The sequence below is a fragment of the Colius striatus genome, chromosome 2, assembly GCF_028858725.1.
Source record: "Colius striatus isolate bColStr4 chromosome 2, bColStr4.1.hap1, whole genome shotgun sequence".
Classification (NCBI taxonomy): Eukaryota; Metazoa; Chordata; class Aves; order Coliiformes; family Coliidae; genus Colius; species Colius striatus.
Window position 1 is genome coordinate 40,512,633 of NC_084760.1, and position 144,179 is coordinate 40,656,811.

Sequence of the window (144,179 nt, forward strand, 5' to 3'; positions counted from 1 at the left end):
AGTTGTCAGCTTTGGGAAGGCTGGGAGACAGGAGGTGCTGCCAGTGTGGAGATGACAGGAAGCAGTCTTGATCTGGCTTAAAGCCTTGACTGGGCTGTCAGCATGTGCAGAGCCTCATGATTTACTGTCAGAGCTGCACTTTTTTCCAGGATGGTGTCTGGCTTCATGAGCATCCAGGAGAATTCACAAGCTGGGATTTACACCTCTGTGCCTGCCAGAAGGTACAAATGGGCTGTAAACCAATTGCAAATGAATATTAGAAGTCTATCCTAACTCTGACTACGTGTTCTGCTTTCATTGCTCCCATCCTTGAGGAAAGGGCTATATTGGGAAAGAAATACTGCAATTGTACCTGCAATAGGGAAAAGCACAGCCCCAGCACTGAGGCAATGGGCTGTAGCATGGATGATGATCAGAAGTGTTCAGTCCTGAGGGGATGGATGCAATTCTGGATACAATTTCAGTGGCACTGCTGTAAATTCCTGTAGAAACAGTAAAGCAATTGAGTTAGGATGCAAGATATGGCTGGGTGTGGTTTTTTTTTTTTTTTTCCAAGGTTGCAGAATCATACAATTGTTTTGGTTGGAAAAGACCTTCAAGATCATCAAGTCCAACCACTGACCTAACACGGCCAAGCCCATCACTAAACCATGTTGCTCAGCACCTTATCTAGAATCATAGAATGGTAGGGGTTGGAAGGGGCCTTTGGAGATCATCTAGTCCAACCCCTCTGCTCAAGCAGGTCCACCTAGGTCAGGTCACATAGAAATGCATCCAGACGGGTCTTGAAGATATCCAAGGAAGAAGACTCCACATCCTCCTGGGCAGCCTTTGGCAGGGCTCCCTCACCCTCACAGTAAAATAGTTTTTTTCTTATACAATCATAGAATGGTAGGGGTTGGAAGGGACCTTTAGAGATCATCTAGTCCAATCCCCCTGCAGAAGCAGATTCACCTAGATCAGCTTATGTTTCAGTGGAACTTTTTGTGTTCCAGCTTCATCCCATTACCCCTTGTCCTGTTGCTAGATACAATAGAAAAAAAGGGATGTCCCAACCTCCTGACACCCACCCTTTAGATATTTATAAATATTAATGAGATCCTCCCTCAATCTCCTCTTCTCTGGACTAAACAGCCCCAGTTCCTACAGCCTCTCCTCATAAGGAAGATCTAAAGGGTTTTTAAATATTTCCAGGGATAGGGGACTCTGGCACCTCCCTGAGCAGCCTGTGCAGTGCTTAACAAACCTCCCAAGGAAAATTTCCTAATCTCCAATCTAAACCTCCCCCAGTGCAACTTGAATCCATTTCTTCTTGTCCTGTTGTTCGTTACTGGGGAGAACAGACTGACCCCCATCTCACTACAACCTCCTTTAAGGTAATTGTAGAGAATGAGGTCTTTCCTCAGCCTCGTCCAGGCTAAACAGTCCCAGTTCCCTCAGCTGCTTCTCATCAAATTTATTCTCCAGACTCTTCACCATCTTCATAGCCCATCTCTGGACAGGGTCCAGCCCCTCAGTGTCCTTTTTGTAGTGAGAGGCCCAAGACTGAACACAGCACTTGAGGTGTGGCCTCACTACCACCACCGAGTCCAGAGAGATGATCAGTGCACTGGTCTTACTGGCTGCACTATTTCTGACGTAAGTCAGGATGTCGTTGACCTTCTTGGCCACACTGCAGATTCATACCATTGGTCCTGCTATTAGTTTCACTTCTCTCATTTTATTTCCTGACCTGCTTTTGACTAATGCTACAATCATACATCTTCTAGGGGCTTGTCTGATGTCCCTGGAATTCCATAGCTCACAGCTTCTCAGTTGAAGCAAAATATACAACAGCTTAGCATGTTAAAAATGAATGTTGCATTATTCAGAGCTGGGGGGCACAGTTAGGAGGTAGCTGGGCTCATGAGGGATTTGGGGGCTGAAATACGTCTGCAAAATGTGTTGAGAATTGAGTGGATCAGTAGGAGATGTTATGTTCTTGAGTAAACAGCTACAGCATTGTCTTGACTATAAAACTTGCTCTCTCTGCTTTGTAAACACACAGCATGCACCAGGCCTCACTTAATTTTCTCATTTGATTACCTGTCTCTGCTTAATAGGAACTATGGAATTCTACAAACTAATGCAAATACATTAAAAAACTATTTTGGTGGAACTACTATGCTTGAAAAAACACCCATAGGCTGCCATATGCAGAAGGCATCAGATATCCACTTTGATTTCTGTTATGGTGATAGCTTTGTATTAGCAGTAGTCACAGATTGGCAGACAAATAATAAAGGATTGTGAATGCAGCTTTAATTGATGAAATAGTTAATCTGGAAATTAGGATTCTGTCTCTCTGTGATTTTCAGTCACACATGGTAAGTTTCCAGCTCTTGAAGTACATTTTGCAGATTTTCTGCTGTGTGTAATTTAATACGGTTCTCTAAGCACCTGCCTCACAGCCTTGTTCTCCCCACAATGACTGACAAATTCTGAATCAAAGTGGGAAAGAAAGAAACTCTCTGCTTCTAAAATGGGCCGAATTACCATCTTGATCAGAATGGATTGCTCCTCAATATAGCCCCACAGGATGCAAACAGGCTGGCTCACTCTCTGCCTATACCAGTTTTAGCATGCTGGTTTGAAACACTGAAGAAATAAAAAATGGGACATATCCCTAGCTGGCGTAAATTAGTATAATTCCAGTGATTTTAGTAAAACCATACAGACTTACACTAACTGCTCCATGGTTGTTTCAAGGCTAGAAAAGTTTATGTTCATTGATTCTGACAATACAGGTCATAGACTTTCATCCAGGAATTCCTATGCTGAATCCAATAGGTTATAGATGAAATAGAGCGTAGTTTTTAGTAAGACATATATAGCTGGAGGAGTAACCAGTATAAATGACTCTAAATCCAAGATCCGCCGTGGTTTATGTGAGCTGAGATAGCAGAATTGAACCCAACTTCAGGACTCTAAGAGAGAGAGCTCATCACATTTCCCTGTTAACTGCTTTTAATTGCTTTGACTATAAAAAAATATGCTTGTGTTTGCAGTTTGAAATTCTCCAGGGTTGAGATTCATCTATTGGATTTGATTAGCCCTTCATCAGTTATATTAGAAAGCCCTACTGTATCAGATATCTTCTTGCACAGGGTAATTTAGTTCCTGATAAAGATATTCCCTTTCTTATTTCTTCATTAATATGCTACAGTGAGCTATGAAGGCACAGAAAACTACTTCTTGCTTGAAGGAATCATCCTATTTCCAGCTGGAGAGGTGAACTTGAGAGGCTGTTTTGAAACTCTGGATATGACAGTGGACAGCCTCCTATTCCCCAAAGCTGCCATTGCTGTGTTTGAAACTCCTTGGAGTAACCACTGGTGGTGGAGTGGGAGCTACGAAGCACACTTTGTCTTTTCCCTTGAGCATCACTGAAGGGTCCTGGTCTGGCTGCTGAGCATGTCGGCAGTGTAACTGCACAGCAGTTCAGATGCTGTACTGTTATAGGGAGATGTGGCTTCAGCTCACTGCATCCACCTTGCTGGTGCCCTGGCCACACATTCAAGAGAGTAAAACCAACCATATCACTTTGTGGTGGGTCGTGCTTGGGTAGGTTCAATGTTTAATGTACTTCTTTGTGGACTTCATGTAATGGGATGAGCCTGTCACTGAGGACCCTTTGTTGAAAAGTAACTCCCTTGGAAGCTGGCTTGTCTGTGCATGTGGAGAAGGGATCAATGGTGTCTCTGCCTCTGTAGTTATCAGTGAGTAGAAGTGAAAAGCAGTCACTGAGACACTCAGGTCTTTCTTTTTGACAGGGCCTATCTCTGCTATGTTCATTATCCACTGGCCAGAGTGGGGTCAGCTGTCACCTGAGATTTAATGTCACCTAAGGTGGTTGTGCAATACTACATCTAGAGGAATATCTCCAGACTGTGAGGAGCAATAAAAGTGACCAGAACTTCCAAAGTTGGAGATGAAAAAGTAACTGTCAAGTGACTCCTTCGATCTGCCGAGAGCAAATCTACCTTGCTTTTCTTTGGTGTATCACCAGAGGCTGCATCTGTGAGAGAAGATTATGCTGTGTGAGTCTTTCTCTTGCTTCTAGGCATTAAGGGTGACAAGTGCTTTAGATATGGCACGTTCAGATAAGAAATGTGCAGAGCAGTTTGACTATTAAGGCTGTGAGCAGACCCTCAGCTTGAAGAGGCTTGCATGGTCTCTGTCGTTGGAGCTACACATTGATTTCAGTGGAAACGTTCCAGCCTCCATTGCTCAGGATCTGGCTATGATCCTCTCTGCCCTCCATCTCCCAAGTGGTGCCACTTCACATCTGCTTTGTGTAGTTGTCAAAAACAGGCTGAGGGTGCAGGACAGTGGAGAACCGACCAATTTATTTGCTTATTTAAATGTTTTCAGTTTTTTTTTTTTTTATGGTCTAATTATTGTTAAAAAAAAAGTGGCATCTTGCCAAACAAATACAGCTAATGTCTATGCCAACAGGCAGGGCCGAAGGACAGATCAGCCACTAGAGTAACCAACATATAGTGAGAGTAAGCCTGACTGGAGAGAGACTGATTTAACTGTCTGCTTTGCTAAAGTTTTGCCCCAAGCTGCCCGTGCTTCCATCTGCTTTATGTGCTTCACTGTCAGGAGCAGCTGATGCAGAACAGACCAGACACATTTACAAGTCCAGTTCCTACAGATGAAGTGTCTGCTGTTCCAAACTGCTCTCTGGCCTCTCTGGGATGTGCATGCGTTAGCTGTGCAAGGAGCGTACTTGCATAGTGCTGCCTGTGGAGGCCCAGGGAGACTCTCTGCTCTGTCTGACTTGGGAGATGAGAGCAGCAATGCCTCAGCAGATGAGGAAACAGTTCCCTGGTTAGAAGGTGATGAAGATATGAATTCTAACTGATTTACAGTAGAGAATTGAACCAGGGCAGACATTCACTTATGGAGGCAATTTCTCTGGTTGGAGCTGCTCCACTTTGAGTCAGTGAGATATTTATTTGCTTAGTGGTTGATAACTGTACCTTAGAAGTGGTTGAGTACTGGTGACATACATGCCAGTTCAAATCAACTGTCTAAAATCTTACAAGTAGGATTTATATCTGAATCACCTACTTCCCAGGTGACTGTCTTGGCTTCAGGACTCTTGCCTTCTGCATGTTCCTTTTTTTAGGAGGGAAGGCCTAGAGGAAGAACCAAAAAAAAAATTTTTTTTGTTTTTGGTGAATGAAATTGAGTTCTCATACTTTACCTTTTATCACAGCTAAGACAAACATTCTTGTAGGTATAAAAGATGCAAAAAATGTAAAAGACTGGGACAAAGATTGCCTAAACAAAGCCCTCATTACTTAGTAGTGACCTTGTGCTTAATGTCATTGTCTAGGTACTGAAAAGTGTAAGTACCTGTCATATTCCTGTCCTTTATTTTCAATCACTCTCTATCAAATAGATGTTTCTCTGTTTCTTGGACCTATTGAAAGGTACCCTATGTGAGAGATTATAGGTTGCTATACTCTTGTGTAGGTGATAGCTGAATGGTGGCTATGTAGTCACTTTTGTACATAGGTAGCCAAGTGCATTTTCACAGACTCTCACAGATGGTTCAGAAGCATCAACTGCATTGATAATTTCATGAATGAAAGAAAATAATTTGTTTCAGTTTCATCTATCCATTCAGTTTTTTCTATGTTTGAGGAGTTTCATCAGAAATCACTTTTCTGCTATGTACAATTGTCCAAAATGGTGTCATTATCACAAACACAGCAAGTGCTGAAAGTCCTGTAGAGATCAGTCTGAAAATTTCTTCATTGCAGTTAGATGTTGGACCACAACTTCAGTTTAGTGAAAAGTTGTTTATAGATCTGTGCCTTCTTAAGCATCAGAAGACAATGACTTTCTCTGGACCTATTCTGTAAAAAACCTTCCATCAATTCCCATAGCACAGTAGCCTTCAAGCATTAGTCAACTTCTCCCTTGTTTCTTCCTGAGAATCAGGGATCTGATTTGATAGGATGTGTAGAAATGAACCAAAGCTGAGCCAGGGCAGATTTAGACTGCATATTATGAAGCATTTCTTTACCAAGAAGGTGGTCCAACACTGGAACTGGTCTCCTAGAGATGTCACAGAATCATAGAAATACAGAAGCAAAGAATGCTAAGGGTTGGAAGGGACTTTGAAAGATCATCTAATCCAACAAGTGCAAGATCACCTAGAGTAGTTTGCACAGGAATATGTCCAGGTGGGTTTTGATTGTCTGCAGAGAAGGAGACTCCACAACTCATCTTGGCAGTCTGTTCCAATGCTCTCTCACCTGAATAGTGAAGTTTTTCCTTGTGCTTCTTTGGAACCTCTTATGTTCTAACGTGTGCCTGTTTCCTCTTGTCCTACTATTGGACATCATTGAGAACAGCCTGGCTCCATCCTTCTGATACTTGCTCTTTATGTATTTGTAGACATTAATAAGATCATCCCTCAGTCTTCTCCAAGCTGAAGAGCCTCAGCTCCCTTGTTGTAGGTAGGTTTAGAGATCCTATTACTGAGGATCCTCTTTTACTCTCAGAGTGCTTTTGGAGAAAGAAGCGAGTCTGATGTTTTCACTTGCATCTCCTTCACCTCTGGCCCAGTGGCCCATCTTCTGATACTCCAGCTGTGTTGATCAAAAAGCACTGTGTTCAGACCTCAGCTGTTTATCTCTGCTAGATGTTACCATGGCCTGAGTGCAATTGCTTTTGCACCATGTGCAATTGATTTCTGTTCTATCAAAGTCCAAACGAGCAAGGTTCACAGAGGATCCTCAGCTTAATTAATTTACATTGACTGTTACAGATTTGGATGCTCTCACACAGTAAGTTCAGCCCACAGATCACTGTGGCCAGTAGATTTTCTACTCTGGATGCCGAAAAGTTGTTGGGGTAAGACTATGGTTTGCAGCTTCTGCAGGTTTAACACTAGACCTGGAAGCAAGCGTGCAACATGACCTTACTTTTCCACACCTTCAGGTTAGGATTAATCTTTGGGAAGGGATGGTGCAACCACTCACAGTCACAAACTCCTTGTCCAAAGGTCACCCCTTTGTGACTGCAATTGTTCCATGTCTCCCTTTTTCTAACAGAAAAAACAAACTTTTTTTTCTTGCTCCTGCAGTATTTAGGACTCTTTTTGGCACTAGCACACATCTAATGTCGGGGAAGGAAATTGTTCAGATTTGATTACTCTTGTACCCTCTGGGCTTGACAGTCTGATAGGAAGCAGGTGCATCATTTGACAAATGCCTTACTGTGGTGACCACCTCCTCTGTGTCTCCTTATCTTGTAATTTTCAAAGGAGTGATGTATGGTACCTAAAATGGAGGAAATGCAGCTTCGTGACAATTAAGTTTTTCACCTACTAGCAAAAAAAAAAAAACCTTACTGGACCAGGTGGAGAGTTTACCAGATGCATCTGTAACTATGGAACGTTCCTCATATGTAGCTGCTTTACTCTTTAACAACTGCATCAAATGTTAACAAAATCTTTTAACGTAGGGTTTGTGGAGAAACATATTGCTAAACGAGAGATGTTGAACATTCTTGTACTCACAAGAGAAAAACAAAGGTCTTCACATCAGTGACTTTTTCAATTCCCCAGCCAAAGAGGGTGAAATGGAAGATAATGTGACTGATAAAACTGATGGACTGGGAGAAGGGAAGAGTACACACAGTGCTGTTTTAAAGTAAAATGGAGATCATGGGTTATTTAGGATGGAAATTCTGATTTCTGTTTTGATTTCTGTTCTTTGTACTTTTTTTTTTTTTTTTTTTTGCCAAAGCATTTAATTTTTCTTGGCTTCTATTATCCCATTGTCTATGTCTCACTCAACGTTCCTCTTTGCTGTTTGACACATCTTTTCTATTCTTTCATGTTTTGTTTCTACCTTATTTCCAGGAGATTAGGAGAACCAGATGTTGATTTATCCCATCCAGATGGAGATCACTGCTTCAGGTGCCTCTTGCTCCATCCCTTGTCTAAATTGTTTTCCATTGTCTACCAGGTTCTTCACATGGCAACTGCTCTCCTACTTTGGATCTTTTTGCTTCTTCTCCATGGCTATAACTATGCTGGTTAGAAAATCAGGCTGAGGTGTGATCTAGGGCCCTGTACTACTGATTTTTTCATGCTACATAACTGATAGCATGTGCCCAGGCAAGGTTTTATCCTGTGTCAAAGTGACCACTGAGTAAAGCCTAGGTAAGGCTGGGGGAAACATACGCTGGGAAAAAAACCCTGTTGGGCTGTATGTTCAAAATCAAATTGGATTTGGTTTCTATCTTTCCACACCATAGTCCAAAGCTACCCCGGCATGCTTTGTCTCTTGGCTTGATGATGAGGCAGTATCAAGCTAATGCCACAATTCACAACGCCTGTGCTGAATTTAATGCTACCGAAACAATAACCTCATGGAGTGCAACAGCCCTCACATAGTTTGAGCTTGAATATGCACAGGAAAATAATGATAAACATGTCATCAGAACAGATCAGGGGGCACAGAGCTGTCAAGTTTGCTTCTTGCTTCCCACTGCCCTCCCTTTTTCCTTTTTTTTTTTTTTTGTCTTACTTGAATGGGAGTAATTAGCCTGATTTTTGTGGTTCTTCAGCTCCCAGTGATGTCAATTGGACTTCAATGGCTTAGAGTATGTGTGTCTCGGTGATTTGTGCTCAGCATTCAGGTGAAAGGATATCTTGATGGTTTTACCAGTTGCTTAAAGGCATCAAGCAATGCTGTTTTCCTAGTTGAGGGTGTGATTAAGCAATTATTCTCTCAGATAACTGTTTTAGTCAATAAAGAGGTCTTTTTGGCAAGGCTTAGGAAATAGCAAGAGAGGCCAGGCAGTGAAACTATTCAATGTGGTGCCAGACTTGCAGCTGTTACCCATATCACTAACTCAGAGCCAAATTTTGATATGCCTCCTGTGTCACACTACTGCCCTTCCTTTCATAGGTCTGCTTCTGCCCATGTGTATATTGGGTAAACCCTCCTGTACTTTTAGTAAAGCCTTTTGTGAGGGGATTTAATCTACAGACTGAACGGGGAGCACAATAGAGAGGAGAGGTTTAGAGACATTTTGTTTGCCTGTTACAAGCCAATTCCAGGCTGTTTCATCAGCAAAAATACAGAGTTAGGGCAAAGTATAGGTGTTGCTGCTGGGTACAAGAGTTACAGAGCAAGCTAGTGGTACAGGGTTGAGGTGGTTGGTGCCTGGTGTGTTCCTTGTCCACAGTGAATGTAGAAAGATGAGGGCAAATGGCACAGAGTGCCTGATATGGGGGGAAAAAAAGCGCAATTTGCACAAAATGTAGCATTATTTCTCTGTTATTAATAAATATGGACCTGCTCTCTGGCCTGGAGGACAAGTGGCACGGTCTGGCAATAGACAATGCAGCTCCCTGACATGAGGGAAAGTAAATATAATGTGGTGCTAAACTAATGCTTCTCCTTTCCTGACAAATTCAGTTTGTTTCCTCCTCTTCAGCTGAAACAAATGCTTCCAGTTTCCCTGCCCAGATATCAAACACAGGAACCAGCTGAAACCCTGGAAAGGTTTTTCTTTTTCTTTTTTAATTTGCAATGCATAAAGAGATGTGAAGAGGATTGTTTCTTTGGTATTTTGGGGGTTTTTTTGTCATTTAGCCTGTTTTAAGACTCTCTGCTTTTCTAGCAAATACCTTTCCATCTCATAATTTCTCATAATCATCTGAGTTTGTTTTTCTTTAAAAAAGCTATGTATTATGAGTTGGTTTTACTGACATCAACAATTGAATTGGAGAAGAAATTCTATAATGTTTTTACTTTAGCTGCTTGCACCTGGATTAATCAATTAATATTTACTGTGGACAACTAAATCCCATTGGAAGTAATTGTGCTCGACTTACAGTTTGAAAACACAGCTGCAATAATTGTATTTGTTTGCCTCCGGCAGCAAATATTTTTCTTTTCTTGTATCAGAAAAAATAGGAAATCATAAGAAAAGGAGGCTAAAGAGAAAACTAAATACTGTCATATCTATACAATGAAAATACGGGCAATCTCCCTGTGGATTTGCTCTGTGCTTAAGCCATTAGAACTGTGTCATATCTCTGCATCTTTTCTCTGCATACATTTAAGGTAGTGTGGTTCAGATTTGAAGCATTGCTCCATTGCTAAGCAGGCATGAAACGTGAAGCTCCACATTCTTAGAGCATTCACAGCTCATGTCCCTGACCTAGTGTAGTTTTTACTGCAAAGAGAATTAACAAGATAACAAAGAGGAGACTGAGGAACACAGTTGGAAACATCTGGAAAATATATACACATCTTTGTAAAGAAGAGCTAGTCAATAATTTTATCAGGTTTCATCAGCTTAGGTAATATAGCTGACAGAGACAATAATATCAACACTGAACATGAGCCGGGCTGAAAAATGTGCAAAAAGAAAGGAAAACTGAGCTGGAGGATGGGTCTTGTAGGTTCACCTTCTCAGATCAAGGCTATATGTGGCTTTTAAATTATGAAATTGCTTACCATTTCCATTTAAAATTTCTGGAGAAAGTACAGTTATTAAAAGGTGCTCTATTAAAAAAAAAGAAGGGAAAAAAGAAAGTAGTTAAACTCACAAGTCTGATAGTTTTTCCACTGCAAAACAAAACAATATTCCTAAGTATGAAGTTCATATACTGGAGGTAATTCTATTGTCTTAGTCCCAAATATTCTTACACAAAAAAAATCCCTATCAGACTGTACATTTCTTTATAGGAGCAAACTGCTCTCAGTGAAATGAACAGTGCATTTTTACAACTAAAAAAAAATCCACTTTTCAGTGGAGTCACTGAACACATTTTCAGACTGCTGCTGCAGGGAAAATCTGAAAAATCCTAATGGAGTTATTTTTTTAAAGAATAATTTTGGGCAAAACTGTCAAATCCCCTTTGCTGAGGTCTAAAGTGAAAGGAGAAACTAAGGCTCAGTCTTGTGAATCGTTGCTGGTTTCCAGTTATATTAAATGAAATTTATAGTGTAGATGAAAAACAGAAGATTCTTTATGTATGACATCTGCTTCTCTATTTGCTTCTGCAGTTGTTAATCAGGTGTGACTGTACTAATGTCATCAGAGTTCTAATGACTGAACTAAAATTGAGAAAAGATTTAGAGTTTAGTTTTTCTTTGACATTACCTCTGTAAGAGCTGCAGATACTTGTGTTGAAAAGCTGTGTGATGGAGTTTGTTTGTGCTACATTGCTCACTAGATCTTGGCTTCAAAAGATGAGTTGGAAATAGTGAATCGGGACATCAATCTCTCCCAAATAAAATTCATAGATGAGGAGAAAACTGCCTTCAATAAGCCTAAGAATCTCATTTTTATAGTATTAGATAAGCTGGGAAGATCTTCCAAGATACTGTGGCTCAATGTGATGATTATTAGCTCAATTCAGTGACACAATTACTACAGGCCATTTAACACAAGTGTATCCCCTGATGCTATCCATTATACCAGTAGCTTTAATAAAGTCAATGTGTAAAACTGAGAGCACTGCGTGTCATGAGAGAAATATGGTTATATGTTACTAGCTCTGCTCAACCATACAGTTATAATGCAAAACCTATGACGCCACCTTATAGCTTTAGGAAAAGATTACCTTGCATACTAGTTGCAGGCTACTGAAATCAGATGTTGGCCCAAAATATTAATGTTTTCCCATCATCATTGTCAACTGTTAGTCTCATGAAAGTTTCTCCTGCCCGTTGGATTAGGTTAATCTCACCTGTTTTATTAATCTAAAAACTCATTGTCAAAGTCTGAGCTAATCGCACTGTACTCTCTGTAGAGTCAGTACAGAGAAATGTGTATGTCCAGAGGATAATTTTTTTAAATAGATGACTGGGATGGCACAGATGAAGTAAACGTTTGCTTAAAAGAAATGAAGAGAATCTGTTTGTCTGTCTCTAAACATAATATCATAAATAACAATAACACAGTTATTAGAATCATAGAACGATAGGGTTGGAAGGGACCTTTAGACATCATCTAGTCGAAACCCGTTGCTAGAGCAGGTCAGCCTAGGTCAGGTTGCATAGGAACATGTCCAGGAGGGTCTTGAAGACCTCCAAGGAAGGAGACTCCACAACCCCTCTGGGCAGCCTGTGCCAGGGCTCCCTCACCTGAACAGTGAAATAGTTTTTCCTTATATTTAAAAGGAACTTCTTGTGTTCCAGCTTCATCCCATTATGCCTTGTTCCTGTTGCTAGCTACCATAGAAAAAAGGGATGTCCCAATCTCCTGACACCCACCATTTAGATATTTGTAAATATTAATAAGATCCTCCCTCAGTCTCCTCTTCTCCAGACTAAACAGCCCCAGTTCCTGCAGCCTTTCCTTGTATGAAAGATGTTCCAGTCCCCTGATCATATTGATGGCCCTGAGCTGAACTCTCCAGAAGTTCTCTATCCCTCTTGAGCTGAGGAGCCCAGAACTAGACACAGGACTCCAGCTAAGGCCTCACGAGGGCAGAGTAGAGAGGGAGAAGAACCTCCCTTGACCTGCTGTCCACACTCTTCTTGATACATCCCAGGATGCCATTGGCTTCTTGCCCATGAGGGCACGTTGCTGGGTCATAGTTAGTTTATTATCAACCGGGACTCCCAGGTCTCTCTCTGCAGAGCTGCTCTGCAGCAGGTCAATCCCCCAGCCTGTTCTGGTGCATGGGGTTGTTCCTTTGCAGATGCAGGACTCTATTCTTGTCCTTGTTGAACCTCATGAGGTTCCTCTCTGCCCAACTCTCGAGCCAGTCAAGATGGCGCTGAATGGCAGCACAGCCTTCTGGGGAATCAGCCAGTCCTCCCAGTTTGGTGCCATCAGGGAACTTGCTGAGGGTATACTCTGTCCCCTCATCCAGATTGTTGATGAAGATGTTGAACAAGACTGGCCCCAGAACCAATCCCTGTGGAACTTCACTGGCCACAGAGGAGTATTACAGTTTTAGACTTTCAGTATGGTACAGTATTAGTAATATCAAGTATTAATCTGTACTCTGGTCAAATAAATTCACTCTTTTCTCTTAAAGCCTTCCTAGCATCCAGAATCACCTGGGATGGCTCGAAATTTCTGGAAGTTCAATTCTTGTGGGAAAAGCAATCAGAAGTGGAGTCAGTGGCCCATCATATAGCATCACTCACTCAAATCTCAGGGATTCACAGGAGTATGTGGGGTGTTACTCCACTAAGCTGCAGAGGGATTTGGGTACCTACTGCTAATTTAGGATAGATGTTTCTCAGTGTCAGATGTCAACCAGGATCTTTCTGGCCTCAGACTAGGGAGAAACACAACCAAACTTACAAACTCTCTTTGGGATGGTAATAACAGTAGCTATGTTTGTTTTCCAAGAGTCATTTAAATGTTTAAGTAAAACATATTAATTGAGACCTGGAAATAATCTTTACTGAAGTTTTTAAGCTAACTTGAGAAAGAGTATGAGGTAACCTTGCAGAATGATTTTGCAGCTAATAGGTACCAAATTTCTCTGATAAGGGAGAAAGAAGTGTCTTTTAAATCTTTCTAAAAAAGATTTTAGAGATGAGATTCTGTGTGATGGTAATGTAATAAAGCTTGACGCTAGAAACAAAGTCACTGAAAAGTCTCTCTCAACACTGTAATCTACACATTGTCACCCTGGGTGATAGCCCATCACTTTGGAGGCAAGATACACAGAGTATAAGGCAGGAGCCTCCAGCCTTGTGCTTGCTAGTGCTCTAGACATGCTCTCACATCTCCTGTGCGGTCCCTCCAATGCAGAAAGGGAGAATGGAAGACTGATGATCCTGCAAAGCCTGGTGGTCAACAGAGCATGGAAATGCCTTAAATTACATTGCATAAGAGAAAATAAAATAGAGATTTTCTGGATTTATGATAAACCATGCAAGTCTTGATTTTAAAGAACCCCAAGAAAGTGCTGAGGAAGCTTTTGAAGAAATCCCATTGCAATTTGCTAATTTAAGTTAGTAGAAAAAAGGCCTTGTCTAATTTGTTGATGAGTTCAGACACTTTCTAGAATGATTTCTTGCATAATTTACCATATTGATACATTATTTATCAGTCCTCATTCAATTTCAGGCTCAAGGTCTGGATGTAAGTCTTACATAATGAGTAGCTGGTGTCACTTTGTGTCAGAGAAATCAAAAGCAGATTTGACAAGCCAGGGGCTGTCACTAAAGAAGTAATATAATAAGAGTTAGTCTTTCATTGTTGAATTGTTGCAAAATGCTCCCTTGCTATTACCTCATAGGAATCTAATAAATTATAATGTCTTTTATTGGCTGAAGAAAGCAAACTGCTGGGGAGCTTTGGTTCCTGGCTAAACTGTTACCTAAACTGAAATTCAGTATCTATGACTGGAAGCTGTGCTTTCTAAGAGGATACATAAAGGATTCATTAAAATTCAGTCCAGATATACAGATGTGGGAAGACTCATAGTGTTTGCATGACAAGCTTCAAAACATGGGTATTTTGCAGAGTGCTTGCTGATACAGATTGGATTTAAAGAATTCACTGAGGCCTTGACTTCTACATTGTCCCCAGGAGCTCAGGATTTCCTTTCAATTCCCGACAAAGTGGTTTAAAAAAACCATACTTACAAGACTATATATATATTGACAGTCTCCACTCACTCTTTAGTGGCAGGGAGATGAATACATTTTGATAGAGCAAGGGCATCCATTGGTTGCTTGAAATAATTAATCCCTTCTTTTTTGAAAGTCTGGTATTAACTAACCAAAAAGATTACTTAGTCTGTCCTGCCATGAGCTGAAATATTTTGTTTCTGCAGGAAATGAATATTATTTGAGATTTATTTCATTGCTACTTAATGCATCAGAATTTGAATGAGGCTGGTCTTAAGAATCATCTGATCAGTGTTCCCTTTGAGGTATGTTGGGCATTTTAGATGGCATCATATCCCTGCGTGTGGTGGTAAGATCCACTGTAGGAGTATTTGCTGCTCACTTCAAGCAAACTGAGTGTTGCGCCTAGCTGTATTTTAATGCCTCTTTAGAAAGAAAGATATGTGTTTGAAACAGCTAGTCTACTATTTCTTTCCAGTTTTTCCCCGACAAAAGTCTTCACTGCTTCTTTTTGAAAAACTACCCAGTTTTTAAGTGTAGTTGCCAGTACACATGATGTGGTGTTCTTCATGGACCGTGTGTAAAGAATCATATGTTAAACCTCCTTTTGATGCTAATGTCCGAAGTATCTTCTGGCTTATTATTTTGAGAAACAAATGCTTCATTCTTTTTTGCCTGATGACTTTTGAGGCATTTGTGGCTCATTATGATGACATTTTCGAAGCAGTTCTCCACACCCTTCAGGACCTGAATTGCTCTTCTGAAGAAAGAGGAAGGCGCAGATTCCTTTCAATTCTCCAATTTTGCTTTGAAAATCATATCTCCCACTGCCCCTTCTCTTTTTTTTTAAAAAGAAAAAAGGAAAAAATTCTTTATAGGTACTAATTTTTAGAAGCTAGGATCAAGTTGAATGGTGATCATTAGAAAACACCTAAACTCTACATAAACAGATATCATCACCCAGTTCCAAGCAAGTTGGCAGTACCAAGCATTAATTGCAGGCCCTTTGTTGAATCCCCAGTGGAGTCTGAAGCACATATCTCCCCAGGTTCTTTCATAATCACCCTTCCACACCATGGTCTAGTGGACATTCATTAGGTGATGTACTTAATTATGTAAATACAGTGGCTTCTGCCTGCCCTTTGTTTGCACTTGCAAGTTTATCTGCTGATGGCTACATTCAGCTCTGCTCTGTCTGTCTTTGCAAATGTGTTGCAAAACAAGCCTGGGAGTTAGCAAACAGTTGCTGTTACAGATCAGTAGGTAGCAAAGCAAACAAACATGTCCTCATCAGAAATACTCCCTCAGGTACAGACAACTCATGAAGAGAAAGAAAAAGTGAAAAATAGGGGTTGGGATAGGTTCTTTTGAATAACAGCTGTTGTGGACAGCTAAGTGCACCTTTTAGAGGCCGTCATCTCCTGTCCTTCACGGGACACTCAAGCTTGTGACCAAGCATGGATCTAAGCCAAATCAGAGAACTTTTGGAGGGCAGAAGCTTGTGCATATACTGTACCTTAAGGAAAGATGGATGAACTACAGCTTTGGCCACCAAGAGCTGCCTCACTTCTGGCTCTCCCTGGTCACCATGTGAGCTCCATGCCCACCTAGCACTAGGCTCATAGCCAAGACTGTGAACAAAATATGTGTAGGTGATGGGTACATGCCATGTTTCCCAGATACCTTGTTACAGAAGAGTGGACACAGAGTTCCCTGGAGTGGTCTGTGCAGCTACAGACTGAGAGAAGCAGCCTGAGTGAAGCTGTTCACAAAAAGTAGCTTTTTTTTTTAAATCACTAGCCTTCATTCTGGCACAATGTTTACTGGAAGGGAGTTTGCAAACACAATTTAAGGAACTTTAATCATGTTTATGTGGAAATTTACAGATTGTGAAAGCACTCACTCTCATTGTACTCTAGTCAGGGAAAGATGCCTACCTAAGAGTAAACAGGCAGCATATGAATTACAAGATGGTAATGCAAGGCTTTTGATACTATCTCTCATAACATCCTCATCAGAGGGCTCATACAGTGTGGCTTGCATGAGTGGATGGTGAGGTGGCTGAATGAGAGAGCCCAGAGGGTGGTGATCAATGGCACAGAATTGAGTTGGAGGCCTGTGGCCAGTGGAGTTCCACAGGGATTGGTTCTGGGGCCAGTCTTGTTCGACATCTTCATCAACAATCTGGATGAGGGGACAGAGTGTACCCTCAGCAAGTTCCCTGATAGCACCAAACTAGGAGGACTGGCTGATTCCCCAGAAGGCTGTGCTGCCATTCAGCACCATCTTGACTGGCTCGAGAGTTGGGCAAAGAGGAATCTCATGAGGTTCAACAAGGACAAGTGTAAAGTCCTACATCTGCAAAGGAACAACCCCATGCACCAGAACAGGCTGGGGGATTGACCTGCTGCAGAGCAGCTCTGCAGAGAGAGACCTGGGAGTCCCGGTTGATAATAAACTAACTATGAGCCAGCAATGTGCCCTCATGGGCAAAAAGCCAATGGCATCCTGGGATGTATCAAGAAGAGTGTGGACAGCAGGTCAAGAGAGGTTCTTCTCCCCCTCTACTCTGCCCTGGTGAGGCTTCATCTGGAGTCCTGTGTCTAGTTCTGAGGTCCTCAGCTCAAGAGGGATAGAGAACTTCTTGAGAGTCCAGCACGGGGCCATCAATATGATCAGGGGACCGTAACATCTTTCATACAAGGAAAGACTGCAGGAACTGGGGCTGTTTAGTCTAGAAAAGAGGAGATTGAGATGGGATTTTATTAATATTTACAAATATCTAAAGGGTGGATGTCAGGAGGTTGAGGCATTCCTTTTTCTGTTGTGTCAAGCGACAAGACAAGGGGTAATGGAAAGAAGCTGGAATACAAAAAGTTCCATTTAAATATAAGGAAAAAATATTTTACTGTGAGGATGAGGGAGCCCGACACAGGCTGCTCAGGGAAAGTGTGGAGTCTTCTTTCTTGGAGTTCTTCAAGACCCACCTGGACATGTTCCTATCTGACTTGATCTAGATGAACCTGCTCTAGCAATGGGTTTCGACTAGATGATGTCTAAAGGTCCCTTCGAACCCCTACCATTCTGTGGTAGTTCCCTTATAAGAGCAATTGAGCATTAGATTTGGAGATCTGTCCTTGTATGCAGACACCATACAGATGTGACAGCTTAATATAGGTCAGATACAGGTTTCAGAGATGCTAATGCTGTCTGTCTTGTTCTCAAACCCTGGGTTTCAGAGGCTGACACCTCAGGTCATATACTGGAAACACTCTGCTTAGAGTTTGGCAGCCCGGGTAGTGCTGTCTTTCTACTGGTGCCAATGTCACAAGCAAGAACATTCCCAGATTCCACTGTTCCATGTGTTAATGGACACTAGACTCCTGTTCATCCATTCAGGGGGAAAAACATTTTTCAGGAGGCCTTCACTATGGCCCAGTAAGCTGCCGATTTAACAAGAACAAACCTAATAGACTCCTGTTTTTCTAGGGTTTATGACTGACAGGAAAGGGATGAATTAAAAAAACATGCAGTTTGCATTTATGGACTCTCATTAGCTGAGTCATCATGACTAATTCTTGTCTCAGGTCATATGTATAAATGAAGGTTCAGAAGATATATGTGCATAGATTTCTTTTCTCACACACCATTTATATGTAGGTTTATCTTCTCCATTGGTCCTACAGGAAAAGAAGACACAGAAAATAGCCCATGGCTTCGTGGAGATAAAGCCTCATTTAGAAGTGTTGGATGGCAAGAGACTTTTGAGTTCCTCATTTTCATCAACAATTTAGTTGCACTAAGAGTGTCAGAAGCTTGCTTAATGACAATAAAAAAATAAAAACCCAAAGGTCCTACTTGGGAAACTTTGGTTCAATAGGAAAGGAAAACAATGTGTTGGTGTGTTGTTGTGCCTTATTCCATGTAACTGCTAGAATGTATCTAAGCTAGCTGAGTTATATGACCATGATAGTAATTTAAAATAAAAGAACTTAGAGTTACACTGGAAGATGAGGAAAAAGTTATAAGCTCCGTTTTTGGAAGGTGTGCATTCAAACCTTGTGTTTTGACCCTACTCCTCTGGTGAATAATCTTTGAGGTTCGGTAAATAGAGCCAAAAGGGTACAGATGTATCTTGCTGCACCAGTTTCCACCAGCACAAAGACCTGGATTTTGTGCTGATTATAAAACACTTCTGTTACATTTGCAAACCTATTTGCATTGCATTTACAATGAAAGTGAAGTAGAAAAAAAAGAAGAGGAGCTACCTCAAAGGAAGAATAGAAAAAATAAATTTACACCCACTCTGTGGTTTCAAACTAGAGCAGAACATCAGAGATGAAAGGATCTGCTGCTCTTTTAATCTCACAGTGCAGCTGTCTCATCTGTGGCCTGCAATGTGTTGGTGTCACAGTCGCAAGTTTCACCTTTCTACCTAAAAAAGCTACATCCTTTTGACAGCAGAGATAAACAGTAGACACAATAGTGCTCACAGGATCTTCAAAAATGCCAGCTCCCTGGACCTGACACTCATTTCTTCAGGAGAGTTGTAAGTCGTAGTCCAACTCTGGCTTCTGGAGATCTCAGGGAGGCAGAGAATAGCAATGTAGCCTGTCCTTCCTGGTGTTTCCAGATTGTTCCTGTGTGACCATCCACATCCCAAACGGCAATATTTTTTACTTGCTCTTTTAAGTATCACAAATACATTAAGTTGGGTGTCCTTTTTTTTGCTCAGGCCTGCCAAGGGGAAGGCAAACCCCCTGGGGTCTGGCCAGTGGCCATTCTTACCCTGTGTTCTGTCTCCACCATAGGTTAACAGCAGGGAAAACATACATGGGACTGCTTGATTTTCTGAATTCTAGGTGCCTCTCTGTGCTCAGAGACCTCCTGTGCCTTTTTTGAGAGAAGGACATCAGAAGATGATTCTTCCTTATCATATACCACTCCCAACATTACTTGGCATATCAGTGTATTAGGCACTACAGAAATTGGTGAAGGGTCGTATTCCCATAAATGGGATAAACTCCACCAAGCCAATATTTGGAGATTATAACAGAAGTTTTATTGTGTCAGAGGAAATAAAAAGGTTTGGTTTTCTTTGAAATGCTGATGCAAAACCCCAATTTATTGGAAATTTTGGTCTATGAGTAAGGCAAAATTAGTACCCAGAGGATACAATAAATTTGTCTAGTGCTGAGGGTGACACATTTGATGAAAAATAAATGAGTGCCACAAATCTTTAGCAATAAACTGGTTAATAATATATTGATCTCTGAATTAAGGTGCACAGTAATAGTACAATATTTCTTTTTGGAGTGCAAACATCTTCTTTTTCAAGCATTCTGCTTATTTACCCCAGATACACAAATCTGAAAAGAAATATTTCTGAAAAGAAATTTTAGCATGGGATAATATTGGTTGCTGATCCAAAATTTATAAGAAAGTGACTTAATCATGCAACTAGCACCAGCACATGCAACAAAAAAGAAAAGATGGGATGGTGTTTTTAAGGTAAACAGCAATACAATATTTTTCTGACTTGTATAAAGAATAACAATTAGGTTCCAATAAGATGTAGACCAATCTTCACTTTCCTTGTTTATGCAAATATTGTTTTCTATATAGAAATATATGCATAAAGATAATGATCATCAGAGAGCTTAATTGTTATGAGGAAGGATTAATTTTGCCTTTTCAAAGTATTGCCTAGGTGAGGTAAATGAGATGTGAACTTGTTACCACTGAAATCATGAACAAAAAAAGTCTCTGAGAGGTGAAAATCAGGCTCCTAACTCTCACCTGAGTTGGCTAGTATAGTTGCCTCCCATTCCTCAGCCCTATACTTCTCTTTCTAGATCATGAAAGTTCTCATTGTAACTCAGTGCCCATTAAAATCTAGTTAACTAGATTTGCACAGCAAACCATAGCAGGCACCTCATAAGTTAATGCCAGCTCTATTCACAGAAAACATCACTCCAGAGGCTTACACAGTCTCAGTGACAGCTGCACAGGACAGTTTGCATTAGATCTGTTGAGTCAGTGTTAGATGTTTAGATTTCAGACAGGCCATAGGAGAGAAAAATATGTAAAGGATTGCTAGAGCATTAACTATTCAGGATACCAGAAGAGAGGTCATCTTCCTCACCTCCACTTTGGTTGAATATTTTAGTAACTTAGACTTTGAGTTGGCAACAAAACTATGTGTAACTTGTAGCAAGGAGAATGAGCTGCAGAAGGAAAAGTTTGAAGATAGCAGGAATAGTTTATGTTGCAAGATTAGATGCTGCCTACACTTGTTGCATTTCTAATATTTCCTTTGATGAGGCATCATTTACTTGACAGTTGTAAAATTCTCCTATGTAAACACCTAGAACATGGATAGGAGACAAAAAAGTAAAGTATGCACTTTTCTGCTCTGATGTCAGTCCATGGAAGAGAGCTTTGGGAGTATGGCTCACTCCAAAATCCTTGTCCACTACTCCCAGGCTATATTTTCAAAAGGTGTCAGAACCATGGCTTCTATTGTCTACTCTTAGACCTTCTGGCTATGTTTATACTATTAAAGTATAAAGTAAATTTCCTAAATTCAGTATGGAACTGCACATGGAAAATAGTCATTTGCCCAAATTAACACTTAGGGTAAGCTTGGGAAGTTCATTGTGTTCATAGTAGTAACTAAACAGGGACAAATTTTGAGTGCAGACTCCAAGTGTGTGCTTACCTAAACTACTGAATTGCTTTAGCACTGTCACAATGTCCAGGAATATATTGTAAGATGTCATGGGCCAAGGAATATTCCCTGAATATGATACGGATAAGGCCACACTGTACAACGGAGGCAGGGATTCTGGTAGGATACTGCTGAACTGTGCTGTATTGCCAGACCTTGGGGGCAGAGGAAGGAGCTTGGCTAGGGTAGTTTACTGGTGTAGATGCAACACCTGTCTGTTTTGGAATTCTGAAGAAGTGCTGTAAAAGTACTGCAAGCACAGCAAGTGCTGAATAGATGTGTTTCTGTGGTTAGCAACATATTACTTATAAAAAAACCACACAAAACCAAAATTGACTTTAAGAGCTGCTGGTAAAAAATGGATACAATTATTCTCTCTATGTTTACAAACTCATTTCTGTAACAGTGAACATTTATATTACCAGAAATGTGCATGGACTCTCTTTTTCTGTGTTTCTTGTTACTACTGCAGAGATTTCTGTATTACATAGGGATTTCTCTGTAGCCCTGCCTGTTTGTTTGATTGCAAAATAAAATAGTAACTCTGACTTGGACATCAGTGCTTATTGACATAAATGTGACTGGGGTGCTACTAGTGATAATATTATCTACATCATTTGGTATGTGTCCCTTAGTGCTAGATGTACATTCCTTTTCCCTACCTGTTTCTGTGGTGTCAAATTAATTATAAGCTTTTTACAGAAGAGGCTTTTCCTTCACTTGGACCTTGTAAAATTTTGTTTGATTTTTGCTTCCTGAACAATTAAAAGAAAGGACAGAGATATTAAGTTAAATTAAAGGAAGTAGTCCTGCTCATGTAGTCCTCAAACAAACAGACAATTCTGAAGTCACCTGGTGGAACTGGCCCTCAAAGGCCCTTGTGGTGGCAGATAAGCTGAATGTTCCATGGTCCTCACATTCATCTTCTGTCACCAACAGTATGTTAAAATGGCAGAGAGATATTCTCTACCTCTATGTTTTATATAGTATGAAGAGTTTTACTCTTGCCTAGGATCTGATAGACAACTCCACTGTGAAAGTACAACTTGAACTATGACTCATCAACTGCTTTAGATATATTGATTTAGATATAAAGACCTCTTCTAGGGGAAAGAAAAAGATTAAAATTACCTTTAATATCATAGGGGGGCATCCTGAGCCTTTGCTGTTACATTTATGACTCTATGATTTGACAACGAGCCTACCATCCTTAGTCTGCTGGTATACTACTTCATTCATCCATTCATCTGATACAAGAAGTCTGGTTAAACAGTTGCAGTCAACAGTTTGGCTCAATATGAGAGACAGATGAATTTTTGCATTACTGGAACTGAAATTCTGACTGCTTCACACTCAGGGAGTAGCAACAAGAGTCCTATTGGCCTCAAAGGGAACTCCTTTCTGAGCACTGTCACTTGTGGCTCTTGCGCCAGGAGTCTCATACTTTCACCTCTGTCTAACTCAGTACCAAAACTGTTGTTTACACTCAAAGTCCCTATAGCTTTGTCCTGACTTGTGTTCACAGCTTGAAACATTTCTCCATATTTTCATTGTGGACAGGTCATTTTTCTAATGCTTTAAAAAAGCCAAATGTCTTGGGCAGAAGTGCTGTCAGACTTTAGCAGGATGTTTCACTGATTTCAGATTAGCCAACATCATCTTAGACAGGCCAAAGTTAGCCTGGTTTTAAGAAAACCAAACTGGGACAAATGGTGGCAAGGATCTTGCAAAACACAGTTTTGCTCAGGTTGAGGAAATGGACTTGCTATTGAATAATGCAGATCTCTCTCCTTACTGAGCATGGCAGCAGGATTCATCTGTTCATATTTTTATAATTTGTCAGCTTGATGGATGTGCCATATATGAAGAAAGCATGTTGTTAGATTTAGATATTTATTTTAATGGGAAGAGAACAGAGACTTCTCTCTCAGAGATGGGATATACTAAACACTTCTGGTTGCCCTCCAGATACAACAGTCTCCCCTGCGGTGCCATCTGACAAAATATTTAGGTATGAACTATTGAGTAAGTCTTAAGGATGTGGGTAAAGCTAAGTACCAAGCTGATTTGCTGAAAAGATGGGAATTGCAGATGCAGACTTTTAGCTGTGAAAAATGCCATTATACTGTGAAGATGGTTATTTTTTATATTTACATTCAGCACATATTTGGAATGATATTTTCATTCAGCATATTTATGACATTTGAAATAGCACAGGGTGAGGCTAGACAGAAGGGTACATTTGAACCTGAGCACTCTAATGCCTTTATCTGTAGATTTACATAATCTAGGGTGTGTACTCCTGCAGTTAATTATATGCATTCATCATCTTTGGATGACATATTTCCATTATGTGACACCTTTCCAGTGTCACTGTGTGCCTCTTGGCACAAATTGGTTTGTTCTGAAGAAAAAAAGAGAGATAATAACCATCACCTTTTATGACCTGAATGTTTAATGTCCATAAATAAAAGTGATGCAGACTGTTGTGCATCAGTAAGACCTTGAAGCTTTCTCTGTTCATTCTAAAGAAATGTTTTGAATCATTCAAGGGCATTGTACCATTTTCCTATGAGTTCAAGAATTTTTTATGGGAAAACTTTGATTTCCTGCTGGTAAGGAAACTTCTTTGCTGATCGTCTCAGACCTTGTCTCTTGTGCTATGAGAAATCTTGGATTGTCATGTCATGACACAAGAGGAGACCGAACTTCAACAGTACTTCAAAAACAGTGCAGTACACAGATAATTCTTGACTCATCCCCTCCAAAACCAGAGAAATCTGAGGTACAAAGCAACAAGGCTTTACTGAAGTCACTGAAGGGCAGATGCTAGTCCTTGTAAATGCAATTACTCACCCCAGCTGTCTCTTCTTAACATTGCTATTGAGTTTTGAATATCATCAGCCACTCTGTTGAATGCAATTTTTGAACAAAGGAAAGTAATAAATATATCTATGAGATCTATTTACTTATTTATTTTTATTTATTTCCTCTCCTTAATAATTTCTGATCAGAAGAAAGAAAATTAATTGAGCAACTCTGGTATTTATCAAGAAATGTGTGCTCAGTCCAGGTGCTGATTCTTCTCCCAGTAGACAAATTGCAAAGCCTGCATCACATCTTACATTACCTAGGTGCTTTTTTTGTCCTTTTTATTCTCACTAGGAAAAGGTAAATGCTATACTAATTGAGCCTGAAGACTGAACCGCTCTTTCTTTTACTTCATGGTAAAAAGATAGGTGTTAGGGTTTTATATTAAATACAGAGTTTTTCTGCCCAGGTATCCTCAAAGCCAGAACAGCTGGCTTTTCTTATACCTGAAATAGGGTGAGAGGAAAGAAAAGAATATACAGGCAAACAAGGAAAACTTTTAAATCATTTGGCTCAGGGGAAGATTTGGGCTGATATTCATAAGCTCAGAAATGGAGATATAGATAAAACACAGGACAAAGGCTGCACAGACTAACTATTCTTCCAGGTAAAGTGCTCAAAAAACAGGATAGTGTAAAGACACCTGCAGAACTCTTTGAAAAAGGTTTGAGCTGGTCGTGCTAAGGAGATACAGCAGTGTCTCTTCTCTGCTTTCTCAAATGTGCTGTTGGCAGGTTCACCTGACTGCTCTTTTGCCATTCAGTGATTGTGATCATTTCCTCATATGCTTAGTCAACTTGTGAGGAGGGTTCAGGGGTCTTCAGCTCTGGCTGTTGAGACAAACTGGCTGGTCATATAACTGCTGATACTGCTCAAGCTCTGCTGATGTGGAATTGTCAAACCACTGGATGTCTCTATGCCATTTATGCTTTCCTGCAAACTGGACACAATCCCAAATTCTCTCTGAAATGTGTTCAGATAGTTCCAGTCAATAGCACAAGAAATTAAAACCCAAAACCCCACACTACACTCCTGCAGTTAATGTAACCAATAAGTCACACCTACTTGTCACATCAAATGCTGTATCTAAGAACCTGCTTGGCTGACAGTAAGGTTTTTCCAGACACACTTGAACTAAGCTTTTCCAGCAACCACACTGTATTCCTGGGAATATAGGTTTATATTTGTTCTAATGAGTGATCAATGATGCCTCCCCATTCAGTGAAGCACAGAATTAATGGAGCATCTGGAAAACAAAAACAACTAACATTCACTAGTCTTTTGTCATGGAGAAAATAGGCTAATGATAATAATAATCTAGTTTCCAGACATTGCACATGCACCCTGCAATCTTGAACACTCAGGCCCGGAGATAAAATGTGAGCAACTTCATGCACATGCAACTGTGTTCAAGGAACTCTCTCAAATTGAGCAAGTCAAATGACAAAGTTAATACTGTTTATGACATTTTAATTTTCTTCCCTGGAGTGGCCATGTGTGGAAATGGTCTACAATTCCACGGGCACATTTTATTTGGTTACATGGGAGTATGACTTGCTTGGTTTACAGATTAAGCATTACTTTCAAGAGATTTGAACTGTGAGAATAAGTTGATTTGATCTTTTCCATATTTACTGAAGAAGCTGAAAAATATGTAGTGAGGAGGCAGATCAATATTCTGCTTCACCATTAGTTCAAATGCAAATCAGCATAATTCCTTTGAGGTCAAAGTAGTTGAATGTGCTTTTACATCACATCCCCAGGATATAACCCACAGGAAATGCATACTTTCTAAATAACCTTGAATCTCTAAGAGTTCACTCTCAATCCATTTAGAAGGCTGCAGTTCTGCCTGACTTGCTTCAACAGCTTCAACACCTCGTTGTCCAGCTTCTGTTTCTCTGCAATATTTGTTTCTCTTCCTTCCTTTCCCCACATCAGTGGGGGATCAGATAGGACCCAAAAGACATGATTTGGTGTAAATCCACAAGTATTTGCAAACCAGCAGACATCAGTCCCCAGTATGTTGAGGCTACTGGTTCCGAGTCCCAAGCCCTGTTTTTCCTGCAGTGTGAGGGTGGAAGAAAGAGGTCAAGACATAGACATCCCCCTGTGGTTACTGTAATCCAGTAGCTCAGCTTTCCCTCCTTTCAGTGTATCCTAATGATCAAGATCTGTTTTTTTTTTTTTCACCTCAAAAACTACCTGTGAATCCAGCCCCTTCTCTCCCTTCTAAAGTTATATCTCTCAGCCTGGTCACAAGTGACATCTTGGTCTCACTAGCAGGGATTTAGGGACTGACATTGCGTGACAGGTTGCCTCAGGAGGCAGATCGGTGTCTGGAGCAATATGTCTGCTGGCATTCCTACCTGGAAGCAAATGGAAACAGGATGTATTGCCAGATGAGTGGGATGGAGTTTCCTGTCCAAGCTGAAAGATGAATGAACTTTCTCAACAAAAAGTTTTAAGACAGAATAGATGCACACACACTCATATATTTGTGTACATATATATATTTGATATATATGTGTACACAAATTGAATGGCAAACTGATGTTCCCTATCTCTCTGTCCTCACTTTTTCACTCTAGAGGGAAAAAAAAACCAATCCCAAGTTATGTTTTTTAATGAAACTTTCCATTAAAATGGTTTTTAAATTATAAAAAATAATCTTCCTTTCTGGATATTGTTTCTCTCCTCTTCACCACACAAGTTAAAAAAAAATGCCAAAAATGGTTAGTTTTTGAGATAGGTCTCTTCAGAGGCAGGATTTTCATTCAAAGCAGGAGTGTCTAAAGGCTGAATGACCAGGGATCACTGTTTTATTTTACACTCTGAATTGGTATTACTACAGACCATATCAAATATAGATGTCAATGAATTAAAATAGTTTCTATTTTCTCTCCAAGCCCACATGTTCCCCAAAGAAGATTTTTGGCTTTTTTTTTTTAAAAAAAAAAAAGCGTACCCAATTAGAAATGGACACTGTTCATGAGTAAACATGATCTCTTTCCACTGGATTCCATTCAAAATTTTATATCAGTCTGGGGGATTAAATTACAAATTACACTAATGTTCATAGTAATAATGTCTTTATAAAAAAGTAAAACATAAATAAGAAGAAAAGTCAGGGAGATGCATTGCATACTAGAAAATTAACAACATCTCAAAAACTTTCTTTATGAAAAAATGAATTATTCAAGAGTAATTTTCTTGGGGTCAGGTTGTTTTGGACTTTCCCAATACAGATTAGAAAGCTCTGAGTTGCAGTGCAGCGATGTGAGTCAGGACCTCATCCCCTATACATAACTTGCATTTGCTGTGGGGCTATGACTGTCTCACGGCTCACAGTTAACTATTGACATTTCAGAGATGAGCACAGAAGGAAGGAACAGGAGAGAGTAAGGAATAGATTTTTCTTAAGTACAAAAAAGAAAAGGCAAAGTTAGGGACACTTCTGAGGAGTGTGATGAAGTCATTGAAGACGTCCTCTATGTCAAATGACAGACCTTCAAAGTAAGAATTGGTATGTCTCTCTCCAGTGACGATAGAGGGATTTCAAAGTGAGGAGGAAGCAGTGTCCTTAACACAGTGCTCTAAAGTTCTATGAGATGAATCTGAATCTTGCTAACTTTCCAAAAGTCATAGAGGCTACCTCTATGATAGCAGATTAAATAAGACTAGGCCTTGAACCATAAAGATTATAGCAAGATGATTAGGGGACTGGAATATCTTTCATATGAGGAAAGGCTGTGGGAACTGGGGCTGTTTAGTCTAGAAAAGAGAAGACTGAGGGAGGATATTATTAATATTTACAAATATCTAAATGATGGGTGTCAGGAGGTTAGGGCATCAGTTTTTTCTATAGTATCTAGCAAGGGGTAATGGGATGAAGCTGGAACACAAAAAATTCCACTGAAACATAAGAAAAAACTATTTTACTGTGAGGATGAGGGAGCAGTGGCACAGGCTGCCCAGGGGAATTTGTGGAGTCTCCTTCTTTGGAGGTCTTCAAGACCCACCTGGACATGTTCCTATGCGACCTGATCTAGGTGAGCCTGCTTCTGCAGGGGAGTTGGACCAGATGATCTCTAAAGATCCCTTCCAACACTACCATTCTATGATTCTATGATTCTATAATAATTACTACAAGAGCTGGATCCTATAGAAAAGGAAGAAAGGTGTACTTTACATAGGGATCTGTTCAGATTTCACAGAGCCATCATAGAAGTATCGCACCTTGCACTAGTTCAACAATTTATTGCATTACAGAGTAAGTTCACTGTAGGTAAGAGTAGAGTTCACTGCAGGCTAAATGTTTTTTATTTTTCACATTTCATTAAATCAAGGCAATAAGGGACTTGTACTTTCATGCCTTGTCCAAATGCTTTTATACCACTGCTCAGGATCCAAGTTACACAGTCTGTCAATTAACACCAGATAGGCATTTTTATTAATGTATTAATATATTTTTTTTCTGTTTCTGCTGTGAGGAATCTGAACATTGGAAACTAGAAAGGAATGACAATGAATATAATTTTAGCAGGGCCTAATACCTTTATTTTGACTCCTTTTCAGAAGGTGGTAGATGCCTCAAGGAAATTACTATTTAACTGAGCAACATCAACTGAGTTAAAAAATGTCAGGACATGAACCTAGTTAAGGAGTAGTGAGGCAGGTAAAAAGGAGGCCAAAAGGTTACCTGGAAACAACCTGCAACTAAATGAATTTGCTAATACGATGAAGCTAAACTCTTCTTGGTATATCCATCCATCTTTTCTTGGTAGTGGCAGGTGATTTAATATGACACGAGAGTCAAAGACAGTACCTTAGCTTGTTCAAATTGTATATCAGGAAAAAGGATGGAGTAACAGTGTGGCAGACCACTCAGTCAGATGTTGGCATTCCCATCCTTGGAGGTTTTCAATAACTGGCTAGACAAAGCCACAGCTGACCTGATCTAGAGGTAGTGATGGTCTTTCTTCAAACAGGAGGTTGGACCAGAGACGTCCAGAGATCTGACCTCTTGCACCAGCCTATCTACATTTCTGTGATAAAGGTCCCTTCCAACCCCTACCATTCTGTGATTCTACAAAAATTGTCTAGCATACTTTCTTGTATCTCAACTCTCAGCTCTGTTTTCCGCAAAGATGAGGATTATAGGCATTTTTTAAAATTGTGGTTGTCCATATCTAAGGAGGAAATACTCTTATTTTCATCAAACAAAATTGAAATGTATTGTTTCTTGGACCTTTAAAATATTTAAAGCTCTATAAATTCAAATAATGCATCATTTAATAAGTTGTCTTGCTGCTCTTTGCATATTTTGCCAATGTATGATGATTTAAAATGTTTCCTGTTAATTTACAATGTAAATAATGTTTCTGAGATAATTTCCAGCTTCTTGCCTGGAGTCACTTTATGACTGTTATCTCTCACTGTGTTACCATGTGCCTGAAATTTGTGTTGAAGTACCCACTTTTGAGATATGATTTGCACTACCTAAAGATTGGGGTGGATTTGCTTTTTTATCACAGTCACAGTTGACAAATAAGTCAGGATGTAAACATTGAAGTAGGAGCTGGTTGTCCAAAATTGCTTTTTTGCACCTTTTCTAGTGTAATAAGAGACTATTCTGAACATATTGTTCCCCCTTTCAATGAATGTGATAGTCATAAATTTGCATCTATTATGGTCAAGAAAAAAGGGAGAGAAAATATGTCAAATGTCGGGATTACTCTTTCAGAAAATATTATAATGTCACCTCCTAAAGCACTGTTGTACCTTGAAGTCAGTAAAGATTCATTAATCCTGAATCATATTCTGGTATCATAATAAATTCTGCCCTTAGGAATATCAAATAAGGAAAACTCTTGATACTAGCTCTTCAGTTCTCTGAATAGTAACAGTCATAAAGGCTCAGATATTTTCCTGGGAGAATAGACCTGCAAGAATTTTCTTCCGTACAGCTCTGATTATATAAACTCCACCCAAAGCACCTGATTTAGGTGAATGGTGGGTCTAAGTTTGCAGAAAAGCCGATGAGTTCTGCCATATAATTCTAGCTTCTGTGAAAATTGGCTTTTTCTCTCCTTTTAAAAGAGATAACGTAGGTGAGGACCTTCTTGGCTAAACCGTTTCCGCCAGTTAGTGTTCTACAGTCTCCTATTTCCAAAACCCACCCACTCCCTGTATCTTGAAACAATCAAACTTTGTTATATTTAAAATGACATTAATTTTTTTTCCATGTATGTTATTATAAATAGTAGGACCTCTTATTAGTTAACAATATATTTCAGAAAAAATAAGAGACCAAAAATGTGTCATATTTCAGGATTATTCTTTCAGAAGTTGTAATAATGTCATTCCCTAAAGCACTGTTGCTCCTTACAGTCATGATGACACCTTGAGACAGTAGGACCTTGTCGATTTTGACTCTTAATAAATAAATGCGAAAGGAAAGAAAAAGAGAAATACTGAGTAATGAGTGTAATTCTTCCCTGGGAAAATTGGTATATAAAGGGAAAAAACCAGAAACAAATATATAGAATCATTCTTCTGTGGACATCGGACTCTAAATCTCCCCTGTCTTTGTTCAGAAATCTGGGCTTTACACATGCTTAAATAGGCTAGTCCAGGGTAGATATTGTTTTTCCAGAGTGAAAACTGGGAACAGTAGAGTGATATCAGTCAATGCCTCGGTGACAGAGAGATATCTGCACTGGTGGGCAGGAGCAAGCACCACGACTGTCACATGTATTTGAAATAAGAGGATTTAAAAGCAAGCATGGAGATGAGGTGAAGAATCACAGAATTGTTTTAGTTGGAAAAGACCTTCAGTTGAAAAAGTCTGAAAGTTTTCAAGTAATCACAGGTTTGTAAATTTTCAAGGAAATTGCAGAGCTGCTCTTATTGCAGGAGCTGCAGTTATAGAATAATGGAATTGTTTTGGTTGGAAAAGACCTTTAAGATCATCAAGTCCAACCACTAACCTCACACTGCCAAGCCCACCACTAAACCACGTTCCCCAGCACCTCAGCTACATGTCTTTTAAATAGCTCCAGGGATGGGGACTTCTCCATCTCCCTTGCAGCCTGTGCCAATGTCTGACAACCCTCTCGGTGAAAAAGTTCTTCCTAACAACCAATCTAGGCCTCCTGTGATGCAACTGAAAGCCATTTCCTCTTGCCCTTTCACTTGTAACTTCAGAGAAGAAACCTCTTTTCAGGTAGCTGTAGACAGTAATCATGTCTCCTCTCAGCCTCCTCCAGACTTAATACTCCCAGGTCCCTCAGCCACTTCTCACAGGACTTTATCTCCAGACCCTTCGCCAGCTTTGTTGCCTGTCTCTGGACATGCTCCAACACTTCAATATCTTTCTTGTAGTGAAGGGCCCAAAACTGGACACAATATTTGAGGTGTGGCCTCACCTATGCTGAGTACAGAGGGACAATCACTTCCCTGGTCCTGCTGGTCACACTATTACTGACACAAGCCAGAATGCCAATAGCCTTGTTGGCCACCTAGGCGTATGGCACAGCATTACAGGGAGTAGCATCCCTTTGGCTTTCAGTGCACCATTTATCCAGAGAGATAATCATGTCTGCTTTTCACAGATGCCCAAGTTCAGACACTTGCAAACCAAGAGTGAGACCAGCGTTATAATCTTTACTTCCTGCTTGAAGTTCTCATAGACCACTCCCTTTATCTCAAAAGCCTAACCAAGTGTATAAATTTCTCTTTTTGGAAATCCCACATGCATTGCAGCCTCCAGGCAAACATTGAAGACATGATCCTGCAAGGCACTAAGAAATTCCTCAGTCCTTGAAGCTGGAGCTTTCAGAGATGAGTGGGCAATGCTTCCAGCTTCATCTCTTTCATGATGTTTTTGCCTTTGCTTATTCCTGCTTCCAGGAATAATGCAGAGGCATGCTGCTGGTCTTGCCCTTCTGTTCATGTCTGCAAAAGCATCAGCATTTTTTTATCCCAAATAAAAATTTATCAATTATCAATCATTTTTGCTCACAAATCTATGCTGTGCTCGAAACACTCTGTGCTTTGTACTTGCTTTAATATAGTCATACTATCTGTCCACTCATAGTTAAGAAACAGTGATTCTAGAAATATAAAGAGCATCATTCACATTTATGCAATCCAGGCTCATTCCTGCTGCTTAGCTTCTAATTAATCTTTGAAATCACCTTATTCACTTCTCCTGCAACCTACATTTAATCTCAGGTTGCCAAGCTCACTGAAGGACACTGTTCTGCCCACTCTGTCTCCAGCCACACTGATGTTCATATGCTACTCTGAGCATAACCTGTTGATCTGTCAGTGGCTCACTATTAGGGAATTTGTGCTATGATAGATCTGGTGTCTTTCTGCACACCTGAAGGATATTAATTACTGGACAAAATTAATAGTTTCAAGGTGCATTTTACTTAAACTGAAAAAGCGTAAGCTCCATCACACCTGTGAAGTTATGATAGTCTTGCTATATTAGTGAGGGGTGAGATTTTTACTACTCTACTAATAACAGTGTAGGATGGACTAAATGACCCATCTACATGGAAACACATAACCATGTGCTCAACTCTGGAGTGATATTGTTCAGATATCTGCTTTCTTTTTGAAAATTGTCACCAAACTGAAATAATAATTTCCCCATTCTACAGGGTCTTGTGGTTTCTCAAACCTTGCCTTAGTTGCAGCAAACTGTGTCATTGTGCTGACTTCAGTGAGATCAATTATAGGTTAACACTTGGCAAAAATCTGTGTTTAGCAAAAAAAAATCTTAGAAAAATCTGAAGTGGTGTAAATGAATGCAGAATACTGCCCATTATATCTTACTTTGTACCGCTTCAGCAGCTCACTGCTGCAATAGTAGATTTTTCAAACTGCACCTGAGCAGGTATGAAATCCATTTCTGACTAATATAACTGTGAAAGAAAAAATGCTTCTTATTTGTTGGGAAGTACCTGTGTGCTGCTTCACATTGTGAAAATGACTGGCAGTTGGCAGAGAAAAGCTGCAGCTCTGTTATTAATTTCCAATTGGCAGAACATATTTTTACTTGACAGTTTTGTTACACTCAATTTTTTAAGAGTCCAGCCTTTTCTGGTTTTGAATATTTTTGATCAATATTATCTCATCATTTTATTTTAGAGTCCTTGGTTTTGATGAGTTTCACTGTCTGGCTTGGCTAATCGATCAGAACTACTCATTAACAACAAAGAAAATCCATCATAAATGAGATAAAATCATCAAAAATAGCAATAGAAAATAGAAAGCTTAGAAAAGAAATAAAATGTCTAAATATGATGTAACAACTGCTATGCTCTAATAGGAAGCAGGCTTAAAAATAATTCAAAATATTCAGAATTTAATTTGAGCCAAAATCAGTTTTAGGTGGGAGAAAAGATGTTGCTGGACCAAAGGTAACAGCTGACTTGTCAATTTTTATGCCTTGTTTAACCCACAGAAGCTTCTGTATGTATCAAGATGATGAGGGCTTTGACAGGCATCAAAGAATACAGTCATGTCTGCAAACGAGCAGAGCCAATTAGATCAGATAGCATGTGCCAGGTAATGATCCTGAGCTGTGAATGGCAACAGTATAGAACTGTCAGACAAATCTGTTGGCAAAGCAGAGTGAGGCAGAGATGTAGCAGATGCTTGCAGTAGTTGCATAAGCTCATTAAAGAGGTGGTGGGGAAACTGGAATTGAGGTGTTGGAGGAGTGCAAAAAACATTTTTAGATTATCATTGCTTCTCATTTCAAGACAGAGCCCATATGTAGACCTCCAGGGAAGAGCTCCTGGCTGGTGATCTGAGAGAAGTAAGATGCTGTCCTGTATTATTGAATACAGGGTCACTAACAAAAACCCTTTTGCCATCAGCATCTACCTACTTATTGCCTGTATGTGTTTCTGAGATGGGTTTTCTGAAGCACTCAGATTTCAAGAAAGTACACTAACCATCATGCTTCTGCTTGGGACTTCACTCCCAGCTCTTCTGTTTCCTCTGATGTATTGCAGAAAGTGTATGTGTATGACTCAGGGCCTTGTGAAAACTGCGTGCTATGATTTCCCCTCTAAATTGATGTGAAAACCTGAGCTGTGAAAAAAGAAAGAAGTGGTGCCTAAAAAAAGTTCATAGAAGAAGTAGCAGAAAGTAGCAGACAATGTGATCTGGGATTTAAAAATGGTGATTCTTCTGAGACTTCCAGATCCATTTTTTTTTTCTGGGTTATGTTCAAGATTTTAAGCCCATGTTATGAAACCTATTGTGCAGTCATGTGGATCAAGACAGGCTAAGAACTCATCCTGCCTGGGGTTTTCAGACCAGTCTGACATTTTCAAGACAGACGCAGCTGTGCCAGTGCAATTAGAAAACTGGAACAGTTTTATTACAGTGTTAATTTCCATGGGTAATATTTCACTTTCTTCTGGGTGAAATGAAATGAATAAGCTTTGTTTTTTCCTTTTTTTTTGTTTGTTTTGTTTTTGTTTTAAACTGAACTTCTAAAACTTGTGTGAGTTAATCAAAAGCCTAACCGCTTTTGTTCAAGTATTGAGGGAGCTGTTGTGCTTGCTGTGGATGGGAATTATTTCCCAACAATGCACAAAAAACCCAAGACCTATTTCTGTGATGTGATTTGTTATTCTATGTTTTATTTATTGGCTGTCTTTCACTGGATGTTTTAACACAAAATATCGTACATGATAAAATGTCCATGAGCTCAAAAAAAAATGTCAAGACAACTGAGAAAAAGTTATTCTACTGAAAGGTATGAAAGATAAATAAGTAACATTTGGCTTAGGAGTGAGCCTGAGATGCAAATAATTAGGTGTTGGGAGGATATACCAGGGAAATACATTAGAATATGTTACACTTTCCTTGGGCAGCCTCATCTGTATGGATTACAGTGTTGGTGTTAGTAGGCTTATATTTGATGTCTGTAAAATGTGCCACAAGGGGATTACAATTGTATCCAGATCTTAGTATTGTGGCTTGTACCGTCCTTCATGGTAGAGAAGTGATAGGACTTAAGTTGACTGAGCATAAAGATCTTTTCTTGTCGGAGTTGTAGGACACAAGCAGCATCCTATGAATGTGTCAGTTTCATTATGAACTTGACTGAAAACTAAATGCACCTCTCTGATCAGGGTCACTATTCAGAGTTTTCATTAAATTCTGGGATATGGATAAGGATAATGAAGAGATTCACAAAATAACTCAGCCTGGAAAGAAGCTTTGTGGGTCTCCAGTTCAACACTCTGCTCAAAGTAGGTCTAACTTCAAAGTTAGACCAGCTTACTCAAGTTATCTTGCTTTCAAGTTCCAAATATCTCCAAGGACCAAGATTTCTCTCTGAGCACTTGTCCTCATAGTTAATCATTTGGAATTTATGTTCCTCTTATAAAGTCAGAAATCCTCCTGCTGCAACTTGTGTCTGTTCTTTCCTTTATACTCTCTATTTATGAGAAGATCTGAGCACCCTTTCTGTAGTGGAACAAGGCACTGAGAGCCCTTTTTAGACTTCTTTAGGTGAAAAAATACAACCAGTTCACTCTAGCTTCTTTTAGCACTGGTTTTGGTAGACATCTCACTAGAAGAAAAATTGCCCACACAAGATGAACCAGCCCCCTCCTGCTCACAGGCAATATGGAGCCTGCTCACTGAGCTTGAAGGCACAGGTACAGCACAGGACAAACACACTGAACTATTAAACTGCAGAGGCGAACACGGATGCTAAATCTAGCTGCCCATGACTGGACCTGCTGATACAATTTAACTGTGACAACTGAAAGGGATAAAGGTAGACAAGCAACAAAAGTTGCTCTGGCTGGATGTTACAGACTGGGTGAGGAGGAAAACACTCTTTAAGCTCACTGTCTCACCCACTGAGACAGATTGGCTGTAAAGTGTTCATGGACATTTTCAGTCTGTCTTAGTTCTGCTAAACACTGTAGAAATGTAAACATCAGCATATAGAAATCCTGTGGGAAGTTAAACTATTGATCATAGCATATAGAGCTGTATAGGTTGTTTTTTTTTTTTTTAACCAAGAGCTCTGTTATTAAAAAATGCCCATAAATTGGCACAAAAAAAATTGTAAATAATGTGCAGAAATGTACTCAGTTTGGCAAAAAAATTCTTATGGAAAGGTTTTGCTTAAGTGAGACATAACTTTTGCTAGGAACAAAGACAGCAAAACTCACAGCTTTCATGCGGGCTTTCAATTTTGAGGGAAACCTCACCTGAAGTCCATGCTTGGGACCAGATACTGTTGCAAAGTGGATGGGGTCACTGAATATTTGTGCCTGTATCACTGAACTGATATATCTGCAAGTGTAGCTCTTTTTTTCATGAAATAATGCAAAATCCTCTCTTTTATCTGCTGCAAAATTGAATCCAGACAGTAAAGGATCAATAGTTTATGTAAAACAGAATTATTCTTCTCTGGTTGTCTCTGACATTATGCAGTCCCAGGCTTCCAGTATGTGTCCACAGGATGCAAATGAATAATTTCCAGCAACAAATCAACAATTTCCTCTTGTTATTTGCCATTCTATTGCAGTTGGTTTTTATGTTTATTTCACAAAACAATTTTTTAATGTGTCTGTTTTACTCTCTCAAAATTGGAATAAGCTGTTAGTAAAAGAATGATAGAATGGCTACAGGTCTTTTAGCAAATAAATAAGAGCTCAGAAAATCATTCTTGTTATGGAAGCTGCATTAAATTAAGGATTTATTAACAAGGAATGAAAGTTTCATAGTCGCATTTCTTTTTCTCAGATTTACTTCATCTCTGAATCAGTATTTTAGCTTCCAGTGCTAAAATCTGTAATCTTTATCACCTAAATTCAGGGGAATGGAACATCTTTCATACGAGGAAAGGCTGCAGGAACTGGGGCTGTTTAGTCTGGAGAAGAGGAGATTGAAGGGAGATCTTATTAACATTTACAAATATCTAAAGGGTGGGTGTCAGGAGGTTGGGACATCCCCTTTTTCTATAGTAGCTAGCAACAGGACAAGGGGTAATGGGATGAATCTGGAACACAAAAAGTTCCACTTAAACATAAGAAAAAGCTATTTCACTGTTCAGGTGAGGGAGCCCTGGCACAGGCTGCCCAGAGGGGTTGTGGAGTCTCCTTCCTTGGAGGTTTTCAAGACCCACCTGGACATGTTCCTATGCGACCTGATCTAGGTGAACTTGCTTCTGCAAGGGGGCTGGACTAGATGATCTCTAAAGGTCTCTTCCAACCCCTACCATTCTATGATTCTATGATTCCAAATTCACTTGTTTTTGCAAACAAATAGCAAACAGGCAAGACATGCTGCTATATTTCAGGTCTAGTTGAGCATTAAACAAAAGTCTAATTCCAAGAATTATATGAAGCACTGCATTACACTAGGCTTCTGTTTCTCTCTGTCTCCTGTTACTTGTTGGCTTTTCTGATTTCTCTTATCTTGGAAAACATGTAAGACTTCGTCTTTCACTATAATTAAATGTGAACTGTATGGAGAACTGTGTTCCATTTCTAAGTCTTGCATTTCTGAAATCTATTTTCTTTCTTAGTGTGAACGAAATCATGAGTTTTTAAAAATTCTTATGTAAACCATGTCTGGTATTTACTTGTCTTGGTAATCTGGAGGTGGCACTTTGATGGGATGGGCTGTACTGGGAAGCAAGAGACCTCAATTAAATGAGGCCTTGCACTATTGAACCCCTCTATATACAATTGTCCAGGGCAGCTCCCTTTCATATTTATAACTCTGTTATTAAAAATGACCTTTCCACCAGAAAATACATATTTTCTAGTGCTTACAAAATGTGGGGCATTGGAGTGTATCCTGCAGTGTTTTGAATCAAAACTGACAGACAATTGAGTACATGTTACCATCCCTTGCATCTGGTGTCTCAGTTTTCACAAAAGATTCAAAAATGTTGAGGAAGCTGATGAAGTAGGCAGCTGTTTAAAGAAAACACTTTCACTCTCTTTCCTGAAACTGGGTCACAGATACGAATTCAGCTGCCGCTAATTAGTTTTTCTGTTAGTCTACTGTCACATCTAGCTTATTACATGATGGATCTAACTGTCACTGCACATGCTACTTTGCCCTCCACTGTGAATCTCAGCAACTCCGTCCCCAAGGTCAAGTATCTTTATTAGCAGCTTTCCTTTATTGTATGTACAGTAAGCTGTCTCATCTGCTCTGGTGTTATCAGATAAAACCTGATTGCGCTGCCTGCTTCAGAGGTGACCTAGCATAAGAAACAAGACATCACTCAGCCATGCAAGTGATAATTTAGCTTAAGTTGTGACAGAGAAAAAAACCCAATAACAATCAAAAAACCCCCACAACCAAAAAAATCACCCTAAATCAGTGGTCTTTGCTGGAACATGTGTGTTACCCTGGGATACTTGCTGTAGAAATTGCATCCTCTTTGCTGTCTGTCTAGGGTTGGAGGGACATATAAACATATGTCTTCATTGGTAACACATTAAATTTACTTTTCAAATATCTGCTATCATCTGCCACACTACAGGTCAAATCGAGCAGCATGGTGAAGAATTTTTCTGACCATTTTCAGTTTTCATGTAAGAACTAATGGGATAATACATGCACATTTTAGTTGCTGTTAGAGTGGTACTACACCATCTCTTGCCTAGAGTGCAAGTTTGGGGTACAACTCTGCCTTTTTCTAAGTATGGACAGTGTAATAGTAATGCTGACTGATACTGTCAGTGTTGGACCCTTAACAGCATGGCACCTAACCACAGCCCTGGTAGGGCAGAGAAACTTCTCACTTGATTTATGGAAAGGATCTCTGAGATTTACTGCAGTGTGTCACAACAATTTCACTGTACTTCACTGTACAAAATGAAGATAGGGATATATTTTGCTGTAAATCTTAGAGGAGCTCAGAGAATAGCAGAGTCTTTGATTTGTTAGTTACTGCCATGCTGGTAAAGTGCTTTTTTGTAATGGTAATTGCAGTAGAGTAATTGTAGAGTACCTGTAGTGTAGAAATTGCCCTTTCTTTACTTGAATAACAAAAACTCTGGGCTATGTTTTAGATCATCTATTAAGGTCTTTTTCAGCTTATGTTTCTATGCTTCTGTGACTCTATAGGCACAGCAAAAGCTAGAGACAAAGGTTTGTCTCCTCAGAGCTTGTGGTAATTGCAAAGCAATTGCTGAATATGATCCTAATAGATGAATTTGACATCTTTAGGACAATGGGCTACTCAATTCAACAACTTTTTTCTTGGTGCTGTTCCTTACTTTTGTTAAAGTCCTCTCTGGGTGGTGAATGTTATCATCTTTCATAAACAACAATTTGAGGAGTATTAAGTACATAACAGAAAATGCATGATTGTGTTCCCAGAGTGGTGGACATAAACCTTGTGGTTTACTTATTCTTCAGCAGAAGTTGGCTCCCTGAGCAGACACCAGAAAACATTTGTTTCATTGCTCAGACCTTGAATAGCAGGTGTAATTAATAGAATTATAGAACCATTTTGGTAGAAAATATCTTTAAGGTCATCAAGACCAACCACTAACCCAACACTGCCGAGCCCACCACTAACTCATGTCTCTCAGCACCTCAGCTAAAGGGCTTTTAAGTATCTCGAGGGATGGGGACTCTGCCACCACCCAGGACAGCCTGTGCCAGTGTCTAACAACCCTCTCAGGGAAAAAGTTATTCCTAACAACATATCTAAACCTCTCCTGGTATAACTGAAGTCCATTTCCTCTTGTCCTGTCATTCATTACTTTGGAGAAAAAAATCAACCCCTACCTGGGTACAGCCCCCTTTAAGGTAATTGTAACCTCTTGTTCCCCAGACAAAACACTCCGGCTCCTTCAGCTGCTCCTCATCAGACTTGTTCTCCAGACCCTTCACCAGCTTCGTTGCCTATCTCTGGACACGCTCCAGTACCTCAATATCTTTCTTGTAGTGAGGGGTCCCAATCTGAACACAGCACTTTTGGTGCAGCCTCATCAGTGCCAAGCACAGAGGGACAATCACTGCCCTGGTCCTGCTGTCACAGTATTTCTGATATAAGCCAGGATGTCATCGGCCTTCTTGGACACCTGGGCACACTGCTGGCTCATGTTCAGATGCTGTTGATTAACAACCCCAGGTCCTCTTCCTCTGGGCAACTTTCCAACCACACATCCCCAAGCCTGGGTTTTTTGTGGCCCAAGTACAGGACCCAGCACATGACCTTGTTAAACCTCATACAACTGATTTTGACCCATCGCTGCACTCTGTCCAGGTCCCTCTGAAGATCTTTCCTGCCTTCAAGCCTATCTATGCTCCTGCCATATCATCTGCAAACTTACTGAGGGTGCACTTGATCCCTTCATCCAGATCAACGATCAAGATGTTAAACAGAACAGGCCCCAACACTGATTCCTGGGGAACACCACTGGTGACCAGTCAATAACTGTATTTAACTCCATTCCCCACCACTCTCTGAACCTGGCCATCAGCCACGCAACAAAGAGTGTCCATTCAAACCTTGAACAGTCAGTTTCTCTGGGAGGATACTGTGGGAGATGGTTTCAAAGGCTTTACTAATGTCTAAGTAGACAGCAGTATTCATCTGCACACAGGGCAGGGTGTGTGTGATGAGCCCACCCACAGAATAGTAGCCTCCCATGCTGCAAGGCATTGAGTGGAGGAATCACCAAAGAATCGGTGTTGACTTGAAAATATTGAAATGTTATTTTTTTGTCATAGGCCTATCCATTTCCTCATTTCTTCATCAGACAGCTCACCAGGTACAGGCAGTTCTGTGAGGTGCAGCCCCCTAGTATGGAATCACAGCTCTAGTCTCTCCTGTTAACTAACTGCAGAAAGCATCAAGTTGTTTCATTTACCAGTCTCACGTCTACCATGGTCAGGCTTAGGTTTTCTGCATTGGCTCTGCTTAACAATCAGAAAAATATGTTCAGTACAAAAATATTTTGGAACAGGCTGTAATATATGAGACAATGTGATCTAAAAATGAAAGAAGTGACTCAGTTCTCTTGCAAGTCATGTGTAGCTGTGATGCTTCAGGCTACTTGAACAATAGACTCCCTTCCCTATATCTTCCTTTTGACTTTCACTCCCTGCAAATCTTTAGGGGACCATTACTGCAGAAATAAAAAGTGAGTTGCAGCTTCACTGACATTTACCTTTAAAAATAGCATGTGAGATGAAGTAACAAGACTGCATTGTTTTTCAGCCTAGTCATTTATTTGTCATAGTCATCAGATTCTGTACCTGGAGGAAGAGAAGGCAGGTGTATTAACCAGATGGACAGATGGAACAAAATGTCACTGAATTGTGTAGGCATGGAAATAGAAAGACCTAGGACAAACAAGCATTTTGGATGGAAGGTGACCCAGTGAGAGAGTTGTAAGCAAATTATTATTAAAATTGAAAGAAACTTCTAGAAAACAAGTTGTAAGATGCTGCTGGATGATTGTTACTGTTCCGTTGGAAAAAGGGGAGGACACAATCAGGTTTAAACCTAGAAGCTTAAGACACAAGAAACATATGGGAGGGCTTGCTTAGAGGAATATGATGCCATTTATTTATTCCCTTCAATCACCTTGACTTAACAAGGAGATTCCTTATATTCATTTAAGACCTTTGGGGAATACCTCTCATTTCGGAAGAGCTCAGTATGGAACTATCAATGATATCTTCATTCTCCTACAACCTCTTTTGAGCCAATTCTTCCACTTTTTCACCTTGACTACAACAACCCATATCCACATGCTTTTTCCCAGATTCTTATTCTGACCTATGATCTGGATATTTTTCAGTTGTTTTTGTTTGTTTGTTTGTTTGCTTTTTTTTAAAGCAATAACAGATTAACTGCACAGTTTATGTCATGCAAAAATTCATAAGGACTCTTCTGTTATTACTGCTGTGTGCAGGATTTAATAGTAAGGGACATTTCTGTTACTTCTGCTGTATTATGATTACAGTGATAGTCTGAAAATAACAATTATAGTGAGATTCCCATCTTGGCTAGTCAGTAGCAAGGAACATGGCATTCTGGCACTTAAATTGTTGTTGCTGGGAGGCCACTGAGCCCCTAAAATTGATTATTTTTCACTAGAATTCTAAAATCTGATTTTTTTCTAGACATAATCCCTGCAAAATCTCATAAACCATAAAATTAACCTAAAACCTTTTAATGCCAAGTGCACACACACACAAAAGATTCTTTTGCCTCAGAGTTAAAATGAAAAAATAAATAAACATCAATGACTTGGTATTGGACCAAAAAAAAAAAAAAAGACAATGTGTTGGGTTTTTTGTTCTTTTGCAAAGTGACCCGCTGCCTAGTCTGGCATAATTAAACAGATATGCACAGGAAAAAAACGTGTTAAATATCCTCAATTTTCAATTCAAACACATGGATTCAGTGACTGAGGAAGAGTGGAAGACACCTGTAGTATCACCCGTGACTGGACTGTAATGAAATACGAACGCAACTTGAAATCCAGACCAAAGGTGACAGAAAATGCAAACGGTCACTCAGTACGTATGTTTAGATTTTATCTTCATTCAGTATGATTCATTTGTACTTAAAAAGCAATTTATATTGATAGAATTGGTTGGGGGTTTTTTTGGGTGTTTTCTTTCTGGTAGCTGTGTTTGTTGATGCAAGCGTATTAGCCAAAGGAAAGAGCTTTTTTTCTATACTATACAGAACATTTACAATGAGGTTTATAGCTTAGCACGCGAAAAAAATGTTGATTAAAGTATGTATGTTATTTATGTGTGCCATTATACAAAAAGTCATTATTCTTCCTCTTTAGGAAAGTGCAACAAATGATCTTTGGTAGTAACTATTAATAATATTTTTTACTTGCTTCATCCCATTTAATAACCCTAAACTTTTTCAAAACAATTTTCATATTCAAAGACAATAAATAGGACCACATGTTTATTTTGTAGTCATTCACCTGTAAGGGATCTGTTTTTGTGACAGTTTTTGCAGACTGCCATCTAGGTTATCATAAAATGCCGGATATCCACTTATACTTCTTGTTCTTCCAGGAGATTTCCTATCCTCTCAATAGTGTTCAATGTCAGTATCAAACTTTATGTATGTCTACTCTAATTATGGGAAATGGGAGGCAGGAAGACAGAAGCAGCTTTGGTGGCAGTGAAAAACTGTTATTGGTTTTTCACTTAGAAAGAAAGTTAATCACTTGCACTTCTAGGACAAGAGTAAAAATCATGCTCTGTAACAGTGTTTTCAGTCTTTACCCAGTCTTCTTGTGGATCTGCAAGCTGTCACTGAGGACTGTAATGACTATCCGCATTCTTCTATTATGGATTTCAAATGATCAATTTCTCAAAAATATTAAGAAAATAAGCTTCCATGTATTTCAGGGGTAGGCAGACTTCTACATTGTGGACCTTTAAGTCAGGCATTGTCTGACACAGCTTGTTTCTCACTTGGTTGGCCTCAGGTTGCACAAGGGGAGATTTAGATTGGATATTAGGAAGAAGTTCTTTGCTGAAAGGGTGGTTAAACACTGGAATAGGCTGGTCAAGGAGGTGGTAGAGTCCTTATCCCAGGAGATATTTAAAATACATATAGATGAGGTTCTGAGGGATGTGGTTTAACGGTGGGCTTGTGTGAGGTTACTGGTTGGATTTGATGATCTTAAAGGTCTTTTCCAACTAAAATGATTCAATGGTTCTCTAGTTCACTTAATAAGTTGAAGTTCACATTGTCATATTGTCTGGTCTTTTTCTTCTCCTTGTGACAAGAAGTGTTTAGGTGGAAGCTGAGGTTACTTCAGGAGATCAGAAAGGACAAAAATTGCTTTCCCTATCAGTAAAAACACCTTCTACAATTGAAACTCTCCTTCAGCCAGTTCCATTCCCTGTAAAGATGGCATGGGCCCAGTTTTTGGAACAGTCAATGTCAATGATGTTATAGTTATTAATAGGGACCATCCTCCATTGATTGAAATAACTTAGCTCCCTTGGGACAAACAAGTCTCTGAAAGAAGACTTTTATGCTTTAATTTAGATTGGTCCAGGTAAAGAGCTTATTTGATATCACCATGCCTGTTTGAGGAAAGATTTCCAACATAATTAGTATCACAACTGAAAAAAATGGTTTATGTAGACCCACTTGGGACGAAGAAATGAAAAACAGTGGAGGGCTCCAGAAAACTTTTAAAGTCCCTTGCTATTTGTATGTATCTCTTAACATTTTCTCAGCCCTTAAAACATTGGTCTAACAAGTCCTAATAAATTAATTAACACTGATACAGATGTCATACTCCTCTGAAAGTATCCCAGAAGGCCTGGGGAGCAGAGAACAGGCAAAAGAGACTGAAAGACAACTTCAAGACAAGAGGAAAAGATCTCAGCAGGAAAGGTCTAGATTAGATATCAGAAAAAAGATCTTCGCTGAAAATATTATCAAGCATTGGAGTAAACTGCCCAGGAAAGTGATGGAGTGACCATTGCTAGAGACATCTATAATATTTGTAGCTGTGGCACTTAAGGACATGATTTAGTGGTGGCTATGGCAGTGTTGGGTTAATGGTTGGACTCACTGATCTTAAAAATATTTTCCAACCAAATGATTCTATGTTCTATAACATTGAGAGTGATAGAGGAGCTTTGGTATGAGAGATCTCTGCAGTAAGGAAAGTGGTGAAAAGGGCAATTTGTCTTGATACAAAGCAGAGAGTGGGAAAGGGAGAAGGTGACCTTGTTTAGCCTGACAATTGTCAGAGCAATGAAATCTCTTTGTCGCAGGGTGAGAAAATACAACAAAATCAGTCACTTAGGAGGCTTTAGAGTGACTTCGAAGTGATCTGTACATATTAAGGTATAGGGAAACATCCTGTTTTCCTAAGTTCATTGAAGTGATCTACCCTTACTCCTTAGAATCGTTTAGGTTGGAAAAGACCATTAAGATTGTTGCCCTTCATTCCTAATACACTGTTTTCTGTTCCAGATAAATCTTCTCACCTCACTTCAATCTTGCATCTTTATCTGTTGGGAAGGGGGGAGATAGTTCCTGAGGTAGAAATTGTTAGATTTATGTTCTTGTCTTTGATCCTCTGAGCTTGTCTATTACTGCCAGACAGTGCTATTAGTACTGAATTTCTTCAAAGGGAGCGACTTTCTCTGTCTAACACAAAGAGGAAACATTGAGAGCAGGTACTGAGAAGTCTGGACGAGGGGAAAATTATCCCAGCTCCTCAGTGGAGGAATCCTATACATCCTGTGAGAGGGAAAATAGAAGACATTTGAATTACAACATGGAAAAGAAACTGGAGTTACTTCTGATTTGATTGGAAAGTGTTTACTTTTATATCTCTACTAGCAAACTAGTCAATGCCAGGAGCTGTTGTGAGTCTTGAGGCCAATTGGCACAACCTGGCTGTACTGTGACATTCACTTCCTTCTAACATGCAGCTTTGATGCGAAAGGTCCCTGGTCTGAACTCACTCCCAAATCATGCTGTGGAACCAACCATTTGGGAGGCTGATGGCTGGTCTTGTCCAAAACCAGCTAAGGGCTTTTTTGTCTTTTATGTTTTTATCATTGTTGTTGAATTCTTGCAACTGTGTCCTGGAGCTGTTAAATTTACTGGTACAGAAACATCAACAAATTAAGAAAGAAGTTCAGACTCTAAGGGGAATCTAGACTCATAATATTACAGAGGTACAGGAATAAAATCACAAAACTATTTTATCTTTAGCCAGAGAGAGATAATATTTTATATTAAGTGCTCAGCACCCCAATAAATATCTCTTTCTTCAATAGTAGCAATATGGAAATGAAAATGCAAAACAAATCTCATAGTTTTCCATGATTTACTGAACTAGTTAAACACTGCAACCCAGACTGCTCATTTGTTTGGCTCACTTACCCATGATTTCAAGCTGGGAACACAGAATTCAAAGCACTGGGAAATCATGATGTAGAGCTTTGGTGTCCCTTACAGCTCCAAGGGAAAAGAGGACACCGACAGCCTCTTATCAGAGTTGCATGTATTTGATAAACTTCAGTGTTATCAACAGACTGAAGAAAAAGGTTCTTGTTCTTTTATGGACTTTGCAGTGGTTATTTTTTATTATTGATGTCAAATGGATATTTAGGTGCACAGATTTCTATTACTTCACTCTTCTCTCCATGAACAAACCCAATAATCCAAAACGTGTAAAATTCCAGTAGAGAATACTGCTTAATAACCAATTGCCTTCTGTAATGAGAAGACAAGAGAAGAGTGGTGGATGTTGCTTGCCTTTGATTTAACAAGGCCTTCAGCACTATCTCCCATGGTAAACTTATGGACAAATGTAGGAAATATGAATGGATGATAAAACACATAAAAAATTGTCTGGACCACTGGACTTTGAGAATAATGTTCAATTGTACAAAGTCCAAATGGCAGTTGGTTTTAGTGTCAAACCTGAAGGCAAATTACTGGGGTAAATACTGATTAATATTTTTTGACAATAGGGAAGTGCACTCCCAGTGAGGTCATGGACATTATCATATTAGTGGGATGGTTGATATATGGAGAATATGGTTAGATTGAGGCACCTAGGAAGGTTAGATAAAGAGGCTGACAGGAGGTTCTACAGAGACAAATATGAAGAGGAAACATTGCTTTCATGATTTGGCAACCGATGATCTGACACAATTCATCCATGTCACATTGCAGTGTGGAGCAAAAGCCATATTTAAAACATCAAATTGGGAGTGAAAATTGTGAGTATTCAGACCAACTGAGTAAGATAAGAGAGCAAACATCATGGTTTCCAGCATGGAATGGGCATCTCCAGGGTTATAGGAGGTTTTTGTAGCACTACTGATTACTTCCAACATTTACAAGTATTGCATATTTTTAGTAATAGAAACACTAGTCTTGGAGGGTGATGTTATTTCTATGAAGAAAAATAGCACAGTTTGTTGTCCTTCATAGTTGCCTGACATCTCCAGAGAATAATCAGGTACTTGTGGAGGTGTTGGTGATTCCTGGGGTAGTATTTTTCTTGTGAACAGTACTGGGAAGCTTCTACCCTGATAATAATATTCACCATCTCGTTAGGATTTAAACCAGTCCACTGAGACTGAAGGAGGGGACCTAGATAACTCTGTGATCCCGTGCATATGATGACTGGTTGAAGTAAATACTTTTCAAATCACACAGTTGTCACTGGACTCTGTCTGGTGGATATTTAAAATTCATAAGTATGTTAGATGAAAAGTCAGAGCTTCCTATGAATGGTTCAGTACTTGTAAAGATATCTAAAGTCACTAATAATGACAGTTAGCCCAACTTAATTTGTTCTTTGTATTTCTAATGCCAAAGGCAAAGTATTGAATTAATTGAAAACAGACTTGTATTGATGGGATTCACCTCAACTTATTCAGGAGTGAGGTTCCATCCTTCAGGGTTTGTATCCCTATAATGGAATTGTCTACATCTGAAACAGTCAACTTGAACACTGCTTATGCATGAGGGAAAACAACAGACAGTTTTATCCGTATTTAGCTGTCTGTATAAGAGTGAAAGAAAAGGACTTGAGATTACTATCCATTGAATTCAAAGTGAGCCCCCATTAAGTTCAGAGCCTGGACAATTAGATCAAATCTAGATATTTACTTTGTACATGTTAGCATGTGGGCAAAGGAAAAAATTGATATATGTTAGTCTAAGGTCCCTATCTGATCCCCAAGAGGAATAGATACAATCAGTAGGAGATCTATCCAACATTATTAGAGATATGATGATCTTGTCTACACAGAAGTCTACTGCACTGAATAACTTGTAAAAGTGGTAGGATAGCAAGGAGTCAATCTGTACACTATTGTGTTTGGGCCTATTTATCATACATGAACCTAAATACATCCAGAATTAAGCAGGTGACTTTGGATGCAAAGTTTTATCTGTTCAGACCACTGCAGTCTATTATTCTGTTGTGTCCTTGTGTAACTACCAGTATGTTTCCACTTGCCAAGTGAAGAAAGATGGTTGTGACTTTTCTCTATGTGTCTTGTCTTTTTGTGGTAGGCACTACTCCCACTCATCTCATTCTTTGACAGGAGTACATCTCTGTTATCATCTGCTCTAGTGGAGGAGGATGAACAGTAACTGCGTTCCCATCAGGTATCTTAGTGTCTTCATGGTGATCTTGACTCTCTTTTGTTCCTGAAATGTCCTATTTTCTGTAGAATTAGAAACTGCTGATGCAACATCTGCTAGAGCATGTGTTTGTGCGAAGGTGACCTTTGCAGTTCTTTTCTCAAATTCAGGTGGCGAATGCCCAAAAAGCTGTAGATGTGCATCAATGACCATAGTCAGTCTTGGCTAGAATAGAGACTGATCTCATCTTCTAAGTCTAAAAAGCTGTGCTCTATAACTTAGAAAAAAGCTAGTATGGAAGTGTTGCAAATGAAATCTTTGTTAAACCCTGTATACAGAGATACTGCAGACTTGAGCAGATCCTGGCATGTGTTTGGATTTGGCTGTATGATTCTTGTCCCCTCTATGGCAAGTATCATTGCTTAATGATGTTTCAGTCTCAGGATACAGACTACAAGGCATGCACCACTCTATAGTAAAAAACATCTCAAACCAGTTATTCACTTCTAGGAAGAAAAAAGTTCAGAGTCGAACTTTGATGTCTGTCTCAGGAATCCACTGACTATCAAATCACAGGAAAAAGGGAAATTTTCTTTACTCTGAATTTTAGGTGAAGTAGAACTTTCAGCAAAACTGGCTGCTGGGAAGACAGCATCAAACAGCATTAAACCCAATAACTGGAAAAAAAATATTCTAGTTTTAATTTTTTTTCAGTGTAGTTCAATTAAATAAATTATGAAGACATGTGGAAGTCTTCCTTCTGTTATGCTCAAACAGGAGTGATTAGATAGAAAGTCAGATTGCTAACCAGATAGTTACACTTTTCTGGAGTAAAAATAAAGTGCTTGTCACCCCATGTCTAATGTTAGCATGCTAGCAAGAGGTAACAGCTTTTGAGCCTCTTGGAACGGAAACCTATCACCTACAAAAGAACGCAATAAACGTTTGTGCTTAGCCTCCATCAAAGTGATGCATATCCGTACCCAAAGGTTACTCATCAATTACTAGACACAATAAATAAGGCTCAGGGGTTTTGTTTTTGCCATATCCATTTACAAAATTGCTATGCTGAAGGGGTGTGAACAGGAAGCTGGCAAGCTTCTGCTTGCAATAGTTAAGTTTTGCTTTACTTTAAATTTGATCAAAGATGTTACCGTTGAAGAAGGGAACGTAATGGGTGTAATACAATGACTGGCCATATTAGGCCTACATTTTCCCCAGATCTACCTGGTAGTGAACTGTATATGAGACACATTAGTAAACAGGTAAATGAGCTACAAATTTTAACACTGAATTGTTGCAGTACTGTTTTGTTAGTTGTGAAGAGGTAAGAATGACGCTATTACACTGCAGTGCTATTACACTGTGTTTTATGTTCCCTATGAGATCTAATGAAGCATCATTGGAAGCAAGGATCTCGATAGCCCTTAAATGTAATGAGATATTTTACCAGCGTCACGAAAAACTAATGATACTGGATTTTACAAGGAGTAGGTTCATGTGCTATAAACCCAAATCATGTTCCAAGTTGTATATTGATAATGGCATGTAATTAACTGACAGCTGTATATTGATAATGGCACATTCAGGTTCAATATCATTTAATTGAACAGATAAACCTTAATAATACAGTAGAGGCAATACCAGGGATGTGGAACCCCTCTTGCACCTCCCACTCATGGTAGATGTACATGTGCTTGTACCACACATGCTGGGGTGAAATGTGTCTCACATAGCATCCAAGATTCCCTGCTCCCTGCCACCTTCTATCCCTTGCTGGACAGGTGCTGTGTCCCTGTGGTCTTCCAGGCAAGGAGACTCAACCCAACCATCACCATGGTGATGACATGAGGTGACTTCTGGAAACACCAAACCAAGTGTTGCTCCTCTTACTGCAAAGTCTCTCTTGCTCTGTTATACATTTCCAGGTTTCTTCCGTGCTTGTTTTCAAGCTACTCCATCTGTGTGTCCAGAGCCTCTTTGTGCTTTGTGGATTATATATGAAGATAAGCAACTGGGAAAACAGACACTTCTTGGAGACTGAATCATAGAACCATAGAATTATTTTGGTTGGAATAGACCTTTAAGATAATCAGGTCCAAGCAGTAACCTCACACTGCCAAATCCACCACTAAACCACATCCTTCAGCACCTCAGCTACATGGCTTTTAAATATCTCCAGGGATGGAGACTCTTCCATCTCTCTGAGCAGCCTGTGCCAATGTCTGACAATCCTCTCATTGGAAAAGTTCTTCCCAATCTCCAATCCAAACCTCCTCTGGTGCAACTTGAGGCCATTTTGTCTTGTCTTATCACTCATTACTTGGGAGAAGATAATGACCTCCATTTAACTACACCTTCTTTCAGCTAAATGTAGAGAGTGACCATGTCTCCATTCAGCCTTCTCCAGACTAAACACCCCCAGTTGCCTCAGCTGCTCCTCATCAGACTTGTTCTCTAGATCCTTCACCATCTTTATTGCTTCTATCTGGACACATCCCAGGACATCAGTGTCTTTCTTGTACTGAGAGGTTTAAAACAACACAGTATTCGAGGTCTGGTCTCACTAGTGAGAGTACAGGAGAATAATCACTACTCTGGTCTTGCTGGTCACACTGTTCCTAATATAAGCCAGTATGTCAGTAGCTGCCTTAGCCAGCTGAGCAAAAGGATCCCTTGTTCTTCACTAGGCACAGGAATGGCTTTCTGGAGTGGGCTGCAGAGGAGGGGACAGCAGTGTGTAACAAGATTGAATGCTTTATGGTGACTGTTGCTATGTGACAGCTTTTCCAGCTTCACAGGATGGTAGGAGGAGAAATGCGTACATCACATATATACATCAAGACCATCACATCAATCTGCAGTTTCTCACTGCAGACCTTCTGTTTGCTTATTTATGTGAAGAAGCAGAATAGGTTGGCATAGCCAGAGACTGCTGTAGGCCTCACAACATTTGCACACTAAATAGATACATTCATGTATTTAAATGTCTAGAAATTTTAATGTCTAAAACACTACATGTTACAAATGCTTTAAAATGACTTCTTTTCTGAATACAGTCTTTATCTTGGCTCAGATAGCAGCAAAGTGCATGCGTGTCTGAACATCTCTTTCTCTGTCAGCCAAACTGCCACCTCTGCTGCAATTGCATGTATCATGTTGCCAGTACTGCTCACTTGGAAGCCAGAAATGCTCAAGATTTATAACAAGTTATCAAAAGAGTTTATAATAAATGGAGGTAACCACATCTGAACAGAGCAATTCATTCCTGTTGTAACTGCACTGAATTACACTTTGGATAAATTTTGACCATTATTTATTGTGTGTTAGTAGCCTAGCACAGTAACTAAGATAGCATGTCTGGGGAGCCAGATGAAAGAGGTCCATGTGGCTTTTTTTTCCCCTGACTGTCTCTCATATTGTTTACAGATGGATGTTTCTACTAAAAATTAACAGTGAAGCCAATGACTTTGTTTTTATTGAGCTGAACAAATCAAACAACTTGTTTTCCCTTCTCAGATGGTTTATTTTGGTCTATCTTGAGACAGAGAATTAAACCCTACAGCTGTTCCCAGTATTGATAACCAAAATCACAAAGGAGACCATTGCAAAATCATGAAACAGTATTACAAATTATGAGGTTTTTGCAGAAGGAAAAGGTATCCTAAGGTTTTTTTAACTTTTGAACTTTTTGGGTCCAAGAAAGATACTTTATTTGTTCTATATGAATGTGCTGCCAGGCACATGGGAAGTACATGGAAAACATAAGTTCTTTCATATTTCAATATTGTCTCCACTCTTGGAGGTGGAGGTTTAAAACAAATACAGCAAAGAATTTTAAGATTGTCAAGATAGGTAGCAGATTGATTAGCAAGTGAGTCAAAGGCAGTGGTCCCATTTTTTCTCTTAGCCAATAATCCCAAACAAGCAAAGCACTGTAGGGAATGCCATGTTTTGTCACGTGAGTAATTCTTTTCATTTTGTTAGGTTATAAGTTGCACCACAGTTTCTTAAGTCATTGTATTCCCTGGTAGTTGAATATTTCAAGTAATACTACTAAGCACAGGCAGAACGATTTTTGTTTTATTGTAGAGTATGATAAAAGAACAGCTCTTACCCATTACTTCAGACCTGTTCCTGATTCAGCGAACTTGATTGCTGCAGCCCAGGTACAATGCAGTATTTTGCCTGAGTATTTTGCACACTTGCATTAGAGCAATTGATTTGGGAACGATACAGCAATTTGCTGCAATCCCAGATTTCCCAGGTCTAGACAAGCACTCAGGTTTCTTGTGTGTTTTGATCACTGCTACCAACTAAACACACACAGGTGGAAGCCTTCCTTGCAGGTTATTTCTATATTTCTGTTTTTCTCTTGAATTTCTGAATTTTCTCTTCAATGACAGTCAGAGAGACTGTCTGCTCAGTTTGTTCCTTTATGGTTATGTTAGTTTTTTGGGTTTTGTTTGCTTTTTTTTGTTTTGATTTTTTTTTATTTGGTGTTTTTGCCTTGTTTTTTTTTTCCCTTCGTATGGAAGAGTTTGGTCCTATTTATCTTTCTTTTTTCTTACGGGCTAATTATAGGAAAGAATAGTTTCATTTATCAAAGTCACCCATGTATTTCTCTTTTTCTCAGAGGAGCTACTGTGCTGTCATCTTTGAACTTGAGATAAAAAAAAAAAATCGAAGAAGGGGAGTCTCAAAATAGTCCTGTCACAGTCTGAGTGTACCACTTATCTCTGTTTTCCTTTCGGACAGGTTTTCAGTGGGGTTGTTTAAGTAGAGGCTTTTTTTAAACTTTTGGATTTCTGCTATTATAACAAAGCAGGATCTGAAAAATGAGAAGGCTGGGAAAGGGCCTGTTTGTGTCTATGCTGCCTGTTAGATATTCATAAGCAATGAGGGGAGAGGAAGAGAAGCACAAGAGAAGACAAAGGAATGTGATTTTTTTTTTCAAAATAGTGAGAATTAAGGGAGAACATCCTCAGACTACTCAACATCTACTCAAGCCTCTAAAAAGCCATGCATGTCATCTGACTGACCAGAGGTGCCCAGGCTGAGGATGTTAATATAGCAAGTTCAATAATTACTAAAATCCTTTCAATTCAGCCATTTCTTTGCCCATGGCACTAAGTCATAGCATTGCTCCCAATGGTTTTGGAGTCACGCCCTGTCCTAAGAGAGACAGTGAGAGATAATAGATGACATTTTAAGACACCAGGGGAAGTGGTAAACACATAAATAACCTTTCCCACCTCTCATGACCTGTCTGTGTGCCCTGCCTTGGGCAGTTAGAAACAGGCAGAGAACAGTAAATCATTCTGCGCTTACTCCTCTCAGAGGAGAAACGCATGAATGTTTCTGGTGACAGGCTTGTTGGGAACATTTTCTTCACCTCGACAACATGAATGATTCTACCAGGAACATAGGAGCTTACACTTGTAAGGAAATAATTTCCAGTATTACTGAAATCCATCAGCATCACTCCGAAGTGCAGCCTGTCCCTTTACCCAGTTTCACACTTTGCAACACTATTTCCAGCTCAATTTTAAAATGAACTCATTGATGCAGCATATCCATAGCCTCCCTTGCTGCCCTGACCTGTGTCATAACACTGAAATAACAGGCAATCCTGTGACAGAGGTGGGAACACTGTGTCACAAGGAAAGCCACCTTTAACACTTTCTATTAATGTGTGTAAAACAATCTACAAAATGTGCTACCCATGTCATCGTTTGTACGTCTTTTACTGACTTATGAATCAACAAGTGGCACCTTTACTGCAGGTAAACACTGCAGGTATGGACCTGACTGATATAAGTAGAATATTATCAGTTCATTATGCTTTGGGAAGGAGATAAAAGTAGTAGTCAGAAGAAAGGGGACACCTTCACTACATGACTATGAATATGGCATCAGGGGATTGCATGGCACTACTGCTGAAGGTCAGTAATACACAGTGACAGGATTAAGTGGCTATTTAGTAAGAAAGGTGTAGGGAATACTTAGAGTAATTTTCATTGCTGCATAGAAATCAATGCTGCATCTCAACCTCGATTCCTAACAGTATCATGGAAAACGTGTAATATAAAGAGAAATCATTCAGAGAAAGGTGATCAAAATGGACCGAAAAAAGGGAAAGTTTTCTTTTGAGATCAGACGATTATGATACTTTCTGACTAGCCACATAAAACACATGTTTTATTAAAAAAGAGAGAATAAAGTATGTACACAGAGTAACTGGATAAAATGACCTTGCCATTGTTATCCAGATGGTCAAACCTGGGGCCTTATTAATCTACTATAGTTTTGATGTGGACAATGGCAAATTGCCATTTATAATTGGATTATTGCTTCCAGAAAACTCCAATAACCTTAAACTCAAGTCATTCAACCACAGGTGATATCGTCCTCAGATGTAATGGTCACTGTGCAGTCTGCAACTGAATTTCTGATTTATGTCCTTCTACAGTTTCCCAGGATGCCTATCCTGCAGCTTGTGCAAATGTAGAACCAAGCTGCAAGCCATTGACTTTTTTGGCTAGTGTTCTTTATTTAACTGCAATATTTTTCACTTCAGAGAGATTGACAGCATTGTCTATCCAAAACTAGACTAACAACACTTTAGTTTCTCTTTGAGAACTCTAATTCTGGCTTGTTTAAGTTGCTACTTCTTTGATGTCTGTGGAAAGGTGATGATTTAAATTACATGATAGTGTGATCTTTTTTGTTCATGTCTCCTTTCAACATTCTCTGCCTAAAGGTCTTGCTTAAACATGCTTGAAGACCTTCCTTCCTTGAAAAATGTACATAGATGGCATTGAACAATAAAGGTCAAATTCAAAAAGTGCAGTCTCTCCTGACTGCTATCACATGATTCCCCTTTTTCTTTCTTTCTTTTACTGGTGCTTTAGTTTAGGCACCACAGACTTGTGTATTTTTCATCCTTGACTTGAGTCATTAACCTGTACATAGCTATGTCTCTCTAATTGGGTTTAGAACAGATTGATCCCAAATCTTTTCTGTCTTTCTAAAACACATAGACTTCTGACAAATTAAGCCAGATCTGCTGCAGGCTTTTCTAGTCTATGAGAACAATAGGATTTTATGTACTGTATCATCTGTACTGCAGACAACAATCTCTCCCCAGCCATCCCCTAATAGTCCAGAGACATAAAAAATAATATGGAAAAGAGAAACAGTGGGAAAGAGGAAGGAGAAAATTAATGATCAGAGGCAGGGGGAAAGAAAGAAGTATTCTGGGCACAGATGTTTAATGAGATGGAGAAGTGATGCATTCATGAGACCTGTGATATACTGGAAGGAAAAAGACGTACAGACAGGAAACATCTTTTGACAAAACCTACCTATTCTGTAACAGATGGAAAAGTGAGGATTGCATTGAGCTCACAACCAATAATATTGCTGAAATTGGTTGCTTCATGATTCTTATGATATACAGTTGATAGCAATCTATAGTGTTTTGGTAGTGTCTAAGGCAATAAGACAAATATATAAATTTGAATACTAGACCTACAGTTTAGCTGCATCTTCTCACAAATAGTGTTTATCTCCATGAGTGTTAAATAAGGACCTGTGCTGACATGCTGATGGTGACTGCAGAATGGATAGAAACCTGGATGGCCTAGGCTAATGTGCAAGTTCAGAAGAAGACTTCTCTTGCTATATTTTAAATATGTAGAGGAAGACTCTGATGTTATACGTGGAAGAATCGATTACGATCAGTTACCAGCAACATGGCTCTGTAGCTACGACAACCTGCCTTGTTTTCTACCAGCATATGACACCTTTGCGGCACAGATTAGGATTTTGGTTTATATTTGAGCCTGAGGATTTACATGAGGTGATGAGTGAAAAAAAAAAATGCAATGGTAAACTACGTCTCTGCTCATTATCTGCAACAAATGATCTTTTTATCAAAAAGGTTTGTCAAAAAAAGTTAATGACCAAAACTGTCAATACAGATTTCCACTTATTGTCTGGTTAGAGATTTCTGCTGTGATATCTTTGGCTATAAAACTAGGGCTTTTTGGTTGAATATCAATAAATATTCACAAATCCCTAGCAAAAGGCAGCAAATCGATTGTGTGACTTCTGGAATCATACTGGTATAAGGCAGACTTTTCTTTATGTACTGACTTATGAACAATAGTTATAACACAATTTTTTAACATGTTCCAGAATCTAAATGCAACCCACAGTCTACAGTCCTCAGAGGGTAAAAATATCCCTGTAAAATCCTAAACATCTCCACCTTCCTGTGTCTTGTTTACAGGGAGCTATGTTTGCTGGCTGTGAAGCTTAGAGGGACTCCAGTGTGATCAGTATTAGTGTAAGTGATCCACCATCTATTATAAAGAGGATGTTAAAGAGCCTTTATCCTATAGAAAAGAAACATACATCTCTGTATATGATGTAAGAATGATTTTTTCATTTCTGATACTACAATTGACTTTGTATGTTTATGATTCTGGAGACATTAAGTGTATAAATATTTGAGGCTTCTAAGACTTTTGGATTATTCAAGTGTAAAACTGGAGATTTTATGCTGATCCATGTTCTAAAACTACTTCAGGAGGCTAAGGAAAGTTTCCATGAAAGTGAAAAATGTTTTTATTTTCATCTCTATTATGAAGCTCAGATGAAATGCTTTGCATTGCTGGACATCAAATGTGGACTAAAGATGGTTCTGGCAATGTTAACACTCAATAGGTTTGCAACAGAATACTCTGTAGAAAAAATGTGATGCATGTTTTCTAGCATTCCAAATCTTATTCCTAACCATGGATCTATAATGGCTGAAGGACATAATATCAACACTTCACTGACGTGGAGGTAGAGCCCCAAAGAAGATGTCCTAGTATTCCAAACACTTCCAGCTTTTCAACAGATAGCCACAAACGGAGATGACACAGACCTGCGTGGTTTATTGACAGGTACCTTGTGGCAAAAACTTCAGAACTGAGCCTGATTGGGACTGAATTTGATTTGCTTTTCTTGAGTTTGCGATGAAAACCTGGTTTGGTGAGGGAAAGATTTCCTCTTACAGAAATTCCTCTTCCCTGCACTTGCATTGTTTATTTCATATTCACAGCTTGCTTTTTTACATTACACAAGGTTTTTGACCTTTTTCCCCTTAAAAATCATCAGGCTACTGATAATAAAAAATCAAAGCCATCAAGTGCACTCCTTTCTCAAGGAGAGATAAAGACCAGGAAATTACAATCATCAAGGAAGACTTTTATTTGCCAAGAACTTGGAAAGAGCTTTGAATTATGGAAATACCATCATGTCCGTATGTCTTTTCAGAATGATTTATTTCCTTTGTCCTTTAACATCTAACAGTGATCATGATTCAAATTGAAAAATCATCTATCATCATTCACTTTGTAGTTGAGTGTTAAAGGACAAAGAAAATACATACAGCAGGAATAAAGTCAAAGCTGAGTCTTCATTGACTTTTCAGTTGCTATCATGTTCATTTCTTGTTGGAAGATTGAACAAAAAAAAAAAAATCATGTATTTCAGTGAGGCAAGAGCTGCACCTGATGGGTTAGGTCAAAGAAATTAAAAGTATGCATTCTGTTTAATCTGCAGGTCAGTGCATGATATTAAAGACTAACTGAATGCAGCTAGGATATGAAACTCCTGTTTCAAATCTGTTTTGGAGGAAAAATCTGAACACATGACCACATATGATGTAGGTGAAATGACCAGGCTGAGGAAGGGATGGGATCATATTTAAGGATAGGTATATGCTAGCAGCAGTAACTCTTCTGCAGGAAAGACTCATGTTTTGGGAGACTACTGGATTTTTTATGCAACATTTAGCCTCAGGGATGACTTAGGCTGTTTGCTCCACTACACTGGCAAGACCTTTGGAGAAACCTGGTGTTTTTCCAAGAAATTCTTTCATCTTCACTCACACATAGTTCCTCTTGAATCACACAGCAGTGGCAGCAATGTAAGGCAAATGAGTTGTATACTTTGTGGGCTCGGCACTCCTGTCTTGACAGCCATCATAGATAAGTCCTATAATGTACCACTGCTACAATTTGCCCATTTCCAGAAGCACAGATACATATGTATAGAAAGGGTAATACCTCCCTGCAGAGAATGTTTCTATTTTTAAGAAGTCTGTATTTTTGTCTTGCTTACTCTTGCAGTCACGTGCTTAGACATCCTCTGCTCCAGTCCATCTAGCAGCTGCACTTGGAAGTGAAGCCCACATGTCAAGCATTGCTGTTTACTTGCTAATTAGGAAGGGAAATCTTTTGCTCCGATATATTGACACGGAGGTAAAAATGGAAAACAACCATTGTTTGACAATCTGGCATATAATTTAATGAAGTAATCTTTCATGGCATAAGAACATATAGAAATAGGAAGGACAGTGCAAGATTGAAACATATTTCATAATTGCAGGCAAACTGTGCTATAGAATCATAGAATCACAGAATTGTTTTGGCTGGAAGAGCCCTTTAAAATCATTGAGTCCAGCCTTTGTCCCAGCTCTATCAACCACTAGACCATTTCCCTAAGTGCAACATTCAACCTTCTCTTAAACCCAGACTCCAGCACCTCCCTGGGCAGCCCATTCCAATGCCTGAAAACCCTTTCAGTAAAGAAATTCCTCCTAATATCCAGCCAATAGATTTTTTTGTAAATTTGAATTTATAAACGTTTTTGTTTTTTTTTTTTTCCTCTCTATTTTGTTGCTATTTAGGCTTATCCTTTGGACAATATAGTCTGATGCTTTGTTATTCAGTGATTACAGTTAACTATCACGTCATTCCTTCACTTCTCTTGATTGACTCTCATTCTACTTTCTAAATAACTTTAGAGTGCTATTTGTAAGGTTTCCCAACTCTTAACAGATCCCAGAGTAATTTCAATGGCTATAAAATTGGCTTCAAATATGTAATTTATCTGACAGGCAAATATGACAGTACTTTTTTTTTTTATTATTATTTGACATTGATCTTAAAATACCATACAAACCTCTTAAAACAGTAGGTATTGACAGGGAAATAGTGCATAAATTCTGATTTTTGCTCCTTTTTTTTTTTTTAGACACAATAGCTATATCCTGATGATTGATTTCAAGGGCATTTTCACATAGCTCTTAGATTTTAATAAGAAAACAAATTGAGTAAGACATTGAAAAAAATGAAAGGTGAACTTGTAAGTATCTTTTGGTCAATACTTGGCAGTGCATTCATCAACTATAATTGTTATTATTGCTTCTAAAAGCATCTTCTAGACATCCCAAATAAAGTTTGTATATCTGATAATTTATTTCTTTAACATTTGTTTTTTCATGCTGCAGTCACATAATACCCAACTGTAGTCATTATTATACTAACCTTGTTTTGTCTCACAGAGGAATTCGGAGGCCTTTTCTATTAATGAAAACACTTCCATGTTAACCACTATTTAAGTGGGAAAGCTCATATGTGAAGTGATCCAGGTGAAATAAATCAGTAAAGGAGGGAAAAAACAGATCCTGTGGTGTAACCATGTGAGCTGGTGTTGGGTAGAAGATACTCTGGGCTTCTGATTTTGAGTCAAATTTCTTTGCTTGGGATTATCTCTGCCTCATCTACAGGGAGAATGCAGGAGTTGGGATATCATTCAGTATATGAAAATATGTTGAATATTAGATGAGAGATTAATGCGTCTCACTCAAGCACTTGGTTTTGTATGTTTGCCTTCTCTTCAAATATAGTATGAGAGGGCATGGAAATAGTGCTTTCATGCCCAACTCAGTTGTGGGAGAGTGTGTATAGTTTTTATAGGTCCTCTTAATAGAGCATAATAGAAAAAAAGTGCTTCTGGAGTCGGAAGGTGCTAGAACTTACTCTGGGAAATGTCAGAAGCTTTTAGGGGATGTTTAAGTGAGTGAGTGTGAATTCTGAGTTACTGGCTCTGGACCGTGTCGGGATGAGACTAAACCTGCTCCAATTTTCAGCTTTGGTTTGTACTAGGTTGCTGTAACCCTGTCTGCCATGTCAAAGTTGAATTCTTTGAGCATTCTTGCATCTTCTATTACAGCCAGAAAAAAATCTATTGCTAATACAAAAAAGAAATCTTTACTGTTCCTTGAGGACACTTTCAAAAGTAAACTTCTTTTATATCAATGTCTTCTTACTAAAAAACTCACAAGAAAATTCATAACTACCTCCATTCATTGAAAACTCTTATCTACATGGTTCTCTTGAGGGATTTCAAACCATCATTGACATGAATCATAGGACAAATGTGAATTACCACTATACCACCTGAAGTGTTGATGTAGAGATGCCACAAGCAGAGGGAGCTTAGCTCGGGTTATAGCCTTACGAAAATGAACCATCTCCAATACAAAAGACTCTGTTAACTCAAAATCTAAATAACTCTTGCTCTTATTTAGATCTATCTTGACTATGCTTGCAGTTACTAAAAGAAAAAGACAGGGAAGGAACATACCATATTATAGGTTGTTCAGCTCTCCTCTCAGTATACTGATGAACCATGGCTCTAATTCCACCCTTCAGAGAACGTGTGGTTTTATGTAGGATGAGTGCCTTTGGCCAAGGCATGGAGGTGTTGAGGCAGGATGAAAGATTTTCTGTGTGTACTAGACAGGGTTAGTAAAGTAACCTGACAAATGCAAAAGGATGAAGGGGGAAAGTACTGCTGCACAGTATAGTCTTCTTTTCATGTGACGAAAGTGCTGATGCATATTTTTATTATTTAGCATTCGATATCTAACCCCCTTTTAGAACTTGTTCACAGTGGAGGAGGCATTCCATTCCAAGGAAGTGCTTTCTCTGCCCAGATGGATGGGGATTTGCAAAATACATTGGCCAGGCTTGGGAGCAGACTATCAGTCTCCTGTGCTTATGCTGAGGCCAAAGGCTTCTGTTCTAGCAAGCTCTGCATTGGGAAGAGCATTAGAGAACTCCCTGCAGCAGCTGCTCACAAATGCCAGGAATGGAAGTCCAGAAGTAAAAAAAAGTCTCTTTGAGAGCAATAATTTAAATGGATCTTGACTGATTCTTTGGAAGGTGGTAATGCTATAGATTGCCAAGGGCAAGAAAGGTAGTGCATTTTCCATTGTCAACTGGAAATAAAAGTCTCAGGTTAATTTAGCCGAATAGGAGAAACTTCTGTTTGGTTTTGGTAGTATCAGGTTGTCACTCGAAGTGTTAAGGTGGTGGTTGTGTCTGTAGATTGTGTTTCAGAGGAAAGTAGGTTTCTTCCACACTGTGGCACAACTGTCTGTGTTAACATGTGCACAGTGGTTTATGCCATGGAGATAAAATACACAGTAGTGATGTGCACATCTCAAGCTGTCAAATTTCCTGTAAACTATCATCACTACAAATGGTCGAAAGACACCTGGAAATTTCATTCCTTGGGAAATTTCATTTTCCTGCCCCAAAATAAAGTGTAAAACAACCCTGAAAAAAATGTTTCCAGACAGAATGTCCCACAATACATTGTGAGAGAAAGAGTGTAAAAATGGAAAATTGATTCTACATGAGGTGCTATTCCCTGCTGCACAGCAGTTTTTTGTGGTTCAGACTATCTGGGTGGTGTTCTATGTTGGGTTCCTGGAAGAACTTATGGGATTGTCCACTTTCAGGAATCCTCATATCATCGTGTCTGTGTTTAAGGTTTAAGATTAATTCCTTTGTGATTCAGACTGAGATTTCCTCTGAATTCCTACAGATCTATTCAATGAGATGTAATGATCTATTCATGACCACCTGGCATTTCCTGTGGTATATTTCATCTAATGGCTACTAGTTATTTCCTTAAGGAACACGTGCCAGTTCTCCTGGCTTATAGACGGTGAAGTCATCCTTTCTCTCTACATAGAATGCATTCATGGGATGAATGGAACAAAGGGAAATCATGGTGGTTTTAGATGTTTTCTGACTTTTTTTCTCCTTTTAAATATTTCAGCGAAGTTTTGGGGTAGGAAAAGAGTAGTTTCAGCTCAGTCAAAATTGGTCACTATTTCTATTATTGTATAATACAACATTTCAAAACTATAAAGTGAAAAATTGTTAATACAAGTTAAAATGGAAAGTTTTTATTCTCAAAATGGTGCAACTGGACATTCAAATATCGTAAGAGCTATCCTGCTCTATCCTTTACTGCCCTTGAATCTCTCTCTGATGTGATTTCATGAAGTGCTTGCTTGTTTATTGAACTGGGTTTTCTATTCAAACATGTCTCTGGACACCTTTTTCTATCATGTTGAGGGAGCATTGACAACAATGCAAACATGCACAGAGATTTCTTTCAACATGCTCGACCTTATCCCCTCTCAGCTGCTCTAGCCAGCACTAAACTTCCTAAATAAGACCAGAGCTTAAATCAACATTTAATTCTCGGTGGCTGATCACATGCAGGCAGACTGACTATTAGTTGTACATTCAGAACTAATAAAGCTTTTACAGGCTCCTTTGGCTTCTTTCCCACTGACTTCAACTGGGGATGGACTGTGGGATTTAGCCATCTGAGTTAACACGTGGACTTGTTTGGCTTATTAGCTCCACTCACAACAGAATGAATTTCCTCAAGCCTTTAAATCTCAACAGCCGCAGCTCTTCCAGCCAAATTAGCAGTAACAGGATGCGAGAGAGTGGCAATTCTGATGAAAGATGCTGCATTGCTTTTCCCCTTTGGGAACAGAGCAGAACGTCATGCATTTATATGTCTGCAAATGAGCAGAGGCACATATCCTTCATGAGCAAATGATCCTTGGTGGTAACCAGTAGACAGCTGGATTGGAATTAATAGATTATGCCTATACCAATAATTATGCAGGAAAAGTAGAATAATTTAGAGCAATGGAAGTGAAGAAGATTTGGCAAAGCAGTAGTCATTTTAATTATTTTATTTTAAATAGACATTGAATATTTCTTTATTGCTGAGAAAGACTTGGGGACAGACAAAACCGCTTAGGTTGTGTATGTCTCTGGATCCCAATAGACTGACCTGTACTTTTACTTCTCATGTCCTGATTACTGCTGCGTGTGAAGTGCCTTGAATTACTTTACCACAATAATAAAAAGAAATCGTAAGACAGTTAGAATCCCCGAGTGTCCCTTCCACACATTAAGGTTAACTGTTAGGGATGGACTAATAGACACAAATCTGGTATTTTTCTCTAGTGTATTCAAGGAAGTAAAGAGTGGAAAATTGGGAAAAGAGTCCCGCTGCTCATCTGACTTGCTTCACTGCATACATAGGAAAACACTCTGAGCAAATAGGTATGAAAAAGGTTGCTTTCACACTCAAAAGTTCATAAATAAACAACAGAAATCTAACATAAATCCCAAAATGTTGTAAAATAACCAAAATACCCATGACCAGGCAGAGAAAGGTTAGTCTAGTAAAAGGGAAAACTGAACTGTATGAGGTCCAATAGTGTCTATTTATCTGACCTGGGCTGTGGACAGGTCTGGAGTCAAGTCTCTCTGCTGCAGGATGCCTGTGTGGCTGTGGACTGTTTTCTTTGTATCTCACATAACTCAGACACCTCTTTAAGCCCTAGAAATTGATTTATACACCTAGTAAGAAGTTTTAAGTGTTTGTATTTGTTTAATGCTCAAAGACAAAGAAGTAAAAGAGAACACTTTGGTGGGCTTGGCTGTATGTTCACTAGCTAATTAAATATAGAAATATGGAGTATAGAAATGGGTATTTGAAGCCAGCTGGCACAGAATGACTTGGATCTAGGCTATTAAACTATTGTAACTTTCAAAGCAGAGTGACTGTATCCAAAGTGCTGATTAGGAATAGTTTCTGGCTTATATTGACTTCTGAATCATATTCAGGAAGTGTCCGGGGAACTGTATTTGGCCAGGGACCATTCTAACAATTTAACAGTATACAGACAACTGGGTTTTAGCACTCAAGTGTGCTCACCAGAACAGCTTAATTTTCTGGTGTGAGATTAGTATTTAGGATGCTAATAACATCCTTAAATGCACTTACTGTTTTTACAAATGCAAAATATCCCTTTCCATTGACAAATGAAGATCTGGAGCATGCATTCTGAGCTATTTTTAATCAAATTCTAACTTCTACCTGCACAATCCATGGAAATAGTGACAGCAGTCTGGTTTGTGACCATAACTTCTCACTCCCAGCTATTTAGAAGGCCTCTCCAGTGTTACAACATGAAGCTCAAATGCTGTTTCCTCATTTGTCTCTTAGAGAATTGTGGAGAGGTTCAGGGCTCTCAATAGAGAAGTCTTAATCAACAGCTGCTTAGTTTGTGGCTCTTGACTTCTGTTTCTCTGTAATGAAGAACACTCAAGTACTCATTATCTGGTGCAAATGTGTGGGTGTGATTGCATGTAGAAATGGATGTGCCTGCAAATACTCATCTGAGGAGAGCGCAGAGATATTTTAAAATCTCATATGTTAGAATCAAACTTGTAATTTGGAAAGAGAGACAATATGATGATGGAATGCAAAGAGACTCTGAGAGCTGCAGAGAAAGGAAGTGACTACTTTATTTATAGGAAGTCAAATTTTTGGTAGCAATGACTTTTAACATGTTCAAATAAAATGTGACAAATATAGAAGCAGTAAAAAACCAAACTTTAGAGAATTTGTGCTACTTTAGTGGGTTTGTGTAGCCACATTTTGGTAGTAAACGGGGGCTACAGGGAAAGCTTATAGCAGCTTTTCAAAGAAAACACTCCTGTAAACCCAGTGCTACCAAAATGTGGCCACACAAACTCACTAAATCTAGTACAGTAGTCAGTAGTCTCTTCTATGACTGGAAAGTCCAATCCAAAGGATGTATTGGATTCCTGACCATTCTTTATTTATAGTTTTGGGAAAATATTTTAAGATCTCTCCTACTGTATGTGAAGCAGAGAAAACTATAAAGTCTTGGCAGTCCAACCAGAGTAGGATTTTAATTGCTAACTGGAGGTATTCTTCAGATCTGATGCTAGGGAATGGCATTTATTTATTAACATTATTTGCTCTCTGGATACAAATGTCTATGAAACTTGCACATGTTTCCATATCAAGAGGAAAGGCTGCTTCTGATCCATAGCATTGCTCTACTTTTAGGTTCACTGGTGACTAGGAGAATGAGTCTATCACAGGAGAAAGATGAGACTGGTTTATTCAGCCTGACAAAACAAGATCTAGAAGGATGTAGACCACTGGGAAACCCAGAGAGGAGAAGCAAGCAGTAGGGTGTGACCATCAGGGAAGTGAAGACTGAAAGATAACAAACAACACAAATATAACTGTATATCTGTAAACTGGTCATTTAGCCTATAATGAGGAAGATAACTGGAAACTGCTTAGAAGTGTAATGTGTAGGGCAGAGAACCTAAGAAGAAGAAGAAGTGGAGACAAAACCCTCAATACATCCGGTGATGGACATCACATGAGTGTCCCCCCACCAGCTCTGAGGCTGGCTTGAATGGAAAAGGCAACATATCACCCTGCCACGAAAAAAGGGACACATGCAATGGTCTTTGGACTGTGCTGGTTCTGACCTGTGCTTCAGAAAGCACTGGTGGTCAAGAGGGAAAATTGGTGAGGAGCTAGTCTAGCAGGCAGCAGGAGATGAAATTCCAACACTTGGTCCTGGCAATACTTAATTCATAGTTATCGACAGTCTCAATGTCTTCTTTCCCACATTAGCTTTGTGTATTGAGAGCTGAGCCTAACACATCTTTTATCACAGGGGTTGTAGCTTTAAATATAGAAAACAATAATGTCACTTTTCACACACTTTGTTCGTGTTTAAAAGTGATGGTCACAGGGCAGCAGTTGAAAAGCAAGGGAAAACAACAACAGCTCTTCATGTCGCAGGAGTTACATCTGTTATTTGACTAATTAGTGACACATAACGACCTGTATGAGCCTTGGCAATACAAAAGCTGCTTAATTCTGGCCACTTTCCATGGAAACATCCCAATTTCACCTTTCCATTTGTGACTGCAGAACTATGTGCTGGGAAGCAATACATCAAAGGAACGATACACTTGAAGGAAGAGAGTGACTAAATTACTTTGAAAGGACAGGTAGACACATCTTGCACAGTTTCATTTGCATCCAGAAGAAGGATGTTTAGCCTCTTCTTCCTTACATGAGCCTGGACAAGTCTTATTCAAGACCAATGGACTGGGCAGGTATTCAGAGCAGAGCCCGAAGTGCAGATTTGAGTGGGCTCCTTTTTCTGGGACACTGTAGAACTAAATGGACTTGAAATCCCTGACCTTTTTATCCTTGTTTGTTTTGGTAGTGCTTTGCTTTTAGGTCAAAAGTGTTTACCCAGTATATTTCATTTGGATAGTGGTTGATCTTATCTGGTACTAAGGAATAAACCCACTGCCACAGCAGAAAATGACAAGTGTGACTTAAGATTCTCTCGATATGTATCGATTTCAATGTCAAAGATTCAAAATCAAATCACTTAAATGTTTCTCTAGGAAAAAAAAATCTATCAGTGAAATGGAATTTTGCCAAACTAGAGGAAAGAAAATCCCAAACTCCCCTTGCTTCTGAATGTGAGGATGCATATACTGCCTTGACATGAAAAATGAAATAAGGATGGGGAAAAAAAAATATTAGCAATGTAGCCTATATTGGTATATGATGTATATGATGAATTCAGACATTATCTAAAATTGCCATCACAAAACTTCCTGGCTACTTTCACAATTTCCCCAATTCTTCCTCTATATCCTCTTTAGCCTGCTGCAGGTCTATAAGCTTGCCGTCCTTCTGTTATCCCAACATCATCTTCTACATTTCTTTCTTTCCATGGGATCCAGAATTACCAGCACCTCTAAGGGGATTTAGTGACAACACCGTCTTCCCCATCGCTTCAGCAAGTGCTAAACCAACATTTGCATTTGCTGAAGTTGCAGATCTGTTCTAGACCCTGCCCTGAAGAGTACTTCAGAGCCTTCATGACTGTCCCTACATTTTTTTTCCTTCCTCTCCTTGTAAACAATAATTGAATAGGAAAATCTATCAAAGTATTAAAAACCAAGCAAGGCAATTTGGTCTTCACTTAGGTGACAGGAATCAGTTACATTTTGCTTTTTGGCTGCTTATACAATCAATTATTAGTGTCCTAGATGACCAAGGGTCTCTTCTATTCCTGTGTAATCAACAAATGTACCTGTCCCAAGCTTTGTTTTCATGCCTTTAATCATCAGAGACAGATGGTTCTGAGGTCAAAGACAGAAGGAGCATTGCTTACCAAATAGTTTTCAACTGTTTCAAGTTTGGATTTTGTGTATGTTGGATGTGATATGGTTCTTGTTTTCAGTCATCTGGTTTCATTCATCCCCAACTGATTCATGCATATGAATCAGTCTGTGGGGGTTTTACAGACTGTCTGTATCTTCTGCATCTTTTCTCATGGACCATGCACCACAAACGCTTACCTGAAACATACATTGCTCTGAAATGATAATTCCTCCCACTGAGGAAGATCAACTTTTTCTATTGCCTAGTGTAGTTTTTTTCTGATTGTTCCTCCATCTGGCTTTTCATTCTGCAACCTCAGGGACAGCTGTGATTGTGTTTCCACAAAATTTAGTGCAGGAAGAGAATCAATGGAGAGGAGTTTTCCTGGAGGTCACTATCAAAGGCTTGTAACCATTGCACAACTTGCAAAGCATAGAAGCCGTGATGCTTAGTGCACGATTAAAACTGCATGTAGATCACACTGAGCTATGATAGTGGGACTCAAGAATGCAAACAACTGCGGCTAAAAGAAGCCATTGACTTTGATTACCCTATGGAATACCCCTGGGACATAATTTTCCTGGACTTTGCAATAATTGGAGATGCATAACTATACAGTGATACTAATGGGTGCAGGTTTAGGGCCAAATCTTTAGAACTGCGTAAATCAGTGGTGAGTGAAAAACTACCCTCTGTGATGTTTTCCTTTAAAGCTGGGTAGTCTAGATTGTTTGGTTTTTTGGGGTTGTTTTTTTTTCCCCTAAAAGATTATAGAATTATTTATTTCAGAGACAAGTCTGATCATGATATCAACAAAGCAAAGTTTTCAATGTGGCAATACTAGAAAAAAACAGCATGGAAACAGTTTGAGTAAAAGAATTCTCTCTTAAAAAAAAAGATAAAAAAATCAAAACCCAAACAATTTTTTTTTTTCAAAACTGTGATTGTTTTGAACAAGACAAAGAATTATTTTCAAATCAAAGTGGCAGTACTTTTAGGCATATTAAGGTGTTAAAATTCAGTGTCACAGCTACAGCTATTTTATTTTTAATGTAATAATTTTTCCCCTAAGAATATGTGATTGTGAAATAGTTAATCTGTTTGGGATTTGGGTGTTTTTTTTTTTTTCCTGTCAGAAAAGCAGCATAACACAACAAAAAAAATTTGCCAACCCTTATTTCCATATCTGGATGAGAAACAGCTTAACAAAGACTTGTTGTCCAACTCCAGCCTGGACAAGGGGAAAGGGGTTTTTGCATTCCCCAAAGGCTTCATGGTTTTGGACATTGACAGATACTGGGAAGGAAACAGTTGCTGAGGCTGGCAGCTCTCTCTCAGTCCAGCCTCATACCTTTGCCATATTCAGGATGTAGAAACAATGCTGGTAGGACACAGACCTGTTGTGGCTTTGCTGCTCTCCACCACCATGGACTTTGAGCATCCATGAAGCTGTCTCTGCTATGTAAAATACTTATTACTGCCTTGTTTATAAAAGAGGGTTTTTTGTTTGATCTATGGGCAAAACTGCAGACACAAATGGCTAAAAATAGGCTGAACAGAGTCTTAGACTGGCAGAAGGATGTTTGTGTCTTGCCAGATAGAATTGTTCTCTATTACCCTTGGTGCTGGCATCCAGAAAGGTTTCTATGACCTCCATGAAGGTGGCTGCAGGAAGACCTTTCCCATTGGTATCTCTGGACTTCTTTAACCTTTGAGCATTGCAAAGAAACTATGGTGCCCACATATCCATCCTCCAGGGATTTCCCCAGTTGATTGAAGCTGGGCCAAGAAAGTGAGTCAGAACTGCAGCAGACAGGGCTGCTCCAAGTTCCTGCCAGCACTCAGCACTGCAAGCAGTGTGCCAGCCAGGAAGGAGAAGATTAAGAGATGTGGGGAGAGGCATGAGGGATGTCTCAGCCTCCCTCACTGCAGGGGAAGTGGCAGCTGTGGAAACAGGATGCTTTTAACAGTGGACCAGAGAGTTCTGACCTGAACTGTTTTTTTTCTGGGGGAGCTGAGCAGGCAAGTTCTTTGTATGTTTATTGAATTTCCTTGAAAATGAGTTGCAGGGGGAATGAAGGTTTTTGTGAAACTGTATCAAGTAGCTTTATCAAGAAATGGGAGAAATGGCTTAAATGTTCAAAATCTTACCCTGACTCTAAATGAAAAAATGGATTCCCATGGCAGGAGGATTGGAATGAAATGATCTTTAAGATCTCTTTCAACCTAAACTGTCCTACGGTTCTGTGATCATGAGGCTGGCTCTACTCTGGGAATGCAGGAAATGATGTCCCTACAGATTTTTGTTTATTTTGGCTTGAGCTCTATAGCTCTATTAATATTATTCCTGCTATGCCTAGGAATGGACTAGGGTCCAACTCACAGGCTGATGACAGGAATGCAATAGATGTGTATTGAACTACAGCTCATCACTAGTGAAGATCAGCTATTGATCACGTCCTCTACGTGTGCAGGGTTTCCTAATCTGGGTACTGTTCCTTTGCACTACCTGACTAGAGAAACCTGCATGTTTTTTACAAGTCAAAAATATTCTTGATTGCCAGCTGTCTGTGATGATGGTGAGGCCAGCAATTGTTACTGATAAGTAAAAAACTGTGACCTGCAATCAGTTTATCTAAAGGGGTTGGACTAGATGATCTCTAGAGGTCTATTCCAACCCTTACCAGTCTGTGATTCTACGATTCTGTGTAAGCAATGCCTAAATGTCTGGGGTCAGTCACTAGAGACAGCTATTACATTTTTCAGTATCGTTACCTAAAACACCATCAGGAGGAAAACGGTAGGCCACTTGATGACCAAAGAGCTACCAACCTAATTATCCTGTGATGAATTCTTTCCAATCCGTAGAGCATTTAATGCATTCTTAAATGAAGATATCCGTAATTAGAAGCCTTCCAAAACACACAGACATCGGAGTCCAAGAGAAGCTGATTAATTGTTAATGAGGTTCCTTCACTTATGAGACAGATTGGAAGAGGAGAGGAAGCAAAGCTAGAGACAGAAGCTGGCATCACTGTTCAGATTGAATGAAACTTTGTATTTGCCAGGTCAAACTTCTGTTATGTGCCTTCTTGTCGTCCAAGCACTGATCGAGCCAATGTTGACCTTTAGGGAAGTGATTTCTGCTTTACCCATAATTCCAGTAACAGATTAAATGAAAATTGCTCCAACTCGATTGATGTTTCTAGAAAATGTAGAATAAGGTTTTTGTCACCACATTTTTAAGTTGGACAAAACCAGTGATTTTTTTTTTAAGTGTATGTAAACATCATCTATATACACTGCAAATGTGATGTTTCCCACTTGCTCCAGACGTATCTGAATCAGATGACACTGATATCAGATGATGGCTATACAGGCCGTGTGGTCTATCTGCAAGGGAAAAAGTGAGCTCTATAGGTGGGTATACATGAGGAAAACAAGTAAAGGGATGCTGTTTCAGAGGAAGAAGCTGAAAGTGGGTCCATTGATGCTAGAATTACTGAATTGTGCCTTTTTTTTGCATATTTTATTTTTTTTAACTAATTCTCTTTTTATTTTTCTCAAAAGAAATAAACTGTAAACCCCTTCACTCATTTTGACCATTCAAGGGTCAAAATGCTCTTTATTATTGTGCAATCTTTAACACATTTTTACATTATCTGCTTAGTTTTGTGGTTGCTGTGACACAGAATTCCCAGGAAATGGAGCTTAGACTTTGGAAAATTTAGAAATGTGTACTAAAATATACATTTTTCTTTCTCTAAAAGCATTAGGAGTTTCAGACTAGATAGCTGAGCATTTCCTAAAGCAAGAAGAAAATGCTCTGTGTCCTGTTTTTGTTCCTGGAATGTACTTTTGCTGCAGTAAATAGATGCTTGGAGCATAGCATTTGGGGGAAGCACCTGAAATGAGTCTTTGAATCTTGAGTATTATTTTCAGATAAACTTGGAAAGAGGGACAGTTGACAGCTCCACCCTCAAGAAGGGACATGACCTACCTGATCATATACAAATGATAATGGCATGCACTTGTCCTCTCCTTCCTCTACCACTGAGGTGCAAAACATTGCAACTATCTATGAGGACATTGGCAGGAGGTTAAGGAAGCACATGTAGCCCTACTCTGGACTCTGTCATGGTCCTACAGGCACCTGTAAACTCCCTGTAGCTGTGGACAAGGAGAGTTCTGCACCACTCACCATTTCTATACTCTGTCATGGTCCTACAGGCAGCTGGAAGCTTTCCATAGCCATGGGCAAAGTGAGCTCTGCACCACTCCTCATCTCTGTGTGAAAGTTATATAAAAATAAAGTTTGATATTCACGGGGCTTCTTTTCTGTTGAAAGGACTGTAGGACAAGTCACTTGAGGAACAGCTAAGGATTCTGGATTTGTCTAGTTTGGAGAAAAATAGGCTGAGGTGTGACATTTTTTTCTACAAATACCTGAGGAGGACAAGTAGAGAGGGAGATGCTGATCTCTTCCCCTTGGGATCCAGTGACAGGACACTGGGGAATGGTTCAAAGCTGTAGCAGTGGAGCTTTAGACTGGACATTATGAAACATTTATTTATCAAGAAGATGGTCCAACACTGGAAGAGGAGAGGTAGTGGAGAGGTAGTGGAGAGGTAGTCAAAGTGTCAAGCTTGACAGTGTTCAAGAGGCATTTGGACAATACCCTCAACAACATGCTTTAACTTTTGGTCAGCCCTGAAGTGGTCAGGCAACTGAACTCAATGGTTGTTGTAGGTCCCTTCCAGCTGAACTGTTCTACTCTATATCTGTTCTAAAATAAACTGAAAAACTTGTACATTGTCTCTTATGCTCTAAAAAAGAGAACCTAACTGCAATTGTACTAGGTGTAAGCATGTGTATGGGGGTCAACCCTGCACGAATGTGTATAATTTTTTATTCAAATAAGTGTAAGGATCAAAGTAAAATTGGAAGATGACACACTGAAAGCTACAAAAGCAACTCACCTTCTTTTTCTTCCCTTGTGCCCTCTATAAACTCAGTTATGTGTGCTCTTTGAAAGATTACTTTACAATTTAAAAAATCTTATTCAAATAAACAGCTTCTGATAAAAGGCTTTTATATTTCAAAGGCTTGTCTGCTTTCATGGCTTCTGTAACAACTAGCCCAGTAGATTTAGCTTGAGGTGCTTTTGAAATGAGCATCTTCATAATATTTTTCTGTACGTATTTACATTATCGTCTTGAATTGTTACAGAAGTGGTATTAATGATGACTTCTGATAAAATACTTAGATTGCCCTTTGTTATGTATATGTAATCAAAGCACAACTGAAACCTCAGCATTTGGAGAGGATTTAAGTTATTCAGCCTTATCTAAAACATCCGCAAATGGAGTACTGTATATGAGGAATTCACTGTAAGATGAACAAAACCCCAGCTCAAAAATGCACACACACTATTCACAACTGGCCATGTGGTATTGACTTTGTGGTTGTTGGCTGATACTGTGTTCTACGTTATATTGCACCAATTACGCTTTGAGAGGTTCCTGATCATTTTACAGCATTAGCAAGATCAAATCTTGTGGAATGACAATAGCCAATTACATAAACACAAGGCCTGAGAGACACACTTCTGCAAAGCTAAATCTGCAATCTGTCTTTACCAGTGTTGACTTTATAGCACATATTTGCATACTTAGTATAGTTGTCACTGATCTGGAGGTCTCTTTCACTGCATAGCCATACCAACAACCCAATTTTAGAGCAGGGTTTAATATGAGACAAACTTTATGAATCAGAACTTATTTAAAAATATTCTGCTTTAACTTTCAGCTTCCTGTTTTGGGCAGGAGAATAATTTGAAGCTTTTCCAAAAGCAGGAAACATATTTCTGCAGATGATTTTCTACCCATTGATAAAAATGTTTTTTGGTAAGATCCAGCAATGTGCTGCTTTTGGAAGTGTAGCTTGGAAAAATAAATCACTGCCTTTTTAAAGGCATAAGAGAAGTTAAGAGTAGATGTTCTTAACATTAAAATACTTATTGCAGTCATAAGGAATGTCAGAGTAAGTGTTCTAATCAGAAGAAATTATGCCTTGAGCTGTAGGGTTTTCATGCATGCAAAAATTCAAGGACAGTATATAATTTTGTGCAACTGTCTCTGACACTCAACTCTAGGGAACAAATGGACTAAAATAATCTCTAGGGTAACTTTGCTCCCTCCCTGAGTCATAAAGTCACTGCAGTGTGTTTGTTCCTTACTATTAGCAGATATTTTAAAAAAAGAGGAGATTTCCACCATCAAGAAACAATTCTGCTATTATTTTTAAGTTGTACAACACTTGCAGGTTCTACTACGGAAGAAGCAAGAAACTTGACACACATGGTCTGGATGATGTCTTAACTTCACAGAGCCTGAGGCAAGGTAGGCAACAAGGCAGGGAAAGGCATCAATTTAATGTTTGTTAATGCAGCAGCATCTTTTGAAATGTATTTTCCCAAGGTCTTACATTTTACTTAGTAAGAAATAGGTTTTCTGCCATTCTTGTAGTGATGGGAGCTTATTAGCAGTTTTTATCCTACTTAGTAGCAGCAATCTTCCAACCTGAGGGTTATGCAGGGCTCTCTTAGCCCAGCAGCAGTAGCAACTGAATCTTTATATCATTGCCTGAGCACCTAACTCTGCTCCCTTAAAAAAGCAAGATAACTAATGTGGCTGGAAAGAGAAAGGATGTTTGGGACTTGGGGGAAAGGAAAATTTAAAGAAGATTAATCTGCAGCCAGAAGAGTACAGTGTGCAAAAGAGACGAGGTTTAGGAAACAAACTGAATGACAAAGCATCTTTGGGGAAATGAAGCTTGGGAACCCTTGAAAAAAAGAGGAATGTCAATTAAAGTTAGGTAGAAATTAATTGAATGAGTGTGTGAGGAAGAGAGAGAGATCAGGATTTACTTGAGTACCTGAAGTGCAGCCCAGATCAATTACTTGCTGCTGTCAGCATCACCAGTGAGAGGTAAGAAAGATTGAATGCATGCTGTAAAATGCACCATTTAACAAAGTTCAAGCTATTAAGTAATTAGAATATAATATGTGAACATGCTGAATATGCTTACTTAAATGTAAACTGTTTATTTTTAGTACAGAAAAATGATTCTGCTTGTTTAGTTGTCCTTGCTGTTTCGTATATTGCTGATCTGCTGAATGTCTCTAACTCAACATTCAGAGGTAGCTGGTCTTTTATCAATGGCATCCAGGGACTCTTCTTGAAAGGTGGAAAGTGCATGAGCTGCAAAGGAAACAAATGCAAGGTGGGTAATGAATATTCTTTGCTCCAATGGGCTGAGAGAATAGCAACATTACATTTCCACTTATAGTGAGATTGCTAGTATGGCCATCTGTCAGGGATGTTAAGGGACAAAATCTGAATGTCTAATCAACTAATATTACTCACTCAGTAAAAAAGATTAGCCACAGGAGTAAATGGTTTTATTCGTAAGATGATGAAACAGTTCATTTAGATGAGAAAAAAATGGAATGTATACTGCTTGTGTGCTGGCATTAAGGAGAGCAAGCCACTAGTGTTTACTAGTGTTTCTGCCACTAGTAAATTAGATGGCTTTAGGCAGATCATTTCACCTTCCTCAGTGAAATTATCTCAAAGCACTTTTCACTCTTAGATATCAAATCATAAAATCATAGAATCATATAATGGTTAGGGTTGGAAGGGACCTTAATGATCATCTGGTTCCACCTTCCCTGCCATGAGCAGAGACACCTTCCACCAGAATAGTTTGCTCAAAGACTCATTCAACCTGGCCTTTGAACACTTCCAGGGATGTGGCAGCGACAAACTCTCTGGGCAACCTGTTTCATTGCCTTGCCACCCTCATAGTTAAGAATTTATTCCTCATATCTAATCTACATCTACCCTCTTTCAATTTGAAGCTGTTACCCCTTGTCCTGTCACTACATGTCCTTGTAAAAAGTCCCTCTCCATCTTTATTATCAGATCCTTTAGATACTGAAAGGCTGCTATAAGGTCTTCTGGAGCCTTCTTTTCTCAAGGTTCAACTCTCAACCTACCTTCACAGGAGACATACTCCAGTCCTCTGATCATTTTCATGGCCCTTCTCTGGACTCACTGCCACAGATCTATTTCCTTCTTATATTGGTGCCTCAGAGATGAATGTGGCACTGCAGGACGGTCTCACTAGAGTGGAGGAAAGGGACAGAATCTCCTCCCTTGACCTACTGCCCATGCTACTTTTGATGCAGCCCAACATACACTTGGCTTCCTGGGCTGCAAGTACACATTACCCCCAGCTCCTTTTCTTCAGGGCTCTTCTTGATCATCCAACCTGTATTTCTTCTGGGAATTTTCGCGACATATGGGACTGGAACATCTTTCATATGAGGAAAGGCTGTGGGAACTGGGGCTGTTTAGTCTGGAGAAGAGGAGACTGAGGGAAGATCTTATTAACATTTACAAATATCTAAAGGGTGGGTGTCAGGAGGTTGGGGCATCCCTTTTTTCTATAGTAGCTAGCAACAGGACAAGGGGTAATGGGATGAAGCTGGAATAGAAAAAGTTCCATTCATACATAAGAAAAAACTGTTGATGGATCCGCAGGAATACAGATAAACAGGCACTTCTTTATTATGTAGCACTTGGAAAACACGGGGGATAGCTCCTCCATACTTGCTTCTTTGTTAGTTACCGTTTTCAAGGCTTTTACACACATATCAGTCTCTTTGTTTTAGTAACAGCTAAGGTAACAGCCAAGGTAACCTAACAAATACATATACCAGAGTGGCTAAGGTAATAGGTCCCTATCAGGTGTAGTATATAACTCTTGCAGTTTGATCCTTATGTGATTCAAATGAATATTTACTTAATTAATAGGTGTTTGAGTCATTTGCAAGTGCTTAGCTAATTGATTGAACTATTACTAGGTGATTAACAAGTGCTTAACAAGTGCTTGATTATTCATTGTGATGATAAGTTGTTAACTAAAATAATTGTGAATCTGCAACAAAACTATTTCACTGTGAGGGTGATGGAGCAGTGGAACAAGCTGCCCAGAGGGGCTGTGGACTCTCCTTCCTTGTAGGTTTTCAAGACCCCTCTGGACATGTTCCTATGCGACCTGATCTAGGTGAACCTGCTTCTGCAGGGGGATTGGACTAGATGATCTCTAAAGGTCCCTTCCAACCCCTACCATTCTGTGATTCTATGATAAATACAGGACATTGCACTTGGCTTTGTTTGCCAATAGCAAAAACTACTATAAATTCCCAAATGAAGAGCACAATTTTTCTCCTAATTACAGTCTCCAAAATAATGTGAAACATGAAGCACAGTTTGTCTGCAGGGTCTTTCCAGTGTTAACCCATGCTGATCTGGTAGCTGCCATCATTAGACAGAACTTTGCTTTTGATGTGGTTAGTCTTACTGGTTTTGTTAGTCCAAACTCTTTGAAATCAAAGTTTATCAGCATCCAGTAGGTAGGGTAGCAAAGAAAATGCTCATCTGCCTGAAAATAAAAGCTATAAAGATCCAATATGTCCAGAAATAAAAATAAAGTTGAGTACCAATTTCTGGGGGGAATCATACTTAAAACTGTATGGTGAGGTGCTAAATTTAGGTTTAAGGCCTTTATTTAAAGGTCTTTGATGTTATTAGTCTTTTGTGACTGCAAGCTGTTTGTTAAGTTCCAGATTCTGAATAGTACTTGAGAATCACTTTGTTAACAACAAAATCCTGAAGCATTAAGATCTCTTATTCACTCTTATGAAAGAAGTGATCTATATTTAGTTTGAGGTTGGTATCAGAAGGGAACAGTTATATGTGAAAATACTGTTCCAGTAAGAACCATAACATAATACCTGAAAGCTGTGTCAAGATTTTACCTCAGACTAAGGTGAATGCTAACAGACATCTTGGTGAAGGAAGAGTATACCAAGTGATATAGAGTAAATCTCAGATAGGAGAGCAGGCACTGAAGTTCCTCTCTTTTATAGACTTTCTGTGTGACCTTGAGAATACCCATATCTCTGTCTACATCACTTCTAGTTAATTAACCAGCAACGGGGAATATCCCTGATCACTGGAACCTGATCCTCTCTATTATTAAATTTTTAGCACAGTACTTGATATGGTTTTGCCTGGACTAAATATGATTTCTCAAACATTTCTGAGACACTTTCTGGAAGATAGCAAAGGCCAAGAACCATTCCTGGAATAAATTAAGTTGAAAGGCAAATCATCTAGCCTAACCTCATACTTGAAACAGGTCCAGTTAGAGCAAGGTGCTCAGAAACTGTGCTTGGTCAAGATCTGAACATTTCCAAGAATGAGACTTTCACAGCTTCTCTGGATCTCCTCTTTGAGAATTTAATTGCTCTCAGGGTAGAACAGTTTTTCATAGGTAACATGCTTTTCCTGTCTATTCCTCTAATTGTATGAACCCCCAAAGGTAGCTTGGATGTGTCACCTAGTTATGAAGGCTAGAGGAGTGTAAAAATATTGATGTGTACAGACTTTGACACTATGTCTCAGAGCCAGAGAACAGGTTAATAGAGATTTAACCTCCAAGTCTCATCTCCCATCAGTAATTTGAAGGTAATAGTGCTTAATTGAAGGGCTCAGATGTCATCATTGCTGCTGAATGAGTGGGTATCACAAAGGACAAGACCCTGTTCATGGATATGCAGAACACACATTGAAAAGTAAGAAACTCACTTTGAGGGATGAAGAGCTAAATATCCATTGGTCTGTCCTTGTATTTTTAAAATTTGGTGGGGTTTTTTTGTTTGCTTTTTTTTTTACATTGACATGGCCAGAAGAAAAACCTCCTGTTACACATTTAATGAAGTACAGTCCAAGTCAACAAGCAGCTAAACAATCTGTGACTATGTTGAACATTTTGAGGCCCTTCATGTCAATCTGTGTGGGAATGCTTAAAAACGTTCAGAAAGATGATGAGTTTTACTGGTAGATGAAGTCTGCCTTCAGTACTGTGTTTCTCTGTAGTGTTATCAGGAATATACAGGAAATGAGCAGGGGAGGACTGAAGGATATGCAGTGTGGGCCCAGCTCATAAAGACCAGCACAAAATCTATACACAGATTCAGTGGTGCATTAGACCCAATGCTTTTCCTCTGTGTAAGAGTAATTACATCTTCAGGGAAGAAATATTTTGATCTCTAAGTTGTCTTACCAACATTCTGCACATAAACCCTAGAATATTACAGATACAAAAGTCTGTGTCTTGCAAACAAAACCAATTGATGCAGCGGGTGAGGATGCTGGGGATGGTGGTGGAAGACGGTAGTTGTTTCAGGCAGTATTAAAAGGACAGATTTAAAAAAAATATAAATGTACTGACAGACTTTTCACTGTGCCACACAGCTGAGCACACATCTCACTCCAGTGAGCACTGAATATACAATAAATAAATATGCCATTATGAGACACCTGCCACATACCTCAAGAAAGTAATGGAAAAACAGCTTAGAAATGAGGTGCATATGAATCAGTCTGAGGAAATTCAGTCTCTTTAAGCTAGGGACCCATGATAGAAAAAGGAGCAGAAGAATTTCTTCACTGTGAGTGTGAACAGGCTGCCCACATGGGTTGTTGAGTCTCCTTCTCTGGGGACATTCACAACCCCCCTGGACAGGTTCCTTCGTAACCTACTCTAGGTGGTCCTGCTCTGGCAGAGGGGTTGGACTAGATGATCTTTTGAGGTCTCTGCCAACCATTAAGATTCAGTAATTCTGTGACTCACCTTGTCTTTTACAGGTTCTCAGTTGACAGATGGAAACTCATTGTCTTTGATTAGTTCTGACGGATATTATATCTATAGCCTAGCCTAGGAGATGTCTATGGTGCCTTGTAGGGTTTCATGCTTAGTGTGTCAGGTGGTTTTGCCACTGCTATCAGTCTCAGAGTTTTTGAGTAGAAAGGCTCAAATTACATGAAGTGTATTGAACAGAAGACATCTGTGGCATTCACATTATATAAACTCTGCTGCATAGAGAGAAAACTATAGGTAAAAAAAAGAAAAAAAACAGGTGGAGAAAAGCCAGATAAAAATGATGTTTGCAGTTCTTCTGTAAATACTATTTCTTAATAAAAGATGACATTCTGGAATGATTCTGTAGGGCAAATTCTTTGGCAGTGGAGGAAAGAGTTCTCTTCCCTCTCCATTTTGATTAAAAAGGTAAACTTTTATTTACTTCTGTTTTTATAAGCATACATATACAGGGTACACTTTGTAAAAACTGTGTACAAAAAGCTAGGAGTTTACCAGGGATTATTATTTCCTCTCGAAATTTCTAAAGGACCGTGTAGAGACTTTTATTTCCCTGTGCTAAATTTTGCCTGAGCTATAAGGAAGCCCTGTAGCTGTGGCCCTACCTTTAGCCTGCAGGTCTTCCCCTTCAGTCTTGTACAAGGAATGCCTTTTTTGCTGTGTACTTGCTCTCTTTAGGACCCAAAGACCAAGACACCATCAACTTGCACTATCTGACTTTATACCTGTGGGGATTGGATGTGAAGCGGAGCGTAATGGTAGTCAGTGCTGAATTGACAGGATGGAATGAGATGTAATTGGAAAACAGGAATTAAGGGAGATGTGTGAGGCAGAAGCAATCTTATCATAGTCTGCAAAGAGAATTATAAAACCATGCTCTTTTTAAAAAAAAAGACAAGAATGTTAGCAGATTGTTGTAGTTCTATTGCACAGTGTCTGAAAGTAAAATCCAGTGTTTGATTTGTAATCACTTTTAGTCATATTGGAAACTCAAAGCTGGGGGAATTTTCGAAGAAGGGATGACTGAAGATTTTAAAAGGGAAAGATCAGAGAGAGTCGTGCACCAAGCTCCTTTGAACAGTCCACTCTCTGACCTCAAAATAACACTGGGTTGCTAAAATTGTTCCGTAGCAGCATTAAGAAATCTCAAGAAAAGATCAGCACCCATTTGTGCTGCAGAAAATAGCCCCCAGGACATAGAGTGTTGATGATAAGACAGTGATTTGTCCCAAGTGGCAGATAAAATGAGGTGTTTTAGTTTAATTTCATATGTAATGCTACCTTGTTGATAAAAGGATCAAGTCTCTGCTGTGAGAATTATTATGCAGTTATATAGGGACTTGGGGTTTACATACAACCTATATCCAAAGAACATCTGTTGAAAGAATTCAGCAAGAGCTTGACATGGTTATTAAACTGCACAGTTGCCGCTCCAATGTCCTTTTTTTCAGTAAGTTAGGCAAAGAAAGGGAAAAGGAAGCTGGAAATGATGGACATCTATCATCTTCAAGGTGGGGATCATGACGGTGTCTGTAGGTGGAAAAGTGTGGATATGTGTGAAGACTGGGAGAATGAGAAGGAAGAGAATTAGGTTTTGGAGGAGGAGAACAGTTGTGGGATCCTGTCCTTGACAGCAGGAATTGTGTGTGTCAGTCAGTGATGATGTGAAGGACACGATGAAGTGGATCTTGGGTGTTAGCAAGGAAACAAACCCACAAAATGTTCAGTAAGAAGAAGATGATCACGCTGAGCTTAATCTCCTTCTCTTTAAAAATTCTTTCAGTGTGTTTAAGGGCTTTTTCTGATTATTTGTTTTGTATTTTTACAATGTGTCAGCAGCATTCAAAGCTTAAATGTATAGTATTGGAAAGTTACAGCTTGATCCCAAAGGAAATACCAGGCAGTGACTAGTCTATGGGTTGTGTGTATATAAGCAAGTAGGAAAACATGGCTCAAATAGCTTTTTTAACAGCAGCAGAGTCCCTTTAGACAACTTACAGACTTTCATCCAAAGTAATTGCACACAGCTTCCAATGTACTGCAGTCTTTGTTTTAAATCAGACCATCTTTCTGTAATGCTTTTTTTGCTGCAAGCTTGTCCACAGGTACTTCATTATTTGTGTATTTTGTTCTGACTGTTTAATACCTATCAAACTGGTGATTTAAAATTGCAGAAGCCTGTTTTAGGCTAGACTTTTTCAGTCAGGAAAAACTATGGGATGATGTACATTTAAGAAAGGTGCTATAACTTTTGTCAGCCTTGCATGTTGTTCCTGTTTCATCCAGCAATTTCTCATGTCATAACCAGCAGTTTCCCACATCTTATTCAGAAAACTTAACCTCTGCCCAGAGCTTAAGGAATCATCCAGTCATTTCCTCAAAACCCTAACAAGGACCAGTAGCTGTAGAGAAGCTACGAGAAGACTGTGCTATACTGGTTTAATATTTTCATTATGAATGACTTTCTCCCTTCTTGGCAAATCTGTCATGGAGGAACAGAGATGGTGACTGACTGCTGCTGACAGTCAAAATCTGAACTTGTTCTTCATTATCCTGGAAGTCTGAGGTTAGTATTAGAGTGTTTTGCGTAGTTAACAATGTGCAGATCAAACGAATTGAAGCATATGATTTATTTCTCTTTTGAATATCTTCATTTCTGGTAATGTAATTAAAATTCCTGTAAGTGTATTTGATCTGACATATGTATGTGGAGTGATTAAACATGTGATTTGAGTGAGCAGTAATGGAAGGAAATGTCTTGCCAAAATATACAACACAGAGTCGGGAGGGAAGACCTTGCAACCTGACTGGATAGTGCAGATTCTACACTGCATGGAGGACTCAGAAAAGCAAATGGAAACGTCTGTGGTTCTCATCTATTTGATAGCATTTGTCATAGATGTGAGTGAGGAGATACCACAGCAGACCATCTGGAAGACATCCAGGCAGAGGGAATGAGTGGAGGAAATGAAAAAAACTAGTCTTACATTTTCTAGTAAAATGAGGAATTCACATTCTTTAAGTACACTAGACTAAGATAAAATGTGAGTACCACAAGGCACATGGACATCTAGTTACTTTTGGCTATAGGGAACTTCATCTCTGCTGGACCATGGGGCCTTTGCCTGAAAGGGTGCAATAGCCTCCAGTCAGGTTTGTTTCTCTGACAGACAATCTGCCTTTCAAACGTATTTGACTTACAGGCAGGCACCAAGGCTCTCAAATCCTGTTCACCACCACAAACCTCTGTGCACTGCTGGTTTTACAGTATGTTCAATGCCTGCTCTTTTAATTAAACTAAATTTAATGAGTTTAAAAATAAATTAATTGAAATGAAACATGAATGTCATCATTGAATCAATATCTCTGCTTCTGGAAATATTTTGCCTTCTTACATCTCATGGAAGTTGTATGAAATGTAATTTTAGTAAGGCACCTGCTGTGCTCTGACTTCCTTGGATGTACTTTCTATCTTGGCTCAATTCTCTAAATTTTTGTTCCTCTAATTCCTTATTGAACTCTGTAATTCTGCATTTCATGGAGGGAAGTTCCTCAGCTTGTTTTGATCCAAAGTTACCACTCATTCAGAACAGATGCAAGCATAGGACTTTTAGGGTATAAACTTTCAGCTACATGCTGATAGGAAGGGAGGAAAAAAATGTATCTATGAAGGCAAGAGAGGATGAGGACTAGCTCTTAAAACCTGCTAATGATTCCAAGATTTGGTTTCTACTTCCCTCATGGAGAAAGTAAGGAAAGTAATAAACCATTTACAAGCATAGTAAAACAATGCATTAGTTAGAAGCTAATAGCTACTAAAGTGAATAAATCCAATTTTCAAATGGAAGCCCAAAATATTTTCTTCTGCCTTGATTAGTAGAAAAAAAATGAAATGTAAAAATATTGCCAAAAAGTTTGTTGTGTTTTAACAAATGCTATTTTTGGATCAGTGTGAAACTAGACAAAACCCAATTCTTCAATGTGGCATTTCAGTAAAAAAATGTTATTTGGTTTTTTTTTTTTTAATATTTTGATGGAAATAATCTGGCTGACGCTGGATGTCAGTTCTACTGGAGATCAAATTGATGGATAAATTATTAAGCAATAATGATGGACAATCTTACAGGAGTAATTACTTTAACGGTAATAAAAATGAGTGTATAAAGCATACATGCTGACAGGCTTCTAATAACTGCTGTTTTTGGGAGCTCTCCCAGCAGCCCTGTCATGCTGTGTCATCATAATTGCTAAAATAGTAGCACCCTAAAATCCATGGAGGAAAATAAGAAAACCTGGATAAAATTAATTTGAATGTCTTGTCTATTTTTGTATGGCAAGCATCTCCTTCAGGAACATACTATCACTCTTGGGGATCTTGTCATTAACCTTGAAGAAGTCGAAGTCCTTTATCCTTGAAAGAATCCAAGTGAGAGATTGAGTCTGGGGAATATTACCCATGAGTAGCACACTGGTGAGCTTCTGCAGTCTAGGAAAGCAGATGTTGCCATCCTGCTCCTCTTCCCTGTTTAAAGGGTGTGAACAGCTTGGTCCACGTTTTGTGCAGGGACTCTGCTCATGTGTGTATGTCTCTAGAGCGTGATCACTACCATCACCCCAAAAGTACCCAAGCAATGTGCTTTGGGACAGTACCTGTGATGAGGTTCCTTCCTGAGGAAGAGATTTGTGCAAATGAGTCCTTGATTTGGGGATATTTTAGCTTTTTCCCAAATGAAAGACCTTTTTATGCGAAGGTGTAGATTCATTGCGTGGGAAGCATTTTTTGGGGATTCTCCATGTCACCAGTGTTCTGCCACTGCATATGCTTTGATCTGTTGACCCTCTTTAAAAAGTCTTTTTTTTTTTTTATAGTGAGCCTGAGAGATACTTGACATCAAGAAGCATATCACAAAGGCTTACCCACTGATCTCTTGGTTGCTATAAAACCTGTTGAAACTTACTACACTTACACTGAGATGTTGTGATGATAATCACTTTGCATTTGGAAGCAGTCTTATGATAGCTCAGACTCCTTTGAGCCCACTGTAGAGTTATGCTGCTCTTTCTTCCACAGAAATGACTTTTATTTGTCTCAAGAATGGCATTCATCAACTTCAGTTACCATCCAAAGCTTCCTGGTGGTGTCAGGTAACATGTTTTCTTTCAGTTAACAGAGCGAAGGTGGCCGTTTACCTTGATGAAGCTGACATGCAATAAGTCATTAAACTACAGAAACTCCATTTCTGTCAGTCATATGTCAGAAATGATAGATTTACTGACTACAGAACTCCAAGCATATTGAAGCTGAGGACTTTTCTGAACTCAAATGCTATATCATGTTAGCTATCCTTGCTAGAGTGAAAGGTTTACAGCTTCATGTGTTCCTATATTAATGCATTCCCTTTTTTTCTATGGGACTGGGCCATATCCTTAAATACTACCATATTAACACCTGGTTATGATTTAGCTGCATCCATATGTAGTAAGTCACTGACAAAGTCTAGGCTGGAAAGGAGGAAAAAAACCCATAATATAATGTAAAAGACATATAGCAGCTACCCCAGTAGCAGGAAGGAAGGGAGAAAGAAAGGAAAAAAGAAAGAAAGGAAGAGAGAGAGAGAGAAAGAAAGAAAGAAAAAGAAAGAAAGAAAGAGAAACCATGCTTTTAAATTTGAAGATTTTATTTTCTGACAGAACAGAAGAATACAGGAAGAAGATCCCATATTTCTGCTTTAAAGCTATTTATGTATTCATGGATCTTTAGCTTTCCTGGTACCTCTATCCAGAAGCAGAGCCTAAAAACATCCTGTAATGTTGGGAGAATCCTCCATTCACACTGACTTAATTTTCTTTCTTGCTTTTCACAAACAAAAGCTCTGAGGGTATAAAACAGAAAGGGACCTACATGCACATGGGCCAAGGACCCATCAGGCCAAAGGGAGATGTTTCAAAGCTGTGGGGACTGAGGATACCTGCCCCTTGGCCTCAACCACCAGCTCCTGCAACCATATCAGAAGCACAGAGGTGAAAGGGAAGGCAATGACTTCTGCAGGATCAGTTAGTGTTGGAGAGGAGAATGTAGCTGTTTACCACACAAGGTCCTCTTCAAGTACACTAAAAACAATTTTCTTTGCTGATTTGTTTGGGGAACTTTTGTTCTTATACTGGATGAGGTAGTTTCTATGCATCTCTACTGTTTACAGTGGATCTCGTTTAGCACACAGCCAGAATGATGTTGCTGCTGGACCCATGAGACTTGCTTTTCATTTGCTTCTGTAGGTTTTAAAATATTTTTAACCTGCATATTATTGATTTGTATTGTACATTAAGTAGTGCAACAGCAAGAGATGGTGAGAAGGGTAGATATCCTCTCAAACATATCTTAAGGGAATCTCACAATAAAAAGAGAAATAAGTCATGTTAGGTTGCAATTGTTTTCATCACAGATGGCACTCATATCCAGAACAGGGAGAGCTTTATGTTTGGTTTGTATACACTTGAAAACTGTGCACGCCTCTACTGCTGGACCCTTCCTCAAAGTGATGAGTGAATTCTACTGCACTGCAAAAAATGAATCTATCTTAAACTTCTAGAAGGTGCATCTGAAAGGATATGAGGAGATGAACCTACAATAAAAATGAAATAATGCTCTTTTGTTTTGTGTACAAGTCTCTCTTAGAGCTGTGCTATGTTTGTAATGCCTGGATGAAACTAGCGTTGGTGAAACAGTTGAACCAATGTTAAGCCTCAGGTTTTCAGTAGCTTCTCTACCTACTCTCTTCTCCTGGTGTACTAACAACACTATCTGTACTGTCCTAACACTTGTCAGTCCAGACAAAAGAATTTGTATGCAAAACTTGCTGCTAATTTAATCACTAATGCTGCTTGTCATGGATATATGTCATCTTGTTAATTTTGTCATATTAAGTATGGTAAATACATTGTAACAGTGTGGCCATGAGAACCAGATAAACTGGTGCGATCATAGTTTGTGTTCGCAGCATCCTCTGCTTACACTGATGTTAAGTGAGTATGTCAGGTCTTCTTTCAGTTTGTATGGATTAATGAGATTTGTTCCCTTCTCTGAGACTGGCATGGCCCTTAGGATTCATCTACCAAGGAAGTGAGTTTCCGGTATGCTTGGGCTTACAGCCTAAAGTGTGAGCACTCTTAGTTTTGTTTGACATTCATCTGCTGTCTTGAAAGGAGTAAGCTGCTAACAGTCCAGATTTCTGGATAACAAAGATTATCCTCTCTATCTTTGACAAATGTCTCATTGACAAAGAACTTTAAAAGGATCTAACAAAGTTGAGTAAATGGTAAAGAATGTGGTAAAGGAGGGTAAATGTGTAACAGTTCATGTAGAGAAAATAATGTCAACCATGCCTCTTCAATGCTCACAGTCCATTCAGAAGAGACACCTTGGCACCAATGTTGGCAGGTCTCTGAAATCAATGGCTTAATGTGCATTAATAGCCAACAAGTCAACAGGAAAAGAGGTACCATCAGGAAAGGTACTGAGGAATAGACAGTGGATGTCCCTTTGTTATATAAAACTTTGATGCACCAACACCATTAGGACTTTGAGTCTCTACATCTCAAGAAGAATGCCATACGGTTCTGAAAAATATAGAATGGTTCCAATGAGAACCAAAATTTATAAAATCATGAAGGAAATGGAACTGTTGGAGCAAGTCCAGAGGAGGGCCACAAACATTATCAGAGGGCTGAAGCATCTCTCCTGTGAAGACAGGGTTAGAGAGTTGTGATTGTTCAGGTTGGAGAAGAGAGGAGAGGAGAGGAGAGGAGAGGAGAGGAGAGGAGAGGAGAGGAGAGGAGAGGGGAGGGGAGGGGAGGGGAGGGGAGGGGAGGGGAGGGGAGAAGAGAAGAGAAGAGAAGAGAAGAGAAGAGAAGAGAAGAGAAGAGAAGAGAAGAGAAGAGAAGAGAAGAGAAGAGAAGAGAAGAGAAGAGCTGTAGGGAGACCTTAGAACAGCCTTCCAGTACCTAAAGGAACCAACAAGAAGGCTGGAGAGAGACATTTTCAAAGAGCATGTAACAATAGGACAAGGGGTAATGACTTCAAACTGAAAGTGGGGAGATTTAGAATCATAGAATAATTTCAACCAGAAGAGACTTTTAAGATCATTGAGTCTGGCCTCTGTCCCAGCCCTATCAACCAATAGACCATTTCATGAAGTGCAACCCATCTCTTAAACATCTCCAGGGACAGTGACTCGACCACCTCCCTGGGCAGACCATTCCAATGCCTGACAACCCTTTCAGTAAAGAAATTCCTCCTCACATCCAGCCTGAACCTCCCCTGGTGCAATTTGAGGCCATTTCCTCTTGTTCTATTGTTTGTTACTAGGGAGATTATATATTAGGAAGTTCTTCACTGTGAGTTGGTGAGATACTGGAATGGATCGTCCAGAGAAGCTGTGATGCCCCATCCCATCCTTGAAAGTGATCAAGACCACACTGGATGTGGTTTTGATAAACTTGGTCTAGAGGAAGGTGTCCTTGCCCTTGGCAGAGGGATTGGAAATGCTTAATCTTTGAAGATCTATTCCAACTCAAACCATTCTGTGATTCTGTGATTGTATGTACCTACTCAAATGAAGATGCCTCATAATGTGTGTGGCACATTAAGGTATGGAGTGTGATGAATCAGGTGTTCACTTCAGGTATGAATCAGCTGTTCATTTCAGGTAACAACATTTATTTTTTAATTCTGTCCTTGGTTTTAGTTCTGAAGGACTTGGGAACAAATGCTCTTTCTAGTCTAACCCATGTTTGCCAATTGTGTAACCTCAGTCATGTATATTGCTTGCGTAGCTGATTTTTCAATCGACACTTTGCCAAGCCAATTGTCCCATTTTTCTTGTCTACTTACACAAGAGGGTAGTTTTGCACAGCTCTGGTTCAGTGAACTTGTACAGTAATCAGTTACTAGGCTCATGGATTTCCATTGCACCTGTGCTTCTGGTAAGTGTCCAAAGATTTCTGTGTGGAGTCCTATACACCCATCTCCAATTCTTTCTGAGGCCGTGAACAAACAGCTGCTTCCAAGTCTATGTGACTTATGAAGCATGACTACACCATTTGTGCGGGATGACAATTTTAGAGAGGAAACCACTTTGATGGGTCAGCAGGGGAAAGGCAAAATTTGAATAAAGCCATAAAAGACTACCTGAGACAAAAGTGTTGTAGGAAGTTCTGGAAGTGTTTCAACCAAAGAGGTAAAAAGATTTTGTGTTTTGAATTTGTCTCCTGACAATAGTTTGCAAAATGCATGTATATCCAATAATCCAGAGACCATTCAGTGTGAAATGTGGTGTACAGGAGATGGGTGCTGGTGTCCTTTGTTTATATCCCTTATAATCACACAGAATCACGGAATGGTAGGGATTGGAAGCAACCTCTAAATATCATCCAGTATATAAATCAGCTAATAGAGATTCTATCGTGCTGGGTACAACCTATCACAATTTTCAGATATCAGACTAAATCTCAGCCTACCAAATGGACTAGAGTACCATGTATACATCAGAACTTGGTGCATAGTTAATCAGAGCAGAGTTTCACCTTTAAGTAGCTTTGAAAAATTGTGTTACTTTTCACTTTTGAGTGACATAAGAAATGTCATGAATGATTTTAGTCTTGAAGCTGTTCCACACTTGGAACTACTAAACCAAATCTGGCCTAAGGATTATTTGGATTGTCTTTCTTCTGCCAGTGGGCAGCATCTAATGCCACAGACTATTGCTGAACAACTTTTCTCCTTCCAGCAGTCATACGTGAAATAATCTCCATTTATGTCCAATAAACACTGATACGCTTAACCTCTAAACAAAGGTAATTTCTTTCCAAAATGTTGAGCATCACTACTCAGGAATGATTTAAGATAGTCTCATTGTGAAATATACCATGTCTTTTTTAATCAGTGGTAAATTTTTACCCTGAAGAAATATTTTTGCCTTTAGTTGCTATTATGAAATTTGTTTCTTGAACATAGCCTTGCAGAAAAGGTCCCAAGAGTCTTTGTGGACACCAAGTTGAACATGAGCCAGCAATGTGTCTTCATGGCAAAGAAAGCTAGTGGTATCCTGAGCGGCATTAGGCAAAGTGCTGTCAGTACATCAAGGGAGGTGATTCTTCTGCTCTTCTAAGCATTGATAAGGCCACATGTGAAATGCTGTGTGCAGTTCTGGGCTTCTCAGTATGAGAGACATGGACATACCAGAGAGAGTCCAATGAAGGGGAATAAAGAAGATGAAGGGACTGAGGCCATTTCTCTCCTGTGAGGAAAAGCTGAGAGAGCTGTAACTGGCCCAGAGAAGGTTCATGGTGAGCTCATAAATACACAAAAATACCTTGAGGGAAGGTGGAAAGAGGACGGTCCTAGGCTCTTTTCAGTGGTGCCAGGTGACAGGACCAGAGACAATAGGCATACACTTTTCTTGCTGTGAGAGTGACTAAACACTGGAATAAGTTGTGCCCAAAGTGGTGGTGTAGTCTCCATGCTTGGAGGTATTCAGAACCTGGCCGGACATGATCCTGGCCACGTGTCTAGGTGTTCCTGCTTGATTTGGGGAACTGGACTTGATGACCTTTAGAAATCTCTTCCAACCTCAACCATTCTGTGATTCAATGATCTTATAGGTAATGTTGTATTCTGTTGTATTCTGTTCTAACAATGTCAACAGGAGTGTGAAAGGACTTGTAGCAGGGCTAGAGTGTGTTACAGGCATACCTGAACGCATGTCTCTTAACTACAACATGGGGAGATATGACACTAACGTGGGATGCACTCTCTGGATTTAATACCAACATCCTTGTGCTATTGCATTGCCTTTGTCACTTCCCCATTAACAGTTGTTTCTAGGGCTACAAAATATTTCACTCTGACCATTAAGAACTGTAAAATTCCTGAAGATGTATTTGTGTATCCATTTTCTGTCATAGAGTAACCAATGCTGAGTATTCCCAGTCATGCTGGCCGTTATATCAGTAACATTGGTGCTTAAAAATATGAATATAGAAATTATTTTTGTAATGTTTCCATGTCTTGGGCATGCATGCACATATACATCTATATTTTCTGACAGTCCAGACATACCCTCTTGATTTAAACTCATTGTTCTTTCTAGTGTGAGAGATGACATCATTGCTGTAAGTGGTGTAATATATATTTCAGTGAATTTATGATGATGGCACTGCTGACAAGGCCTGAATAAGCTTATAAGGTACCTAAATACATGAAATCAATCCCATATATAAGTAGTTAGGTCTTTTACAAGATTACCCCATACAATTTCACAACAAGCTTTCAGGTCAGCCTCTCCTACTGATCTAATTCAATTTACTTCAGGATCAGCAGAGCTGGACTATGTCCTGGTTATCCCTGTAGATAAATTGAATTACACTAGATTCTTCAAACTGATCCTTCCACAACAGAAGTGCCTGCACTGAAAAGTTCTCTGCTGATGGAAAGCAAGTTTGATCCATCCAGACTGAAATTCTGGGTTAGGGCACAGGCACATAGCTGCAAGAATTTGTGTTGCTGCATGTTAACCAGTTACTGCTCCTCAGGTGCACCATGGTAAATGGTAAGGTGCACTCTGCTCCTCCTTTCCATTGCAGCATAAAATACATAGATGTTAGTAACCATAACACCCTGGGTTTTTCCTCACAACTGCAGCAGACTAACAGCATAGGTGCTTAAAAAGTGCAACTTGGTTGCTTTGAACCGCTTCTCTTTGAACCACTTCTCTTAAGATTCTCTTAAGAATGTGAGCATCTTTTCTTAACTTCTTGGTTCGTCTACATGAAGTTTCTTCAAGGTGGGTAAGCGTGGGACTTATAACTGTAAAACGCTGTGGACAATGAAATATATATAGGCTCAAAAAGTAATTAAGAGGAATTAATGGTGGAAAAAATGTCCATAAAATGACTATTTAGCTGTGAAAGTCCCTAAACTTCAGCTTGATAGAAACTTCAGGGCTATTAACAGGTGGATTATTCTCTACTCAGTCACTTTCCTGTCCCCTTTTCTTAGGCTCATGCTACAAGCCTTGAAGAGAGACTAAGCTAAGGAGGAGTTTGATTTGATACGGTGCAGATATGCTTAGGAGTCTTTGCTTGTGATTTATACTCATCTGTAATCTTACTTGCTCAGTGCATGTACTATGGTCCTGATTCCTGGGACTGAGGCTAATATCAGTCCTCCATGTCAAATGGAAACCATACTTCAAACAAGAAATTGAGTGAGGGTATCTCAGTAAGGCAATTACATCAGAAATCACAGTAGTGGAGGAAATTAAAAATACCTACAATATTTTAAAGGCATGATGCTATTGGGATGGACAAACAAAAATGAGGGGGATGTGGGTTATAGACAATATAAGCAGCAGTGGTTTTCTCTCTTTAAAGCCAGGCTGTGTTGTATCTGAAGGTCAAACGCAGGATACTGTTATTAAATTTGTTTTGAAGAAACAACAGATGCTTACAAAGCATCAGTGGAGGGGATGTACAAAAGATGAAATGAACATTACTGGCAATGACAATAAAGGAACAGAAGTAGGATATAAAAATGCAGATAAAAAAACCCCCGCTTTTTGCACAGCATATGGCATTTTACAAATACAGAATCAACTTCTCCGTGAGTCGTTAGCTAAACATGCTCTGCACTAACATCCTACAGTTAAATTAATGACACTACTGTTAGAAACAGTATTAGAGAAATGCTAACCTTGCAAGGAGCATTTATGCTAAGAAGATTTCTGCTTTTCTCAAGTTGTATTATCTCTGAAATGTGAATGTCATGTTTAAGGAGCATGTTATAAATAAAAGACTTTTTTTTTCTGCCTGCATGTTTAATATGTAAAGTGCCATCCCTAGCACTGCCACATAAATCACCTTTCTACTACCTTTCATCGAAAACATGGTAAAGCAGCAATATTGAAGGCAAAAGAGCATCTTCATTTGAAGTGAGATACATTCTTTTCAGACTGTTGACAGAGGAGACACCTCTTCCATTTTGGAAGACTGAAGTCAAGAAGACCTTTAGCTGAGTATGCTCCTTCTCTCATAACAATGCCTGAATTATAGCTAGTATTTCACCATTTTTCTTCTTTGATTTCCTTGCTGGTAGATGTTAATGCACTGATTGATTTTTTTTTTTTTTCACCTTGCCCAGTGCCAAAAAATACATAAACTAGAAAGCTCTTCATAACTGAAAACTAGAGTGAGGTTTCAGCTATCTTGGATGAGTACTGCACCAATATTATGATATCCAGCAATATACACAACATATATTTAGGTTTCACCTCAGCTGTGTTGCTGTGATGCTTTCTCTTGTTCTGGATATAATCAGAATGATATGGGAGGGTCACAGAGAATCCATTCAGACAGTAAATGTATTCAAGCACTTGTTAACTTCAGTTCTGCCTTGAAGTCAACTGCACTGGTAACTAAAAGACTGATATGCATCTGCTTGCATATGTTGCTTGATGATGATCCAAAAACACAGGAGTAGCTACTCCCCTGTGTTTTTCTCTTGTCCTTACAGTCAACTGGCTGCTTTGAGCTTCCATTTCTTACCTCTGTCAAGCACCTACAAACATTTTTCAACCTCTGAAGTCTTTTGAAGTCCTTGAATTCTCTAACAGCAAATGCTACAAAAATGTAAAGCATTGCTAGCATATGGTATCATGCTCTTGATTCCTGATGAATGGAAAAGCCTGCATAGAGGAAAGAGAAGAGCTGTTAGGAGAGGAATTATAGGAGGGATAAAAAGCATCCTCTTCAAAATTATTTCTGCTGACCTGTATAGAATAGTATTACAATTGGAAGGGATCTACAAAGATAATCTAGTCCAGCTATCTGACCATGGCTGACTAAAGGTTAAAGCATGCTGTTAAGAGCATTGTTCAAATGTCTCTGGCAGGCTTGGGGCATTGACCACCTCTCTAGGAAGCCTGTTCCAGTGTTGGACCACCCTCTCAGTAAAGAAATGCTTCCTAATATCCAGTGTAAGCCTCCCCTGCCATAGGTTTGAACCATTCACACGTGTCCTGTCACTGGATCCCTGGGGGATGAGATCAGCATCTTCCTCTTAATTTCCCCTCCTCAGGAAGCTGTAGAGAATAAGAAGGTCACCCTTCAGCCTTCTTTTCTCCAAATTAGACAAGACCTGTGTCCTTAGTCACTCCTCATAAGACATTCCTTCCAGCACTTCCACCAGCTTTGTTGCCCCCCTCTGGACACATTCAGGGACCTCCACAGCCTTCTGAAACTTTGGGGCTCAGAACTGCACACAGAACTCAAGGTAGGGCCACATCAATGCTGGATAATCCCTTCTTTTGGCTGGCTGGTTCTGCTGTGCTTAATACACCCCAGGATGTTATTTCCCCTCTTGGCTTCCAGGGCACACTGCTGACTTCCCTTGACTCTGCTGTCAACCAGCATTCCCAGATCTCTTTCTGCAGGACTGTTTTCCAGCCACTCCTCTCCCAATTTAGACTTGTGCCTGGTGAAGAAGAGAAGAGCTCTATCTTTTCCTTTAATACAAAGCATTTAGTAAAATATTTTACTTATTTGTGCTGAAAGTGGTTTGCTTTTGGAATATATGTAAAAAAAAAATCTAAGACTTTTGCCAACAGCCTCTCTTTTCTCTCTACCTCCTTGAGGTGGGCAAGGTCTCTATGCACTGTGTTCTCAGCAGTTCATGTCTACCGATGCAGCTTTTCACTGTACATTTTAATATGAAGAATTTTACTCACATTTGCCACTTTTTATCTTGTATTTTCTCTACAGAGAGTACGGTGTGTGCAGTGCTGTGCTTGAGTTTGCCGATTAATATCTAGTGCATCTATTCTGATGTGTGCTTTGGATAGCAAGTTTCATGAGCACACCTTGGCTTGGAACATGAGTAAATGATCCTGAATTCTAGTATTGTCCCTGAGAAATCTCCCCTGTGCAGAAGTGTTTTACCCATCTATTAGGTATTATCACTGCCCTTGAGAAGTGGAATTTATACTATGGGCTTCAGCTCTGAGCAGGAGAATTCTGTTGCAAGTTTTACGCAGGACAACTGAACAACTGGATGACAAGAAGAGAGGGAAGAACTTCAGCAAAGACAGTTCTCCATGTCAGAAAAAAGTTAACATGCTTTCAGTTCCTTCCAGGAAATTCACAAAAGGCAGGCACTGCCCTGGACTTTGAAGAGCTCCCTGGCTAAGCTTGTGTGGGGAAGCTGAACTTCTCTTTGCTGATCTGCAGATAGAACAATGTCAATTTGCCTGCTCAGTGAGCTGTCAAGGGCTCCTTTATTTGGAGGGTACTTCTGCAGAACAAGTAATATCTTTCCTGTTGCTTAATGAAGCGATAAGAATGTATTAAATGAATCTACTTGGAAGGAAACCCTCTGAAAACTGTTTGTCATGAAAACAAAATTCCTAGCTTTCATGATAAACACATAAACAAAAAAGACCAGAAAAAATTGAGATAGTCAATAAACTGGACAGATCATAACTCTTTCCTTCTGGTTACCTGTTCATTCACTGCAGAAACAATGCAGAGGTTATGTAGAATCCATCGCAAAGAGAAATTGATTCCTGACTCTGGAGTGCTTGTATAATATTAGTCAGTAATCAAAATTAAAAAAAAAAATAAAATCCAAAGGGATTAGTACTTCTTGTTGGTTTTAACCTCTTTCATGCATCTTAATTAAATCAGGTTAATTTCTCCTTACCCAGGATTGACATGATAAAGATTTTACTTTTATGAAGAAGAGAGACACAGCTAGTGTTAACATTTTTTTTCCTCAGGCAGGGATGAGGGTAACAGATGTGTAGGATCCAGGGTAGAAGTGTTAGATACAATGAGTCACAAAATGGAGAAAAGCAGTAATAAGCATTACTGCTTCGATGGACCAAATCTCTGTTTGATTCCCAGCCCGTGGCCACTACTGCTTAAGAGTCTTGCTGCTCACAGCATGTTGCTGAACCCAGCTTGCTAAAAATCACTGCTATCCCCAGACCAAGAATGCATCCTTCATGTGACAACAATACAGCATAGAGTAGATGGGAGTTCCACAATGCTAGGAGTGAGCACAGTGAAGAAAAGAAGATTGATGGAACAGAAGTGTTGTATGGGCTCCAGGTGATCTGGGTCAACATAGTTGCTCCGACTATAGAAATATCCTCAGTAACTCACACTAGATATCAAGACCATGGAGTATAGAGATAATTATGGTTTTGTTCAACAAATCCATCTTTACTGAGAAGTGCAATGCACCATTCAGCTATCACTGTGGGGTGGTAAAGAGGCATTCTACCTGTAAAGTGTACAGTAAGTCACCATGAGCTCCTATATAAACATGAAAGATAGAGGTTAACCATAGCTCTTGCCCTGCTTCTTAGGCAAAGGTCTGTTGCTCTGTTTGTTTAACTGTTTGCAAAGTCTTGAGAAACAAAAATCTTCTTTTTCTGTGATGTGCTAATGGCTCACTAACTCTGAAATCACTGCAGTTCCTTTAACAAAGAATGGCACTATCCAGCAATAAAGGAAAATAAGTTTATAGACAAAGTGTAATTAGAACTGGCAAAGCTGCTTTTTGCTGTTCAGGAACATACTTAACTATGTTTTCTTATTGTTTACTTATAGTCTTTATCTGAAAGAATGGATCTAGAAAGGGAAGAGGCAGAGTATTTTATTCAGAAAATGAAGAAAAACAGGGCTTCTCATGGACATGTAGAAACAAAAGGAACTTAAATTGATGTTGAACACTGTTTGGAGAACTGAACAGAGTTTAGACAATGGAACCCCTTGGATTCAGAGTTATTTTACTGATGGCTACTCACAAGATGGAGTCCCAGGTATACTCAAGCTCCATGTTGATGCTCATTCCAGGCGTGGTGGGAGTCTGTTCCCCAGAGTATGACACCCTGGTGTCTGTGTGCCCCTAGGAGCTTGGTCTTACCAGCAGGCAGCAACACGGTGGCTGAAGGGTGGGAGCCTTGCCTTAACCATTCAGCCATGGAGCCACTCCATCCACAGCTGACCTGAGCAATGTGTTAAGCCTAGTGGCTACCCATGAGGTTGAGTGAAGACAGACTGGTGGATCCTGTCAATAATAGAGGTTATTTGGCTCTGAGGAACAGAGCAGGGATGTGGGAAAAGAGGAGACATCATACTCAGATCCCTTCCAAGTTACCCTTGGTAATTTTGAGATCGATATTTTCCTTTGCATAGCAGCTACTACCTTTTGTTTTTTCCTGCCTTATCCTCAGTGGCTAATTTTCCCCATTCTATTTCAAGAGTAACAGTAAAACTTTTTTTCCAGGTTCTTTGCTGCATTTCTGCATCCATCATTCTCAGATTTAAAAATTCTCTGTAAAGGATGCTGCATAACTTAAGACCTGACTTCATCTTAGCTAATTTGTTTTTCTGGCTTTTGGTTCATCAAATTTTTTAACTAATGATTACGTAGTTTTTTTCCTGCCCCTCTCCACTCATTTCTGCTTTCTTCTCTCTCTGCCTCTCTCCTATAACCCCCATCTTCCTGGGAGGAAGGCTATTTTAGTCTGAATGCTGGCTGAAATTCATTCCTTTCACCTACCACTCCAACACTGATCCCCATGCATCTGCTCTTTTATGTGCTTTTTCAGTCTCCTCATCAGATTCTGCTGGTTTCTAAAACGGGGAACACTTTCAGTTGCAAATGGCTTCAGTTCTCTGTCTTTATTTGAATCACCAGCTTGCCTTCTATAATTTGCCATAACTTTCTTATGGCAATGTGGCACAGAGTGCTTCCACCGACTTACCAGATGAAACCTCTGAATTTTAAGCTCTTTGAGAAAAATGCAGTGATTGTGTCCTAATTCTGCAAAGTGCTATATATATAGTGCAATGCACAAGTCGTAGAAGAACACTCTTGGAAAATGAGTGAGGAGCTATTTGAGTGGAAATAACACCGTGGATGTTTAAGGCCACATGGGAAATCAGTGGCCACTTAGCTTGACTTCAGTAGGCTGGAATGAGTAGCAGGGGACTGTAAAAATAAGTATTTTTGGGAAACGAACCTGCTGAGCAATAAGCACTGTGAGTTTGAGACATTGATCATGTCTGACAAAAACTGCAGCCTGCTTTTGTATTAGAAGGTGGGTGGGTAAAACACCATTACATATAGTGGATGTAATCCATCTTTTTTTTTTTTTGAGTAAATTTGATACATAACAATCTGAAACTGAGCATGTGGCAGAAAGATGATGGTGTGATTGACATTGGCTGGCAGATCATATTTGGTAATGGAAATAAGGGTGGAGCTGCTGAGTATTTGTGCATCACCTTTCTGTAAAATTAAAGGAGGTAGTGAAGTTTGGATCTCAACCAGAAATGATCTCAGACAAGTTCCCAAAACTAATTATGGGATCAGGATTTTTCAGGTTATTATTTCTTGGAATTCGACACTGATGGACATAGTACCATAATGGGAAGTGGTGTAATTGCAGCCAGAAAGCAAACCAATATAGCTATTAAATACCCGAGAAAGGAGGAAATCTTCAATGATATGAAATTTTAAAATAGAAAGAAGCTGTGTAATATACACAAGTTCTATGGAAAGATGACTATTGAGTTTTTTTCCAAGGAAATTTTGAAAAATATTGAATTGCAGAAGTAATATGAAATAGTTACCTGTTAACAAAATTATGTGTTCTGAAATCAAGAGGAGATTGGTGCAAAGCTTGGTGACCTACTTACAGCTTTGTTTCTTAAAGTCAGAGGTCTTTCAGCTGATTAATATTGCAGTATTAAATAATGATCATGCTGCAACATTTAATGTTCTTATTTGTCTGATGTTCTCCATTTTAAAGCCCTTTGATTTGCAAGTACCCTTTGGGAAAAAAAATAATCCGCATGAAAATAGTAAAATCCAAGTTATTTAGAAGTTTACAGTTTAACTTAATCACAGTGATTTATATTTTGCTTAAACAACTGAGATTTTTTTTTTTACAAGGATAATTTGAGTGGGATTCCTCTTGTGGTGAATTTGGTTGCTGAAGTCTGAACTGGAATGAATCACCTGCTGTAGCTGCCCAATTCACCTCGTTTTCTCCAGTGACGACTGAGCTATCCTGAGTAGCTAAAGTTAGATAAGGAAAATGGTTTTATAACTACAGATAACTACACTAATACTGCAGTTCTCAGGGTTTTCAGAAATTGAATATTTTTTTATTTCACAGCAATTTAAGCCTCACTTTCTCATTATAGGTGTCATTGTCACTGTGCTGATGATAGGACAGGCTATTTCTCTCCACAGACTATTTTGTATCTCAAATGGTTTATCCCTTATCCACTTCTACTCTCTAGATCTTGGGTTTGATCTGTGAAGATTCTTCCCCAACCACCTGGCACTGCCACCAGGACTATTTCCAGTCTGAGGCATTTGTTTATGCAGAAATCACCAGGCATTTCTGTCATCCATAGCATGATCTTACATTTTCCTTCTGTAAACTGGTCAGCCTGGGTTATGCTGGGAAGAGGAACAGTCCTACCTTGGTTTTGCAAGCATGCAAGACTGCATAGTCAAGGACAAAGAGGATGGAAAAAGAGTCATTTCATGTGAGGGGCATGTCCTTGCCTGCCAGGTTGCTTGCACATAGCCTTCTCCGATGCTTTACAGTAAATGTGATACATCATGTGTCTGTGGAAGAAATGAGCTTTTCAAAATGATAGAGGAAGGGAAAAAGGGAAGAAAAGAGAGGAAAAAGGGGTTGGAAGGAATGATCATACTCCTCCATCCTTATTAGTCCTGTCCAAGAATCTGAGAAATTATCATAGAATCATAAATTAGAATCATAAATTAGAATAATAAATTACACACTATGGTCATCAGACAGCAATCCTTATCCCAACCAAATCACTCCATCCAAGGTCCTACAATTATATATTTATTTGTTCATTGTTCTGGTCAGCCTCTGTATGTCACAGCTGGGTGAACCTAAGTGTTGTTGGGATGAAACACAGCCCCTGTCTTTCTCCCTTTGAATATTTCAGTTTGAATAGATGACTGAAGAGATCTTTGGTGGGTAAAGAAGAGCTTTTACATCTGCCATCTGCACTCTCAAAACCTCACATGGGAGCACATCTACTGTTCTCCCATCCTCTCCATTGCTGACACTGTTTTCTGATCAATGTGATGCTCACTCAATTTCAGAAAAAAAACTCTTAACACAACTCATGGAAAAAATAAATCAATGACATAATTTTAAATGTGAATACAGCTCAGTCTTGATCCTGTTGAATGAAGTACATCGAGAAACAATCAAATCAATTTAGAACACACAAAGAATGTACTTCTGAAATCTTTTTCTCAAAAATTTGTTCTGGTAAAAAACCTTAAAGTTAATGGGAGTTTTATCAGTGACTTCTGGTGACTCTCAGTTAAAACGGATTTCAATCTAGTAACGGTTGGTTTTCATTATGAAAAGCGAAAGCAGGCTGCTTGATCTCAGATCTGTGAGAAGAAATGCTTCCTTTGATATCTCATCATTCTTTAAAGATGTGGTGGAAGGGCTATGTTCTTTGAGTTATCAGAAACTTTAGAGTTTACTGTGTTTATTGCTAATCACTAATATCCCTCAGCACATTTTGAAATCTAAATGTTTCTTATGATGAAATAGAAGTAATGGTAATATCCTTCTGCAGAAGTTTAGTGCAATATTAAAACTTTCAAGTCAAGATCTGCCACATGCAGAGTTTTTACTATGCACTAGACTATTAGCCCACCTATGGCTTGAGTCCTGAAGGTGGCCTTCTTAACATAAGCATCCAGATTTATAAACTTAGATTTAGGTTTTTATAGTGCATGTACCTAGAGATCAGGCAGTTAGATATGTGATCTCCAACAACAGTCAGTAGAAATGAGGTGTCTGAGACAGGTGTGTTTTTACACCTGCTACAATGTCTAATTGCTTTCAGTTACAGCTGGATCAGAGAGGTGTAATGACCTGTGAAGCCATCAGAACCAGAGTTTAATTTGAAAATGTCATGTTCAAGGGTTGCTAAATGCCCTAGTTGAATGACTGGATTTTAAGGGTGAGCTTAGATATTGCTTGTAATGAGCAGATCCTTACCATATTTGTAAGCATTTTCAGCTATTGAATACACTTTAGGTTATCTGAGACATTCACATGAGAACGGCAGATATGACATAGGACATATATGAGACCTGTGCCACTGTGCAAAGGCCTCTGGAGGCCAGGTGGGACACATCTCAAATGACTTGACGTGATGCATGGGCAGCTGATCCAATCTCTAACAGTGGTGCTCTACAAATCATCTATTCTTGTGTTGCTCTAGAATAATTTTACTGACAGTGATGTGAAAGAAGTGGCTCTGAATCTGTGTTCTTATCTTCAAATTTCTAAACATACAGGTCTATCTCTTGGGATGTCTTTGCTCCATGAATCTCCATGGTATTCTTCCTGAATTATGTCAGTTTGGCACATGTGTTGTGGGGAGGTGAAACAGGAGGTGAAATGGTTCTGTTCATCGTGACGGAGAGAATGAAGATGGGAAAGCTAAGTTCAACTGAAACCACGCAAATGTTTTCAGAGACACATGAATGATTACTATTTTTTAGGTATTATGGGTACCCAAATCATGTGGAAGAGCTATACACATACATTCTTAGGGATGTAAAGTAGATATCAAGTACTGTTAATGGAAGCTGCATTTCTTCCTGGTGCATAACGAGGAAACCACTGTAAAAATCACCACGGAGAATCCAGAACTTCATTGCTTGTAGATGCTTGTTTATGAAAAGAGGGTGGAAGACATGAGTTGCTTTGCTTATTGGACCACTAAGAAGTGATGCATATTCAGAGTTGGAAAGTAACATAAAATCTTCCAGGGAACAGGTTTAAATGTGTGGGATTGATGTACAATTGAAAGGTGGGAGGGAGAAAACCCATAACCAGGAAAAAGAAATGTAGTTTCCTAAAGAGTGTTTAAATAACAACAAAAATGCAATAAGTTAAAAAATGGAACTGCTCTTACCTGGATAATAAGAATGCTTCTCTAATTGCTTTAGAAATCTAAGAAATTATGTCAAACTTCACACTGCAAGATTAGTAATATATAATAAACACTAGATTAGAAGCATTACACTTCGGTCTGGTGAAGGATTGTTCTCATATCCATTTCAGCACCTGGCAATGACCATTGTCAGAGGTGGTGCTTGGGATTAGGTGTGCTTTAACTTGATGCAGAATAACAGTTTCTGTCTTCTTAGGTCAGATTGGAACCAAGGTCATTTACATCCTTCTTCAGTATTATTTGGATAGACTGAATAATTCCTGCACATTGTGAATGTTTTGACTACAGATTAGGTGCATTTGGGATATGGTAGATGGTCTTTCAAATAGGCAGTGGATGAGGACTGAGTAAAACACTGTGGAAAGTGAGGAGCACTGAGAGCTGCATTGATGAGGAAGGAATCATTTGATCAAGGAGATGTCTTCATTTTTTTTGTAGCTTTCACATGTTCCTCTCATCTTATCTTATTTCTTAGCAAAAAAAGAGAAAGAACATTTTCTCTATTTTACATACAACCATGACAGTTTTGGCCAAATTAGACTAGACTGATTAAATCCTTCTGAGATGAATTTCTGAGTTGTGCGAGATACTACTTCATCTATTTTCATTGTGTCTGTGTTGTATCTATATTCCTTATAGGTTTAACTTTTACTTTGCACTGAGAATTTTCACTGCATGGTACTGAATTAATCTTTGATTGAGGCTGAGAGGGGACATGATCACTCTCTATAACTGCCTGAAAAGAGGTTGTAGGAAGGTGGGAGTCAATCTCTTCTCTCCAGTAATGAACAACACGACAAGAGGAAATGGACTCAAGTTGTGCCATGGGAGATTTAGATTGCAGATGAGGAAGAACTTTTTCACTCAGAAGGTTGTCAGACATTGGCACAGGCTGCCCAGGGAAGTGGTGGAGTCTCCACTCCTGGAGATATTTAAAAGCTATGTAGCTGAGGTGCTGAGTGACATGGTTTAGTGGTGGGCTTGTCAGTGTGAGGTGAGAAGTTGGTCTTGATGATCTTAAAGGTCTTTTCCAATCACAATGATTCTATGATTTTTTTCCTAGCTTGTGCAGTCACAATCATGAAAATCAATTAATTAGTGACAGGGCAAGGGGCAATGGCTTTAAGCTGAAAAAGAGTAAGTTTGGATTGGACACATGAGATAATTTTTTAATTATGAGAATGTTGAGACACTGGTATGGATTACTCAGGGAAGTTGTGGATACCTCGTCCCTGGAAGCATTCAAAGCCAGGTGAGATGGGATTTTGAGCAACCTAATCCAGTGAAAGATGTCCCTGCCCATGGAAGACAATTTGGACTTGAGGATCTTTAAATGTCCCTTGCAACTCAAACTATTCTATGATTCTATAATAACTAAAGCCCCTTTTTGTTGTATGGCACCAGGTCTGTTTCAACAGGACAGCATAGTTGCTGTGCTTTCCCTTCTGCTGATCCTGGTGTGGGCAACAGCTGTAACAAAAGCAGTGATGACTATGATCAATGATGACATTGTGGCATACACAATCGAAACTGCCACAGTTCTTGTTTGTCATAAAATGGTGTCCTGTAGGAAAAGGGAAAGCTTATGTATTTTGGAACTGGAGGAATATTTTCCATTTCTGATAGGTGTATTAAGCAACAACTTCTCAAGGCCTTATGGAAATTCAAAATATTACAGTGTTTGGCCTATGCTTAAATACTGTAGTTCAGTCACTTCTGTGAAGTAACCTAATTAAATGATATGGATGGGCACATTAACATACATGGGATGGGGATAGGGATCAAGACCTCAGTCCCTTAAATACTGTGGACAAATCCTAAGTCTTAGGGCTTGAAATCAGCTTTGCTCTGGCCATCCTGTGTGTCCTTGGGCATTCAGTGTGGTTTTGCTCTAAGTTCCTGTTCATAAAATGAGAACTTTAACCAGTCTATTATCTATTAATGCTGTAACTTCTTGGAGGCAAGCATTGTCTCTTGCTATATGAATATACAATTCTTTGCATAATGGATCTTAATTCAAGTTCCTTTTAAGGTATCCGTTGAATAATAATGATTACTAAAGTTGAATAAATAGTATTTAGAAGAGATAAAATAAGTGCAGTGATTTACTTTTTTTTCATAGGAAATGAAGTGCAGAAATAATTGGAACTGAATAGCAGCACCTATTTAAAAACGATGAAAGAAACTTTATATATTCTGAAATATTAAACTTCAAATCTTCTTATCAAAAGCTCTTACTAGGGTTTCTATTTCAGTTGAACAAAGGAAATTATTCTCAATGTAAATTATTCATGTTTTTTTTCCTAAATGCATACCAATGCTCTGAATGCTCATCCTGTAAACAATGCTCACCACAGAGAAGTACGTGGGGTTACTTATAAATATGTGCAACACAACACTTGTATCTATCTTCTCACAATCTGTTTTCTCATAGAGAGAAGGATGGATAAAGGACTAATGAGACAGCATAGAGGCAACCTGGTAGGAATAAGACAAAATATGTGCGCCAGATCTTGTGGATGTGTTTATAGGACTATATAGTCACTGTGGGGTAGGATTCATCTATGATCCCTTAACAATTTGTCCTAGTTTCAGTTGGGATAAATTACTTTTTCTCCTAGTAACTGCTATAGGATTGTGTTTTGGGTCTATGCTGAACAGAATGTTGATAACATAGCTATGTTTTGGTTATTGCTGAGCAGTGCTTGCACAACCCCAAGGGCGTTTCTGCTTCTTACCCTGTTCTGCCAGCAAGGAGACCGAGTGGCATAAGAAGGTAGGAGGGAGCGTGGCCAAGACAACTGAGCTGAACTAGCCAAAAGTCTATTCCATACCACAGGATATCAGGCTTAGTATATAAACTGGGGGGATTGGCTACTCAGGCATTGGTCAGTAGGTGAGAAGCAATTGCACTGGGCAGCATTTATTCTTGATTATTTGTTTTTTCCCCCTTGAATTTTATTTCTCTCTCTCTTTTCATTACTAATATTATTATTACACATTATTATTGTTGCTATTATATTTTATTTCATTTTAGTTGTTAAAATGTTATATCAACCCCATAAACTTTATTTTTTTTCCTAATTCTCCTCTCTATCCCACTGAAGGGGTATGTGGGGTCAGAGAGCAGCTGTGTGGTGCTTAGTTGCTGACTGAGGTTAAACCAGAAAACATCCTTAGAACTCAGTGTCACCCTCATGGCATATCTCCACTTTTTTGGGCAATTCAAGTTTTTTAGGGTGTCATCTGTCTCAATGGACTGAAACAACAAGTCTAGTAATTGAAGTAGATGAGAAGCAATTTTTCAAAGCTGGCATTACACTAAATAGTTCAAGTACTTCTGCGATAGCACAAAGATTGACATCTTGCTATTTGCTGCTGCTGTTTATATGCAGCTGTTACAGCAGCTATCCCTTTACTTGTCCTTGTTTATGTTGTTTTAAAACTAGCATGGGCTTATGTAAGTGGTGGTCACACAGCTTTCTGTGGTATGTTCATATCCTTTATACTGTAACTCTGTGAGAAACCCTTCTAAGCATCTCTGAAGTGGTCCTTCCCAGCATGCTTTTCAAAAGTTAAGCACTCCTGCTTTGTTTTTACAAAAACTTGGAAGCTGAAATATCTTTTTTTTTTTAAATTTTCTGCAATACAAAAAGTAACAATAAGAAGTTCTCTCTATTTGCACTCTCTCTCCCTTATATATGAATTTTTACCTTGATGTTCCCTTGCACAGCTAATAAAAAAGGCAAGTAGGTTGACAACTTCAGCAACTCATTTTCAGGCTTGTCAACGTCACAGTTGAACATAGTCTGCAAAAATGGCAGAAGGTGTGCTGAACCATTCAAAGACACCTGCTGTCCTGACTGCTAAAAACAGCTCTGAGGAGCCAAAGACTATTACGGTTCTTGAGTAGGAAAAATGCTCTTGACTTGGCCTCCTGCTGCCCAGCTACATCTGTTCTCTTTGAGACACTAGAAGCAAGAGGAAAGTCCATGTGATATAAGAGGCACTGGCAACAGTATTGTTAGACAACAGAGAAGACATATCTGAGAATGCTGTCTTGTCTTTCAGAGTAGATGTTTTTTGATGCAAACTGGAAAACTATGGGCATTATGAACACCCATGGAAAAGGGAGCCCTTGTTTTAGTTTATGGATTAAGCATAGTACAGGTCTTCAGAGCAGATGATACGTGTGCAACCGGTTTTGTATCAGCAGAAAAAAATTCCTACATCAACAAAGAGAATTACAGTTGATTCTGAGTGTGTCATGAGCAGTGATTCACTTGCAGAACATAGATGATGACATTCCCAAGGGTATTGACTTGTTGTGCTGGAAGGAAAGAGTTCTGCAGAGAAAGAGATGGCTTTGAAAGAGAGCCCACTTGGGAGAGCTGGAGATTACTGCTTCAGTCAAGTGTGGCCAGCTGCAGGCAGCAAATGGTTTTTGAGACTGTATCTGCCATTGGTCTCAATAGTTCTATCCTGTCCATTCCATTCCATTCCATTCCATTCCATTCCATTCCATTCCCATATTTTGTGTCTTCCTGGATGCATCATTAGCACATTTTGATTCAAAATACAGCAAAAAATGCTGTTGGTGCATTAGTATTACAACTATGGAAGCAGCACCACAGCCTCATGATAGAAGTGTCTGAGCTGTGTATGATTATCCATAGTCCTTTACTTTGGGAATTCCTTTTTATCTGTGCAGATATCTGTACTGAATGCAAGATGAATTGGAACCATATTACTTAACAGTAATTTCTGAAAATGACTGCACCCTATGTGCTAAAGTGAAGAATTGTAACCCTCTTCTATTCCTTATGATCCTGCATGGGCACATAACATTTTCATCTGTGATCTTCTGGGAGTACTCACAATGGCAGCATATATAAAATTATGATGTATGGAAGGACCCTGTCCAAGGAGCTTCCTTTTGGGATAGCCGGTGCAGCACAGGCAACACTGAGATAATGAAATGAAATCCCACATTCCACCTAAGTGTCAAGCAATGATTTATCCCTTGGCACACACTGCAGTTGCAAGCCTGCTGTTTTTCACTACCTTTAGGTTCATATATGTTTCTATGTATCTGTTTTTAAGGCTGATTAACAAAACTGTCGTAGGGAAACTGGATGATTTACTTTTCAGGAAACTTTCTCAGTTGGAGAAAAAAAAAAGATTTATTCTGAAATGGGAGAAAAAATTCAATACAACTAAACCTACCAAATTCCTCACTTCAAAATTAGAATTTTGTAACAAATTTCAGGCCTTTGCAACTGTATTCTTTTGATAACACTGAAAAGTTTCTCTCTGATTTTAGGCTTTAAAAATTATTAGTTAAGGATTATGGCATCTCAAATCATAGAATCACTGAATCATGGAACGGTAGGGGTTGGAAGGGACCTTTAGAGATCATCTAAAGAAGTCATTCAGAAAAGGAAGTTCTGATATTCTCAAAACACAGTATTATTTCTTCACTTTGTTTCAACAAAAAGACTCTTTTTCTGATGATAAAATACTATATTTGGAAGGACAAAACACTGCCAAAAAGTATCTGTGTGGCTTAAAAAAATTGTGTATTTTCAGGGTTTTCTTAGAATGGTTAAAGTTATGCAGTTCTTCAATGCTATTAATAATTGTATTTATAACTGTGCTTGTGATGGAGAGTTTGCAGAGGTAACGTAAATATCTTTGGATCTGAATGCCTGTAAGTAAGAGGAAATGAAGCTGAGTGAGGCTGAGGTCCAACTCTAGCTGTGATCCTCAAGGCAGGAGGAGGTTCCACTCATTCTGCTCTTCTGGTAGCTGCTGTATTTCACAGGCCATTTGTTTTAGCATAACTTGTGAGTAGCACCGTCATTTCCAACCCATTGTCCTTTGCAAGGCATGGGATCAGGTATTTGCTTTCATCTGTACATAAGTTTCAGTGTTACCTCCTTTAATTAGGTCCGTAATGTGAGATTTCAATACGGGGCTTCATTTAGGAGGTAGGAATCATAAATTTTTTTTTTAACTCGTTTCTATAGTGACATTTAGTGCAATCATTGGATCCCACTTTTGGTTTTGGCTTTGCTAGTTTATTGTTCAAATGCTCTCTCTACACTGCTTCATTACCTGGGAAGGCAGCTTTTAGTCCTGTGATAAACAACTCATAAGTTTTCAAGGACAAAAATCATGATTTACTTTCAAAATTAATTTCCAAAAATGTACAATCAGGATGACATTTATGAACAATATGCCACAGAATATTTCTTCTTTGTCCTGTGACTGTAAATGCTTGTTAAGGATAATATGAATATACATATTCTAATTAAAAATAATCTATATCTCTCCATTGCATGTTATCCATTAAAGTGGAAGGAAAAATCAACCTTATTTTCCTCTGGATATGGCCACTTTTCTTCTTCCTCTGACAAGTCAAAAGATAAAACCTTTGGCATTACAGAATAATATGTAAAAGGGAGATATCTACTTCGCCTAACTTTACTTCCTAAGGGCTGTCATAGATGCATAGAGAACTCTTAGTCTGTTAGGATGGAGAAGGCGATTGTCTTGAGGTGGTCTTGCCATCTTTGCAGCAGAATCACAGAATCACCTGATGGTCTGAATCATGTCCTGGGCAAAACAACATCAGGCCAAGGTTTCAGTTTTTTCTTCAAAATTCTAGACTTAGACTTCTTTTTAGTGTTTTACTCAATGCCGCCTGACTTTCTGAAATACATTGCTAGCTCTCAGTAATATTAGTACAAGTCATGTGAAACAGAGGTTTTAAAAATAGCAAACTATCATGAGAAGTAATCATCAATGGAGAGTCAGTCAAATGTTTCTCAAGGGGACCAACATTTCAGCATTATTACTAATGACCTCCAAATACCTACACAATTCTGATGGATAAAAATAATGAATGACTTAGACATTGTCAGGCAATTTTAACTAGTTTTAACTAGCTTTTCACTATGGTGAAAAGTCACATACAGTACTCCAGATCACCCGCTTAAGCTGTGTCAATTCAAACAGCTATTTTAATACTGTGAGAGAAAATCATATTTCTTTGGAGCAATGCAATGAAGCCACAAGTAGAATAGAGAAGATTGCATCTGAACATCAACTACTTGAAATTAAACTCAGAGAAACATGAAGGGATGTTTAGATTGGAGATTAGAAAAACTTTTTCACTAAGAAGGTTGTTAGACACTGGCACAGGCTGCCCAAGGAGGTGGTGGAGTTCCCACCTCCAGAGGTATTTAAAAGATGAGTATCTCAGGTGCTGAGGGACATAGTTTAGGGATGGGCTTGGCAAAGTTAGCTCAGTGGTTGGACTTGAGTTTAAAGGTCAACCAAATTATTCTATGATTCTATGAAATTCAAATTAGAAATTGACAGTAAGTTATGTGAAGTGAGAGTGATCAACCACTGGAATGCATTACCAAAGCAAGTAGAAGTTCTTCATTTCAAATGTGAGCACCTTTGTAGAATACATGCTTCAAACAATCAAAAGTCTTCAGTGATATAGGCAAGGTAAATTGGATCGTCTACTGATGTTTTATATTGGTTTCACCTACGAACCTCTAAACCTATGAACCTCACATGATGGCCTTTATATTTGAGACATTGGGACATTTTTTTTAAATCTATGATCTGCATATTTTTCACCTGATTTTGGATAATTTTAAAATTTTTAAATTAATTTATGTTACATTTTAAAAATGTGCAGTAAATAAAACATTAAAACAGTAAAACAATATGCACATTTTTATTATTAGTGTTACTGACCTATGAGAGGAGTAGATAACCGAGTTGGATACTGAGTGATTTGTTTTCAAAGATGTTTATAACTAATTTAAGAATGAATTGAGTATTCACTTTACTGAGATTCTTTATGTCAGCCATCTAAGTTTAATGGATCATTAGAGATACAAAGAACAACACAATGCAAATTACACTCAAGCTGTCTGATTCCTCAAGAACCAGGAGTAGGAACCAGCCCCCGATTTAGGTTCATAAATATAGATTACAGTCACTGGAGAGCTAATTGTTATTACCAACTGCAACTAATTGTTAAAGCCAAGTGATCCCACAGAGGGATTCTGCTCCTGCTGAAGTAGACAACTATGTTTGATCAGATGAGTTACATCTGATATGCCATTAGCTCTACTAATCAGGAACATAATACACTTATCAAAACATTGATTGTTTTTATTTTTTTTTTAGGATGGTAGTGGTTGGAAGAGATGTCTAGAGATGATCCAGTCCAATTCTGTGACAAAGCAGGCCCCCCTCGATCAGATGACACAGGAATGTGACCAGGTGGGTTTTGAAGATCTCCAGAGAAGGAGACTCCATACCCTCCCTGGGCAGCCTGTGCCAGGGCTCCCTCACCCTTACAAGATTTTCCTTATGTTTAAGTTGAACTTTTTGTATTCCAGCTTACATCTATTGCCCCTTCTCCTATCACTTGACATAACAGAAAAAGTGTCACCCCACTGTCTTGACATAAACCTTTTAAGTATTTCTGTTAATGAGGTCCCCTGTTAGTCTTCTCTTCTCCAAGCTAAACAGCCCCGGTTCCTGCAGCCTTTCCTCATAAGAAAGATGCTCCAGTCCCTTGATCATCTTGGTGGCCCTGCACTGGACTCTCTCCGGCACTTCCCTGTCCCTCTTGAGCTGAGAAGCCCAGAACTGGACACAGGACTTCAGATGAGGCCTCACCAGGGCAGAGGAGACGGGGAGCAGAACCTCCCTTGATCTGGTGGCCACAGTCTTCTTGATGCATCCCAGGATGCCATTGGCCTTCTTGGCCACGAGGGCACATTGCTGGCTCATGGTTAGTTTGTTATCAGCCAGAACTCTCAAGTGTCTCCACAGAGTGGCTCACCAGCAGGTCAAGCCCCAGCCTGTACTGGTGCATGGAGTTGTTCCTCCTCAGGTGCATGACTTTGTACTTGTCCTTGTTGAGCCTCATGAGGTTCCTCTCTGCCCAACTCCCAAGCCGGTCAAGATCTCATTGAATGGCAGCACAGCCTTCTGGGGAATCAGCCAGTCCTCCCAGTTTGGCACCATCAGGGAACTTACTAATGGAACTCTCTGCCCCCTTCATCCAAGCCACTGATGAAGATGTTGAATAAGACTGGCCTCAAAATTTCTAGCAGCATTTGAGAAACATTGTCCAGTCTCGAGATACTACAGATGAAAAGCATAAGTTTGTCAGAAGTACTGCATTTGCTGTTCTGTAGATGCCACAGATTTGAGTACCTCAAATAACTACAGATGTGTAGATTTTGATAGCTACGTAGAGAAGCGGTCTGCAGACACAACTACATTTAGGTGGCTGAGACTGGAGCTATATTCAGATGTAATAAGGCATAGAAGCACATTCAGTGAAGTAAGGGGATTTATGTTTCCATACAAAGGGTATGTTATGGTTTAACCCCAGGTGACAACCCAGCCCCACATAGTCACTCACTCCCTTCCCAGTGGGATGGAAAAGAGAATTGGAATATTAAAAACATAACAGTTGCTTGGGAAGACAAACATCATCATTTCAAATGTCACCTCCTGCCTTATTCTTCCCCCAACTTCATATAAAGACAATGGTGTCATATGGTATGGGATATTCTTTTGGTCAGATGGGGTCAGCTGTCACAGCTACATCCCCTCGTAGCTTCTTTTACACCCCCAGCCCATTTACTGCTGGCATGGTGTCAAAGGCAGAAAAAGCCTTGACTGTGTGTAAGCACTGATCAGCAGTAACTATAGTATTTCTGTGTTGTCAATACTGTTTTCAGCACAAATCTAAAACATAGTCCTATGCTAGCTACTAGGAGTAAAATTAACTCTATGCCAGTGAGAACCAGAACAGGGTATTACACTGGCAGCTCTCCCTTTGTGTCTGCTTTTGAATAAAACTTTCACATTTTACTGGTGTTCAGTGCCCTTTCTGAGAGCACTGTAGCTAAACCAGGCAACAATTCACAAATAACGTTAATCATCCTACAAACAGCAGATTTCCATTCTGCTGAGGCTGCATGTATTTTCAGTAGTTCCCTAATGTGTCTTCTAGGTAATAATTAACACAGCCAACTAGTGATAGCTATAATGATGCAATAATGCTATTGCATGAAAAATTAGTACATCTAAAAGTACGTAATAAGAAAGTCACTTCTATATATAACCTGTTGATCAAAGTATGTATCAGAGAAAAATGTAAAGAAGGATGACTGTCTCCAATCATTAGGTAGGAAGTGGGGTAGGTTGCTAACACTGCAAGTTCAGAGGGTGAAATGGGGTGAAGAATAACTGTGTTAGTTGTCCATAGACACTTTCTTCTGAGTAGTCTCATAGGCATGGGTTTCCTCTTGGTCTGCTATAGCACTATTCCGCGTATCACTGCAAAAGACAATATGTCTTTCCTGGTGGCATTCACAGGGGTGAAAATGAGAAGGATTAAATATGGTCATTTAACTTGATCTCTTGAATATCACAGGCCATAAACCTTCATCTTTGACCAGTGGGAAGGAGGGAGCTAGACTAAATGGATTAGCCTTCATCATTTTGGTATTTCTTAGCTGGTTCAAAGACAGTTATAATCCCTTAATTACAGCTATCTGCAATTGACTTAGGTAATTTTTCTGCCCTTTTTCCTGCAGAGAGGTTAATTATTCCATTTGATTCTATTTTCTTAATCTTTTTATCATTCTTGCTCTATGTACTTCAGTTACTCTAAGGCACTTCAGTACACTCTCCTAAAAGGGTCTGGCTTCTTGTTTAACTACTCTGAAGATTTCAAAAGTGCTATTCATTGTTACTATGTTCTCAGCAATTCATCATGCAAAAACTGGGCCATAAAGTAAACATGACGTCAGACAGCTAAACTGCAGATTTTTTTTTTCTGCATTTAGACATCCACAATCAGTTTACTGAATTATTAATTCAACAGATTATTCATAATGTGAGAAAAGTCAGAGAACTAACAGGTACTTGAAATACTCTCTAAAATATGCATATTTGACAAACTTCAGACAATCTATACTACTGTGACACCATTATGAAATTGCTACATGTTTATTATTTGTTTAGGTACTAATCTCCTTAAAGAGAAGCTATTGCCACAAGTGGATACAGCACCTTTGTGGTGGATTTGTGTTGGCTGGGTTTTGGTAGGGGAGGCGCTACAGCTCTTTAAACAAAGAGCTGCCAGAAGCTTTCCCTATATCTGACAGGGCTAGTGCCAGTTGGCTCTGAGATGGACCCACCACTGACTAAGGCCAAGCCAATTAGTGATGGAAGTAATACCTCTGTGATTAATGTATTTGAGAAGGGGAAGAAGTTGCTGCACAGGTCTTAAAACTGTAGCATCAGCAGAAGAGAGTGAGAATGTGAAAACAACATCTTTGCAGACACCAAGGTCAGTGAAGAAGAAGGTCAGGAGATGCCCGGACATCCTGTGGGAAGGACATGCATTTGGAGACATTCATGGAAGACTGTCTTCTGTGGGAGGGACCCCACACTGTAGCAGTGGGAAGTGTGAGGAGGCCTCTCCTTGAGAAGAAGTGACAGTAAAGTCCATCTGTGATGGACCAACTGTAACCTCCATTCCCCTTCCCTCTGTGTCACTTAGGGGGAAGAGGTAGAGACCCAGGAAGAAGGGATTGGTGGAGGAAGGTGTTTTAAGGTGTTTTAAAGTTTATTTATCATTTTTCTACTCTGTTTTGATTGATTGTTAATAAATGAAACCAATTCTCCCCAAGTTGAGTTTTGTCCATAACGGTAACTGCTGAGTGATCTACCTGTCCTTATCTCGACTCGTGAGCCCTTTGTTATATTTCTCTCCTCTCCAGTTTAGGAGGTGGGGTAATAGAACAGATGCTTTGGTGAGCACCTGGCACCCAGTAGGAGATGGAAAACTCACTTCAGTAAAAAAATCCAGCTTTTTATAGTCAGTGAACTGGGAAAATATTCTTAATACACTGAGAAAAAACAAAGCTTGTATTACTGTCTGTGCACTGATGTATGTTAAGAAAAGTCTATCAGGTTGTAGTTCAAATGGAAACAGTAAAATCTGTGAAAAACGGAGAAGTTGGCTAAGCAATTTGTTTCCTTCTCCTGTTATCTTTATCTACATTAATAGTAATCAGCTAAACTAGAGGTAAATCTGGCTTAGCTAGGCTCTAGGAAAATTTGGCTACATCCAAATTGTCTTTGGGGTGTAGACCATGGCCATGGTTTGGGACCAAAAGGCATAAAATCCCACCATGAGCAAAGCTCTGGCACTTCAAAGACAAGCTAGATTAAGGCACTTAACGGGATGACCTAATTTAGGAAATGAAATACCCTGAGCTGCCTCTATTGTGACCACTTCCTCCCTCCAAATCTATCTGACTTCATTATGGAGGTGTATCTGATTGCATGGATGACCAGGATCTAGCTTAGCCATACTGGTTAGTTGTCTATGTTAAACACAATGAACAACTGCAAATGTGTTTCAAATGTCTTGTCATTGCCTTGGCCGCTTTTGCCAAAGAAGAGTAGTGGAACAGAATGAGCCATAGTGTATATTTCAGCCATTAGGTCACTTTCAGGAAGCTGGAATATAGTTGCTACATAGCTGTAGACACCCAGTGATATAACAATTCGTTGTCTTTGTTTTTTCCGCTGCAAGTATGAAAAAATACAAAATGAAAAACAGTGCTATTTTGGGATCACAGACACACACCCACACATCCACTCCTTATGGTTGTTATTTTCTTATATTTATTCAAAGCTATATAGGAAAATCTAATTGTTTAGCTTAGGATCAAGCAAAAGTTGATGCTAAAAATGCTCAATCAGTAACATCTTTGGAAATGTTGGAGTTACAAGTGATAAATACAGACACACTGCTAAATCCACATCCAGATTCTTCAGTGGTCTAATTAAATAGAAAAAAAAAATAAAGAGCATTTCATAGTTTGATCTCAGGATGGGTTTACTCCAGTCAACAGCTAAGCAACCACACAGTCACTCACTCACTCATTCTCCCTTCCAGAAGGATGGGGTAAAGAATTGGAAGGACAAATGCAAAAAAAACCTGTTGATTACAGTAAAGATAGTGTAAAAGTGAAGGAAATAGATGAAGAAAAATGATGCAAAGGCAATCACTCGCCACCTCTCACAAGCAGAGTGATGTCCAGACAGTTTCCAACCCCAGCTTGCTAACTAGGGAGACAGAATGGTAATAAGAAAAAGCCTTGACACTGTGCAAGCATGGTTGGACCACAGCTAAGACATGGGTGTGCTATCAACACTATTTTAGCCATAGATACAAAAGGGATACAAAAGGGATACAAAAGGGAAGAAAGATAACTCCATCCCAACCAGACTCAGTACACACCCTTACAATTCTTCCACATAAAGTAGATATAAAATTAATGAGCCCCATCCCCTCTGTCTCTCACTTGCTTTGTTTTATGCTAATGTATGCTAAATGACTTCCATAGAGTTAGCCTGAATTTGAAGAGATGCAAATGAGAAGACATTTGAGTCAGTCTGTCAAAAACAGCTGTTATTTCTGGTTGTAGTGTTCTGCAGTGAACTACCCTAAAAACAACCAGATATACTGCTGAAAGGGCATGCCATGGCATTAGTTCCTTATCTATAGACTTGGTGCGTTTCCTAAAGAATGTGCACTCCTGTACAAGACCAGTTGTCCTGGTATCTGGGTACTGAGCTGAGTGGACCTCATCTGAACCATTTCAGGCAGTCACCTACACCAAGCTCCCTACAATAGCTCCGGCCATCCCTTGAACTCTTTTGGCCAGGTAAGGTCAGATCTGTTTGTGATGTGCATGGGAGGATGGACCAGAAACCACCAAACTTACTGAATTGCATTTTGTCAGGCAGTACCTAAGTTAATGTCTTGCAGGGGCTTGGATGTGGATGTTTTCCCATGTCCAGATTAAGCTCTGGGTTCTCTGAACTAAGACCTCCTCAGTATGATGCTTCTATGCCTTTGGTTTAACAAGGGTAGGATTCATTATGCAAGGCAGTCTCAGCTCTGCTTCTTGTATAACAACTCAACAAAGTCATCTTTGGAAATATAATTTCTCCTTAAATTTGGTGGAGTGCTACAAATTAAGTATATGAAATGATGTTTAATTGCTCAAATACCTCTGGCCTCAGCTGATTACCTATTGCCTTCTGCAAATAATGTGAGAGGCTTTGAGGCTCAAGTGTGTTCCTCCTACATATTCTCTGAACTTGCAGTTAATTGGTGGTCTGTGTCATAATTGCTCCTAATTCAAAATACCTTCTAAAAATATGTTTCAGTTCCAATCTCACCTGTTTCAGTACAGTTACACAGCAACAGCAGTAAGTGTAGCAATGTAATTATTTTCTAATGGGCTTTTACGGTAATGGAATAAAATTACTTTAGGCATATGCTTAATTTCATTGTCTTTTCTGTCTAATTTTACATGAAGATTCTATTTGTTAAAAAAAAGCTGGCAATATTGTTAGCACTAAATACATGCAGATGTCACTTTCAATTTTCATCATGCTTCTTTACTCATCTATTTGATATAATAGACCTTTCCTTTGCATTATGGACCTAGAAAGCAATTTTGAAAGTATATATGAAAACTAATAACACCACTGTATTTCAGCTGTCGTTGAAGAAATTTCATGCCTCCTCTTTGGGGTAATATTAAGTCTGAAAATACAGCATACTTACTGTGACTCTAAAGAACACTGGCAGAAAGATTTGTAAATTTTAAGAAATTGAAAGAATAAAGAAAATTAATATATGGTCTTAATATAGGCTGCTACCAAAAGGCTTAAAAACCACTGGAGAAATGGGAATTTCGCTTGTTTGCATTTGTGTACAGGCCCTGTAAGTAAAAACAGAGAAACAGAATAAGAACTGTAAATATCTGAGGGTTGCAAATTTAAAGGAGGAAGAAGCTCTAAAGCCACCATTAAACAACATGAAAGAACAGAATAACCATCTCTACAGTGAATCCTTGCCAGGAGTTGTTTTCCTTTGCATATCTCCTGCTGTGGTGAACCGTTAGGTGCCTGTCAACACAGAGATTCAATGTGGAAATCAGCTTAAACTGCATTTTGAAGAGGTTTCGGAATAATACTAGTTGGCTTTCAGGTAGGGTCTCTCTGCCTCTTCATCAGCAGTATTTAGCGTAAGGCACACCAGGATATGCAATGACATAAACATTGTGCAGTCATCTCTGCTTCACATGCACATTGAGACTCACATTAAGTCCAGTGTGAGGCAGGAAAAACAATAAAGTATTAAAAAGGTCTAGGTTGTGTGCTATAAAAGGTCTGTTTGTTGATTTCCTTTTCTCTCATTCTTACAGTGGTGTTTCTTTTCTTCCAACAAGTTGAGAAACAAAATTACAGCATTAATGATAACTTAGAAAAAAAACCTCAGAACAATGCAAAAAATGTTTTCAGAAACAAATCTTTTGAAATAGTAGTTATAATATAGAATAATTTAATTTTGTTTAATGAAAAATAGTCAAATTAATATTCCGGAACTTTACATTAAAAAACAAACAATGCTGCTGGAGAAGACACTGCTGTTGGGATTTCTTCAATAATTGCCATTATTTTATGAGCTTATTACTAAATTTTTTTGTGTAACATCACAAGAAGAAGAAACCAGCTACTAACACGTTTTGCATCTCTTCTAGAAGATGTTTAGACTTAGGAAGATTCTCCTACCATATCATATCTTTGGACTACTATTTCCATATTTATTTTCATAGCTCAGTATAGGCTAGAATATGAATTTATAAAGGAAAGTGTTTGCTTTTTAAGGTAGAAGCAAAAATCTTTGAAACTAAGTACAATTAAGAACGGTTGCTCAGAGTGTAATTATGTCAACGAAACACATCATTTGAAAACAAAGGTAGTTGGTACCTAGGAATGGGCTGGCAAGTTTATATTTTTTACCCATATAGTCTTAGTCTGTTCCATATAGATGATCTAGATGTAGTTGACTTCTGTTGGTGAGTTTATCATTGCTGGAAGGCTGATTAAAAGCTTGGAGGGGCTCATTCTGAGAAACATTGTTCCAGGATAGGATCTGGTTGTTTTAAGGTTTGTTTAGATAATGATTCCTCCCTTGGCATTAGGTCATGATGATCTGTGGTAATTAGATGTTATGAACGTTGAGGAGATCTTCTGGTACTGAAGAAAGTTCTTACATTATGTTTGGGAGCTTCTTTGAGTTTTCAGTTTTGTGACGCATTTGTGATGCACACCCAGTGAAGGGTAGTGCTGAGGACTGAGATGGTTGTCACATGTATTCTCCAATATCTTAGGGTATCCTACAAGAATCTTTTCTCTCCTTCCCTCCTCCTTCCTCTCTTGAAGTTAAAGCCCTTGTGTGGTTAAGAGTAGGGCCAGAAGAACAAAAACTATGAGATGCTAACTCAATGTTAATTCACCAAACAAAGCTGGACTGCTGAGGCTGCAACTAGGAGCTTCTTAACTCACTAGGATCAAACTATCTCCATCTTGTTTCTTTTTTATGATCTCATGGTGCTGCTTCTCCTATCTCAGTATCAAATTGCACTGTAAAATATATTTATTATAGCACAACCTACCTCAGTCTGTGTTCCAAAATTTAGTATCTATTTCTCCATCAGGACATCATCTTCAGAGAATCATAGAATTGTAGGAGTTGGAAGGGACCTTCAGAGATCATCTAGTCCAACTCCCCTGCAGAAGCAAGTCCACCTAGATCAGGTCACACAGGAACGCATCCAGGCAGGTCTTGAAGAACTCCAAGGAAGGAGACTCCACACCTTCCTTGGGCAGCCTGAACAGTAAAATAGTTTTTCCTTGTGTTTCAATGGAACTTTTTGTGTTGTTATTTATGAAGTGAAGGAATAAACTGGTAACAGCTTAAGTATTTCCAATCTGTATCTGATTTTTAAAAGGCTACATAATATTTGGAATGGTTAACTAGTAGTATTTCACAGGTATAATTTTAAAATTGATTATTTTATGCTTTAGAAAGTCTGTGATTCCTACCTTCAATTTACCACATCCAAAATATAACTGTATTGAACAGATTCATTACTGTAGAAGTAAGAAAAAAATTCAAACAACCCAAATCGAACACCCTCCATTGCAATGCAGAAATATTACTTCCTGGATTTGAATGAGGACTACAAATATGGATTTCATGTCAACTGTACAGACATTATCAGCACTGTTTTGAACTCGTCTGCTTGCTCATCACATTTTAATTAATGAGGGCACGAGCCAAAACAGGTGTTGGTAACAGAATAGACAGCAGCTGGCAAAAACAATTTTTAGATCTACAATTAGCTCATTTATACTATTGTTCCAGAACAGAGAATTCATATAATTTTACAGAGGAGGTTATTATCTGACTGAGCTGCAGAGGCACACTCATTTTTCTGTTTCTGTTTTGCTGGGTTTTTTAAAAGACATTTTCTCAGTCTAGTTTCTCATAGTAGGGCTGATTGAAAAGTTTAGACTATTTTTTTTTTTCCAGCAGCAAGCCATTTATATTACTAAAACAATCTAATCAAGAAACTAAATGGTCTTTGAATAGAGAACACTAGATTCACTTCATTATCATATCTGTTTCCAGAGAGAAAGTGGCGTAATTTGCTCTAGAACTAGAGCTCAGCAAAATCCTTCCCCAAATCCGTGTCTCTCTAAATTGCTGCAGAATGAAAGTTGTACAAGTTCAGCAAAACCTGAAGTACATTAAGAATCTAGTTAGACTTTAAACTTTCTCATTCAGGTATCCCAGACTCTTTAAAAACCTGAGATTTTCCGATTTTTTTTTTTAAATCCTCTCTTAAAATGTGAACTTTTGGCATTACCTGGATTGTCTGCCATTCCTTGGTGGCTTAGAGCTGGTTATCTAAAATTAGCAAGCAAAAATCTTGTCGATCCATAGAACCATGAAGGATAATAACATGGTGCTATTTGCCAGCTCAAGATTTTGTCAAAATCCGTGAAGTAACTAAGACGGAAGCAAGAGTCTGAGGGAGAACAAAGTTCACGTTCTGCTACAGTCATTCTTCAGTTTAGTTAACCTATTATTTTTATGAAATCTTTCACATTATGAGGATAATGAATGACTCAGTTTTAGAGGCATTGTAGAAGAAACAGTGAATGTCAGGCTGGTAACAAGGCAAGAATAGAAAGAGTGGTAACAGAGGAGAATGCAGTCTGTTTCTATGCTAGATCTGCAAAATGTGAGCTCTAAACCTTAAGGAGTTGAGGGAAACAGCAGGAAAAGCTTCTTTAACACCTTAGTAGTATTCCTGTTTAAAACTCAATGAAAAAAATGAAAATTTACTCTACAGATGACTAGGGTCTAAAGAAGTTGTTTTTTTTTTTTTTAAAGAAAGGCTGTAGCTCTGAGTGGCTCTCTGTAACTAGCAATATTACCTTTAACTCTGCTTTAGAATCTATCTGTCTATGGGGCCTAAACTGCCTTGATTATCACACTATCCTCAATACCTCTTACACTAGTGGAAATGCGTTTGTCTTGAAAAAGAATACAGCTTTCCTAAAATGTACAGTCTTTGTGAAGATGACTTAACACCGCTTGGCATGGACCAGTGAAACTTTGTGTAGAGTACTCCTCTACTGGTTCTGTGTGAGATTGAGTGAACTTTCTTCACAGCAGCTCATACGGTGCTGTATTTTAGATCTATGTCGAAAACAGCATTAATAACACACCCATGACTTAGCTATGGCTGAACAACACTTGCACAGAGTCAAGGCTTTCTGTTTCTTCTACTACAGTGAGTAGGCTCAGAGTGAGCAAGAAACTGGGAGAAGGCCAAGGAAAGAACACAAGTGACCTGAACCGGCCAAAGGCATATTCTGTACCATATAATGTCATATTCAGCACTAAAAATTGGTGGTGGGGAGGTTTTGTCTTTCTAATGAGCCATTACTCAGAGACTGGCTGGGTATTGTGGTAGGTGGTGAGTGGTTGCCTTTGCATCACTTTTTTTGATTTTTTTTTTTGTTTGTTTGTTCATTTGTTTTCTTTCATCTTTGCTTAGTAACCTGTTTTATCATTCTATATCCTATACAGTTCAACATCAGAATTAAACTGTACACTCCAAGGCACAGCTCTGCTTGCCTTCAGGGAAATTCAAACATCAATTAAATGAATACTCACAAGGTCATTGCCAGCTGTTGTCAGGTAATTATGTGCATCCTGGGTGAGCTTCTCCACTCCTATGAGTTCTAGAGAGGAAAACGTGCCCTGGGATCCTTCAGGATGATAATCTTACTTGTCCAAAGAGTGGAACATCTTGATATTGTTATTGATTTCCATAAGACAATCGTAAGGATAATGAATTTTCTGATCCCTGAGACATTGGGGTTTTTTTGCCAAGAGGTACTTTGTTACTGTGCTTTGTTACTAGTCATGTTAGAGCCCCAGTAGTGTATAAACTGCAGCTAAGATCAGTGAGGGAACAAACTAGAGTCAGGACACAGGCTCAGGTGCTGACCTCCAAATGTCCATACTGTTCAATGGTTAGCACAGCTCTTGGCATGCTTTTAGTGTGTGCTAATTAGCACAGCCCTGGGCAGTGGTCTGGCACTGTTTGGGGATCACATTTCTCTGAAATTACTCCCACTGCTGTTTTGAATTTAGACACTTTGTTTCAGAGGAAAGAGAGTTTAGATATATGAACACCAGTCAAGCCATGTTATTTGGACTCAGAGAAACGTCCTTTAGGATAGGCATAGCTTAGAGGATCAATGGAGAAGAAAAAGGCTTGCTAACGTCAGTCAAAATGGAAGGTTAGATCTGTGAGTTATTACATGAATATCACAGCACATTGTAGCACAGTTTTGAAGCATGGAGGATTTATATGCTGAATGACCCAAAGGGTTAAATGAATATTAGATGTTGTATGGAATATTATTCTGTGCACACAATATGCCTGGAATAATTAACAGACTAATGGATTTATGTTACTATAATAAATTTACATTTGCCATTATAATTTTTATATATGCCCATATCTTTGAAATTATGATAGCAGCTGTAAAACTGGTACATTTCTTTATTAAGAACACCTAGATCATATAATTCAGAGAAGGGTCAAGGACCAGACATAGTCAGTGATTGGTATTTCTAGTATGCTTCAGAAAGCTCTCCAGGCACTAATCAGCAACTTTAAAACTCTGCCCCTAAATTTTTGGCAGAATTATTCTCCCAGGCCTTAGAACTGGAAAATACAAATGCCTGAAAACACAATGGGAGAAGTCAGTGCAGCTGAAATCAGTCTTTACTCCTCACAAAATCTCACCAGGTAACAAATTCCTTGCTCTTACACATGGGTCTGAAATCGTACATAGAATCTCTGAGTGTGATTCCCATCCTTTAAGTTTTCTGCAAAGAACCTGTAAGCAGAAATATTTAAAAAACAGTAAAGCAGGAAACGCAATATAATGCTGTTGTATATTTACTTTTTTTTTCTTTATTTCTGTTTTTAAATTCTCCTTGGAAGACCACAGTAACAGTTTTTTATCTCTTCAGAAGTGCCTGAGCAAGGTTTTTGCGATCTTTCAGTGTCTTTCAGATAATATTATCTTCTGATAATAAAATGTTTCTCTGTCAACTACTACTTGTTACTTGCTATCCCAGTGAGAAAATATTTTCATGAACCATTGTAGACATCTTTGAAGCTTTAAGAGATTTCAAATACTAAAAGGTTTTCTTTATGAAAGAAATTTATATGGACTAGAAAAGCTATACATTTACTATTGTTTTGATGGAGACGTCTTTAATTAAACAGTAAAAAATCAAATCAATGCTGGATCCAGTTGGCCTGTGGAGTTCCACAGGGATCAGTTCTGGGGCCAGTCTTGTTCAACATCTTCATCAGTTACCTGAATGAGGGGACAGAGAGCACCCACAGCAAGTTTCCTGATGGCACCAAAGTGGGAGGACTGGATGATTTCCCAGAAGGCTGTGCTGCCATTCAGCAGGATCTCGACTGGCTTGAGAATTGGGCAGAGAGGAACCTCATGAGATTCAACAAGTGCAGAGTCCTGAACCTGGGGAGCAACAATCCCATACACCAGTACAGGTTGGGGATTGATCTGTTGGAGAGCAGCTTTGCAGAGAGAGACCTGGGAGTCTTGATTGACAATAAACTAACCATGAGCCAGCAATGTGCCCTCGTGGCCAAGAAGGCCATTGGAGTGTATCCAGCAGGTCGAGGATAGCTCTCCTCCACCTCTCCTCTGCTCTGATGAGGCATAATACATAAATCATAGAATCATAGAATGGTAGGGGTTGGAAGGGACCTTTAGAGATCATCTAGTCCAACCCCCCTGCAGAAGCAGGGTCACCTAGATCAGGGTGCATAGGAACACGTTCAGGTGGGTCTTGAAGACCTCCAAGGAAGGAGACTCCACAACCCCTCTGGGCAGCCTGTGCCAGGGCTCCCTCACCTGAACAGTGAAATAGTTTTTTCTTATCTTCAAGTGGAACTTTTTGTGTTCCAGTTTCATCCCATTACCCCTTGTCCTGTTGCTAGCTACTATAGAAAGAAGGGATGTCCCAGCCTCCTGACACACACCCTTTAGATATTTATAAATGTTAATAAGATCACCCCTCAATCTCCTCTTCTCCAGACTAAACAGCCCCAGTTCCCGCAGCCTTTCCTCGTATGAAAGATGTTCCATTCCCCTGATCATCTTGGTGGCCCTGTACTGGACTCTCTCCAGCACTTCCCTGTCCCTCTTGAGCTGAGGAGCCCAGAACTGGACACAGGACTCCAGATGAGGCCTCACTAGGGCAGAGTAGAGAGGGAGAAGAATCTCCCTTGACCTGCTGGCCACACTCTTCTTGATGCATCCCAGGTTGCCATTGGCCTTCTTGGCCACGAGGGCACATTGCTGGCTCATGTTTAGCTTATTATCAATCAGGAGTCCCAGGTCTCTCTCTGCAGAGCTGCTCTTCAGCAGTTTGACCCCCAGCCTGTACTGGTGTTGTTCCTTCCCAGATGCAGGACTACAGTTAATATTTTTTTCTATGATTTAGGAAATATGAATGCTTTATGGCAAGGCTTACTAATGATATGAAGACTGACAGAGCAGCAAGTGTTGGGGGTAATTTGTTATTTATTAGAGTGGTTTGGATGTCTTTGTTTCAAACCTGCAGAGTTCAGCTTTTGCCATGGTAAATCTATATTTGATCCACTGAATAACTTTCTAGACCTGATTGACTGTATTGACTAGATCTTCATTGCCTACAGTAGAAACAGTCATTTAACACTTCAGTGCAAATAAACAAAATTAAAACAAGAGGTAAAGAAGATAGACTTCATCATAAGACATGGAGCCTTGCTGAGGACTCTATGAAGATTTTGCAGTCTGGTGAGTCCAACCTGTAAAAAGCTAGATAACAGGCATAAGAAATAGATCTTTCACATGTGTAAGGCTTTGATGAGACTGTTGTAAACCACTTCCAGTTGTGGGACACCTGTAGTAAAATGTGGAAATAGTATTGTAGAGAATTCAAGGGAAGATCGAAGTGCTGGAAACCATCCTTACAATGTAGGCTCCACGGAGCTTATCTAATTCACTTTATTGAAAAAGAAAATGAAGATATGAAGCTATTTATAGGTAAAGATATGTAGCAGCAGTGATATCCTCAAATTCGTGTACCATACCTTAGCAAGAACCATGGGCTGCAAACTGCAGGTAAAGAAATTTGACCTTCAAGTTATCTACTCTTGTCCCTTGCATAACAAGAATGGGTAAATGCAGGGGTAACTTACTGGGGCATGTAACTGAAGGTACTTCCATTAGAAAGACTTTAAGAATGGAAATTCATGTACTTTATTTTTGGGAGATATATTGTTAACCATTAGTTTGTGACACAAAAGAGTGGCACAAAGCAAATATTCTGAAAAGGCACAATTTTGAAATTGAGTTTGAAACAAATGCCTCAAAACCTAGTAAGATGTTGTCTTGAATTATGTCTTGATGTCTTGTTTTGTTATTTAACCCTTTTAAAACCTGAAATGAAGAGACATAGTACGCTGACAAGGAAGACTGTCACTTGCTATCGACCTGTGATTTCTAAAGCACAGACATGACTTGGCATGTTTGTGGAAAAGCAATTCTAAATGATGATAGTGAAAAAAAAAAGTACTTTCTCTACTGTGAATTTTTCATTGTGTAAACCTTATGCTACAGAATACATCAACCTGTAAATACATTTGTGAAATGAATATCTGGAAGCACTGATGTACCGCTGATGTAAATGCCGCATTCCATAACACAATAAGAACAATTATTTCACATATATTTGTTGAAATAAAAAAAGCTGTCACACATTGACCTTGTTGCAAATATCACATGAAGTCTGTAGCAGCAGTTTAGTGTCCTCACTTACTACATTCTTTGGAATGAAGTAAGGTTGATGTTTAATTATGTCAAAGCCCTATTCCATTACTTTGCTGTAATCTTTTTATTTATTTTCACTTTATCCATGCTCTTGTTCTGAGATCCCCACTTTTCCAACTAGTTTTTCTAGTTTTCCTAGCAATATAATATCTGCTTATGTCAGTGGCAGCAGGGTTGCCTTGTTTTGGGTAATGTGGTAGCGCAACAAAACAAGCAATCTTCTTCCATTTTGTTAGTTGCTGAGTTCTTACATTACTGTAGATAGCTATAGCTCTCCTTCAGAAACATTTCTCTCTGGAACCTATACATCTCCTTGACAAAATGAGAAATACACTAGACAAAATGCTATAAAATAGACTCCTGAGACCAATGTGCAATGACTTGGAGACTTAATAGTTCTTTTGAATTTGCTTTCTGTAATTCATTCCTTTTAGTACTAATAACGTGAAATGTTTCCCAAACAGCTGTCCTACAAACATCTGTGAATACTGCAGGAAAGCAGCATGGGATGAGTGAGCTTCCAACTGGCTGCAGCCTGCTTATCAATATCTATGTCCTCTTCAGTTTGGGCTGTGGCAAACTAGTTTCTCTTATAAGAAAACAGAGTAGAGGTGAATGGTTGCTTGGAATTGGCTTGCAAATGTAGATCATTATCAGTAACCAGGTGATAAGAGGATTTGCCAGATTGTGTTTTCTGTGTTTGCTGTAACAGCTGTGATTGGCAATTCTCTCATTAAGAACCTTTGGTAGCTGGCAGTAATGAAGAACTTACTGCTGTGCTGGAAATCACAGTCAGTGATATAAGGTGATAAACAGTAAGAGTACTAATTGGGTAGTGGGTAAGAAGGAAATGGAAGAAAAAAAAGAGATTCTGTTTCCTTTGCTTTTGTCTGTTCCTTCCCACCCTTCCATTTCCATGACCTCAGGTAAAAGTGAAGATAGATTAGACATTTCTCTAATGAGAGCAAAATGTAAGTACCAAGTTATGCACCTGTATTGGACCTGCTGTGTTAGATCAGCAGGCTGACAGTGATGGTGGTTTTCCCAAAAAGGTTTTCCACTACCGACATCCCAAAAAAAGAGAAATAGAGAGGGACAGACAGGCTATTGGGATTTTTTTCCTTCCTTTCTTTTTTTCTTCAGGTGTTTTGTTTGAGTAAACCAATTTAAAAATCCCCAAAATTAAGGGTCACTGTTGTGCAAGAAATTTCATATCAAAGCCACTTCTTTACAATTTCACATCCCATCTTTAAGTGTTCTGCTTCTTTCTTTGCAGTAAAACCTACAAGCCAACTCTATTTGATTCATTTGCCTTTCTGCTCCACATAGTTTGTCTGTTATATTACTCTGACAGCTTCTAATTTACTGCTATTTGCTCCTGTCCTTCTGGACTGTGTCATTTAAACTTCCAAGAGCTCAAATGTCCTTCATAGCTCTGGCAGCATAAGAAAATGTACCACGGAAGCTCTGCCCCTGTGGGTGATGGTCTCCCTTCTAACAGCTGAAGGAAATGAGCTCACTACCTGGGGCTCTCTGGAACATGGAGATAGTTACTTTAATGGGAGATACTTCAGTCCTAAGTATCATATAGATACCACATGGAAACTGTTTGCTCTCCTTTAAAGCAAATCATCAACATAATTCAGAGCAATTGCAAGACTGGAAGTACCTATTTGACTATGAGAGGAGGTAGTTTGATATGAATGGTTCAGTTTAAGAATCTTTTAAGTATAGCCTATTAGTGAACGTTAGAGTGTCCCAAGCACAAGGTACATCTTGACCTATTGTCTAGTCCTGAACTCAAAGGTATGGACGATGTGCCTATGTTGCTAAATTCTCAAAGCTCTCAAGACTTGCCAGGGAGTGTTTTGGCAAAGGAGCTAAGTCAGGTACTATGTCCCTTCCTCCATTTAGTCAATCCTATTGTTTTCTTCATTCTTTTCCCCTGTCTTTCTTAAATCTGACCCTGGCTAAATTTCAGCAACTAACATGACTACTAGGATGGCTTGATGCAATTTTTCTGACATATATATCACCACATTCAAAATTTTTTCCACAAAAAGAAAAGCAAAGGTGAGCCCAAGTCCTGCATGAGTCTTGTCTGCATCATGTTTCACTTCGTCTTTGTGTGGGTCCTGGTTCAGGCCTCAGCCCAGTATTGTCCCATCCAGCAAAAACTCAAAACACTCATTTAGGAAGCTCTGAACAGATCTGAAAGCAATGTGGAATATATGTGCCGTAATGTAGCTACAGTATTTTAATTGCAGGCATCTGCCATCAAACTAATGCGGATATTCGTTGAAATGTTTACTTCATTACCCCCTCACAAGATCTTAATTAAGCTGACTAGAGATTTGAACAAAGGAGGATGAAAGACATCAATTATGTGTATTACCACACTGAATAGGGCTCTGCAACTCAGACCTGAACTTCTGTCAAAAGGAGCTCTTTAGGAATGCTTCTCTGAGACTGGTGATTGCAACCCATCATTTTGCACACACTGGCGTAGGGCTGCATTCTTCTTGCAGCAGTAATAGCCTCTCATTTTGATAATTGTGGGCTGTTTGTGCAGCATGAATGTCAATGGGGGGATATTACATGATCTGACAACACTAAACCCCAGTGAATGACAGCAGAAATCACATTCAGATCCAGCAATCAAGCTCACAGAGCACTAAATCCAACATCAGGTGTGGTGCTTAAATATTAGCTTTCCTTCAAAAGCCCATATAAGTTTAAAATTATGATGCAGCACTGTAAAGCAAACTGACATCCTTCTGAAGAAAATGTAGATATATATAAGATATAGCACTTCCACGCAGCCTCATTCCCTGTCAATACAACTTACAGTTATGTTCAGATAAATGTATTTTGGAGTAATAAGTTCTTTGAACAACAGCCCTGTAAACCTAGTAGTATACATTTGATCATGGCAAACAAGCTACTCTCATTAAAGTATTAACCTTGGTATGTTATTTTTAAATATTAATCTCTTAAAAAGTTTTAGAATTGTAATTTTTAACTCAGTTTCGATTAAAAATAATTTGGAAACAAAGCAGTTTTCTGTTTTTTTTTTCATGGCAACTCCTATGTGATTTAAATATACTTTTTAATGTTAGGTGTTATTGTGTTATAGCCCATTAAAGTGACATTCAAGACAATTTCATTCAATTATAAATCATGTTCAGAAAATGAAATAATGTAAATGAATCATTGTAATTACTACATATGCAGTAGTAACTAAAGATGTTAATAACAAGTGACATTGTTTATGAAAAATACAGGCAGGAATACTGAAAGATTTGTTTGCCAAAAATTAGTTTTCATCTGAGTTAGATAAAACTGCAAAATTTTATATTTGCAATGCATATTCTTGAATGCATTACTTTATATTTTTAGACCACAATTTACAGTGAAAAAAACCCCACTAAAAAAGTGCAAGTCCCAGTTCTTAACCACTTTGAACTCTTCAGTTAAAACCTATTGGTTTCAAGACTTTATAAAAATGAAGGGCTAGATTAAGGGTATAGCAAATAATCCATAAACTGGCCTAAAGCAGGTAAAACTGCATGTTTCATAATGACATTATCCTACATCTAGTTTCACCTACCACTCTGACAACCACATAATATTTACAACTAGATGAGATTTAACTAACCTATACTATGTGAATATTTAATCACACTGTGGCTTATATTAGTTATGACCCTGTTTCTATTCATTATATGAAGTACTTCCAAAGAATATGAGACTTAGACCATGCCATATGCTGTATAATAATATTTTCTTTTTCTTTACTAGTTCACAATGTTCTTTACTGTTCACACTGATAAGGAAAAAAAGAAACTAAGAGAGAGCTGCACCAGCAAAAAAGAACAAAGATAAAGTTCTCGTGTGTGTTGGGATTTTTACTGGGGCGAACAACACTGTAACAGCATTCCTCTTCCATAAAGGTGAACACGCACAAGCTAGCATCGATTTGAGGATTGTAGTCCCCAGTGTTATATATGTATGCATCTTTCTTAGCTGGTTTTATTTAAGAATGTGGATTTTTCCTACATTCTGCAGTGGATGTGTTAGACGGACATTTTAGACAGACTCGAGATGAGTCATTAAAGAATGATACTGCCTAAATGCTACAGTTTAGACAAAACCTACTGCTCTCTTGAAGAACATTGTGCTGTACACATTGATAATGTTGTGGGTCAGTTGATAAAATTCCTTTCCAGGTGGTCTCCAATCCTAAATTTCTCCTTCTTTGAAGAGAGTCTGTAGTACAGATGTACTTAAAGAAATCTCAGAACTAAACAGTATTAAGATAAATAAAAATAATTAAACAAGTCTGTATTCTTTTAGATTTCACTTAGTAAAAAAAGCATGGCAACAACAAATCATTATGCCCTAGGCTGGGATTTTTAGAATGACAAAACGTTAATAGCACCATTTCAAAACAACTAAGTCAGATTTTTCACTGGTATTACGTGAAGGTCAAACAAAATATTTTGAATACTTAGTAAGGCTGATTTTATTTCCCTTCACTGACTGTTTTAGCACTTACCCATCTTTTCCAGTTGTTTGAAATAAAGACAATTTTCAGTCTTGAAATCTGATCTGCTGTTTTCTGTGGATAGAAAAAATTGACTAATATGGAATTAACTTTTTTTGGAGGGGTGGGGGCTGGGAAAGGAGTCTGGTTTTAATTGTTTAGGGACTAGGACTACCTCAGGCTGAAGTTCACATGACTATAGACCTAAAGCTGAATTCTCTTCTCTAGATGTCCAGTAATGAAGAAGTCAGAATAATGAGTTTCACAGATCCCTGGATTTAACCACTCCTGAGGCCTTCCCTGGACACCTACAGTTTGAAGATTTGTTCTACAGTGAAGATGCATTTTACATTCTAATTCCAAAAATGATTGTAATACGTAAGATGTGCAGAATGAATATTTAATTTTTCAAATTTCAAGATCAAGTTTTCAAAAAACAGATGTCGGGAGGACTGGGTAGTAAGTTAGTTCATGCATATTTGATGGGAATTCAGGGTATTTGTTTTAATGTTGACATAAAACTTAGATGAGAAAAAATACTGTAAATTTCTTTGTAAAGTTGGTGACTGTACAAGCATTTACTTACAAGGCACAGTATTTCCATTATCTGATACTTGTGCTTAATTTTTTTTAAAGTATTGTCATATTAATTTTAAAAAAAACCAAAGCAGATATTTCTTTTCAATGTTTATGCTGTTCTTTGTTTTCTGCTCACAGATGACATTCTGACATTTGTAATATATACTACATTTGTATGATAGCTTCCTAGAATATACTGATACGAAACTCCAAAACCTAATTTAATCAGAGAGCAAATCTGGTGTCAGATTGAAAAAGATTTGCCATTTTTTTGCTAATAGCAAACAAACAAACTCCTTTCAGGAGACGAAAAGATAGATATCCTCCTCTTGCTATACAACAAATAATATCTTTGAAATATGTCAGGTTTTACCCTGACTTGTTTCTTTCCTCCTCATGCTAGAAAATGAGAATCCTTTTGGTGTCTGACAGTTCTTTTTCTTCTGCAACCCGTTTGTATCAGAATCAGTTCTAGGAAGTAGGAACAAGTCAGACCTTTATTATATAGCACACTGTTCTCTTTCTGACCTCAACTTTAAGATAATAGGCTTTTGGGGAAAATATAGACGACATGGATTTCATATTGCAGCTCTTTTTCTAGGTTAATTTTTACTCATAGAGGTATTCCAATTAATTTGAGTTCTCTGAGTGACAGTCATCCTTCTGAATTTTAGATATCTAAATATTAGTTGTGTACTTCAAACTGGCCAGGGTCATTCTGTCTGTAGGAAATGTCAAAGGATAATTCAGCCTCTCTGCATTAGATGCCTTTAGGGAGGAATGTAGTGGTGTTCATACCTTCCAGTCTTCACTACTATCAGTGCTGGAAAACTAACCAAAGCTGGATACTTGTCAGCTGAATAAAGGAACAAGAAAGCTCCTGCTTCTTGGATGCAGAAAGTTGCACATGTGGATTTGCAAAATTGGATTTTTTCATAAAGGCCAGTTAAAATTAAAAAAAAAAAAAAAAATCAGAAACTTCATAGTGGATTCTGTACCCTCATTTCCAAAGCTATTTTTAGCACCAATTTCTTAGTATTTGTAGTAAGATCAAAAGTTTTGAAATTCCAGAATTCTTATCTAATGAAATTAAACTTTCAGTACCTATAGTATTTCATAACCATCAGGGACTGATTTCAGGCTGAATAAAGGACAAATGTGCATTCCTTTTGAAAGTAGGGTAGCACATAGAACCATGTGTATTTTAAACTGTGATTTCAAGACAGAAACAGGTCTCATACCTTTAGTAAGAGCAGTAGTTTCCAACACTACTAGGTGCCTGTCTATATGGAAATATGAGCTTTCAGCTAGCTGATATGATGTTCTTTTAACATTGCATAGGAACACAACACATAAGCTAAACCCATATAGCCTTCACAACCCCAACCAAGCTTTCAGAATAAGACCTTGAAGTTTTATTGACCTTGTCCTGGAAGCAATGTCAAAATCATTCAAATGATTTTAAAAACTGGAGATGAAAAACTCAAGGACAAGACTTGTGAGAGACAGCGTATAGGAATAAGGTTCAACTATAGATTTTCTGGCAGCACCAAGTAACATCCATGTGAGTCATGGCATACCTCCAAATGACAGCACAATTTTTTTCTTTCTACTTTATCCCTTATCCTAAGAGATGTTACTTCATACTTAGGAGTGATGACAAAACATAGAGAGTGAACATGAATAGTAATTATGTACTAGTGTGATCATTATAGGCAAATTTAGAGCTAAGACAGAGCCACACAGCATGTTACAGAGGAAAGAAACCTGTAGGAACTACTGCTATCTGAATTGCTACTCACCAGATCTTAACAGCAGGCAGCAACAGATTTGTTTTTTATGGGGATGCTGCATACATACTTTTGTAGTCAGTTATAGCTTCCAGGACACTAAGTGTGATTGTACTTACTCACTGATATTTTCCAGAAACTTTAGTCAATACATCCAGTATTTTCCACAATGCATCATTGATTTCAATGAAATTTTGTTTCAAAAATTAAGTGGTAGCAAAAGCTTCAAAATGTCAAATGATACCGGTTTAGAGGCTTTGGAAATTAACCTTTTTGAGTTTGTTTTCAAAAACCTCTCAATTAGAATCTGACATTATTTTCTTTAATCAATAAAGGTGAGAGGCAAGGATGTTCAAATAGAGTTATCAGAAGTGTTTCTGTGAATGAGAGAGTCTGATGTTTTTGCAAAACACAACTTGTTTACTTAACCAGTTCCCAACAATATATATTGCTACTCCACTGACATTGAATTTCTCCAAAAAGTAGACACAGAAATATACATACATAGATGATCACCTCTACAAAGAAATCAGTTCCAATAAAATATGAATTAAAAGGGGAGTTGTTTTAAGGAAAGGAGGAGATGTAGTTGAGAAAACACCAATTAGAGTATAGGAGAGGAAGAGTCAGGTTTCAAGGTATTGTCAACTTATATAGCTTTCATGGACTTGACTGCTCTATACAGAATCACGTAGCTGAGATGTGACTGGTTAACTTGCATGCTACATATATTTTTTTACAGCTAAGAGGTCATTTAAAGGTATAATTGCCCTCTGGAATGCCTGGAAATTAGGAAAGTGAACTGGCTAAGGATCTAAGTGAAGAGGTATGGTGATCCTGCTACCAGAGAGAAGATGTATCTGTCTGACACTTGGCTTTCTTCCTCCCTTCTTCCACAAACCCATCTACCTCACTAAATGTGAGAGTGAAGATTTGGCCTCCATTTCAAGCTCTCTTTTCATTATTTTGCACTCATCCCTTACTGTATATGTGTCTCTCATACTTACAGAACAGAGGGGTTACTTCCTGTCTGATGTTCGGTCATCCCCTCTGCCTGTGGTCATCGAATCTACAGACAGGAAATGGAGCTGGGGAAGGATCTAGAGCACAAGTCTGACGAGGAGCAGCTGAGGGAGCTGGGCATATTTAGCTTGGAGAAAAAGAGGCTGAAGGGAGACCTTATCACTCTCTGCAGCTCCATGAAAGAAGGTTGTAGTGAGGTGGGAGTTGGTCTTCCAAGCTACAAACGATAGGACAAGAGAAAATGGTCTCAAGATGTGCCAGGGAATACTTAGACTGGAGATTAGGAAAAAATTGTTCACCAAAATGTTATTAATCGTTGGAACAGACTGTCGAGGGAAGTGATGGAACCACCATCCAATGAGGTATTCAAAAGACACGTAGATGTGGTGCTGAGGGACATGGTCCATTGGTGGACATGGCAGTGCTGTCTTAATAGTTGGACTTGATGACACTAAGGTTCTTTTACAACCTAAACAATTACATAATTCTACAATTCCATGATTCGATGACCTTAAACTGTACTGGAATTGCAAAATACCCTTCCACCAGCTTTGCCTTGCAGCCAGGAGAATGTCATGGCAGAGCATTGATTTTAGAAGGTCTTGAAGGACCATTCACTACATGCTGTAAGATACCTAGTGAGACATCCACGACATGCTCTGTTGCTTAAAGTGCACTTCACATGACTGCTCACTAGGTCTACATCTATTATTACAACCTGAGAATCCTCCATTATGGGACTCCTGTGGCTTAAGAGAGCATTCAGCCTGGTGTAGCCAGGAGGGAAAAATTGCAGGAAGGAAAGGCTATAAAATGAAATGAAAAAACTCAGCCTGATCACTGGGCTAATATTACAAATTTGTTTAGGTGAAAGATGACTGTACTGATGCTAGTATAGCTTATAATGAAGAGAAGTGCTGCTGGAGAGCCCTTGCTATTGGCTGGCAGATGATGTGAGGAAATTATTTACTTTGCTTTTTCTTATACTCTTACACAGGATGCTTTTGTTTGTAGTCACTGCTGGTGGCAGGATGCTGCTAAATATGGGTGTTTAGTCTTGCTTGGAGTGGGCATTCTTTTGCTATTATGTGGGTACTTTGCAAATTTTTGCAGAAAGATCACCCATCTATGAGTTTCTGAAGACTTATTGGAGCCTCCTTCATGTTCAGTGTTTTCAATTCATCTCTGAGATGGTTGCTTCGAGAAACAAAATAGTGCAATTTCAAATCCTTCCAAGGAAAAAGCTATTAAGGAAATATGTCTGGTGAAGAAGCTATTTGGTAATAAATTTTGACTACTTTTCAACTGTTCTCAGCTTTTAAGGCCCAAGATGCTTTGGAAACAACAGAAATGTATTTACAGTCACAGATTATGCAATTAATAGCTGGTGACATTCAGGGAATAGTAAGGTTTCTAGTTTCCAAAGATAAATATTTATAATATAAACATTTAATGGCTTAGGCATCTTGTTTAACTGCCCTTCTCTTCCATTGCCTTGTCTAAACATTGCACAGAATTCTACTGGCATCAGTTTCTGAAGTCATACATTTATGATTGTGTTGTATAACATGCTAGCTCAATACTTAACAGGAGAGGTAAAACCCCCCATTGGTTAATAGGAGAATGTCATTTGCTAGTGTGGTGGTAAAGAAAGTAGATAACCTCATCTATTTGGTGATTCAGTGCAGATTGGGAAAAGTAAGGACAATGTAAAAGTGGGTGAACTCTCCATACTTACCAGTTATAAACAAATTCATCCTTCATAGAGATTAACACTATCTTACTGAAATTCACGTACAGGTGATGATACTCTTCAGTTTGATCTCTGACACTGGTATACCTGAAAGAGGTAGACCCATAAGGGTACAAGCATATGCTTTTATTATCTTCAGTCTAATTCAGCAATTAAGTATATATAGAAGATAGTCTATAATCTTATACTGCAGAAGAGACAGATCACAGTTTAATGCTGTCTTGATATTCTTCCACCCTCCTGTGTGACATTTCCCACTATAATTTTACTCCTCCTTCTGTTACTAGCACACCTCTAGCGTGTCTAAGCAATGAGGTTCTCTTGGCAATGATGCACAGCTGTTATCCTACTTGAGTTGGCAAATCTTTTCCATGGAGGGATCCCAAAAGTCTCCATAATATCAAGGAATTTCCAGTAACTTCAGTTATTAGGTAACTAGAAAGGCTAATCCTAAAAACAATCAAATCAATAAGTATGTTAGTGTTAAAATAAACCAGCTTAAGCCTGAAAAAATTGGCCATTTTGATTCACTAGGTCAGAGCTAAGAAAGGACTAAGGTATGCCCGTGTATGCATTTTGCCTAATGCTTTTCTTGGATTTAAAAACCCCAATGTGTCTAGGAAGCAGCCAGGTCAGTGCAGACATAGGACTTGCTCTAGTTTTCTGTTCTTCATTGCACAGCTTCCCAGCTCATGGATGACAATCTGTGCCCCCTGATCAACACACCCTCATCCTGCAGTCTGAATAATGGAATGGCTCATACAAATGCTTCAATCACTGGCCAGTCAATTATAAACTGGGTAAGGGTGCCACATCAGCCACAATTTAAAAGCAAAGCAGTTATTTAAAAAAATAAAATTTCCAATTGATTTGTTTCTGGTAAGGTGGATTTCTAACCCTGCTATATTCAGGCAGCATTTTCACTCATGTTTTAGAAATATACATTTATACTAATCTGTGTATACATATCACACATACACTTACATTGTAAATGTCAATCTGTGTAAAGAGAGCCAATCAGAGAGACTGAGATGAAGACACCAACTTTTAGAGGTCTGTTGTCTTCATTTTCCAGCAAAGAAGTTCATTATAAAGCCAAAATAAAATAAAATATATGTTGTTAAGTATGAGAATGCGTTAAGGTCTTTGATTTAAAGGAAAATAGACAGACTAAAAAGTTCAAGGAAGGAATTACGTAAGCGTTAAAGATGAATTAAAACTAATAGTATAGGTAACAGTGGCTACATTTCTCCACCTGGACAGACAATTCTTCTAGAAGAGATCTAAGAAATGTATCATGAAACAGAAGTCACAGAGCCCTGAGGAAGGAGAGGGGAGGAAAAAACTTAAGAGGCAAGACAGACAGGAAAATGCCCTTCAGGATCTGCAATGGAATTCACTTAAAAGGAGCTCACACAGGTAACTGTGATATAGCTGATATCTCTTCAATCTTTAAAAAGTTCTATTTCTTCATTCTTTCTTTAAAAAGTTCTGTAGTTGGATGTTCCATTCCAAAAGGCTAATGTCTTGATTTAATGACATTCAATGAATAACAAGAAGAGGTGAAAGAAGCCACAGAACAAGCTTGTTGAAATACAACTTGTTGAAATAAAATCTTTGGCTCAAATTAGTGGAATATTTTGTTGCTGCTTGCAGGTTTCTGGTGCTGGCCTAGGGAAGTGAGAGGACAGAGATAATGGGAGTGGTGTGACATTAAGTATGGTGTTTTAAAAAGAGACCTGCTACTTGTGGTTGCCTTTAGTTTCTCTCATTGGATTAAAACAGACTTGTTTGCACTAGAGTTTTATACTGAGTTTATAAATAGATTGTAACTTGTAAAAGAAGTAGAGCTTTTAAGGTGGAAAATATTGCACATACACCCCTTAGAGCCTAGATACTAAAAATAACTCATAGATATACTTAACTTTGCAGATTGCCAATATTCACCCTGATGATATACTTAGGAACGTGCCCAAATATTTCCCAGGAAAGGCTTTCTGGGAAATATTTCTTTCTTTCTTTCTTTCTTTCTTCTTTCTTCCCTCTTCTGTCTAGACAAGGACAGATCGTTTTCTTAAGGTTACAAAATATCTCAGTGGGGTGCCATTTTCTTACAGTCTCCTTACAGCATTGAAAGAGAGATAATAAAGGGAAATGAAAAAAAAATCTAATGTTCTGGTTCAACATAAAGAAATGTGAAGTTCAGAAACAATACTGCTCCATATTTATAGAACTGCTCTGAGATCCTGATCCTGAATGCACATATATTGAATTTATTTTCTAACTAACTGAGACCAAACATCAAAGGAATTCATGCATATAAATGGACCATTCCAGGAGATTATTTAGCTTACTTTACTCAGCTCAATTTAGTCTGAGTTGACCTGAAGTTAAGGTCTTTGTTATAGACTGATTACAGACTAGTAATAGGTACTAAACCAACTATAATATAAAATTGACAACTGGCATTGTCAATAATATTAAGTAATTGAGGAGATCTTTTCATTGGGACTCTAAAAATTACTACTTAAAACTATTCAAATGGTGGGATAAGTATTTTATGGTATTTCCCCAAGCCTAGGAACCTGTAAACGGACAGTTACATTGTCAGTTGACAGGTGTTAAAGTGATGTCAATTGGGTGCTGTGCAAAAATGGTGCTACAGCTATATGTATAAATTAGACAACACTGGGAGGCTAAAGTTCAACCTTCTCTACTTAGCCTAATTATTAGAGTAATTGCTGAGACTGTCTGGGTTTTTTATTTCTTGAGCCAGCTAGTGCTGAGACATCCAGAAAATTTTGGGGCAGAATTTGAAAGCCAGCATGGGCCAGACACTTTAATTGAGACATCTCATTTTAGAGGCTAAGAGCATTTAACAATAGGAACACAAATAGCACATGTGTTTTATCTCAGATCTAGGAGAGAATTCCTGATACTGTTAAGTTTGATAGTAGAAATACAGCCAAGGTCTTCTCATTTTTATTTCTCAGCATCTTATCTGTACAATAAGACAAAATTAATCTTCTTTTCTCTCTTATCTCTCTCCTCTTTCACTGGAAATACATAACACCTCACATCGTAGTCGTCTCATCTTTTTTGAGTTCTAGACAACATAGAAATAGAAATAATTAACAGAAATAGTAATTACAAGAGGCCATCTGTCCTTTTGCAAGCATTTTGCATGCTACAGAATGTTAATATCAAAATACATTCATCAACTTTAATAGACATCTGGAGCACAATCATTCAGCAACCACTTGTATAAAAGTTGCTGTGTGAAATAATTATCAGTGAAATATGGTAAATAAAAAACTGTCTTTGAAAGCATTGAAATAGAGAGCAAATTCAAGCTCCAAGAATTAACAAGGAGAGAAGTATGCTGCCATTAGATTTTTCTACAGTATACTTTTTTGTGTCTCTCTTTCAGACAACTTAATCAATCTCTCTGTAAAACCCACTGTCATGAGCAAAGAGATCAAATGTTGGGAAATTTGATCTTGATCTGTTTGGTCTAGTTTCATCCTCTTGTTCCCCCTTCTTTTTTACATAGTTTGCAAATTTAAGAACATGACTTACTTTAAAAATATCTTCTGACTTGTAACTGAGCTGATTTCTTTCCATTCTTTCTTCTCAGTATTACTTATCATTGTAGGGTTTCCAATTAGCTTGTGGGACACAATAATATCCAAGAGAAAAAAGAGTGTGACAAAAAGATGAAGGGCACCAGAACTGCAGCAAGATAGCAGTCCTGCTTTTAGAGTAACAGTGTCATTAATTATTGAGTAAAATTTGCCTACTTTCTGTCTGGAAGCAGAAAATATAGCAGAACTCAGACCTTATTTCTACATAATGATATTGCCAGGAATGTTGTTATAGGACTGCTCATTGTGTGATGTATATTTAAGCATTGGCACAAAAGGGAAGATCAGAAGATCCTGAAGCCAATATGTCACATCCCTATGTATTGCGGAGCTCTGGCTGAGGTTTCTTTAAAAACAAGTAAATTAATTTTCCATGCAGAAATTATTGTGTTATTTTCTCTAGCCTCAAGGCATTGAGTAATTTGCACATACACTACAGTCCCATTTGTGATCAATAGAGGAAGTAGAAAATGCTGTGTTATAAACAGAGTATACATGATAATCGCTTCTCAGGTGTTAGATGTCCTACTGGAGGCCTGATTTGAGCATGCCAGTGGCTAGGTCCAGGCTTGGAGTTCTTTTTATGTTCTTCCATTTCTCACCCTGACTTGGACTTCAAAGAGCAGGTAGTGGAAAATTAACTTCAGATTCCAGAAGTTTGACTTGGGTTTTGGTTTGAGAAGATAAATATAAAAGAATGTGTATGTTTCACTGTGTCCAGAAAGATGCAGTGATTTTTATTGACCTATATTTTCCATGTTTCCCCTCCTGAGTATTTGCTTTCTCCCTTTCTTATGTTTTTTGTTAATATACACTTATTAAAACACAGGGAAAATATTTTCTTAAATGTCTTAACTAGATTCACTGCAAAAATAGCTTGCTTTTACTCCTTGTCCCTTTTTCCTTTAGAATATAAAAACTGCAGTAAAAACATTTGAAGGATTTAAAGCAGAATCTAAAATAATGGGGATTTAAAAGGTTGTGTGCACACGCATAATGCTCTTTAAAATCAAGGTGAGAATTTGGCTATACCCTGACAAGCTTAGGGACATCTAGAAAACCCAAAAATATCAATGAGTATTTAAAAAGAGAGGAGAGGAGCCAGCTGGATGCATTAACAAAAAGTACAAAAAAAAGTTAATTGGATTGCTAATTAAATGCTATATGTGATGAAATAATTAAATATTTATAGAAATTTTTCTAAAGATATTCTCATTCAGAACTCTGTGAGCTAACCTGAATTTGATTTTTACAGCAATATGAATTGCTAGTACTTTAAAAAAAAGTCCTCCTACATTCAGCCGGTACTATATTTGCCCAAGGACAGAATTTAGCAACTTGACAGTCATTATAGGGATTTCCAGCCTGTTCTCCACCTCATCTTCACAGAGAATCTCTTTAGTTAGCACTGCAACAGAATCCTCCTGATGCAATTATGCACTAGGCACCTGCTGGGTTTACAGCATGCTTCACTATGAAGTCTCATAGACATTTCAGTGGTACCACATGTGAGGTCTACAAAGTTTATCTCTCAAGACAGCAAATGAATTCCTGCACAGCTGGTACCAATCCTTTAGTTCTGTCCTGTGTCAACGTGCTCAATAAAATGAATACAATGCCATGCAGAGATTGTTAAGGAGGCTTGCTTGTAAAATACCCAGATATCTGAGTAAGAGTCCTTTTGAATGCAAATTACAATTGCTGATAACACATTTCATTTTTTGGAAAATTCTATTGAAGATATTTGGGTCATCAATGAGACAGCAGCACCTTTTCAGCTGTAGATGGGGGAAGACTTTGCTCTTCAGAGCCCTACAAGATTTAGCAAGCATTTTTTGTCTATTTGTAGAATATTTCTTATGAAATGTTTTTGAAGTGTCAGTAGTAGCTCTACAACCCCAGAGATAATGGGATTGATTAGGCAGACATTTGTGCATTACAGTGTAACCCTGAGTTTCAGCAGCAATTCTAACATGTAGTTAGAATACATGTGTGAGAGCTGATATTTTTGCTGATATAATAGTAGCTGGATCAGGGATCTGAGAATTAGACAGCACAAACTATTACTTTTTGTAGCTGAGACTCTTTCTGTCTTGTCCTTTCTGGATTAGGGTACAAAATGAGTCTTGTGACTTGTGCTTTTCAGACTATTAACCTGTATAAAGCTGTTTTCTGTATGCTAAATTTTTCATTTTCATAGAATTTCATAGAATGGTAGGGGTTGGAAGGGACCTTTAGAGATCATTTAGTCCAACTCCGCTGCAGAAGCAGGTTCACCTAGATCAGGTCGCATAGGAACATGTCCAGGCAGGTCTTGAAGACCTCCAAGGAAGAAGACTCCACAACCCCTCTGGGCAGCCTGTTACACTGCTCCATCACTTTGACTTTATGGAAAACAGAAGTTAGTAACTTCTGCTTGCAGAAGCACACATGCAACCAAGACAGCTACTTACTATTAAATTACTATTACATTCAAATTATCACAACAATGGGAGGATTTGTAAATCGAGTCACATGGGATTTTAATATACTACACAGATCCTAAATGTGAAGCTGTACAAAATGTTTCAGATTCACCTTTTTTATTTTTTAAGATGCAGATTTCATGCTATTGCATAAAGTTTTCCAAATTTCTGTTTCCTAAACCAGCAACAATAATATAATTAGGAAATTTTAACATTTTTTTCATAACAATTGTAAAAATTTTTTATTAGAAATTAACTTAATTTTCAGATTGCTTTGGATTTAGCATGGGAGAAGGTTCTGAAGTTGAAATAATTGTAGAATCCAAAATATTTTAATTTCTGGATTTCACTTTCAAATCAACAAAAGCTATCTTAAGGGGTTTGTTTCAGTTCAATCTGGATTTTTACTTGAGCTTCTACTTTCCAGATGTATCAACAAGTCACAAAAAATAAATTAATCTTCTACAATCATTTAGCTCAGTGCAATTTCTGACACCTGCAGAACTGAAATACAATTGGTCATCTTTGTTCCACGTAAAAACCAGCTTGTGACTCATCCTCAGCTCTGATTGCCAGGATATCATTACCACTGTCATTTTCAGTCACCACTGTTTAGTCACAGCAGTTCATAGGCATCTGTACACAAGCATCTTCCAAATGAATGGCACTGAAGAACTGAGTAGATGTCACCTACAGTATCCTAGAGTCTTATGTCTTAGGTTGCTCACAGTATCTAACAAGAAACAGGACTGAAAAAGGACTGAAGACAGGCAATTTAGGAGCTGAGGAAAAAAAAACAAAAAAAGAACTATTTTTTTTCTATTGTATTGTTTCTTTTGTGAATTTGTTTTCTTTTAATGGCCCCTTCTCTTTTGAGAATTTTATACAAAGCATTTCCAAAAGCAGGCCTCTTACAGCAAAATCCATGGAATACATACTTTTAGCTAAGGATCTACTCTGATTTAAGGAAATTGATTTTATCATTTAATGCAAATTGTCATAAAAATCTATGTCACTGAAAAGAATAGGAAGAATGTAGTGTAGTCTCTGATTAGATCCAGTCGATAGATAATTATTAATCTCTTCCCGTAAACTCAATCCTAACTAAAAGTCAGTCCATATAACAATCGCAGGTGGAACTTTAAATGACAGACAGACTCAAAGAAGAATGGATTAAGCTTGTACTTCATCAATTCCCATAGCTCTGTTTTTTCCCAGAGTGATAGATTAATTTAATGGCACCTTCTTTATCATTTGAGTTCTTATCAGATGTATGTGGTATATGGAAGTGGAATTTTAATGACAAATGTATGCTACAGTTTTGGTTAACAGAAGTAACTGGAGAGAGTAAAGCCAAACAGACAATGAGGTATGAAAACTAGAGCTCTGATTCTGCAATCTGTGTTTTCCTGTGTTGAATTGATGATCCTCTGTGCCCTTGGGAGATCTATCGGTAAAATCTTTTATGGTTTTTGTTGCCTTTCTTGAGTTGCACAGATTGCTATCAAATATGAACATAAGTTGCAAAAATAAACTTGCAAAGGATACCAGTACTACTGTTTTCACTTTATATCCTTTCCAAAGTAATGGAACCCACCAATATCTGTGCACACGCATAACTTGATTCATAGGATTGTCATTGCTGTTCTGGAGCTGCTTATAGGCTGAATTGTGTCAGGAGTGGGCTTGATGTTGCCATTGTATAATAGCGTTGGGAATAATCACATACTCCTTCGGGCCATAGCCTTGCTCTATGCCAAACCATGGTGCATCTTCAAACAAGATGCAATGAAGGTTTTCACCGATTTCACTTGATTGTTATCTTGAAAGACCTAGCATTATCCTTAAAACACAGACTTATACTTGAAAATGCAACTATTATGTTTTTAAAGGCAAAAGCAGAGAGACAAGACTGACTGGTTTTGAATTTGAAAGTCAAGACAATCTCCAAGAATTCCTAAGAATTCTTACAAATATATGGCACAACCAAATCTGTCTAAGGTGTAAAGTAGACCCCACCACCCTTAAAAACACAAAGAGCAAGCTGAAGAGAAATGATACATTTTTAGTTTTCATCAAAACCAGAAATATCCTCCCCCTCCCCCAAATTTGAACAAAAATGTGTTATTCAAACCCAAGAAAAGTATTTGGTTACAATTTCAGGTGGCCATATCAAGATCCATCTCCCTTCTCTGCAAGGAGCAAGAGCAGCAGCACTTTTCTTCATTCAGCTCACCCACAGGTTAGCTGAGGGCATTTCTCTGGAGTGACAGAGATTAGGTTGAACTGGATTGAACTGTGTTTAATCTCCCTTTATCACAAAGGTGCTCAAACACACAACTTGACTCCGCTACACTGCTGACGGTAAGCAGCACCATTGACCTCTGTGCCTGGTGGTGTTACTCACTGGAGGCCTAAGTGGACCTTGGACTCCATGTAACTCCAGACCCCCACAACAAACCCAGAGACTATTCAGGGAATGCTGGTGCAAAGTGCTTCTAGTGAAAGGCAGTAGTCCTCCAGGAACTCGTTGTTGTGGCATGGTCAAGCAAGATACTGAGTCATTTCCACAAAAATTTTGAGGTGTTTTGGTTTATAGGATTTGCCTATGGTAGGTTAGTACTGTGATAAATAGCTAACAGTGATAGGGTTAATATGGGCAGAAAGAAAAGCAGTAGGACAAAGAGGGGCCTGGAGAGGAGCAGAGACAACACTTCTCCAAGGACAGGTCTGTAGTCAGGCTTGGCATGGCTTTCTGTTGCTTTTTGTCCTTCAGGGAAGAACAAAGTAATTCTGGCCAGTGCCAATTTGCAATGACAGAAAATTAGCAGAGGCTTCAGAGTCCCATTGTTTTTTATGCTTGTGACTGAATATTAGTTAAAAGAAGGGTGACTGTGATAAATCTTACCAAGTAGATTATGGTTCCTAGCATACTGGTAAGTCCGGTGTGTGTATTTGAAAGTCCTTATATCCTATGCATTTAGGCTTTGCCCTTTCCTTGAAGCCCATTTCCAGTGGGATAAAGAGAGGGTTAGATGCTCCTGAGGCCTATAGCAATATGGTTAAAGCAAACATGCTTGTGTTGTTAGCTGAGCACTTAAAAAAGGCAGTGTATCTAACCCTTCCTCTTTACTTTGGCTCTTTATTAAAGTACAAGTCAAGCTCCTTTTACCACCTGATCATTTCAAAGAACATTTTGTAATACAGATACCATACAGCTAAATGCAGCCACTTCTATCTAGGGCATCCTGATCTTGAAAGGATTTAATGTTTAGATGGAGGGAAAACGACTTTCTATTTTTTAAGCTTCCATTCTGACACTATTTATAATTAACTGCATCCATAGGGCTCTATGTACTTTGAAAGACTGAGGTTATGCTTTTGTTGCAGAGCCTGGAGAG